The sequence below is a fragment of the Stylophora pistillata genome, chromosome 12, assembly GCF_964205215.1.
Source record: "Stylophora pistillata chromosome 12, jaStyPist1.2, whole genome shotgun sequence".
In the NCBI taxonomy this organism is placed as follows: domain Eukaryota; kingdom Metazoa; phylum Cnidaria; class Anthozoa; order Scleractinia; family Pocilloporidae; genus Stylophora; species Stylophora pistillata.
Window position 1 is genome coordinate 20,822,678 of NC_142530.1, and position 143,577 is coordinate 20,966,254.

The following is a 143,577-nucleotide window of genomic DNA, read 5'->3' on the forward strand; positions in this document are numbered from 1 at the left end:
CTAAGAGTAAAACTATTGTAATTGTCGAGGAATTCGAAAATCATTTCAGCCTAAATTCCAGAAATGGAAATAACGAATTATTATCCCTCTTTCTCTCTCCTTTCGAAACACTTCGGCCCTTTTGATTCAGGCCCAGTACTCTACGAGGACCTTGTTTCTAAGTTGCCTCGTCGCAGATCTGATGGATATTTTCATTTGCCTTGTGCTCTTGTGTTTGCGTCATTCCTTTTGATTGCTGTCCCACATGATTTACTTGCGTTCTCGCGCGCTTTTTATTTCTTTAAACACAACTTTAAAAGTAAGTTATTCTAAAACTAATAAAAACACATTTTGTCCATAGTTTTCTACCATTGAGCCAAGCTTGGCTAAGAAATACAATTCAACATATCCCCTAATGGCATTTTATTTAGAAGAATCAATCTATTGATTTTTTTTTGTCATGTAAAGCTTGGCAAAGGAAAAGGAAAGTTTGCTGGAAAAGTTGTTGGAATCCCTATGTCTCATGTAAAGCAGTCTTTATCTATGATATCTGCCTTGCCTATCTACATTTGTAACATATCTGTTATGTATGGCATTGTTCCAGACGTATCGCTCGCGTGATACATATATTCAAAGCTGGGATAAAGCTAGTTTTGCAAATTATAGACCTGTCTCGATACTTCCCTACTTTTCGAATTCTTTGAGCCAATCATTTATAATCGTATCTCAAATCATCTTATGATTTTCTTAGAGGGGGTAAGTTTCTAAAGAAACTGTAGTGCTGCGTCAGTGGGAGTAACGAGGTAATGTGGTAATATCAACTAAGTTGAAATTGTAAATTGGCCACCGTAACGAAGGGCTAACGCTCGAAACGTCAGCTTTTTGACTCTTTACGGTGGCCAATTTACAATTTCAACATAGTTGATATTACCAAATTACCTTATGATTATGCCTTCACTCTACAACTTATGGAGTTTTATAAGAAAATTTCTTCCTCCTTGGACCTCAAGGCGTGTGCATCTGGAGTTTTAATAGATCTCTCTAAGGTCTTTGATGCCTTGAATCACGATATTCTCTCTGATAGAATTTATAACTGAGATATTTGTGGTCTGTTGTTGAAGTGGGTGAAGGCTATTTTCAGAGAAAACACAGTGTATTTTTGGACAGAGGTCAATCGCAGATTTCGAATAATTTTATTCTGGGCCTCCATAGGGGTCAATTTCTTTGTGAATAAGATATATGACTTGAGTAGCACTTCAAAGCTTGAGTCAATCTTATTTAGAGACGATAAGAATCCAGTTATTTGACAGGCTGATCTAGATTTCTTGGTGAGTACTTTGAATTGTGAATAAGATTAATTTCAACTTGATTAGCAGCAAACAAACGCTCTTTAAACTAAGCTTGAAAAAAACCCGGAAAAATACATTATTAGTGGGAGACCAATTGCAAAATTTAATGAAACAGTATCTCTTCAAGTAGCTTTGGATAAAAATTGAGCTTGGTCTCACGTGATTACTCTAGCGAGTTAAATATCCAAATATATGAATATAATATTTATATTTAGTTTCTACCTCTCAAAAAACACTCTCATCTCAAGTTATGCCATATCACAGTTTTAATAACCATAACTTGCTTTAATTCCACAAAATTAATTTGGAGCAGCATGGTTGGTTTATGTTCTCGATCCAGAAAAATTTGAAAACATCTCCACAATCAAATCCGACGCTGCAAAATACCGTGACAATGTAAGGTAATTAAACTTATTTCCTCTTTCGTTATGAAGAAGAAATATCCGGCAATTTTCCATTTTCTTTCAAGGTCCAAAGTCTAACAACTCTCTTACTACAGAGATTGTCGGCTCATTGCTTCAACATTCACAAGATAACTCCTCATTAATCTATTGTCAACAATTACTAATTATATCATACAGATTACAAATCTTTCGTCTACATTGATCCATCTTGTTTTCCTTGTTAAGAAGCTAACTTTTCTAACTTGTTAAATGGTTTTCATTACGTTTCCTCTCTATTTCTTTATCTTCATTACTATGTATCATCGGAAATAAATTTTTATCTTTCAAGACTGGGAGCTGCATATCAGCAATTCTGAGAGGAAAGAAAACAAATAAATAGATGAAAGAGACCAAAAATTCCAGAGAAAATATGTTAAGGTTCTCTGTGATTTAAACAATTCAAATTGAAACTAAAAAAAAAACCTACGGCCGGAAGTGTGCATGCAGCCGGATAGTCAAATGAAGAAACAGCTTAAGCGTTAAACCTACATTCTAATATAAAGACTGACAAGATAAATAAAGGCAGCTGAATGTCATTATTTTTATGTCAGGTTTTTTAGGGATAACAGTTGTCACTGGGGTCAATAACGTCAAGTTTTTCATGATCTGGCCATATTGGGAAGTTTATCAGTGCAATATACACAGGTAATCTGTACCGGCTCAAATTATAATTGGATAGATTAGATGAAGCTGTCATGAACTGATTCCCTTTTCTTAGCATGAGAGGAATAGGAAATGACCACTGGATATCACAGCCTCTTTAATTTCCCCGCATTCCTAATGTTTTAATGTTTAAAACCACGACACGAGTATTTTATAATGAAAAAGTATTTTATCCTGATAACATTTTATTCTGAAAAGAAGAAATAGTCCTTGTTGAAACGATAAACTGAAAACTTGTTATCGTTTCAATGCGAAGTCAAAGAACATATATTTGGCCTATCATATTTCTCAAGTTTTGTCTTCACTCACATGGTAACAATCAACGCAAGAAAAATAAAAGCGAGTATGAATATTCAAAAAAAGGGACTCCAGCAAAAACTTAAGGCTCTTTATAACCTTTTCAAACAATATATCAAATAATCATTAGCATAACAGAAAGGTATGTCATTCCAGGTCTGGTACACCCAAATGCAGAATTCAATAAGCATCATAGTTCATCCGACAAAATCATCTTTGTATTCGTTTTCGAGAAAAAATAATTAATATTTGAAACGTGGGCCTTCTTACTTTGCAATCTATAGAAGAATACGAAGAAAATAGAATAACAAACTACGATTGAGATTTATAGAGTCAAAAATGCATAAATGAAGACATCACGTTGCCTACTGTGGTTGGATCTAGGAAATTGAGGTATGTCATATTCATCGTTTTGAACAGAAAAATCCGAACGACGAACAGCCGCCTAAAGCATATATTCTGCAAAAAATGAGTTGAGAAGCCTTCGGAACTTCCCTCCCTTGTACCTTGCAAAGTTCTGAGTTAGTTTTCTTTCATCCCATCGTTTTAAGATCCAGGTCATCCCTATATCCAATGTAAAGCAGTCTCTAAATATGAAATGCCAGTCTGCTTAAGCTCATTTGTGATTTTCCATTATGCATGGCATTGTTCCAGACTTATTGCTCGCGTGATACACAATTTCAAAGCTTGAGATAAAGGTAGTCTTAATTATTGACCTCTCTGGCACTTTGCTTTCAGACTTTTACTGTGGATCTTTTACAATCGTATCTTAAGATATCCAATTTTTTTTTCACATTCTTTGCCTTTACTCCACTACTTATTGACATATGTGGCAACATCTCTTCCCCTCTGGATCAAAGAGTATGTACATATTTGGAGGTTCTATAGATCTTTCTGATTAAGGTCTTCAATGTATTCCTTGATAGACTTTACTGTATCACTAGTGAGAAGGCAGTTGATTAAGATAGATTTGCTAAAGGGTTCCGCAAGGGACACTGAATTGTTTTAGTATCAACATTCAGAAAAAAATCTTTTAACAACAGTTACTAATTCTTTTGCACTACATAAACATTATACAATTGTTGTATTATTTATTCTTATTATCAATCCATCTTGTTCTCCTTGTTTGTGAACGAAAATTTTCAAGTCTTAATGTTAGCCCCATGAGTCCTCTCCATTTATCTTTTTTCAGTCACATCAAGATTTGGAATTTAATTTCTACCTGTACGAAAAAGTGAAATCAGTAAATTTTACCGTTGATACGTTTGGTAATTTATAGTTTTGATGACAAATAGCAATTCTGAATAAAATTTCAGGGCAACATAAGTTCATCTTTCCCGTATTCTAAGCAATTCAAAGTAAATTAAGACAGAACAAATTACAGCCGTCTTCAGAATCATAGGGAGACAGGTTAAGCATCAAAAAAATACATTTTTTAAATATAAGAATTGATAACACAACTAAAAGGCCACTGAATGGATTTATTATTTATTTCAGGCTTTTGGGATAACATTTTTCTTTGGGGGTCAATGACTTCAATGTTTCAAGGTCTGTATTGGCATTATTGGAAAGATTAACACTGTAACACACTCACATAATCTGTGCCGGCTCAATATCAAATTTTAATCCGACTGATTTGACGAGCCTGTCTTAAATTAGCTTTGTTCTTAGCTCGAAGGAAGAGGAAAATGACGCTGGATATCACAAGCTCTTTTTATCTTCGTGGATTCTTATCGTTTCAATGTTGAAAACGACAGCATGATATTTTATAAATTTAAAAACTTTTCTGCAACGAAAAAACTGGTCCTTGCTGAAACGATAAAGTAACTTGTTATCGTTACAACGCAAAGCGAACGAGCATGACGCGTATCAAAGATTTTCATGTTTTGCCTTTGCTTAGTAACAATGAACGTAGGAAAAATAAAAGCAATCACGAATATCCAAAAAAACGACTCTAGCAATAAATAAAGCCTTCTCTTGCCTCTTAGAACAATACCAAATAATCACTAAGTACATTGTCATTCCAGGTTAGTCATGTGGAGATTTAAAAACCTTGAAAATCAATACGAACAAAATCATCCTGTCTGTTTGTTTTCGACTAAACATTTAAAGATTTGATATTTGTAACGTGGCCTTCAGACCTCATCCAGAGAAGAAACTAAGAAAACATATAATCAATAACTGCACAAAAGATATGCAAAGTAATAAAACTCAGGAGAGCAAAAATGCGTTGATAAAGACATAATCATAGGGTTCACTTTACAGTTTATCAAGAGGAGGGAAGTATTTAATATCCATTGGCAGAATGGAATTAGTTTGAACAGTACATCCCGAACGACAAACTACCACTTGAAAGCACGAATTCGGAAATTTTGGGGACTTTTTTTTCTTTTACCTTGCAACGTTTTGCGTTGCTTTTTTTCATCCACAAGTCTTATTCATATCACGAAGCCCGTTTAGGTGTGGCACCTTCGAGAATTAAAAAACCCCCACGATCTCTATTGACGTAGCGGACGAAATGTTTCTTTGGCTAGTCAAACAGAAACTCTTTCGATACGTGATGAAGTAAACTCTGCTACTTTTTTTTTTTCCCGATTTCTTTCAACGCAAACCGCAAAGCACAAAATTCGTCGAATCTTGAATTTCGTTGCTTTTATCAACAACAGGAAGTGCGTTGAACTATTACGATGCAACTTTGGTCTCGTACATATTTAGAGTAAGGAAATGAAATTTATAATTTTTCTTGTTGGCAGCTTGGTAGCTTGATTTAGCTCTCTTTACATAGTATTTTAATTGCGGTTTGGTATTGAACTAAAGTTTTCACTGAAGTTGTCGAGAACGATAGCTTCATCAGAGACGATAGGTGTCGGTTTTTCTGTGGAGTTTAATTCTGAGTTCCGCAGGATAAGCCTGTTATCCTAAAATGGCTTGGTATACTAAGAAATGTGTTTTACCTCATTCCGATAATCTCTATATCTCTTAAAATCTATATCTCTTCAGAAGGAAAAGAAAGCCGTTCCTATCGCATGACACTTAGAACATTTCTTTTCAAAACGTGGTGATTCATGCATCTGCTAGGCCTGGCCATTCGGACAACTGGCATTGCGGTTACGTAATAACTTTCTGAGAAATACCCCAGTCCACCTAGAAAACTTCAATGTCCTTCAGCTTTCACAAAAGGGAAACTTTATTGGCTGTCAGTACAATGCTCTAAAAATGTTTCTTTACTATCATCCTTTCCTATATAGTTATGTACCTCTGATATTCCCAATTTGTTTTAGCTAACCTAAATGAATTAATGGCAAACCAAAGAACTTCCCGGTCATTAAGCTCTCAGGATAGATATCCGTACTTCATGTCACTGTTTTCTTTAGTTCAGCAGGGTCTAACAAAACATTTGACATTTGTAAGAATACTTACAGTGAGAACAGCTTGAATTCTTCCGGAGGATTAAGCTTCTTAATCAATTAAGCAAATTAAAGACTCTTTTCCTGTTTTGGATGTACGATTAACACAATTCAAGTTTTCGTCTCATGTAATTAGTTTGTTTATTCAAACACAGCACACGATGAACAACCCGCCCTCTCTGATTACACAGTCTCCAGAAAGGAAATAGACTGATAAGTGACCTTCTACGCGTGAGGACGCCCAATCACAAAGTGAATTTTTATTGATAAAAGTAACAATATATGGAACATGGGAAATGGAAAAATTACCTTAGTAGTGTTTGCATTGGAAAATAATTCATAGCCACAATATTTGTTTAACTACGTGCCAATGCATGCCATTAATTCCGGCGACATGATTTGGGCGGCAGACTCAAGTGACACGTGCTGTAGATCTGTTATTCTGCGTCCCGATGACGGCAATCAACGTTTTTTTGAAGGAAGACGTTTCTTTTCATGATTATCACTTGTAGATTGATTTAATCAACCACAGAGCTTTGGTTTTTAGGTGCGTGCCTGAGTGTTTCAGTGACCAGGAACGCCCCCTTCCTCTTTCAGTGCTTTCTTTTTTATTGGTATTAATTATCAACTCACGTAACTATGAAAACTCCAGGAGCAGCAGCATTTAAGTTCGTACACCGAAATTCTCTATGAGTTCAGCCATGAGAAGTTTACAGTACTGTAAGTTATTCAAATTAATACAGACAAAAATTATCGTGAGTTTCCATGTGCGTCGGCGAGAGACCACCGGACAGCGGATAAGTGATGCATTTCTATTTGGGGTTAGGATCTTAATATGCAAAGTTACAGAGACCTCTGCCCCTTTTTTAACCAAAAAATTCTTGAATTTCCTAATGCCTTACTTGTCGAAAATAAGATTAAGGGCGCAGAAGTATAAATAAAAGCATTTCAAAGATACGAGCTCATTCGTTTGCTGAACTGTCAAGCTGACCTTTATGAAATATTGTGAGAAAGTACACTAGCCTAATGAATCATAAATGCACTCTCCTGGTAAGTAATACTTTTACTTTTCATTGTTGCGGCTGAAAAAGATCTTTTATAAAGAAACTTAGAGACTTGACCAAACAGCTTTCCTGACTGAAATATATTTTATAAATTTAATACGTTCCAGCTCCGAAGAGCTGGAACGTATTCAGAAGCGCGCTTTACGCATTATCTTTTCTTATGCAAGCTACAACAGCGCGCTCAAAGAGGCAGCCATCTCTTCTCTTTACGACAGGAGAGCATCTCTATCGTTTGATCTTTTTAACGACATTGTTCTTGACATTAATCGCAAGCTCGCAGGTCTGCTCCCACCTAAAGCTGAGCACCACAGGCAGCTGCGCAGCAATAGGAAGTTTAACGTGCCAGTTTGCAAGACTGATCGTCTTGCATGGGTACTCACGTCCCGTTCGTTACTCCCTTTTGGCAATTTTTTTTGTACGTGTAACTTCTCGTTTATTACTTTTGTAACTCAGTAGAATGCCAATAAAATTATTAAAAAAAAAAAAAAAAAAAAAAAAAAAATCTTTTGTTGTTAGCCATAGACTAAGGATGTAAATGTATATGTTTAAGTATGTATATTTTCTTAACACAAGATCATCCTAAGTGAAACGTTTTCATCACATTTGTATATTTTTATTATTAAGATTTTCAAACTATTTTAACCATGAATTTTGTTACTTGTACAATATACATGTAATTCAGTCTTCGGACTGCGAGGTGTTTCTTTTAATAAACGATTTATCTATCTCTCTATCTAAATAGAATCAAGAAACAAACAAAGAAACCACACAAACGGAACAGGACAAAATACTCTTTGTTACTCCACGGATATTACATTCAGTAAACCAAGCCTTTTTCCCTTCATTTCACTTGAAATGCATTATTCCAACCTTGATTCTCGTAATCACTGACCTAAGCATACAACTCGTGATTTTCCTCTGTTGACCCAAGTCATAAACATCCAAGTCGCTCACCTGACTCTGATGTTGACTTCTCCCTGGTTGTCGAAAAGTTAATCACTGTAATTGGCCACGGTCATTTTCAGAACCCTCCCACCCCCAAAGTGGTTAAACTTTTTTACGTGATTGCCCTGTTTTTGGTGGGCCAGGTTGACTACGAACTTATTTTGATTTTCCACACAGGTTGTGATATTTTTCTCATTGGCTGAGGTGACAGCTTTATCAAACTCTAGAGGGCTACGCCTTCAGTCAATATATAAATTAGAAAGACACACAGGATGTCTAGGAGGTAATCTCGTGAAAATTCATATAGACAAAGCTTGTCAAGGTGCGGAAAGGCCGTGCAGGGCGAAGTGCGATGGTGCGAAAAGAAAAGATAAAAACACAAGTAAGTAACATGTGTAAGTGACAAGAAGACCTTTATATTCTGATTTTCGTACAAGTTGCTTATCCCTGTTCAGAAGTCGTTCCTCAATAAAAGAGAAAAATTCTAGAAAGTCTGCAAGAAGTTAGGGAGGAGGTGTTTTGAAAAAATAAGCCGCCTGCCAATAAAAAATGTTAAATTATAGAAAGATGCAAGGTAAATGTATTACTTAAGCGGCGCAAGACAAGGATATCGAGTCTCTGGTGTAGATTTATTCTCAGATGCTCTGTCATTAAGTAAATGAAGTTTCATTTACCAAAAAAAAAATTCCCATCCTATCACAAACAGGTTAATGACCAGCGCATAAAGCGCTCAATGAGGAGACTGAGTTATCTGTTTTTTTCCGAGAACCATTGTATCATCAAAAATGCTTTCTCGACCTTCTCACGAGAAATATATATATATATATATATATGTTTGTAAACATTATTTTTAATTTTATCTTTTAGAATTTTCAATTAGGATAATTAATGGAAAGAGATGTATTGAGTACACTGCTGACCAGAGTACAAAGTATGCATTGAAAGTAAATAATGGAACAAATCATATCGTTTTTGAGGTAAGTTCACGGATCTATCACATACTAGACTGTCATAAAGGATACCACCCTTTGGCAAAAGTTCCTCCACGGAAAAAAATTATCTCCTGAACTCGACACTCAGTGCCGAGTACGATAAAAAGGTTCCGGAGGATAACAAACGATAGAGCCTTTGTTTTCAAATTGATGAAAACATAACAATAGGCAAAGTGTGATATGTCCGATTGAGAATCGTAACATTAAAACCCAAGTTTTCTCAACAAACAGTCAGCGCGAAGGAAAACCTGTTTCACTTTTGACATTTCTTTGAAAATTGCTGCAACAAAACATTAAAAGCTTCTAAGATATGATAAAAACACACCCCTTCGTATAACGAGATTCTAGCCCAACGGACACTCACAGATTCTGACACTATATATATGTTATTCTGATTGTAGATATCTTTACCCAAACTCGTTTTAATCAGCCAAACATTAACCTTAATGAGTCAAAAATGTGATAGGCCACACTCGGATGTTACTAAAACTGGTAACGGGGAACGGATATACAGCGGTAACCCACCTGAGAATTCAAAATGGCGGAGTAAACGATGTTTACAAACACTGACTTTATCGCTAGGTCGCCGCTTGCTGCGAAATTAGACGACTCGCTTTTATTTAACTATTGCCCAGGCGAAGCCACGAAGCCTAGTATTTCGAGGCGAGAATTCGAAGTCAACGTTTCTGCAATGGCTGCCACCATTTGTTCTGACGTCTCTCTTTGTTTTCCTTCCTGAAATCTGCATCTTTTGGCAGAGTTTGGGTATGTTGTTTGTTTGCATTACCCAACAGCATTTTTTGCAGATAAGTAGCAAGGAGGTAATATCTTAGATTAACAAAAATGAGCTAGGAAACGTAATAACCAGCCTAGTTATTAAAATTACTACATGCAGATATCTGCTTACCTTACCGCAAAATAACATCAGGAACACATCTTTGTATCGACCTATAAACTTCCATGTAAACAATAGAGAAATCAAACATTGACAGAACTTTTAATAACATTTAATTTAACAGGAAGACATGAGCTATGTCTTCAAGAATGTAGGTGTATGAATTCACATTCATGCTAATGCTTACAATAATATTTACACTTCATTGATCATATTCAAGAGAAAATGATTCCCATAATGGGCGTAAACGTCATTCAGCTGTTTGCTTTACAATATTATTGATATTGCTAGGTTGTAACGGTGAAGATTTTGGAGGTAAACTTCATTACCTTGCAGTACAATTACTCTATGAATGTAAGAATAAATGCCGCGAGCTTGTAGTTCTGAGTTGATTGTTCAAATGTTGTGCATGAATTGTAAGATACTCACCTCTCCGAGGATTTGATTTCTATGCAACCTGCAATGTGTGCCAGACAAAAACTAAATTTATGAGGCACTCGACATTTTAAAGTAAAATCCTTCAATAAAACCTACACTTACCGTCCATGCTTTTTGCTCCGACGATCGCGTTCGAAGAGCACGTGCTCAAAACTAGATGCCAGACCCTTTTGGTTCCCTTTACTCCGCCCGCGGATCTGCCTTTCCCGCATCGGTCTGATCAGCCACGAACGTGCCTGCAGCCGATGTCAACGTGGACAACCTTTTTAATCTTCGCTCGCGAAGTCAAGCCAACGGACTCCGCCATTTTGAGTTCTCAGGCGGGTTACCGCTGTACACCCGTTCCCCGTTCCCTGTTCCCCGTTCCTCGTTCCCCGTTTCTCGTTCCTCGTTCCCCGTTCCCCGTTCCCCGTTCCCCGTTCCTCATTTTCCGTTCCCCGTTCACCGTTCCCCGTTCACCGTTCCCCGTTCACCGTTCCCCGTTCAGCGTTCCCCGTTCACCGTTCCCCGTTCACCGTTCCCCGTTCACCGTTCCCCGTTCCTCGCTCCCCGTTCCCCGCTCCCCGTTCCCCGTTCCCCGTTCCCCGTTTCCCGTTCCTCGTTCTCCGTTCCCCGTTCACCGTTCCTCGTTCCCTGCTCCCCGTTCCGCGTTCTTCGCTCCCCGTTCCCTGTTCCCCGTTCCCCGTTCCCCGTTCCCCGTTCTCCGTTCTCCGTTTACCGTTCCCCGTTCCCTGCTCCCCGTTCCGCGTTCTCCGCTCCCCGTTCCCTGTTCCCCGTTCCCCGTTCCCCGTTCCCCGTTCCTCGTTTCCCGTTCCTCGTTCTCCGCTCCCCGTTCCCCGTTCCTCGTTCCCCGTTCCTCGTTCTCCGTTCGCCATTCCCCGTTCCCTGTTCTTCGTTCCCCGTTCGTGATTTTAGTAACATCCGCCACACTCGTTCTCAGGTTTAAACTTAAGCCTCTGCGCTAAATACGTATAAATGGCAAGCGCCACTTACTTTTTTTGTGTTGTTTTAAATTTTTGATGAGCGTATCCTTATTCCATTTACAGAAAGGGCAGTGTGACAATTCCACAGGCAGCGAGTTCCTTTTTGATGAGATTAAAGTAGCTGGACTGACTCGAGTGTACAAACACCATGACACGATGTACGTGGGAGTATCCACAGACTGTAGCGACACCAGTTTGTATTTATTCAATACAAGTATTAATGATAAGCGTTGCCATTTCAGAGGCTTTCGTTAAAATGTTATGCGAGGTTCTCATTTTGCACGACTTTTTTTTTTTTTTATTCTGATTTCCTCTTTCAGTTATTTAACAGGTATTTTAATATTTAAAATTTTCCCTGATGCTATCTGCAACTGCACCATAATAAGCGAAGGAGAAAGTTTATTTAGAAAAAGAGTTCAGGTGCAAGTTCGACAGGACAGGACTCAGTTACTACCGAATTTATACGTGACTTATTGCGTTAGTCTTTTGTCCGAGTTTTTAACGGGTCTGACCCGAGCGCCATGCCCCGGATGACCTCATTAATTTTCGTTCAGTTTAGTAGCCATTTCCTCAATTGGACTTAACAGTTTAAAAGTATCTTTTTTACGGCTTCCCGGACATCGATATGGCTTTTTAGAGTTTACATAAGGTGACCTCCTGCAAAATCAATGAAACAGGAACTCAAACAAATAGTAAAGAACATTAAAAAAAGAAAGCGTTAAAGCAAAGAAGCATTAGGAACGACTTCTAATCTTTTCCTATTTAAATCGAATTCAACATTTAATTGTAATATTTGAATGTGTCAAAGATCCTCGTCATGTCACCGTGATTCATGATAATATTAATAAGGATAATCTGACTCAACAAGGAACATGTATGTTTTATTTTTACCAAATCTTGTCTTGAAATTAGGCAGGACTTGACTTCCGAGAGCTCAAAATCACTTGCACATGCTTTTGTTAGTTCTCGCTTGGACAACGATAATTCGCTAACAATCAGTTCGCCAACTGCAAACTTACACTGGCGCCCTGTAGAGAAACCTTAATATGGTCCGCCAAAAGGTATTTTTTAAGAGGTTCCGAAGACTCGCTTGAAACCTACGGTGACAAGACTCTCTCATCTTTTGCACCGAACCTATGAAACGATTTAGCGTTAGATTTTAAATCTAGTCTATCTTTTAGGGACTTTTTAATCAAATTATAATAAATAAGTAAATAAATAATGAAATCTATTTCATTATCATTATTATTATTATTGTCACTTTAAATAAGTATATATCGCACAAATGAATAGTAATTTTCGGAAGTGAATAGCAAATACTATTCACCTCGGGGCAGCCGTTGAGGTTAAAATTGCACCTTACGATATATAGAGTATTAAGAGCTTCATATTTTTTTATTGTATACAAAGTTTTATATGCCACTTTTAAAATAAAATCATGTACTATTTATTATTTAATTATGGATATGATTACCTTGTGTGAGAGTTTTTTAACGCGTTCAGAGTAAAGAACAAAGAGAGGTTGGGAGCTACTCGAGATCTAAAGAAAGGGATTCATTTCAGATTTCGCTTCAGTACATGTTAAGAACTGATTCTCTTGATTTCATATTTCTTGTAATACTATTAATAGGCGCCTCAAATCGTCTTCGCCATCGAAGTTTTTCATTAATTTCATCTTCCCTGGGGAGGGGGGGGAATAGATGCATTCGGGTGTCAAGTCAAAATGTGAGAATTTTTTTTTTCGTGGACGAATGATTCTTCAAAATTCGCGGGAAAGTGCGTAGTAAATTTATTTTAGTTCGAAATTAAACATTGTGCACATCTGATGCCTTTTTCGGGAATTAATCCTTTTATTCGAGTCCACTTTGAGTCTTTATTTCCAACAATAGGAAAGACAAAACCTTATAGACATTAATGAAACATAATTTATAAAAACAGAACTTTTCTCTATCAAATCGATTTATTTTAAACTTTTGTTTGCTGCTATAATCAATAAAAAAATATAGATCAGTTTCGCTTGCGCATCTTTTTGAAAGCACATCGCCCGTCGTTGATTCCAGTGTTAAACAAACGTAAATTTGTATCAGCACAATTGGAAGATATTCCGAGGCACATCGTTTGATGCATATACTTGTACACTCCGTTATCTTTCCTCTGTTGAAAAAGGAACTCACTGCCAACTGAGTTGTCACATGCCCTTTTCTGAGAATTATAGGAGACAAAATAAAAAAAAAAAAACTTCACTCACAAACACACGATGAAGAAGCAATCAATCGTGAAACAAAACAAAACATAACCGATTATGAAATAGAAATGCTTAGGTCATAGATCCTCACTGCCACCTAAACTGTTAAACTCTAATAAGCTGAATTGTAGTCCCGTTTTATTAATATATATCAGTTATTTACCTATATATATATATATATATATATATATATATATATAGGTAAATAACTGAAGAAGGTCTCTGACCGAAACGCTTTTTATTAAAATTTTTTATATTTTTTACGTCAGAAGTTGTCCATCCTCGCAATTTTTTAAACTTTCTATATATATATATATATAATGTATATATAATGTTTCTATCCGAGAAAGACAATATAACTTCTTATTCACTCAATCGGTATGAAACGATCCTCTGAACTGTTAATAAAAAGTAAAAGTAGCCCTATCTATCATGGTTATTTTTCCTTTTTCTTTTGATTAATTAATAACTGCCTGCACCAGCACAAAACAGTTACCAAAAGCCATAGACACTAAAGAAAAATCCTTTAAATTTATACCCAGGGGAATCAAAAACTTTTCATTATATTAAACGTATGGCACAAAAAGAAAATCGTCTTAAAGGAGTGGGTGGGTGGGTCGTGCCAGGTGCATCGTGCGATGTAAATAAATGTACCGTGATTTAGGTGCACAAACAGTAACATTTTCATTCCACTTTATATCTATTGGGCTGTTCAGTTCCTCAGTACAAGATGGGTCCTCTATCGCTACACTTTTCGCTTGAAAAGAAGGGTATCAACTTGCGCAGTTCACGCTTTGAATTTTCATCCAACGAAGTTCAGCCACGTTTCACGCTTCGCACTGGACGAAAGACACGCGAAGCTGAACAAATGGCTCAAGACGCAAAAACCAACCATGATTAAACACGCAAACATAAAGTTTCATTTTACCTACCTCAAATTCAGCATCATTTGTGCCGCTCTTGATTTTTAACGCATATTTGACATTTTTAGATTGTGTATCAGTAAACTGGAAGCACCTCAAGCCTCTGACTTTGATAATTGAAAATCCTAAACATTAAAGGGGAATTGGCAAATAAAATATAAGTGATCTCTTCTCTTAGAAAAAAGCACCAATCATCATGTTATCTGGCAAAGGGAGAGTACGATACCTACCGCTGCCCTATGTCATTGTACTAAGGGATGGCAATTTAACTGATTGGAGTGCACTTTGGCGTGAAATCATATGCGTGATTTCAAAATCAAATCATTGCGCAGCACGAGTTTGATTTGAAATCACAAGTATGATTTCAGACTAAAATTGCACGACAATAACCACTTCGTTACATCTATTTTAAATCACAAAATTCAGTCGCTAGGATACGGGATTTTTTAGTCTTTATAAATATTTTTTTGATCCCGAGTAGTGAGCTGGTTTGTTACAAGTTGCAAAAGTTGTTTTTTCCTGCAATTTGACTGATTTCTTTAAACAAGCCTTCAAATCTGATTGGTTGTCGTATCTTAGAAAAAACTTCCTCATTGGCTGGGAAAGATTTAAAGCAAAATATGATGCGATTCCAATGAGAGCCAATCAGATCTCAAGGATCACCAGTGATTTCAAAACGAATCGAATAAATGTATAAGCAAAAAGCATATAACTTACTGGTGTTGACATCTCTTGTACTCGCACCATCACATTTCGCCTGACTTGGACCTTTTGAAGCTACGTGGATTTTCATGAGATTACCTCCCATACATTGGTTTTTTTTTCTGAACTCTGATTGGAGGAAAAACGTCCTGGCTTTCCCTTCTACTAGGAAGCACACTGTTATAACCTATGAATTAATAAGTTTGGTGACTTACTTTCTCAGTCTGCTTATTAAAAGACTTGAGAGGGGGCTCAATGGGGAATGATCTTCTAAATAACCATCTTTTGCTGCGTCGATGGGGTTTTCACAAAATATATAAAGGGTGAACGTTTCTAAAGAAACTGTGATGCTGCGTCGGTGGGGGTAACGAGGTAATTGGTTATATCAAATAAGTATAATTGTAAATTGGCCACCGTAACGAATTAAAAAGCTGACGTTTCGAGCGCTAGCCCTTCGTCCTTCGCTCTGACGAAGGGCTAACGCTCGAAACGTCAGCATTTTAACTCCTCACGGGGGCCAACTTACAATTATACTTATTTGATATAACCAATTACCTTTTCACAAAATAAGTTGAATAGCCCAGGAGAGTGAATAAAAACTACTCACGGTATTATGAATTACTATGAATATGTGAAAATCATATATGTCAACTGCGGTTTAAGAAATGAACGTGACAACGATCTTCGCATGAACACTACTTAAGCAGTAGTGAAAAAAAGGCCTGAAAAAGCCTTTCTAGGATTTGAACCCATGACCTCTGAGGTACTGGTGCACTGGCATTATAACGGCATCATAATTTCCCTTATCCAAAGAGTATACTTGACTATTGCTCCTTGAAGTAGTTTTTCAAGATTAGAACGTAAATACTCACCAGAAAAACTAAAGTGTGTTTTGGATCCATTACGCTTAGACATAAGAGCTGACAAAGTTTTGAGCTCTATATATGCCATGAAGCGGCCATTCTTGTTTTATTCTGGCGTTCTTTGCTTATTAAATCATTGTCTAATACATTTGCAAAATGATATATGTGCAAAAAAAAAAAAACACGTAAGAGATTGTGGTGATGTCGGTTAACCGATTCCGTAGCTGCATTTACTTTAGTTGTAACTCTATTGTTTTCAGAAGAAAACTTAAAACATGTTCCTTCCTGCTTCTGGGCTGCGGAAGTAAAATCTAGATCTGGCACGTGGGAAGGGGGAAAAATCTAGTTGAACCACAGAAAGTGGACATTGAGGGCATCCTAACAGAGGTTTTTCAAATTCTCAAGCATTTGAGACCAGATTCTCAAGCATGCATGGAAACATTGTCGTCAATAAACTACCCACGCAATGATTTAAAGTCTGAATCATGTTTTACAAATTCAAACACGTATATAAAAAGAATTCTTACAACCACCGCTCTATCTGTTTATTTACGATTTCTAAACTGACATAATGAAATAAAGTTTGATTACTCTATCTTCCTCTTGCTCGTTACACTAACATAAATAAAATAAGAGGGCTCAAAAAGTGAATAATCTTTGCGTGCACGAGAATCGTTCCCATTTCCTGTATAATTTAATAATAACAATTTAACTAAATGTACTTTCAGCACTGATAGATTTCCCATATCTGTAGCATTTTAAACTTCCCAAGAATTTAAATCTCGGACGGTCAATATTCGTATTTTTTTCCTTTTCACTGTTTTAAGTCAAGTGCATAGGCATGCCCTCACAGGAAGTGTTCGTGAGTCTCACGTACTACGCACTCAATGACTGAGTTTCTGCTTTAAAGACGGAGATTACGTTGCTAAATAAGATCTTACCGAACTCTTTCACAATTCCTTTTAAGCAAACAATACATTACAAGTCCACTTGACAATGCACGAACACACGTATCAATCTCTATATATAGTCAAAAGTAATAGTTAAATCTTTCTGCAAGAGGGCGATTTATAATCATCACCTCTTATGAATCCTGGATAGTTGACCTTTATTTTTATCATAATTATCGGAGTTGAAGCTTCCTGATTGATCAGCGTTTCGTCAGCGTTTCGTGCTCACTCTTGTGTACAACCAATTTCAGATATCCTACGCAAATATTGATTGCGGTATTGACGCTTTCGTCTTCGAGTGATGCCGCCGACTCGATGAACCTCTGTTTCAAGTAAGGATGGTCATGTCGCCATGAAAGTTCTCAACAAACACAGCGCTTACATTACAAATACACTTAAAATTCAACATTTCTTGAGCACACAGGAAATACTTATAACATCAGTCATACTGATACTTGAAAAGATCATGGCTTCATTTTAACTTCACTTAAAATGCCTTGCGATATACTATTTTATTAAATTCAATGTATATTGCTTTCCATATTCAAATCCATCATTTACTTTCCTTGGATGGTGCAATGCTGAAATAAAGCTTCTCGTATCTTCTTAAAATCTCTCTGCCATATGGTTTATTTATATAGTATTGTCTTTAATGAATCCTTTCGGCAAACATCTAGACACTGTACTTCCGTTCGTGCTTTTCCACTTTTCTATTCTTAGTGATTATGTTGAAATAAACTTGTGCTTGTTTCACCAGCCCACACTTCGACATCTTGAGGTGAACTCAACACTGCAACTTGTTGACGTACAATGAGTGAGGAATGATTTCTTAATTTCTGTGCCATTACAAGCTTCTCAATAATTTTCCAACGCTTTAAATGTGTTAAATCGTCGATAGCCATGTTTTCTCTTTTACAGTCTACTTTATTTGCGTGGGTGTGTCTATCGACAGGTAGTTTAGTGAGAATTAAAGTGGCGATACTCGCGCTGTATCGGAATGACTACGGACTAGTTTACTGGTTAAGCTGATATGGCACTATGGGTAAATAACCTTACTGATCAAACCAACTCGTGTATGTTGTTTGGGGATCTGTTGCTATTGTTTCTGTCAATTTTATTTTCTCTTCCTAAATTTCACAAAATGTTCAACCCACCGTAAAGAAACGCAGATAGTTTCCTTTTCCCGTATTTCCCAATACTTAATCGGATGTGTCTCTTATCGATGTTTCGTGACTGTAGTCCGTTAGTATTCAGTTCCTTGAGCGAATCGGTCTGTGGTCAGGCGCTTACGTGCGTGAAAACGAATGTCGGGTTGCCTACGCAAAGAATTACTCAGGAATATTCCCGTCTGAAAAGTTCCGCTTGAAAGAGGAAGATTATGTTACAATGTAAAGTCTCTTCAAACTCGTTAACCACTCTTTTTAATTACAATTATGTTACATCTGCTGCACACCGACACTGAAAGGTGGTCTCGTTTTTCTTCCCGTTAGTTCTCACATATATTCATCCGCTGGAAATAGAGGACTGATCGTGGGAAGACTGTTTTGTTTGTTAATTTCTCTCTACCAGAGGGCGATTTTATAATCAATATCCACATTGGAAGAAGCGAACTGAAGAAAAAAATTTCAATTTTGCCGGATTTGTTGTTAACGCACTAACGTTTTTTTTTTTTTTTTAAAGAAACATCGTCCTTCTGTTTTCTTTGTACAATTAACATACAAGTTCCTATCAGTGCAATTAGAACTAACTCCGAGATATTGGGCATGGTTTGTGGTAGCTGATATGTGTTTGTAGGTAAATACACCGGTATCAGTGTCCCTTTCCTCTTGAAATAAGAAATCATTGCTGATTGTTCTGTCACACAATGGCTTTTCCGAGAGAGAAATAATCGTTTCATCAATCAATAAGAAATTGTAAAAAACAAAACAAAGTAAGATCAACGACGAGAACAGAACAGGTTTTTCCTTCGGCAAAAGTTTTATTAACTGACGGTACTAAAAGTCTATGCAGAAAACTGTCTTTGTAGCTTAACGTGATGGCAGTTAAGAAGAATGTAGTGCTTTCGTTCGACAGGGTAACTACTTTATTTCAATGGTATACATAGGGTGGCTTTCCCATTTTCTCAACTCACCTCGAAAACCACGTTCGTTTCATGTACGACTTTCAAAGAAAATATGATGCCGGATTCATTGAATTGTATGCACCTCCTAGCTCTATATCTCATGGTCTTAAATTCTGAAAGGAAACAAACAGATAACCTAATTATTAGGATAAACGCGACTGCTCTATTGGAGCTAACCATGCACTTGCAATTCCAATGATTTATTTTACACCAACTGCTGTCTCTCCCTAGAGTGCCATTCCTGTCTCTTTTATGTTTTTACACTACTCTTTTGACAAATTTTCTCATTCAGTAACATTTTCATCGATAATGTCATTTTTAAAACTAATTATCATTTGGACGGTGATGTTAATCAGTAAATTTTACAGGCAGACTCGGAGAAAAAGAACCCCAAGTGCTCCTAGTAGCGGAGTCGTACCCACGACCAGTCCGATTTGTACTTCGGATAGACCACTTTCATAAATGGCTGCCGTATAAATATTCCTTTGTTTAAATTTAAATTAGCCCTCCTGGCCTCGCTTGAGATAATGTATTCTTTTGAATTTTGTACTGGAGAACGAGGCCAGTAGGGCTAATTTAAATTTCAACAAAAGAATATTTATCCGGCAGCCATTTATGAAAGTGGTCTATGCCCTATCCTTGTCTGGTGGCAGGCTGAGCCGTTTAACTAGGTCTATAGTGACAAACTTTCCGCATATTGATTGGATAGGGCCTGTATATATGCTTAAGCGTAAAGATGATATAAATGAAGATGGTAAATTTTAAGCCTGGTAACTTTAAGAGTTTGTAGATGTATTGAGCATTTTCGCGGACTATTTTTTCCCCCCTAACCGAGAGGGACTGCGCGGTCACGAGACAGATTTGGTCGACCATGATGGCGCAGTACACAAATGACATCGAAAGTTTACATGAATAGAGGAGGGTCGAATCACTGACGGCTCGCAGCGTTCTTAAGACGGAAGTAGTCCACTTTTCAAAAATTTTCACAGGTGGGATATGAATGCAAACTTTAGCAGACTAGTATATACTGCATGAATAAAGGCTGATAGTTTCGAAAGAAACTGTTTGGGGCTGCGTCGGTGGGAGTAACGAAATAATTTGGATATATCAACAAAGTTGAAATGGTAAATTGGCCATCGTAACGATTACAAAAGCTGACGTTTCGAGCGTTAGCCCTTCGTCGGAGCGAATGACGAAGGGCTAACGCTCGAAACGTCAGCTTTTGTAATCGTTGCGGTGGCCAATTTACCATTTCAACTTTGTTGATATATCCAAATTATTTAGTATATACTGCACATTTAATTGAATGATTGGCTAGTTCGGAAGTGAATATCAAGTAATATTCACCTCCGAGCAGCCGAGGAGACAAAATTGCGCGTCAAGATTTTATAATCCGACCATTTTTCGGTATATTTAAAGAAATAAACTAAGTATTTAGCACCTTGTGTACTAAAACGAATATTCAATCCATTTTTGTTAATAATTGTTAACTACATATTCCTGAGAAGCTTATAAATCAAAGATAATGAAAATATCACACACTCCAAAAGTCACTTGTAATAGATACCGCTACTTTATCTAGGAAACGGGCAAAGAGAATACACAAGTAGAAGTTGTTACCTTGATCTAACACCAAATTCTCATTTCTAATCATATACAACGAAATATCTAGAAGCTACAGAGAAATTAACCATCAGAATTTGGGAGTAACTGCATAATACCTACTTGTGTATGAATCATATGTGCTTTTGCCATAGGCAAATACTTTACACTGTCTCTCTCCGTTATTAATTTAAAAACTGTTAGTGGCAATCCTGATCAGGTTGCCTCCGCCGCAGTGACTTGCGCTCCCTCGAATGCCAATATAATAGCAAGTGGTATCTGAAAATAAAGACATTGGAAACATGCGGTTAGAGATGACTGATCCATTTACAAATTTGATGAATAAGTTCGGTGAGTACACATACACGATTTTCATTTATTATCCAACTACACCTAGACGAGTACGAATAACGCCATAGACGAGTACAAATATAACGCGGTATTTGTACTCGTCTAATGTAGTACCGGTTAAACTGGTTTTCTCGCATCGCGCAAGCGAAGAATTGGATTGTAGTTACGGAAGAAAAAAAAGTGGCGGACAATTTCAATCATATTTCCGACGACAAAGAGTCAGAATGGCTGGCAAATATAGATCCAAGATCATTTGATGAATCGAACAAAGAAAAACAGCTTGACGACCAGAAAATTTCTTCATTTAAGGAAGAAAATAGAAACAGCAACACAACAACGCGCCAATTCCGTTCCGCTTCGCATACTTCTGTCACGCACTCCCATAAATAAATATCCGCGAAATTCGCCCGCAGAAACAACAGTTTGGCGTGTTGGATAATAAATAACTTATTAGACGTTTTGTTGTGTAGTATCACTGAGTATTTTTACTCTTTAGTTGTATTTTGACTCGCCCTACGGGCTCGTCAAAATACGACACAACTCGTAAAAATACTCAGCGATACTACACAACAAAACGTCTAATAAGATATATATATATATTCAAATTCATTGATTCATCACTTCACGGGCTTAATACGAACCAACAGTTGACTTGTTAACTCAGCTGGTAGAGTACTGCACTGGTATCTCAAAGGCCATGGGTTTCAATCCCCTACGGCCTGAATTTTTTTCAGGCCTTATTTTCAGTACTACATATTAAGTAGTGTTCATTACTTCTAGGAGCGCCTTCATACATTTCTTAAAACCGCAGTACACACATTTGGTTATAACATAACCAAAGTAAAGCGCGCGCTCTGATTGGTCAATTTAGCGTCCCCCATCTGCCCATGGGTGTACGCTGCTGACGTGAGCAAATGCAAAGACTATTTTTCGCGCGCGCTTGTTTTTTCTGGTCACGTAAGATTTCTTAAATAAAAGGGAACTCTTTAGCTACAATGTATCAATGTTATGTTATAAAACAAATGGTAAACACCACAGCGTACACTATTGAGTTATGGATGCACTTGGAAGGTTTGCTAAGCACTCAAGAAGATAGAGTCGCTCTCGGCTATCGCCTCGAGCGACTCTTACGCTTTTTTCGTGCTCAGCAACCTCCCGCGTGCATCCATAACTCATTAGTGTACGCTGTGGTGTTAACCGTTTGTTAATTTTCATATATCCAAATTTAAAGTTCACTGATGTTTGTGTCAAACTTTTGGTAGAGGAAAATTATATTTCAATATATATTTGTATTTGAGACCAAACTCAATCCAAATATGCATGGACTGTGGCTATTTAACAAAACTTTTTTTTTTTTTTACTTTTTGGTCGCATTTCAACTGGATTAATGTATATGCCGCTTCCAGTTTTCTCAGAACTCAGCAACTATGATCGTGCTACAATATTTGCAGAGTTTCGTATCTCAAGGCTGCCTGGCTCTAGTTGGTCATCACTAAGAGTAAAATCTAAAATCCTAAGAGTTTTACAAGTCTTGGTATCACCAGTGTAAGGCTCAGTGAATGTTTCAGGGAATGTTTTTAAACGCTTAATCGTGTCGTTGGATCGTCCGGTTGAGAGTAGTCCTGAGAAGATCTGTTTTCGGTAGCGGTAACTGACGTTTCGCCGAAGCAAATCACTGGTCACAAATCTGACAAAAACGTTTAGTTTTGACTCCGAGGATGACTTCAAAAATAAAGTTGTCGGACAAGGTTATTTCAATTCATCCTAAGAGTCATATGAAAACATTGTTGTCAGACTTGTTGTGACTTGTTAGAAGTCACTCTCAGTCGATAACATCATGCACGACCGAACGCGTCCTTTTTCGATGGTCATTATTTTCTGTTGAAAGGACTCCGTGTAAAAACATTCTTCCCCAAGAAAATTATACGTTGTGTGGAATCTCTCACCTTAGTTTGCATACTTCCATGTCCGATTTAACATTTTCTGTTCCAAACATTTCCTGCTTATACTTAGACATCCTTAATGATACGTGACTTAATTACGTGGAAATTTCTGCAAAGAGAATACGGCTTCAATCTTTGAATTTGCTTTTTTACTTTAGCGGTAATTATTAATTGTATTGCTTCCGCTGACTGTCTTTAAACTATATTGACCATTTGGCTGGGATATAAATGATTTTCAATTGTGGCCTGCTCACTTTATCTAACTATTGTTCGATAGTTATTAATCATCTTTAATAGTAACATCCTCGTGAGGTTTTTCAGAAACTATTTACAAACTTTTTACAATTTATAAAAACATAACTAACGGTAAAACTCATGGTCAGAATTTATGATAGTATTCCACCAAGTTCTAGAGCTTATAAAGGAAATGTCTGCCTCAAAAGTGTGTCTTGCAGAGCGCGCTTGAAAGATGCCAATCAGGCATTTTTCCTAAGTTCTTTATGCAAGTTATTCCATATGTTGGCCCCTCTATAGGAAAAAGTCCGCTGGCCAGTAGCCGTTCTGTATAGCGGAATCTGCAAAGAGTTCCGCGTACGAGTGTTACGAGTATGTACATTTGATCGCTTGGTAGACTTACTCGTTAAGTATTGAGGCGCAAGACCGTTCTGACATTTAAAGGTCAGAACGGAGTCTCTATAAAATAATTGTTCTTTAACAGGAAGCCAAATTAACTCACGAAGCAAAGGTGTTACATGGTCGAACTTCCTAGAGTTTGTTACGATCTTACTGGCAAAATTCTGAATAGATTGTAATCTGATTATATTCTGGAGTGTGGTATTTGACCATACAGATGAGTAATAAAGCATGTTACTAAAAGCTAGCGACGTTATTAACAACTCTAGTGTTTTTTCATCGAAGCTCCTTTCGACTCTATTAATTTGACAAAGCTTTGCGAAACAAGATGACACTACACGTGAAATGTGGTGATCGGAGGTCAGATGGGGGTCAAGGAAGACTCCCAAGTCCTTGGCAGAGTCTACTGGCTTCAGTGTTTTACCCAAGAATACCACACTAGGATCTTCCGCTAACCTGCTTAAAATCTGCCTAGTTATTTAGATTAGTTGACTGAACTTGACCTTCCAACTAAGTTTTCTTTGTTCATTATTTGGTCATATTTATGACCATAGTCAGCCTTTCATTGAACACAAGTAAAATACAAGAAAGTTGTGAGAAATTACATTGCGGTTGTCGAAGACGACTTAAACTGGGGAATTTTTTACTAATTTGCCAGTTTATTTTTATTTTTCCCAGTCTTTTTGCCTGGTTTACTACTTTGAGTTTATTTGCGTATTACTCTTTTGATTGACTCTTTCAAGGATTTATACAGAAGTAGGGTCTGTGACGTGTCTAAACGTGACCACCTACGCAGAGAATGCTGTCACTAGGTGATAGGCGATCTTTATCTTGATTGATCTAACAGAAGAGATTACTTTAAGTAATTCCAGTTATAGCATCGTAAGGTGCAATCCTTTTTTCTCACCACCGCTAAATACAGTGTTACGTGCACGAATGACCAACAAATGTCCGCTAACAAAGCATATATGAAAAAAGACTCCCGAGTACGATATACGGCACGCAACAAAAATGTAACAACAAGCAGTTACCCATTTTCACTATTATTTAATTAGTTTTACACTGTTTAATCTACTTAGGTTAAAGATTAAGTTAAGCAGTTCGTAAAGCAGGCTTACAATCCTTCATGCCGTGTAAGTGTTCATCGTCTTGATCAACTTCGAATTCCAACCTCGATCCGCCGACTGAAGACTACAGCGCTTAGCTTTCTTGATTTATTGCATTCTTTCCTTGTACACAAACTCTTCCGGAGGACTCCACAGTAAACTCTGTATTCTCTATCTTCTTCCTCTCTCGACTATCGTCTTTTTCATCTCTTTCTTCTCTCCGGGTATCGCAAGGTCAAAAGGTCATAGCCTCGTCATATCATAGCTTCCAAAAGTTCAGTCAGCAAGCCACGAGGGTAAGCCCTCGGGAAAATCTTTTTTGTACTTCTCACAAGCCAGCTTTTATACATTTACTTTAGTTATCTAGAATGTTCTATTACTATTTATAGCGTATTACAAGTTGCACTACTTTTGGAAACTGCTGAGTCACATGAAAGAAGTTTCTGGAATATTACAGATTATAGATAATTCTAGAAAAGTCTGGGATTGCGTGACAGATTCAGGAAAAATAATTCGATCCTCATAACAACAGAAAAAATTATGCAAGAACTTATAGGCGTGGCATGACCTGTTTAATTTGTGAACTTAGATATTTCAAATGTGTTTGGTTTGTTTTGACATAATTTTTCACAGTCCTTTAAAAAGAGGGAAAAGAATTTGCATCAGCAGAAATAAATGTTAGAGAAAGAGGAAAACAAGTTGGGAAGTTTCCAAAGAATATACGAGAAGTACCATTCAAAATTGAATGTAGTTATGTCGAATTCTCGCAATCACCCGGCAGTAAATATTGAACGGAGTATTAAAGATTTCATTGAAATTGGAAATTGCATAACAATGAAAAAACCGTATTTGTGCACGATCCTCGCAGTAACTGAGCACTATTTAAGCAATAGTGAAAAAATTCAGGCCTGCACGGGATTTGAACCACTAAGTTTTTTCAGGTCTGATTTTCACTACTGCTTAAATAGTGCTCAGTTGCTGCGAGGATCGTGCACAAATACGTTTCTATAACCGCAGTTCAGATATATGAATTTCATATATTCGTTGTGAATGAAACTACCGTTCCAATATCAAATCACACAGTGCAAGTTTGGTGAACGTTCAAACAAACAAATCCTCTTTTAATCACTCCCAATTCCAGGACACGTCACGTGTCATAACCCAAACAAGAAAACCGAAAAAGGAAAGTTCAGATACATCAAACGTAAGGTAAGCAACGGTTATTCTTACTTCATTGTCAATGCGTCCTTGGCCATTTGATGTTGATTGTAACGCATTTAACACAATTTGAATAGTCACCATTATGATAGCAACCAAAAGCGTTTTTTCAAAACCATGTAGCCAGTTGTGTCAAACAATCTTTTGACAAAAAACTATGGGCAGGATCAGTTTTAAATTCTTTCATCCAACTGCAATTTGAAGTTGAAAAGGCCTTTTTCCTGGATAAACTCAGTTAGCGCACTGCAATATCATTTTCATATTAAGCTTTCATTTCATTATTAGCTACCTTGAAAATGCATATGATTTATTTTTCATATATCCAAGCGTGTTCATAAAAATTATAGGCAAGGATCACCCTACCAGGCATTTAAATGACTCTGCAGAGTAAAGTGATTGATAAACTCGCTTTAAAGTCCTTTCCATAGATTTTTTCTTTTATCAGTCAAGGAGTTAGGATAAAGATAAGGAAAATTTATTTAATGTCAAAAAATACACAGAGGGTGGTCGCCCAATCCCCCGAGCCAGAGGCTCATGATAAAAATGTTTGACAATATAAAAGAAAACTAAAATTGTATTAGCACCGATTAGTATAGGTAATCACATGATTTCGAGTGCAATTTGGAATAAATAAGCAGGAGTAAATATTTTCAAAGACTAACAAAATTGCATGAGCCCGTAGAGTGAGTGCAATTTTCGTCTTTGAAAAAATTCACAAGTGCTTATTTATTCCAAATTGCACGAGAAAATCATGTGATTATCTATTAATAATATACATCAAAAAATACGAGGTAGCTTCTCATAACTACAAAGAAGAAAAGCGCACGCATCACGTGCAAAAATAATTTAGTCAAACCCTGCAAGTGACATTGACCTTGACATTGACCTTGACATTGACATTGACCAATCATTCTGACCAATCAGAATGTCTGGTTTGTTTCTTTCTTTGCACTGAATTAACTCTCTTCTGCACTGAATTAACTCTCCTCTGCACTGAATTAACTGAAAACTGCATTCATCTTAACCAATCAGAACTGATAAATTTTTTCATGTATATTATTAAATTAGAAATGATGTATTTCTACAAAAAAACCAATCAAAGGCAACCACTGCATTGACAGCCGATAAAATTTAACTTAGTTCTTTATCTTATTTCTTACCAGAAAATTATGCTTGAATTTTTCCGCTTTCAGAATCAAGCACTTCGCAAAAACCAAAGTAAACTAATGTTCTATACGTAAACGGTTGTTATGTAGGAGTTTGAAAGCTCACAGAATACTAGACTATTCGAGAAGCGCACTCTTATACTACACTCAATATATTTCCGCTAGTTACGGTGCACTGCATAGTTCGCATCATCTTATTGATCAATCCACTTCCAAGTTAATGATATAATAATCTAGAAACCCTAAAAAAGGGCAAGCCTTTCATTTGATTCGCTGGTATAATTGCTGATTAGCTGTCTTGGTATTATTGATAGCAGTAGTGGCAATATTAGTAGCAGTAATAGTAATAGGAGCAGTACTAGAAATAGCAGTAGTAGCATTAGTAGCAGCAGCAGCAACAGCAGCATAAGCAGTAGCAGAAACAGAAGTAGTATTAGTAGTAGTAGAAGTAGTAGTAGTAGTATTAGTAGCAGTAGTAGTAGAAGTAGTAGTAGTAGTATTAGTAGTAGTAGTAGTAGTAGTAGTAGTAGTAGTAGTAGTAGCAGTAGTAGTATTAGTAGTAGTAGCAGTAGTAGTGGTAGAAGTAGTAGTAGCAGTAGTAGTGGTAGAAGTAGTAGTATTAGTAGTAGTAGTAGTAGTTATAGAAGTAGTAGTAGTAGTAGTAGTAGTAGTAGTAGTAGTAGTAGAAGTAGTAGTAGTATTATTATTATTATTATGTTATTCCTCTCAAAGGGTATCGACAGAGATCATTCATGTATAAGCAAAAGCTTGACCAGAGACGTTTTGATGGTGTGTTTGTAATATATACAGTAACTTTTCAATAGACCGATTCAAGGTTAATGGTCGCCATCTTGCCGGGGGCGCAAAAACATTGGGGCGAGCGCGCGGCCAAACCTTTCAAACACACAGCGAAAGCGAGTAAACAAGACGACTCTCTCTTTTCTCTCCGAATTGTCTGTCATCTTTTTGAATTGTATAGCTTTGAGCTTGCACTTGTATATAAACAGGACCGTATTAAGTATAATTCACGACTATTTATGTCGTATTCGGTGCCGAGACAAGATGAAGAAACACTCGAATACGAAGACTTTGTTCACCGTTCCGACGCTTAAGGACTTCGTGGATTGAAGTAAACTGTTGATATCGCATATATTGATGATGCATCTGACAATGACAGTGAGTTGAACATTAATTATATAGCGAGCAGTTCTTGCAACGTTGTGGACTTGGCACACACGGTCACTACAGCAGTAAACAGTCATAAAATCTACTAGTAACTTACATCTAGATGACAATCTGAACCTGTGTAGCGTACGCTATCTGTTCTGTTTGTAAAAAGGCTGTTCATGCTTGGTGCAGTAAGCATGAAACATTACAAGTTCAACTGATTTACTGTTTAAAAGCTGTTCCCCATGAATTACAAAACAAACACACAGTTAAGTATCTCAGTTTAAGTGTATTCATAACTTTTAATACATATGTATAAATAAAAACACTCAAAATGTAATAATTCCATATAATTTCAACCTATAGCATGGAAATCTGATGAGCATTTTTGTATATACTATACTATAGTATATATTTTTGTGTATACTATACTGTACTATACTATTTCTGTTTTCCCATGCTAAGTTAAATTTGTTTTAATAAAAAAATTTTTTGTGTTGTTTTTAACTTAAGTGTTATTACAGCTATCATTGGACTTGAAAAAATAACATAGAGTCATTTTCCACAAAAAATGAAAGGCTTGTATATTATTTATAATTTTACTCTACTGAAAACCAATCCACTTCATACTGTACAGAGTTACTCACATAGAGAGAGAAGTAGATTACACAAGGCACAGCATACTCGAACAATATCATCTGCTAGAGGTAATAAGGTGATTGGTAGTTTATGTTTCAGTATACGAAACAGTTTGATTCGATGGCCTGTTCAACATGTATTCGTATATTCGTATATTCGCAATATTTGATGTTTTCCTCACATCTGATAGCAACATCTGCATCGAAGCTGCACAACTTAATGGTATGCATAATGTTGCCATGGACATATGAGATCCTCTCTGATTTTGAAGCCTCTATCAGCCATTACCTCATCATAAGGCTTAATGAGATTAAAAAAACCACAGGTTCTCACTATATTAGCATATGATGCCCTCCCCCCATTGCTTGGTGACACATGAAATAGCACATGTAGGTGTGATGGCCACCAATATTTTACATGTGTAGTGATGCTTATAAATACTCGCTCCAAAGTGCGGCAGCAAGGTTTAATCCACTGGGTGTCTCAGTAAAGCACTCAAAACAATCTATGATACACCTAACCTTTGGGTAAAGTTTCTTGAAACATGCTGGCAGAGTGCTCTTGACTTGCTGTTTGCTAGGCCATATAATCAAGACAGACAGCTCTTTACACATGAGTTTAATCCATGTTATAAAAACACTACTGACAGTAGCTGATGACACTATAAATCTAAATGCAAGATCTTCATTTATCAGGCCAAGTTTCAATTTCATTAAAGTTATCAAAAACTCTTGCTGAAAGTCCAATTTCCTTCCCGGACCTGGACGATTTTTCGGTATATCTTGCTTTGGCTGCTCTCTCGTGGTTTGTTTTGGTCCGCGCCAATATTGCAAATGTTGCACTTTTGAAATTAAATGATCGAAGATACATTTAAACGCTTTTGTCGATGGTAGACCCGAAAATGTTTTTACATCTGTTTCTCTAGTTATCTGTTCGAAGCACATTGGCACCCTAAAATCGAAATCATCATCTTCGCTTTCATCAGTATCATCCTCGTGTTGACTTGTCACCTCGGTGTTATCTTCTTCGCGCTCATCTTCGCTCGTCTCCCGCTCTCTAACTTTTCGTTTTTTAGGTGAATTTCTCTTCCAAGGTCTATTACTGTTGGAAACAATGATGGATAGTCAGTTTTCGGGTTGTCTGGCGTCCTCTTGCCATCAGGAAAATGATTTGAAAAGACGAATGTTCCTTCCGCGCCTGGCTGTGGATTGAAGGTATCAGTGCTACGACTTTTGCGGACTTGTTTCAGCCACAACTCGGCTAACTTTGGCTGTTTTGGCCACTTATGAAACTTGAGTGTCTCCACATGTGCTCGCACTGTATAGAGGTCGGGAGAACGCTTATCATTGTCGCAAAATCCAACAGAACAGCGAGCGTGATTTGGCATTTTAATGTGTTCGCCATGTGTTGGCCGCGCGCTCGCCCCAATGATTTTGCGCCCCCGGCAAGATGGCGACCATTGACCTTGAATCGGTCTATTATTGTATTATTTTTTGTATGTAATTGTCTCCTCATGGTGCAAAAATGAAAAGAGGCACTGACTTACTTAGTTTTCTAGAATGGTACATGGCATGTACAAGTAACAATTAACCATTTCCTTAGAACGCCACTGATGCATACATCATTAGTCATACCGACACTTGAATTGGTCATGGCATGAATTTAATTTGGTTTTAATTAACTTAAAATGCAAATTCACAAATTTCTTAATCTGTGTACATTACTCTTCAAATTCGAATCCATCAAACAGTTAAATAGTTTTTTTTCTCGCCACAGTCAGTAGACCGACAGTAGAAAGCTTCTAATAGTTTTTAAAATCCCTAAACCAAAGTTTGCTTCTAAATAACGGTCTCTATCGTTCTTAATTTTATTTTAAAATTTTATTTATGTATAGCTAGTCCAATATTCTATCACATTCAGAGAGGTTCCTAAACTTTGTTGTCAAGATCATGTTTAAAAAGGCCTTCTATGTGATAAATCACGAGCTTTTACTTAGGAAGTTATCTATTTATGGGGCCGATGATTTATCATTAAAGTGGTTCAGTGACTTATATCTTACCGGAAGGAAACAATATGTGCGTATAAATGGCTGTTGTTCCACCAGTAAGAGATTGTTACAAGGATCGATCTTAGGACCTATTCTCTTCCTATTTTTTGTGAACGACATCTCTTTAGGTATACGCGATTCAACACCAGACGTTTGTGCTGATAATACAACTTCATCAAAAACGTCTAGCTGGTTTGCGGATAGTTTGCGGAACTTTGTCGCCTCTACTACAATGGATGTTAACTTGAGTGGAAGAAACATTGAACATGCAAATGATTTCAAACGTTTAGGGGTAACGTTAGATCACGATGTTTCACTTAATCGCCAGATTGAGGAGTTATGCAAAAAGTTGGCGGAACGTACTGGACTCCTTCGTCACATAAGTCCTTATTTAAAACGCAGTCAACGAGACATATACTACTCTACGATCATTAAACCTATAATGCTTTACGGCAGTATAATTTAGACTTCTTGCAGTCAAAACACCTTCTGTCGGCTTATTTAACTCCTTAAAGTGAATCCTCTTTTATGCTGAATAATATTTAAATCGATACACTTTAACCTGCAAAAGGTTGAATGGCAATAACCCAGGCTGAATATATAAATAATATAAATAATTTACTTATCAGAAACTCTAAAACACATAATAGATCAACCCGTTTCTGTAATCTTGACTTAAGTTGCCCTCGATATAAGAGAAGTGAAGAAGGTGGTCGAACGTTTGCTGTTAGAGCAACAAAAGAATGGAACAAACTAAGTGTGGACCTCAAATGAAGTACTAGTGTCAAAATTTTTAAGTGTTCCCTTTTTGAAAGAATTCTAAATAATCAATTCTTACGCAATTATTCATGTAAATTTTAAAATATGTAGATAACTACATTTTATAATCTTATTTTTCGATGTACAAAGGATTATATTCTATTTAAATTACTATTAATATCGTTACAACTACTGCTATTAGTTTGTTTTTTTCTGAGGGCCATTAGATTATCAGTTTTATTACTGCCAAATGTTACCCTCATTAAATAAAGTATTACTTACTTACTTACTTACTTACTTACTAAAATAAAAACGCTCTCTGCACCTGTCTCGTGATAATTTCTTAAGTGTTATTTTCAAATCACTTGAAATTTCCCTATCTTCACTTGCCCAACTCCCCAACCGGCATCTGTAACTGTGCTCAAAACCGTAACCTGTACACGTACAGTACTCATCACACTTCAAATTCGAATCCATCAAACAGTTAAATAGTTTTTTTCCCCGTAAAAGTCAGTACACTGACCGTAGAAAGCTTCTAATAGTTACTAAAAATCCCTAAACCAGAGTTTGCTTATACATAATGGTCTCCATCCTTCTTATTTTTATTTTCAAATTTTATTTATAGCTAGTCCAATATTCTATCACAATCAGAGAGATTAATAAACTTTGCTGTCAAAATCATGTTTTAAAATACAACCGCTCTCTGCAGTTGTTTCGTGATAATTTCTTAGCTGTTATTTTGAAGTCACTTGAAGTTTCCCTATCTTCAATTGCCCAACTCCCCAAAGTCTATAAATGTGCTCAACACCGTAAACTGTGTCGGCACAACTAAGAGTAATTTACATTTATATTTCTGTAGCACGACAAACCCCTCAAGAATTTTTTGTTTTAACTCTTGACGTGTCAATGGACCGTCAATATTGCATGGCTGTGATTAGAGATGATAAAAACCGGAGTCGTCACCCTGTATCAGAATGACTACGACTTGAACTGACAACGTAAGAAATTCAAGTCCTCGGTTTATTGGCTAAGTTGATGTGGTTCAGTTTGTACTAGGGACAGAAATTCGTCCAAATAACTCATGTAATTAGTTTAGGATCTGTTTCCTGTGAAAAAGCCGACAAAATGTGACACGTTTAGCCTATCTTTCCGTTAATCATTTGTTTTTCTCTTTATTCCTGTATTTCTTTCAACTTGATTTGCTCTTTCTCAATTTCAAAAGCTGTTCAGCCCGCTTAAAAGACCCTCAAAGAGTTTCCAAATGGAGCGTTTTCCTCTTCTTCCCAAAATCAATACTTTATGGTGGATCTTTTATTGATATTTCGTGAATGTAAATTCGTTGAGGGGAATGGTCTGTGGTCAGGTGCTCACACGTGCGTGAAAGCAAATGTCGGGTAAACTACATCCGAGTCAAGGTGCCGGCGAAGTTCTGGTTGAAAGACCGGGGTTACGTCGCAATATGTAATCTTAACAAAATCTTTAATAGCTCCTTTTCAATAACACTTGCATGAAATTGACATTTCAGTAACAATTAGACATTTCTTAATGACACTGGCACTAAATGTATAACACCGACACTCGAGGTATTCAAAACTTCAATTTAGATTAAAGTTGATATGCATTTTGACATATTTATCACAATTCATGCATGCGACTCTTCAATTTTTTGTTCACGTTCGTTTCTTCTCATGTTGTCATTTATCGAAAACAGATACTGATTGCAGGAAGCCTGTTGCTTTTTTTTTTTTTTTAATTTTCTAATAGAGGGAGAATTTATGTAAGATTGTTGGATTAATATCCACATTGTCTATGATGAATCCTGGGCCAATAATTTCTTCAAAGCTTGGCAGAAAAGATACGTTGAGCGTCGGGGACGTTCAATTTGCAACCCCCATCGCTGATCGCTGATTAAGATTCTCAACCCAGACTTCGCATGCTGATATGGTTTAATATTAGCAAGAGGAAAACGACGAAACATTTTAACTTGGATTTATTGTAAAACTTTGAAATAAAGATAGAAACTTCAAAGAGCACTAACGGAACTTTTTAAAGAAACAGTGCCCTTCTGATTTCTTTGTACAAGTTATATATAAGTTCCTGTCAGTGCAATTAGAACTAACTCCAAGATACCTAGCCTGATTAGTAGTGGCTGATATGTGTTCGTATGTGAATATACCGTGACTTTTTCTTTCTCGAAATATGAAATCATTGCTGGTTGTTTCGTTACAGTTTGACCGCTCCTAGAAAAACAAAACAAAACAAAACAAAAAAAAAACAAAGTAAGATCAACGACAAGAACAAAAGAGGTTTCTCTTCTGGCAAATGTTTTTTTTAACTGACGAAAGTGAAAGTCCATTGATAAAATTGTATTTGAAGCTTATTTGTTGCACTAAACCTTTTTCCAGACTGTCTTTTTGTTCGCTATAATGTTTTTTGCCTTTTTTTTTTGTTATTCAGCGTCGTTGTTGCAGTCTTTTCCGTTATATCTTTATTTTTCGTTATGTGCATTTTTTTTTTGTATTAGTGACACACTGTAGCTGAACAAGCACGCGAAAACGGAAGGAGAGTCAAGACAAACAGTTTAACAGAATACACGCTATGCATAATGAAAGTTTGCTTAACAAGCCTGGTAACAAGTTTGCACGAAAGCGAGGTCTGTCGGGCTACTGTGTTTTTCTTCCTTCGGAGGCTTTTACCTTGGTTAACACAAAATGAGCTCGGTTGCAAGCAATCTAAAGCTTTCAGATGCAGATGTTCCTGGTTCATCACTAAGTGGGAGAGCTCCAGCCAATTTAAAAGTACAAGAACTAAAATTCTGGCTAAAATGCAGAGGAGATCCCGCCAAAGGTATAAAGACGAAAGTCCAACTTGTTAAAAGGTAAGACAACAACAATTGAACCTACTTTTAAAATGTCAAGAAGCTCATTGATATTATTAATTGGCCATGAAAGAAAAGAAAAACCCTAAAATGTTCTAATCGATCCAAAGAGATATTGAATTCAGATTGTAAAGTTATAGGTCGCTCAGACTCGATCGTCTTCCATTGAAATTGCGTTCCGCACCTCATTCGATACGAAATGAAATGAAATATGAAATGTATAAACATTTACGCTTCGAATAGACTTTATTTTCGTCTGGATCCACTACATTTTTGTCTTTTCCAGCCTTGATATACTCTTCTACCCTTTAAAATAAACGAGAGAAATTTCAAGTGTTTTTATATGTTGATCCAACATGTGAACGTATCGAACGAGGTGCGGAACGCAATCTCAATCGAAGAAGATCGAGTCTGAACTAACTATGGTCTGAGCGACCTATAACTTTACAATCTGAATTCAATATCTCTTTGGATCGATTAGAACATTTTAAGACTTTTCTTTTCTTTCATGGCCAATAATATCAACGAGCTTTTTGACATTTTAAAAGTAGGTTCAATTGTTGTTGTCTTGCCATTTAACAAGTTGGGCTTTCGTCTTTAGAACTTTGGCGGGATCTCCTCAGCATTTTAGCCAGAATTTTAGTTCTTGTACTTTTGAATTAGCTGGAGCTCTCCCACTTAGTGATGAACCAGGAATATCTGCATCTGAAAGCTTTAGATTGTTTGAAACCGAGCTCATTTTGTGTTAATAAAGGCAAAAGCCTCCGAAGGAAGAAAAACATAGGGGCCCGACGGACCTCGCTTTCGTGCAAACTTGTTACCAGGCTTCTTAAGCAAATTTTCAATATGCATAGCTTGTATAAACTGTTTTCTTATTTCATTAGATATAGGAAAGTTCGAACACTACATCTCAATGCATACGTAAGTTGGTTTAATTTTCCTTTCCATTTTGGGTAAACTATTATCTAACTCACCTCAAAAACCACATTCGTTCCATTTACGACTTTTAAAGAATATGTGATTCCAGAGTAATCTAATTGAATGCACTTATACTCTCTGCTTCTTCCGCTCACGGTCATAAAATTAAGTTCTGCAAGGAACAAAACAGATCAAGTTATTAGCATAAACGCGACTGCACTATTAGAAAACAGATCAAGTTATTAGCATAAACGCAACTGCACTATTAGAAAACAGATCAAGTTATCAGCATAAACGCGACTGCACTATTAGAAAACAGATCAAGTTATCAGCATAAAAGCGACTGCACTATTAGAAAACAGATCAAGTTATCAGCATAAACGCGGCTGCACTATTAGAAAACAGATCAAGTTATTAGCATAAACGCGACTGCACTATTAGAAAACAGATCAAGTTATCAGCATAAAAGCGACTGCACTATTAGAAAACAGATCAAGTTGTCAGCATAAACGCGACTGCACTATTAGAAAACAGATCAAGTTATTAGCATAAACGCAACTGCACTATTAGAAAACAGATCAAGTTATCAGCATAAACGCGACTGCACTATTAGAAAACAGATCAAGTTATCAGCATAAACGCGACTGCACTATTAGAAAACAGATCAAGTTATCAGCATAAACGCGACTGCACTATTAGAAAACAGATCAAGTTATTAGCATAAACGCGACTGCACTATTAGAAAACAGATCAAGTTATCAGCATAAACGCGACTGCACTATTAGAAAACAGATCAAGTTATCAGCATAAACGCGACTGCACTATTAGAAAACAGATCAAGTTATTAGCATAAACGCAACTGCACTATTAGAAAACAGATCAAGTTATCAGCATAAACGCGACTGCACTATTAGAAAACAGATCAAGTTATCAGCATAAACGCGACTGCACTATTAGAAAACAGATCAAGTTATCAGCATAAAAGCGACTGCACTATTAGAAAACAGATCAAGTTATCAGCATAAACGCGACTGCACTATTAGAAAACAGATCACGTTATTAGCATAAACGCGACTGCACTATTAGAAAACAGATCAAGTTATCAGCATAAACGCGACTGCACTATTAGAAAACAGATCAAGTTATCAGCATAAAAGCGACTGCACTATTAGAAAACAGATCAAGTTATCAGCATAAACGCGACTGCACTATTAGAAAACAGATCAAGTTATCAGCATAAACGCGACTGCACTATTAGAAAACAGATCAAGTTATCAGCATAAAAGCGACTGCACTATTAGAAAACAGATCAAGTTATCAGCATAAACGCGACTGCACTATTAGAAAACAGATCACGTTATTAGCATAAACGCGACTGCACTATTAGAAAACAGATCAAGTTATCAGCATAAACGCGACTGCACTATTAGAAAACAGATCAAGTTATCAGCATAAAAGCGACTGCACTATTAGAAAACAGATCAAGTTATCAGCATAAACGCGACTGCACTATTAGAAAACAGATCAAGTTATCAGCATAAACGCGACTGCACTATTAGAAAACAGATCAAGTTATCAGCATAAACGCGACTGCACTATTAGAAAACAGATCAAGTTATCAGCATAAACGCGACTACACTATTAGAAAACAGATCAAGTTATCAGCATAAAAGCGACTGCACTATTAGAAAACAGATCAAGTTATCAGCATAAACGCGACTGCACTATTAGAAAACAGATCAAGTTATCAGCATAAACGCGACTGCACTATTAGAAAACAGATCACGTTATTAGCATAAACGCGACTGCACTATTAGAAAACAGATCAAGTTATCAGCATAAACGCGACTGCACTATTAGAAAACAGATCAAGTTATCAGCATAAACGCGACTGCACTATTAGAAAACAGATCAAGTTATCAGCATAAACGCGACTACACTATTAGAAAACAGATCAAGTTATCAGCATAAAAGCGACTGCACTATTAGAAAACAGATCAAGTTATCAGCATAAACGCGACTGCACTATTAGAAAACAGATCAAGTTATCAGCATAAACGCGACTGCACTATTAGAAAACAGATCACGTTATTAGCATAAACGCGACTGCACTATTAGAAAACAGATCAAGTTATCAGCATAAACGCGACTGCACTATTAGAAAACAGATCAAGTTATCAGCATAAAAGCGACTGCACTATTAGAAAACAGATCAAGTTATCAGCATAAACGCGACTGCACTATTAGAAAACAGATCAAGTTATCAGCATAAACGCGACTGCACTATTAGAAAACAGATCAAGTTATCAGCATAAACGCGACTGCACTATTAGAAAACAGATCAAGTTATCAGCATAAACGCGACTGCACTATTAGAAAACAGATCAAGTTATCAGCATAAACGCGACTACACTATTAGAAAACAGATCAAGTTATCAGCATAAAAGCGACTGCACTATTAGAAAACAGATCAAGTTATCAGCATAAACGCGACTGCACTATTAGAAAACAGATCAAGTTATCAGCATAAACGCGACTGCACTATTAGAAAACAGATCACGTTATTAGCATAAACGCGACTGCACTATTAGAAAACAGATCAAGTTATCAGCATAAACGCGACTGCACTATTAGAAAACAGATCAAGTTATCAGCATAAACGCGACTGCACTATTAGAAAACAGATCAAGTTATCAGCATAAACGCGACTACACTATTAGAAAACAGATCAAGTTATCAGCATAAAAGCGACTGCACTATTAGAAAACAGATCAAGTTATCAGCATAAACGCGACTGCACTATTAGAAAACAGATCAAGTTATCAGCATAAACGCGACTGCACTATTAGAAAACAGATCACGTTATTAGCATAAACGCGACTGCACTATTAGAAAACAGATCAAGTTATCAGCATAAACGCGACTGCACTATTAGAAAACAGATCAAGTTATCAGCATAAAAGCGACTGCACTATTAGAAAACAGATCAAGTTATCAGCATAAACGCGACTGCACTATTAGAAAACAGATCAAGTTATCAGCATAAACGCGACTGCACTATTAGAAAACAGATCAAGTTATCAGCATAAACGCGACTGCACTATTAGAAAACAGATCAAGTTATCAGCATAAAAGCGACTGCACTATTAGAAAACAGATCAAGTTATCAGCATAAACGCGACTGCACTATTAGAAAACAGATCAAGTTATCAGCATAAACGCGACTGCACTATTAGAATTAACCATGAACATTTTACCATTCTCCCAGCACAGATATTATCATTATGACTGCTATTATTATTATCATTATTGATTGTTATCAGCATTGATTATTATTATTATTATTGATTGTTATTATATGTAATCTATTTATTTTACACCAAGTACTCTGTCTTTGCTGAAATACCATTTTATCCTTATGCTGGCATGTATAATTCCCTTTAGACAAATACTCTTTATTCATTAAGATTTTCATTGATGTCACCATTGAAACGAACTGTCATTTATTTATTTTCAAGAGTATTGGGATTGATTGGGCAATTTCGCGGACTATTCTTTTCCGCTGATCGAGACGGAGTAGTAACGACACAGTCTTGGCCGTCAATGATGGTGGAGTACACAAATACACCAAAATTGTAGTTTAGATTAGGGTTTTGTAGTTTAGATTAGTTTAGATTAGTAGAGTAGGGTCCAATCCCTAACACCACTGTAATCTCAGTAATACTACTCACTATAATATCTATACATTATCCAGCAACCAGGGAAAGAGAATACTCAAACTTATCAGGTAGAAGTTTTTGTCTTGATCTAAAACCAAATTCTCATGACTAACTTACAAGAAAATGTAGAGCAGCTAGAAAGGAGAATCAACAAACGAATAATAGGTTAAATAACTCGACTGAAAAATCAAGGGAGATCAGTTCCGACTTATTGAGAACCAAGTTGTGGTATTCTTTTTCGTCCTGTCGACAGTTCCCTACCCCTCAGTAACATCTCTACTTGTGTAATACTCACTTGTTAATGCGTCAGCGGTTTTTCTGCCACTGACGAATGCTTTACACTGTCTCTTTCCGTTTGTAACTTCACAAATGTCAGTGTGAACCTTAACCAGATTACCTCCGGGACAGTGATGTCTCCTTAACTCCGAGGAAAGACTATTCTTCGGCGCTCCCTCGCATAACAGCGTGCTATGAATTGCAAGTGGTATCTGAAAATAAAGATATTGGAGACATCAGTGCAATCCCGGTTTTCCTTGTATGGCTTTGTATAAGGATTATGTGCCATCAGTTACAAAATATTGGAATTCGCAAAGGGTTCAGGAGAGTAATTTAGCCGTTATTTCATTTATCAGTCGAAATGAATCCTTCTGACCTTATTAACTTTAAGTCATTCCTATCATTATATATTAGTTCAATATTTATTCAGTTTGATTAGCGGAACCTGACCAGTCGTTTGATTTCTTTGCTCGTTATTTCTTACCGTAGTCAGCATTTCGCTGACCACAGGGAAAAACGAGAAAGTTGCAAGAAAAATTAATTGAAGATGCCTGAGGATGACTTTCACCAGGGAATTTTTTACTATTTTACCAGTATCGATTCGCCTGATTTACTAAGTTGACTAATATAACTCGGTTGACCGACTGTTTCAAGGATTTATGCGGCAGTAATTACTGTTAAGTGTCCAAACGTGACCACCTATGCAGAGAATGCGCTAATGACAAACAGATTATGTAGGACGTGACATGATTTGTTGAATTTGTAAATTTAGATAATTCATTTACGTTTGGTTTGTTTTGACATTTTTATGCTGAATCTAGTTTAAAAAGTAAAAGAAGATAGTGCAATTAAAGTGTTAGAGAGGGGCAAACGAGCTGTAAAGTTTCTTGAGAATATTCGAGAAGCACTAAGAGTACCAATATAAATAACCATGCCGGATTCACGCAATCATCGAAAGGCAGATATCAAATAGAACATGTACACTAAAAATTTTAAGGGCCCTGGGAAATTAGAAATTGTATAACAATAAGAAACCCTTTCCATTATCAAATGATACTGTGTGAATGTAGTAAACGTCCAAACATACAAAAGCTTTTTTAGTCACGCCCAATTCCAGAACAGGTGATAGACAACCCACAGAAGAAACCCATAAAAACCGCTCAAACTAAATTTTTTATGGGGTTAAAGTAATCAAAACTTTAGACAAACCGAGTACAAGCAACTACAATGAAGGAAACAATTTCAATTCAAGTTTGACCATACAAAATTCTGAGTCCCCATGCAGAATTTTTGCCTCGTCCCGCGCCCGCGCTCGTGACAAGACGTAAAACATCTTTCTCTATTTCTTTACCGAGCTCAAAACTTACCATCTTTCTTATTCTAACTTTAAATCATGTTTTGCTTTGTTGTAACTATAATAGATTGGGATGAAGGGATGGCAATAAGAAATAAGGACATCTTTTGCTTACCAGAAATAAAAGTTTGACATCCATGTTAGTGCTCTTAAAGGATATCGACAAAAGAACATCAAATTATAAACCAAAGCCTGACTATGAACGGTTTAACATTATGTCCACTATATATATATATACTTTCCCCTCGAATTTTTCTTCAGTTCTAACTGTATCCTCATGTTGAAAAAATGAAAAAAATTTAATGATAATCCTCCACAAACGACGATTACACACCCTACCTTTTAGAACTAGCTTAAAGTTAACCGGAACAACAAAATGAGTGCTTAGAAAAGTCAATACTTCAAAATGAGTTTCAATTACATTAATTGAATTTTTCTTGACCTACTTAGTTTTTTATTTTCAAACAGCTAAAATATACCCCATGCCGTTTACAGAAAAAATGTTGTTTTTTTTTTTCCGTGTCTTTTCTATTTTTTTCCTTTTGCAAAATTAAACAGTATGGTTTAGTTTAAAGATATCAAATTCTTACACATTCTTGCTGAAATTAACTGAAATCTCCAAATCAGCTAAATTAATTTATTACGTTGGTTGATAGTAACAAAATATAGAACGTTGCAAACACAACATATAAACAAGTAAAGAAAGATTTCGTGAGATCAATGTAGGAGTTGATTAAGTGTTTTTCTCCTTTAAGCTGAGCTGTGCCTTCCGGTTAGCATAAATCGGAAAGTAAAACAAACTTCAGAATGGAACTGACAGGATGGCTATGGTATTCAAACACGTTTTGCGGTCTTTTGAGATAAACGATATTAAAACATAAACTGGTTTATGCGTGCAGAAAATTTTTACCACACACGGGTTAGAAGTCAAAGGATAACATTCAAACTTTGGTGTAGTCTATAGTTGAACTCGTAAATGTCACGAATAAGCCATAAAGAACGTACATGGTGGGCTAACTAGTGAAAAGAGCTTTAATTCATTCAGGCTTGCACGATTAAACCCAAGTATTGTCCATTGACGAGTTGTAATTTTTTCGCTTCTTTTTTCTTATATTTCTAAGTCTTCCTCTCCTCCAAAAATGCTGAAATATTCATATTCATCTTGTAGCCTTAAAAGGGGGCGTAGTGTGAGATGGTAAAGGTGTACGCACCGCGCGGAAATTGGGGGCGTAGAAGGCGCCCCAAACGAGGAGTATCCACCTGGGGGTATGCTCCCGAAGAAAAGTTTGAAATTTAGAGTCTCGGAAATGCCATTTCTGACAATTTCCGCGGAACTTTTTTGTAAATAAATGCGACGGAAAATGTAGTAGTTAGCTGTTTATTTTACCTATCTCTACAGTTTTAAAGCTAAAAGGCTGTTTCTTTCCTAAAATAACCAGAGATTCAACAAGTCTAGGAAGCCAAATAACGTTTCTTGTCGTTTATGAATTGATGAAAAGGTTTGATTTCTTTGCTCGTTATTTCTTAATTCCGACGAACTTTATGGCGTATGCGTAGGAGTGTAATTCAAGCTGGGGAGGTTGTGAGAAAAATGGCCGAGGATGATGGTACTAATGAAATAGTTAAGCAACTTTCAGCTCAAGTAGCAGAATAATCAATTACGCGGAGTTGTTTACACATCGCCGTGCCTCTCCATCTCGGAAGGGCAAAAAACAATGGAGGACATTTTTCAAGACAAAAATCAGTGATAATAATTTTGAACCACGTTTCGACCTCGCTGAGGTCATTTTCAAGCTGATGAAAAGGAAAATTTTTACATATATGTACTAAATTCAAGACGTGGGAATGATAAAGGCGATAAAATATGGAAATATGTAAACGCTAGGCGTAAAATAGAAGTGATAAAATTGCAAAGGAGACAATACGAATAAATTAATATTAGAATTGACGAAAGTAAAACTATAAATTATACGAAAATACCGTAAATTAATATGAAAATAGCTTTGCGCGGATTGAGTCTGACTGTTTGTTCAAGCTTGGCTTAATTTCTTTTAAAAAAGCATCTCGTAAATTAGGCAGTCCAGGCCTAAGCCGAAAATTTGGAACTGACATTTCTCCTGTGTACACTAACAGAAAGATCGGATATGAGTTAAAACCAACGGAAAAGAAGCCCCAACATCATCAATCAGAAGCGTGTTGTGTATTATTTTAAGTGTGGTTTGTGCGATGCAGACTACGTCGGCTACACATGCCAGCACCTCTACCAATGTGCTGAAGAACACAAAGCGTCTCAGTCTTCAATCAGGAACCACATTAAAGAGCGGCTTGGGGCATACCCCAAGTGACTTGCAACACAGTATCAAAATCCTGAAGAAATGCAAAATTACGCTGGACTGCCCACTTTACGAGATGCTTTTTTATAAAAGAAAATAAGCCAAGCTTGAACAAACAGTCAGACTCAATCCGCGCAAAGCTATTTTTATAATAATTTACGGTATCTTCGTATAATTTATAGTTTTACTTTCGTCAACTCTCATATTAATTTATTCGTATTGTCTCCTTTGCAATTTTATCACTTCTATTTTACGCCTAGCGTTTACATATTTCCATATTTTATTGCCTTTATCATTCCCACGTCTTGAATTTAGTGCATATATGTAAAAATTTTCCTTTTCATCAGCTTGAAAATGACCTCAGCGAGGTCGAAACGTCGTTCAAAATTATTAGCACTAATTTTTATCTTGAAAGGCTTTTCTAGAGGACATTTTGTTTTCAGAAGAGCGACCTAAGTTGATCATGGTAGTTAATTTGATTATCCAAGTATTGTACTTGAATACATGGCTATGAAATTTGAGGATTTGGGCAATAATATCTAATATTAGGTGGGCAAAAGTAAGAGTATTCAGACTGGGAATGAAAGCTAATGTTAAGAAAACTTCTAGGAAACTTAAAGACTTAAACCTCTGACAAGCTCTTTAAGAATTCGTCATGCTGTTCTGCACTCGTCAAAAAAGGACAAATGCGTTCGACGCTGATAGTTTTAGGAAACGTGTTTTGCTTTATTCGGGTTTTGTTAGCTTCTTGGACAATTTGAACCGTCTAATCAACCTTAGAAACCTTGTCCGCATCGGTATGCACGCCACGCTGAGTCCACAACAGTTGTGATTTTTATAAGTGATACTATGATATTCATTGTTTTGATTTGGTCTTAAATTTCCATGAAGGGCTGTTCAAATGATCCTTAACTTGTATCGAAAACCGTAGGATAAACAATAAAAATCAAGGGTACATATAGGTTTAGGTATGGTCAGAATGGTTTACTAGTTACTTGAATATCTTATGTTAGAGTTTTAATATGTTGTTCGTGTCTCTATTTAGTTCAAAGGGAAGTTTTGTCCCTTTTTAATTCCTGACTGCTAGTGTCGATGCGTGTTCTTACCGTATGGGTTCATTCTTCAATTTGTTCCTTCCAAAAGCCGCCTGATGGAAGTTCCACTTTTAAGTTCTATTTGCCCACTATTTTATCATAATCATTCATTTTTTTTTTTTATGCAAGAGATTTTGTCTGTATGAAAGAAACACGTGGATCGAATTTTTGTTAGTTCTTGGTTTCTTAGGCAAAGGTTTTTTTTTTTTCCCAATACAAGGTTTCACGCTTTTCTTCAACACAAGATATTAAGTAAAATGAAAAACAAAAAAATTAAAATTATGAAAACAAAAAGTTGATTGAATAAACAAATAGATAGATAAATAAATAAACAGCACGCGATTACAATTAGGGGTGGCGAATGGTAAATGCGAGACTTTGCGAGACGGCGAGACTAGCGTTTTTCTTTGCGAGCCCGAGACATTTTGACTTTTTCGATTGCGAGACCGAGACTTCAAAGGGTTTTGAGTGCAAGCGCGAGACATTAAGACTCTTAAATTGCGAACCCCAGATTTGCTTGAGAGCTATGAGAATGAGCTAGAATGAGCTTGTACAAAAGTCTCACAAAGGATCCTTTCGTTGTAAACCCTTGTACGAAACATCAGATTTGAAGAACTGTCAACAGTCAATAAATTCAATTTTTTTCCTGGCCATGACCTAATTTCCTGTCAAGAGGTTTCGCTTGGTCGTTTCCCTTTGATTTTTTTGACTGACGTGCTGCCACTTACAACTCAAGTTGTCTGGAAGTAGTCAGAAAGAATGCGCGGCCGTGTTAGAACTCAGTTGAGTGTGAGGGCCACAAGTTTATTAGCCTCTGGCTATTAAGTGCTACCCTCTTTAAATAAAGGCTTTCATTCATTCATTTCCTTCGAGGTGGAAGCGTTCAAAACAATGAAGGAAACCGAAATGGGCATAAGGTCTTCTTCTTCTCATCGGAAGCGAAACCACGAATCACGTAAGTACTCTATATATAACTGTTGGTATTTATGAATGTGGCGACAATTCACTGTTCGTCTACCAGTAAAACTTCAATCCCGGCCTCGCGAAAACAACCACGCCACGCTTGGCCGCTAGTCAAGTCCCGCGGTCCTATAACTGTAAGCTACTATAGCTAGCTTTGAAAGATCTAGGCCGCAAGTCGCACTGATGGTGGTTTTACCTGGGATTGTTTGCCCAAGATGGCAAAAGTTGGCAAAGTAGGTCGAACTATTAAAAATACACTCGATCGCTTTCCGGCGATCGCGTCGAAAGCGGGGAAATCAAAACCACCAGCTGTGTGTACAGGAAATGAATGTTAATATCCAAAAGATTAATTTTTCTGGAAAACAAAGTTAATTCAAACTAAGTATTTGATTAAGGGTCTATTAAGCATAGCATTTTCTTATTTGTTTGCTTATTTTAATTTATAGAAGACGTCATTTTAAAAAAACTAACAAACGAATCGGGACTTCGAGACCCTTAGCCTTGCAAAAAATCGAGACTCCGAGACACCTTCGATTCGTATAAAAGACGAGACTGCGAGACGCACATAACCGCTGGAAAAACGAGACTGTGGGATCTACGAAATTCGACTAAAATTTTGCGAGACCCTGAGTTTTTGAAGGACCATTCACCACCCCTACAATTCGAGCTGCATTTAGAAATAAAGAGAATGTTCCATTTTTAAATCCTATTATTTTTACTTCTTAATTCGTGTACGGCACAAGACTGTGATAGCATTCCAAGAGTGATAAATGGTCGCATACATTTTCGCGCTGCAGAAAGCTGTGATAGTCATATGTATATTCTCATGAAATTCACGATAAGACTGCGTATTATGCATTAACGATAACCCTTGACCTACAAATAGACAAATGGACGCCGCACAATGGGCGATTGATGGAACTCATAGACACAGCTAAACTTGGAAAGATATTGGCCTCCCATTCCTTCATCGACATAATATGCGTGAAGTGTTTTGTATGAGAGCAAACAAACGACAATCAGCAATCTGCAAATAAAGAATGTTAACACCAGATCGGTCAGACCGGATCGCTCTTACCGAGTGTTTTAACAAGAATGGATTACATTCTCAACGTGTAAACAGCTGGCCATGAAAGTCACGGAACAAGAATAAAGACGTCAAATTTACATTTTCTAATATGAGCATTTGGAGACATGTTATGGGTCTACCTTTTTGGTCTTAACCTTAGCCTACGTTGTGTGTACCCAATGCACGGATGTTTTCATGTCTTCTAAAGAGATTTCCAAGCGTAAAATTTTTTAGCTGCAACAGAGCCGCTATTATTAGATACCACTTTAATAGCTTACCTCTGCTTGTGCATGGACGACTGATTTCAGTGTGTAAATTCCACTTAAAGTACACTTGACATTATGGTAAATGAATTTTGCCCCCTGTCTGAAAGTTGAGATACGTCGATAAAAGACACCTTTGCCTAGATTTGATCTTGAGCCGTACATGCAGTGAGTCACTTTTAGCGACGTTGGAGAAAAGAAAGAGACTTTCAGCGACGTTGGAGAAAAGAAAGAGACTAAAAATGGAAAGATTCCACAAAGGTTAGAACTGACAAACAAGTTTTATGATTCCTACAATTTCTAGAAAGACAGTGGCTTTTCTATCATTAGTATGACTTCAATTACCAAATCTTACTTGATGGAGTTAGCTTCCTAAAATCATAGGGCCGATTATTTACGCGAGGTCTAACTCAAACCACGGTTTTACGCAATCAGCGAGCTTCAGCCTTTCTCCTGTTAAGAGTATTCATTTGATCAAATAAATGTCCTTCCATTGTTAGCTTTCGGCCTTCTTTGCCCTGCTCATAAAAATAAATGTTCAGATGAAAGGTTCAGCTAAATAGAGGCTTGTTTAGGAGCGGTTTTGCTTGTTTAGTAAACAACGGCTAAACTTTGTTTAGATATTCAGACCGTAATCTCCAATATATTTTAGACTTAAATACGAACCTGCTGTATTCTAATACATGATCAAGTACCACCTAGGGATGCTACTTTCGTGCGACCACCGTGGTAGAAGTGATATCAAACTTTCACAAACGGTCCTCGAACAAGAAACATAACTACTCTTCTACAACTTGAAATGTTTCGTAATTGAAGTCAGGGCACCTTGCAACCAAACGGTTGTATCGGTGCGGAAAATATATTCTCTGCACGACTTAGAAACATAAAGATAAGATTTTAGACCACTTTAATTCTGACTATTAATCACGATAACATTTTTTTAAATATCTAGGTGAATTTGTAAACGTCACACAGAGGCCAAAACGTTCCCATATATAGGACGCACTAGATAAAACCAAATAAGATAGGATTACATATCGCCCGCAGCGCCCGTGCGTAAGATGAAGCGAATCCTGTGTTCTGATTGGCTACCCGAGCGGGCAAGATGGACCCATCTTGCCCGCTCGGGATTTCCCACATTGATCCCGCGCATGAAAAAAACAGAATAAGAGCTAAGTTCGTAACTCTTGGACAATTTCGGCGATGGAAACGCAGAAAGCGACCGAAGATAGTCAAAACAAAGGAAACGGAAAGGACTTTCTTGAGTTTGTTGTGCTACAAACTTAGTTGGCTTTCTTTCCCAGCTCTCGAAGGAAACAAGTCATTCTTAACTCTTAATAAAGCGAAATCTTTTCGCAAGATAATAAATCCTTTATTAACCAAGCTTGTTCGGTCAAGATGGCTGGATATTAACCTCGTTCTTTTTCCGCATTTTTATGGACCTCAACTTCGTCTCGGTCCATAAAAATGCAAAAAAAGAACTCGCCCAATATCCAACCATCTTGACCGAACAAGCTTGGTTAATAACGCATATTTATTTGACATCAAATACACGGGAAGTGGTCTCCCAATCTTCCGAGCCCTAGGCTCATGATATAAGTGTTTCAATAAATCGACTACTATAATTTTGTTTTAAGTTTAGCCTACTACTTCTAAAAAAAAGACAGCACAAAGTCCTTGGAATGAGAAACATGGCTAGCATTCCACAAAATGTCTCGTAAGAGAGTTTAAACTTTTACCTTGCATTACGTATTTGTCACACAGTATTAACGAGAGGTCTTACATTCATATCGCCCAAAATCTTAGATACGTAAGAAAAAGAAGACTGATTTATGCTAGTTTTGAAGGACAATGATTTCGATAATACCCAGATTGATGTCAGGTGTCAATTTCGAACTGCTTTCCAGCAACCCAGATCATCACACTTTGTGCCTCATTGGATCACTACAGCAAATCATTGCTTACAACAGACAAGCTACGTACATGAATATATTGAGACAGCGATAGCATCACAATGTATTTCCTCAAAATGAAGACAAATAGATCGATACATGTACATTCAGTCAGATCTTGATAACTCGCTATAAACATCGACGTTGAACTGAACTTTGAATTGAAGAAGATAGATGAACTTGTTCTTAATGCATCGTCACTACAGTATCTATCTGCTCTAAGAATTCCTTTCCATAAGTCATCTGGCTGATATCTTCCCTTCAGCGTAGAAACTGAGTCATTGTAGAGGGACTAGGTAAGCATTCAGTCAGTAAAAGCAGCCATATCTCATAAAAACTCTTTGAAATAGTGAGATATCCCTTTTCTTTTCGATATAGATCGTTTTCACTCTCACCCAATAAAAAATAAATCGAAAACTATTCCATGGATAAGGTCAGGAAATTGCAATGTTATATAGGAGAAAGGTAAAAAAGACACTCCTTCAAGTCTAAGGCCTTTTCGTTTTTCCAAACTTCAAATATTCGTCAAAATGTTTTGCACAAATTTGCAGAGCCCAGTATGGAGCCGCCATGTTGGTGCACCTCTTTGGTCCACCAATATGGCGGCTAGAAAATAATATAAACATTTGGAACTTACTTTGGCTATTTGGTCGACTGATTATCTGAACTGAACCAACAAACATAAATAAACACACTTTTCCTAACACTTAAACTCCTAAAAAGACTAAAAATCACTAGATAAGAGTATATTTTTCGACAGACACGATCAGAGCTGTATGTCACGCACAGCCACAACTGCGAACTTCAAATTGCGCTGGTTTCCAAACTAAGCACTCTATTGAGCTGAAAAGTTGAAAAGAGATATTACTTTAATCGCCCTTATACCTGAGGATAAAAATTTTCGTGGCTCTTTAGTTTTAAATTTTGGAATTTGATGACGTCACCTGAAAACGATCTATTAGAGAAATCCACAGTACAAAGTATCATAGAGAACTTGTCCCTTACCAAAATACTAATGTAGGGAGAAAACCCTGGACTTTTCAGAACTACTTTGATTATACGAACTAAACTTTGGAAGTTTTTTGCCAATCTCCTACAAAGTAGATAACTTTGATTTAACACCTAGTTTGTATTTCTTGGTCTCTTTCCCTCGTTACTTATATGAAGTGTCTGGTGCTGTTATTTTCATTTTTTTTTTAAACCGCCGGTTTTTTTTTTCTTTTATTTATTTATTTATTTTTTTGTGGCTTTTTCCTTGTGGTCAATATTAGGTCAATATTGACCACAAAAAAACCCTCTATTCGCTCCGACGAAGGGCTAACGCTCGAAACGTCATTTACGTTTGTTTAGTTAGTATTTTGTAACAACAAAGAACGTGAGTGTTGTCAGCAGTGATACTTTAAAGTAGGGCTATACTTCTCCATTGCTAGTAATGTTTATTGTAATTTACGTTTTCGTAGTTTTTTTGATGAAAAAGTTATAATGTCACTGTCGAAGATTGATAAAAACTGTCTGCATTCCTCTTCATATTTCCTTAAAATCAGGGACTAAATCAATTTTCCTCTTGTAGGATCATTTTATCCAGTTGGTAACAATCAATGTTTGTGATATTTAATTCTGAAAAGTTGGTTGAGAGGATCTAGTTTGTGATCAAGTAATTCGGTTATGTCAACTAAGTTGAAATTGTAAATTAGCCACCGTCACGGTAAGGAGTTATAAAGCTGACGTTTCGAGCGTTAGCTCTTCGACATTCGCTCTGACGAAATGCTAACGCTCGAAACGTCAGCTTTTTAACTCGTTACCGTGACGGTGCCTAATTTACAATTTCAACTTAGTTGAGACAACCAAATTACCTTGTTACCCCCAACGACGCAGCACCACAGTTTCTTTAGAAACTTACCTCCTTTATTAGTTTGTGATCAGATTGAATACATTTTTCCCCAGCTCCCTCTTCAAACCTGCCTTACTTTATATTATTTTCAGTAGAGAGTTAAGTTGACGCCATAGCATTCTCGTTAATGTGTGCAAAATAGTGAAGTGAAAGCCTGGAAGTGTCACTCTGTTGATCTCAGTAAGAAACATACCGTCGATCCTCAAATTTTTCAGTTTTAGAATCACTGCACCACGGTCACAGTGTGCCAACACTTTTCAAATCGATCGCTTTCGGTTTAGCAAGAGCACAAGTATGACCAACTATGGATGCTACTAAATAATAATAGATGTATGTACTTTCTCAGGTTTCTTACTTGACACGTAAGTACTTCTTCGTGTTTCCTCCTTAGTACTTCCTCAGGTTTCTTACTTGACACGAAAAACTCAACGTCAGTAAAAATTTAATTTTGGGGACATAGAGAAAGTGTGCAACTAACACAATATCATCATCTTTTAGAACTTGCGATCTTCCTGCCGACTAATGATTCACCTGCACGTCAATTACTAAAATATAATTATCAAAATTTGGTCTTTTGATATTTTTTGATATTTTTGATATTTGATATGATCTGCTTTTTCAATCTTTACGATATCGCCAAGTTGTTAACGCTTCGTTTACATAAATAACTTACGCTTGCCAATGTCAGAGGAAAGAAATGCATATGGTTTGCTGATGACTGAGATGGCACGAAGTGTCCATTAAAGTCTTCAACGAAATGAAATGGATGACATGTTTTTAGGTAACTGAAAGTAAGAATGCACATCAAAATTCGTTTTATATTTGAGAGTTTGGAGAAGACGTGCTTGAAAAAGGACGGTGCTGTTATGTAATGTTCTGTACCGATGACCGAAATAGGCATTTTCGCAACAAACATTTTCATCTAATTTACTGGAAAAACTACCTTCATCGTTTGAGGTTGGGCATTGACCAGCTGATATCATTAATAACTCAGAACCACCGCTTGGAAACATAGATACGCTGCCGGTAAACGAAATAGCGAACGTTCGAGGAGTTCTGGAAGGACCTAAATATAGGTAAATTAATACAACTGATTAAACGCGTTGTCAGGGGGAGAAAAACACGGAAGAACAGCTTGGGCTCTTGTGACTTATTTGAAACTTGTTTATCCTCAATATAGTCTGATCCATTTTGTAGGCATTAAAAGATTGCGCCCTCCTCAATTGAAAAACATTCCTTGATATAAAAGAGTATCAAACATGAAGGATTGACGTCACTATCAGGTTTCGCAAAGCAAGAAAAGGATGTCAGAGAGACTGATGTTTTCTTTAAGAAGCAGATGATTATATATTTGTCGATACCGTTGAAGGAAAAAGATCTCCAATTGTACATAGACTATGGATAATTAATAACACTCTGAAAATGTCGGCAGAAATATGTCAATCATCCAACAAGAGATAGCTTCATCGTATTTAGAAATTTAGAGATTCCAATACACCGATTTACCTCTATTACCATTATAATTATTATTATTATTATTATTATTATTACAATCATTATTATAGAATTTAATAATAGTTTTGTTCTTGGAAGTTTAAAGTTCTTATTTCATAGTTTTTATTCAAATACTGTCTTCGCAAGAACACAAATGTCATGGTACAACAGACGTAAACTTTTTACGTGAGGAGGAAAACATTTGAAATTTGGAGACATTATCAATACTATGTACTTATTGACTAAGTGGGAGGGCCAGACAGAAAAATCTTTGGCTTGTAACCATGACGTACGGACCGAGCGCAGTGAGGTCCGTGCGTCATGAATGAAAGCCAAATATTTTCCCTTCCTTCACGACCAAACTCAGTCAATAAACATTTTATCATATGAGCACTGGTTAAGTTTTGAAAGTTTTGAAAATTTTGTTTTAGCTTGATAGGACGCGATAGAACTGGTGCGCGCGGGAAATCCACAAAAACGTTACAATAAAAACTTTTCTTTCAAATTTTTTTTTTCGAGTCAGAATAAGAAACTCACAATTAATCGAAAAACGTGACCCATTTTCTCATTTCCCATCACTGCCGCCCTGCAACAATAGCGAAGAAAGGTTTAATTTTTTTGCAACAAAGCCGAGCAACTGCACTAGGACCAGAAGATGGAATGTAAGTTGAATCATCATTTCCTAGTTCCTATTTCCTCGCTAGTTCATGATCAATTCAGGTAAACATTTAAGACCCAATCATTTTTAGTTGAATGAGTGATAATAAAAATGTATATCGATGAAATATTTACCGACATAACATGTGAGTGGCAACACACCAATGCCATTAGGTGTAGCTAAAGACTGTGATAGGAATTTACCCTTCCTCACCTTAAACATCAGAGAGAGTTAGTCTTTGCTAGTTTAATTTAGAAAAAAGAGAATATAACTTATGCCAAATTTAGACTAACAAAAAATGTTTAGTTAAACCACGTTTAATCAAATGGAAAAAAAGACAGAACGTGCTCATTGAGTAATAACTGACTTAAATCTTACCTGCGCGACAAATATCAGTTTAAGCAACTTCTTTAAAGACAACCATTTTGAACTGTGTTTAAAAAAACATCTTCAAAACGCGTTTTTGCTTTAGTATTAATAATCGTTACAAGGTTAAGCGTCAACGTATTGTTCGTTAGTCGTTCAAGTAGACGTGGTAAGAGATTCTTGGGTATCATTAAAGAGGACACTTTGAATAATGAAATTTTAATGTTGCTTAATTTGGGCTTATTTTGATTTATTTTGAGTGTTCGCACTTTACTCACCCAAATTCTCAAACTCTGAAGAAGGCATATAGATAAACCCAGTAAACATGGAAGTTAAACCTGGAATTTATTTGTTGCTTCGTACTACTCGGAAACTTTTATGAGCAATATTTCTTTAGAGACGTTTTTTTTTATTCGCACATGTACCGTATAGCGCGATTATCAGGGTCGTAAGCTCTATTGAATTAACAAGCGGTGATGTGGTGGGAATGAAAAGCCCTCCAGCGAAGTTTGAAAACCTCAGTGACTGAATGACTTAACGCAATACATGTATCTTGAATTCTTTTTTACATAATTACACAATACTCCTAATTGAACGTTGATGCATCAAAACACGTTGTATTCTCGTGATGGGTCCCATTCAGTAAGCGCAAATCTGAAATGGGGCCAAAGAACACGCAATTATTTACCGTGACAGTTTGATTGATTATCCATTAACTATCCTTAAAACACTTCTACAATGAAATATGATCTTTGTGGGCAAGATTAAAGAGAATAGTTATGATTAGAAAGCGATGTACTTCCGCTGAGGATTTCAATCAATCGTCTCAAATTTTTCTCATGATTTTTAGCACGTTAACATTTGGCTTGCCTAAAATACCATCAATCAACATTGCCACGGAAAGTAATTATCACCAACCGCAAAGCTATTATCATATTTGTGGGCGGAAAAAGTACTGATTTATTTGTCTTTTTTGTTTCGCGAGTCATACTGAAAACGTCACGTCGAAAGCAAAAATACACATTCAAATAGTTCCCTTCCATACCGACACTATTTTGGTCTTTAACCCACCCTTAGTCCAACAATCCAGAAGCAAACAGTGCAAATATCTCTCATCAAATCTCTATGAAAGCAAAGAGGTGCTTTGTACCTTTATACACTCTTATCAAACAAACAAACTACCGTAACTCCGGTGCATAATTGTGAACGTCTGTTTTCACTGTAAAGGTGTCTATCCCGCCTACGTAAAACATTCTAATAAAAAGTTCAATTGACTTAACTCTGCGCAGCTTTACGCGTTCCAACAAATTAATTTCCAATGAATAGTGTGCAATCCCCACAGAGTTAAGAAAGATTTTATCAATAACAATTTTTACCATTATTGATAAGGAAGACGCCTATTAATGGGTCTGTTTGCCCTCTGATTATCTTTACAAAGTTTCTTAAAAAGTGCAACAGGTGTTGTTGCTAGGTGCGACAACTGTTGTTACATACTGTGAAGGTGTCTCATTGCAAAATGCGACAATTGCTTCTTTTACAAAGCGCAAAGATTTTTGCAATTGTACCAGCACAGACTCGCCCAGATTTCATTTGAAACTCATTTTCTAACGGTAGCGAGAGTGATAAAAACATCATTTCTCAAAATAATATGCACTTATTGACTGAGTGGGAGGGCCTGACTGGGAAATATTTGGCTCGAGGTCACGACATACGGAACAAGCCAGCGAGGTCCGTGTTTCATAAACGTTCCGTCCAGCCCGACCTAAATCAGTCAATAAGCATTTTATCATGACCTCTGACTAAGATTTGGAAAATTCTGAAAAGTATCTTTTAAATTAAGAAGGACGCGACAGACTAGTGCGCACGGGACAACCACAAAAAAGATTTTACAACAAAAACTTTTAATTTTTTCTTTTCGAGTCACAACAAGGAACAGACGATTAATTGAAAATTGTGACTTATTTTCTCCTCTTTTTTTCCACTGCTGTCACTCGTTTTTTTTGCAACAACAGCGAACAATGTCGCCGCATAAGTACACCAGGGCCGGACGACTTTTTCTGGACCGGCTCACGTCAACCTGTCCGGCCCTGCGCACGTCAGCTGTCACTATGGTATCCAATGGGATAGCGCGAGCGGGGCCGGACCCGGACGGATTATATATGATAAAATTGCTTCCGAATAGCGAGATTTTATCCATTAAAATTAAAAACAATAAATCCCTGCACCATGTAAGATCAATTGTTCATCTTCATGTCCACCTACACTTGCTCAAGACTGACAATAAGATGTGCATTATTAAAGAAAAAATAAATTCCTTTTCCTGAGATTAAAAATAAAAAAAAAAATAATAATGTCTTTCTAGTTTCAAGGAACTACGGATGGAAACCTTAATGACACGACAAAAATCCTTGAGGGTTATATTTTTTCCTTAATCTGCTCACCACACGACGATGTTGCCTTTTATAGAGATATCGTCATTATATTTTGGAAGATTTAAAGACCCTATCGGTGCTTAGCTACATTTATCAGTTAGGTAGGTAATTCTGCCAAGGTATTGCAACAGATGGACCTCAGAAGCACTTTGCGTGTTAGTGTACGTGGAGTAATTATTTCCACCTGTTTGTTTGGTTTTCATGATCTATCCGTGAAGTTCTTGTAATAATCTTTTACAAAAATTGAGTGCAATGGTCAATTATCAATCTTTTAATATCCCTTTCTTCCTTCCTTTACAGGTCATTTTGGTCTTCTACCTCACTCTCATGAATGATGTTGAGTCGTTGAAGACCCAACAGAGATCAACCCGCTGGTGGCTTCGCTCTCATTTAAGACTGAATAAGCCGTGTATGGGAGGTAACCTAATGAAAATTGATACTAACCAATGCATAGTTTCTAACGGGAAGCAGATGTGTAAAGCAAAATCTAATGGCTGGTATACCAAACTTCCCACAACGAGTAAGTATTTGTAACTTAGCTAAATTCATTTAAAGATGATTGATATCTTCTAATTGGTTATGATATTTGGCCCATTTGAATTTAAAGGACTGATGGTGTTGATCAAAAAAACTTCAGATATCAGTGTACATATTAGTGCTGACAAATGTATTTTACCCGATTAGATTTAGATCATGTACACAAAATAGTCATAGATATATTAACGGGTGCTTAAATGTTCATTGTTTTATAAGGGTTTCTCAATTTCAACTTAAATTAAAACAAGTTTTGCAATTAAAAGACTATTAAAAACGAGTCTTTAAAGAGAGCATTTTCCTCCAGCATAAAAAATTTTGTAATAGTGATTTGTAATAGTTTTCCAAGAGGTTTCCCCGATAAAAAATTTCATCAAATATTGAAAACGAGGCGAATAGTTAACATACAATTGGTCGCGTGTTGAACTGCATCATTACATTTGAAAAACAACTTCAAGGGATAGAAATTAAAGAAAAAAGAAAACACAGCCACGATCAGTCACGAGAAATATGGCTCACTCACGTCTATCCATTAAATGGATGTGACGCCAATTATTCGTCTGGAATGTATTTCGTCAATCAAAAGAACTAAAGTACAACAAAACAAAGCAATTACAGACTTGCAAGGTTAACCTTGCATGACTTCCTGACAAGTTCCCATGTAACCATTGTACTCTTGCAATTTCAAGGTTTCCAGCTGGTTCAATTAAGAAGGAAAAAATGCATCCAATTTTCCGACCACCTTAACAGGAAATTTTCATTAAAAGTCATCAACGGTACGACTGTCACTTTTGAGGTGAGTTTAAAGAAGATTAATACTTGTGACTCTCATAGACGGCTAGCATTGATGTTTTTATTTGTTCGACATTAGCTATATAAATGGCAAATTAAACTCATCGATAAGTTGTTACTATGAAAAGGACTCATCAGTCTCAATATCAAGTATTTAAGGATGATTGGAAACCACTCTTACAGATACTTATGAAATCACGTAGGAGGCCACTTACGGGCATGCACGCCCAGTTTGAAAGAAAAACGTTGGTCAATTAGAGGAAATAGAACAAAACATGGATATTAAAACCATGACTACATCTCTTTCTTCCAAGTTTGTAGGCTTTGATAGAGGGAGCTCTCCTGGTGATTATTTCGTCATCATAACTTTTGTTTTTTTATGATTATAAGCATTATTGTGGTCAACATTATCATTGCCATTCTTTTTATTACTATTGTTATTATTATTATTATTATTAAAATAAATTTTAAACTCATAAAAAACACTATTTAAAGACATGATTCGGCATGACTCATGCCATCATCAGTTTACTGAGGTGAATCCTTTATTTCGTTTTTTAACATTTCATCAATATTACATTATAAACTTAGTACAAATGGGAGTTTTAAAATCAGTGTACCGTTAAAATAGTGCAATTAGACATGTCCACGCGCAAGAGTAACATTTCGAGGATCTTTTTATGCTAAAAAAGTTATGACAGTTGTTGAAATTACCATAACTATTATCATCATACGATACGGGAAACCAAAATGTTTCTCTTCATTTCTCGAATGCAAATAATTCGTTGCTGTTCAGCATTGAGCTGCCATTTAGCGCGCGAGGTAAGCACCATTTACTCGAGTTAAGTGCTGATAAGTATGATTCTTTCCTTTTACAGGAACAGCAATGTGATCATACCATTAATGGCAATTTCCTGTTTGCCGAGAAACGAGTTGGAAGACTATATCAATATCTACACAAGGTCGGAAATACGACTTTGTGCTTAGGCGTACATAGAAACTGCGACGTAGACTTATCCCTAATAAGAGCAAATGGAGATGATGGGCGCTGTCTGTTTAAGAAACATAGAAAGCGAATATAAACTATTCGTAAAAATGCCTTATTGACAATTTGGAGAAAATTTGAAAAATCTAAATGTCTTCCTAAAAGTTTCGTCGTTGTCTTACAAGAACAATGGTTGTCAAAGATATGTACCGTTTTTAAGATAACTTTTTTAATATATAATAGAGTAAGTTTTCATTTTGTAAGAACTAATTTTGATATATTTAGTTCATTTTATCTTGCAACTTTTTAAATATACAATAGAATAACTTTTTACATTGTAAGAGCTTATTTTGAAATATTTAGTTAATTTTATCTTGCAACTTTTGATGTGAATTTCTATCTAATAAATAAAGACAAATTATTGACATAATTCAACGAAGAGGCCATCCTGTTTCTATGTCATGTAGGAGTTTGTTAGAACAGCCTATCAACCATAATTTCAAACCACTGTTAGCGGTACATAACGTACTAAACGAACTAGATGGTCCTAAGACCACCAAGATTGGGTATGGACCAAAAGTATTGAGAAAGACTTCAACTTTTAATACAAACGGAATAATCAGTGATAGCTTACATTGCATCGTCCCCAAAAATCGTTTTTCTAAATGCTCAAGTCTGTCAAAACTTTTGCGAATTTATTCGGTAAAGCAGCAAGTTGGAATCAGCTACCGACATATTTTTTCCTCTCTACGGCTAGGTTGCATAAAGAGGATCTGGAATTTTTTCCGGGATTTTTTGAAAGCAGAGTAGTGATCTCCTAAGAAATACAGAGGGACTCTGATCTTCCTCTTCAAACTATTATCATATAGTTGATCCATCGATGTGTGTCTCTATTCAAATTTCCTTTGCAGGAACAGCGATGCGACAATACCAATTTTATGAACAGCTCCTCTTTGACGAAAGAAGACTATATCAATTTGTACACATGATCAGGAAAACGACACAAGCCTAGGTGAACCAGGAGAATCTGATAAAAGTTTGTCTCCTTATGAGATTGATGGTCGATGTTTATTCAACAAACAAAGGAAACTATTTACAGCTAAGGAATGTGGTGTATCTGTAACGCCCCACATTGGAGTCGGCGGATACAAAAAAAATCTCACACAGTTGGCATATGGAAGAGAAAAAAAAACAAAGAATCTGTTAATATATCTGAAAATTAAAATTGCTACCTTTCTGAAGATTAAAGACCAAACATTAGTCAACTTCGCATGATAGGACGGATAGGACTTAAAGCCCGAGGTCCCTTCTCCTGCACCTATCAATTAGTTAATTTCGACGGGGGACGTTAAAGAACCCACATCACGAGATTACGGTAATGTGGTCTGGCCTGGTTACTGAGAATGGGGGGAGGGGGCATCTGTAAAATTTATTCTTTATTTATTGTAAACTACCGCCGGCAGTCTGGAAAAGTCCCCCGCACAGTGTTGTAAAGCGCATTCAGGAGCATCTACAAGGAAATTCGCTATAGAAATTGATCTATATTATTATAATATTACTCTTCCCTCTCCCAGATATCAACCAAAATGACTGCGAAATTACACAGTCATCAATTCCTCTCCTTTGCTCAATTTTTACTGGTCTTTATACGTTGATCAAAACTGCTCTACACGAATAAAAACACAGGGAAAAAAAGTTAATTAGGGAAGAAGATATGTGAGAGTAACCTTGATTTTTACAATAACTAAAATGACGCAGCAATACTATCAAATAGAACCATTCGGATTAAAAAAAAGTGTAAAAACCTACGATTAAAGGGTTAATAGATGTAAATGTTTTGTTTAGCTGGTTACTAACCATAAAGAGACAATATCAACGGCATTTAAGCCTAATTAAATTTCTTGACGGCGATACCTTTTCCGGGATCTTAACTACGTTGACCACTTACACAGAATTGACGTTTGTACTTTGAAAGGAATTTTATAGTTTGTAACCTTGCGTCTATTTAAGACTACTACGGTCGTTACAAAAGGGGTAAATCTCACTTCTATAAGGAAAGAGGTCATACAGGATGAACCTGGGAAGAATTTTGCACTCTCACGTATGTGGGTTTGTATCAGGAATTGTTACATTCCAAAATCTCATTGTTGTTTACTTTGGTCTGTCTGTAAATTTTGAAGGGCTTATCTATAGATTGGGATCTGATGAGTTCTTTGTTTTATATTTATCCCATTTTAGGCCATTTTCATGTACTTGGTGGTTCTTATGATGAAAACTGAATCGAGGACAACCCAACTACATCAGACCCTTTGGAGACTTCATTCTCATTTTAGACTCAAGAGGCCTTTTAAAGGAGGTAACCTTGTAAAAATTGCCACGCAACAATGTACAGTCTTTGACGGGCAGAAGCGATGCGAGGCAAAATGCAGTGGTTCCCGGATCAAAGACCCAACAACGAGTAAGTAAATAACCAAAAGAATTTGCGTTTTAATGTGTTCTATTTGGTTGTTTTTCGAAGAAAAAAATTTGCTGAACTAAGAAAATTATTTACGTTTTCCGCTTTGGTTAAACTATACCAAACGATTCCTGATTTTACATTTACGGCCACCAGTCTTCCAAACATGAGCCTGTAAATTTTATGTTATCCGTATAAATTCGCATGGCTACAGTATAGTAACAATGGAATTCATAGACAGAATTCTAAACAAATTCACTCAGAATAATCAAGCTTCCTCACCCCTGATCATTCGAAACCCAGAAACAACTTGATTAGTGAGAGAAAACTTCTTTCACTGAAAATAAATGCATCTTCACAAACCTTTGGGACTAAGCTTGGGATAAACATGCAACATAGCCAGAGCCTGTGATGGATGGATGCCTAGCAATAAGCAAAACTTAAAAAACTTCACAACAAATTAATCAGTTAAACTCTTCCCTACGTGACGATGACAACGTCTTTGGAGAGAAATGGTCCAATACCATTTCTTTCGTTGTTAAAACGTTGTTTTTATCACGTAAGGCTAAATTCCTCCAAATTAAAAATTATTCTCTCGAGTGAGCAAAAGGTGTGATTGTCATGACATATACAAAAGATCGTCGTAATAATACGTCCGAACAGACTTATCATTGGTATCAGGAGAGGCACCTTTCGAGGGGTTAACTTCAAATTGTGGAGCATTTTTAGCATTAAAGCAGTTTTTAAACTGCAGATTAAAAACAATACAGAATGACTCTTTTCCAGAAGTTTTCTTTTTATCAGTTTCAACATATATTAATTTCAGCATCAATATTAATTGCATATTAAGAAACTTGGTGGCTCAATATTACACTTCCTGGGCTTAAAATAAAAGTGAGTTGCAGTAAAAGATTCTGCAATCTGATCGGTTACTTAGAGTGGAAGGAGCCTTCTGACCTATTTCGGTTGCTTCCAGAAGCTTTAAAGAAACAGTTCTGTGAAAAATATTTAATGTGGGCTGTGCCAGTTCTAACTGAGAAACGGTCCTTAAGCTAGCTTTCCACTGTTCTAAAATTGTAAGTCAGCTGTCCATTGCCAACGCAGTAAAGCGGCGTGGCTTCAAGGTTACCACTTGCCATAGCCACAAGTTCTATCTTTCAATTTCCTATATGAAGTAAAGGTTTCCACAAGGCCTTCAAAGCTGCGGTATTTTTTTTTTAAGTATTCAAAGTTTGCAAATGGAGTAATTTGCATCTCAATTTGCAAATCGTGCCACTTAATGACAAAGCAATTTTGGGGCATAATTCAAGTTAAACCACAAACTTGATTATTATGACTGGATGCAAGTGTCCAAATAGAATTTTGTTGCAAATCTGATAATCTTGAACACTTCCATTTTTCGCTGACGAGTGTGTTTTGCGTTTCGCCGTAGGATTTGAGTTTCTACAAAAAAGAGGGAAAAGCTGCATCCAGTATATCCATGACCAAAACATTACATATACATTAAAAGTTGTGAAAAACGCCATGGTTACTTTTGAGGTGAGTATTGTTTTAAGAGGATCGTAATTTCAAACAGGTATCAACGAACGCTTTTCATTCCACTAATTTATTCGTGTTTTTCTCGTTGCCATGTTCCCACCAATCATGTAGCTCCACTTTCTGCCTTTAAAAGCACACACAACCCACAATTCCCCTATTCGCTCCGACGAAGGGCTAACGCTCGAAAAGTCAGCTTTTATAACCGTAACGGTGGCCAATTTGCCATTTCAACTTTGTTGATATATTCAAGTAATTTCAAATAAGTTCACTAAATATCTGATAAACATATATATACTGACAAAAAAAGTCTTTGGTTAAATAATTTTAATTACTTATATCCGTTATCAACTGAACCTAGAAGTCGAAGATTAACTCAAATGCTTAACAATGACGATCACGTGTTTCTAGCTAATTACACGCCACCTCAGAAGATACTAGCAAAAGAATGTCACTGTTTATGCAAATGATATTTTGTGACCATGTTTTCCGTATGAATACTGAAGATAGCGCCAGTCAGTTGAGACAGTGTTTATCTTTCTGGGGTCATTAACTTGATGTCACGGGGGGGGGGAGGGGTTATATAAAGAATAGCGTCAGTCACTTGAGACAGTGTTTATTTGTATGGGCTCATCAGTATTGTCTGCAGCCATTACATTACTAGTTTCAAAAGATCTTTCCAGCGCAATCGCGTTTTCCTATGTTATATCAAATTATCGGTAGTAATTTGCCCAATAATGCATAGCAATATGTTTATATGTCGATATGTTTAATTGTTTATATTGCGTTCGCAGGAAGGGCGCTGCGACAGTAACTCCGATGACAATATCCTGTTTGAAGAGACAAGAGTGGGAAGACTATACCAATATAAGTACTTAGCTGTTAATAGGACAATGTGCATAGGTGTCCATGATAACTGTAGTCATAACTTATCCCTAATAAGAACAAGCAGTAACAGAACAGATGGTCGTTGTTTATTCAAAAAACAGAGAAGTAAACTTTCGGCTACGAAACGACCCTTATTTTTCATATATAGCGATTTATGAGAAAAGATTGAAATAAACATTTCCGATCTTGACGATACCGTGATTGCGCCATTGAAATTTCAAATGTATCCCCATATAAAAAAACAAAACAAAAACACTCGAAAAAAGTTTCGGTTTCGACTTCAACGACGTTAGTCTGTGAGAAAAATGGCTTTAAACGATCTAAAAAGTCGTCAAAGAAAGCCAGAATGTTCAAGCTTGTGTAAAGCTATCATAATCGATACGCATAAACTATTCATGAATTGACCCCTTCTGTGGAAAATGTGTCGCTAAATTAGGAAGATCAGGAATCGACTTATCATGTAGAGCTGGTCTCTAAAGAGTCACGTGCACGAGACGAAGATCCATGTGTTATCTTTACACTTGGGCGCTAAAACTCTTTCAGTGTTGCTTACCTCCTTTCATTGACGGGAAGGTGTGACAGTTTGGTAACGAATTGAGAGGTCATCACAATAAACTGCACAATAGTTCAAACTACTTGAAGTATACTTAGCCGACGCAGTATCATTTTGCCTGAAGAGGTTACATAATCGTACAATTTAATGGTATTTCGGCCTCTTGAGCCTTCTCTCAGCTGATCATGCGACTGTTAAAAGTCAGCTAGCCATTCTTAAAAGAATAACAAATTTACCAGAGCCCGTTTAGCACGAGCTTGTATCTGTGCACTCAGAGCGATGAAGGGCGAGGTGGCGGGAAGTTCGTGACGAGAGATGGTTCCCCACGCGACTTCGGTGCTTGTCACTTTGTAGCAGAGTAACTTGCCAGAGAAGTATGGCTATGATCATGAAGGAGATAACATGATTATGTGTTTCTATGCATTTATTGAAATACCTTTCACTTTAATAGAAGGCATATATCACGAAGCATTTAATGTAAAATACATTTGAGACTATTTTAAGATTGCTCAATATCATGAGAATCTTCACACAACTATATCGATCCAGGAGATTCCTTTTTTACCTTATTTTGCTTCGTTTGATATTATAACTGGCGTTTTTGCCTTGAGTCAAAGTTCTTATCTCAGGCTTTTGACCTTGCACGCCTTTATTTGCTTGAGCTGGTTCCTGAACCAATAACTGCCCTTGCGTTGAGCTTGCATATTTTGCAGGCACGATGTTTCGTTTGTTTAAAATCTGCACCTTCCCGTTCGGAATTTGTGACTTTTTGCAACAATCATTTGTAGGGCAAATACCAACACATAATTTATCACAAATCGCCGGGCAAATGGGTGCAGCATTTGCCGCTGGTATGCCGGGAGGTCCGGGTGGCCCCGGAGGTCCTGGTGGTGCGGCAGCTCCTGCATCCCCGGGTTGTCCCATCGCCCCGGGAGTTCCCATGGCACCTTGAGGACCTTTAGGTCCTTGGATTCCTGGGAAACAAAAGTATTTTGGAAATTATCATTTGCTTTTTGCGCATTTGATATAAGTTTATTCATTCTTAGTCGATATAGTGTGTATAAAACCGACCTCATTAACACCCTAGTCACCAAACGCTTTACAGAGACGTATTTCGCGAAGGTGACCTCTCATGGGTAAAATCCGCTTTCTTGCGGAGCGGGCTGATTATGAGTTGGCTGTTGGTCACCATATTTGTAAAGAAAACTCCTCAGGGTGATCACCTTTGCAGTCAAAACGTTGCAGGAGAGAGTTACCAGACTTCACATTTAATCCTATATTGCGCGCCTGGCGGTGGATTGAAGGTATCAGTGCTACGACTTTTGCGGACTTGTTTCAGCCACAACTCGGCTAACTTTGGCTGTTTTGGCCACTTATGAAACTTGAGTGTCTCCACATGTGCTCGCACTGTATAGAGGTCGGGAGAACGCTTATCATTGTCGCAAAATCCAACAGAACAGCGAGCGTGATTTGGCATTTTAATGTGTTCGCCATGTGTTGGCCGCGCGCTCGCCCCAATCTTTTTGCGCCCCTGGCAAGATGGCGACCATTAACCTTGAATCGTCTATTGTATTTTTTTTTGTAAGTAATTGTCTCCTCATGGTGCAAAAATGAAAAGAGGCACTGACTTACTTAGTTTTCTAGAATGGTACAGGCATGTACAAGTAACAATTCACCATTTCCTTAGAACGCCACTGATACATACATCATTAGTCATACCGACACTTGAATTGGTCATGGCATGAGTTTAATTTGGTTTTAATTAACTTAAAATGCAAATTCACAGATTTCTTAATCTGTGTACATTACTCTTCAAATTCGAATCCATCAAACAGTCAGTAGACCGACTGTAGAAAGCTTCTAATAGTTTTTAAAATCCCTAAACCAAAGTCTGCTTCTAAATAACGGTCTCTATCGTCCTTAATTTTATTTTCAAATTTTATTTATGTATAGCTAGTCCAATATTCTATCACATTCAGAGAGGTTCCTAAACTTTGCTGTCAAGATCATGTTTAAAAAGGCCTTCTATGTGATAAATCACGAGCTTTTACTTAGGAAGCTATCTATTTATGGGGCCGATGATTTATCATTAAAGTGGTTCAGTGAGTTATATCTTACCGGAAGGAATCAATATGTGCGTATAAATGGCTGTTGTTCCACCAGTAAGAGATTGTTACAAGGATCGATCTTAGGAACTATTCTCTTCCTATTTTTTGTGAACGACATCTCTTTAGGTATACGCGATTCAACACCAGACGTTTGTGCTGATAATACAACTTCATCAAAAACGTCTAGCTGGTTTGCGGAACGTTTGCGGAACTTTGTCGCCTCTACTACAATGGATGTTAACTTGAGTGGAAGAAACATTGAACATGCAAATGATTTCAAACGTTTAGGGGTAACGTTAGATCACGATGTTTCACTTAATCGCCAGATTGAGGAGTTATGCAAAAAGTTGGCGGAACGTACTGGACTCCTTCGTCACATAAGTCCTTATTTAAAACGCAGTCAACGAGACATATACTACTCTACGATCATTAAACCTATAATGCTTTACGGCAGTATGATTTAGACTTCTTCCAGTCAAAACACCTTCTGTCGGCTTATTTAACTCCTTAAAGTGAATCCTCTTTTATGCTGAATAATATTTAAATCGATACACTTTAACCTGCAAAAGGCTGAATGGCAATACCCCAGGCTGAATATATAAATAATTTACTTATCAGAGACTCTGAAACACATAATAGATCAACCCGTTTCTGTAATCTTGACTTAAGTTGCCCTCGATATAAGAGAAGGGCAGAAAATGGTCGAACGTTTGCTGTTAGAGCAACAAAAAAATGGAACAAACTAAGTGTGGACCTCAAATGAAGTACTAGCCGTCAAGATTTTTAAGTGTTCCATTTTTGAAAGAATTCTAAATAATCAATTCTTACGCAATTATTCATGTAAATTTTAAAATCTGTAGATAACTACATTTTATAATTTTATTTTTCGATGTACAAAGGCTTATATTCTATTTAAATTACTATTAATATCGTTACAACTACTGCCATTAGTTTGTTTTTTTTTTAGGGCCATTAGATTATCAGTTTTATTACTGCCAAATGTTACCCTCATTAAATAAAGTCTTACTTACTTACTCACTTACTTACTTACTTACTTACTAAAATAAAAACGCTCTCTGCACCTGTCTCGTGACAATTTCTTAAGTGTTATTTTCAAATCACTTGAAATTTCCCTATCTTCACTTGCCCAACTCCCCAACCGGCATCTGTAACTGTGCTCAAAACCGTAACCTGTACACGTACAGTACTCATCACACTTCAAATTCGAATCCATCAAACAGTTAAATAGTTTTTTTCCCCGTAAAAGTCAGTGCACTGACCGTAGAAAGCTTCTAATAGTTACTAAAAATCCCTAAACCAGAGTTTGCTTATACATAGCGGTCTCCATCCTTCTTATTTTTATTTTCAAATTTTATTTATAGCTAGTCCAATATTCTATCACAATCAGAGAGATTAATAAACTTTGCTGTCAAAATCATGTTTTAAAATACAACCGCTCTCTGCAGTTGTTTCGTGATAATTTCTTAGCTGTTATTTTTAAGTCACTTGAAATTTCCCTATCTTCAATTGCCCAACTCCCCAAAGTCTATAAATGTGCTCAACACCGTAAACTGTGTCGGCACAACTAAGAGTAATTTACATTTATATTTCTGTAGCACGACAAACCCCTCAAGAATTTTTTGTTTTAACTCTTGACGTGTCAATGGACCGTCAATAATGCATGGCTGTGATTAGAGATGATAAAAACCGGAGTCGTCACCCTGTATCAGAATGACTACGACTTGAACTGACAACGTAAGACATTCAAGTCCTCGGTTTATTGGCTAAGTTGATGTGGTTCAGTTTGTACTAGGGACAGAAATTCGTCCAAATAACTCATGTAATTAGTTTAGGATCTGTTTCCTGTGAAAAAGCCGACAAAATGTGACACGTTTAGCATATCTTTCCGTTAATCATTTGTTTTTCTCTTTATTCCTGTATCTCTTTCAACTTGATTTGCTCTTTCTCAATTTCAAAAGTTGTTCAGCCCGCTTAAAAGACCCTCAAAGAGTTTCCAAATGAAGCGTTTTCCTCTTCTTCCCAAAATCAATACTTTATGGTGGATCTTTTATTGATATTTCGTGAATGTAAATTCGTTGAGGGGAATGGTCTGTGGTCAGGTGCTCACACGTGCGTGAAAGCAAATGTCGGGTAACCTACATCCGAGTCAAGGTGCCGGCGAAGTTCTGGTTGAAAGACCGGGGTTACGTCGCAATATGTAATCTTAACAAAATCTTTAATAGCTCCTTTCAATAACACTTGCATGAAATTGACCTTTCAGTAACAATTAGACATTTCTTAATGACACTGGCACTAAATGTATAACACCGACACTCGAGGTATTCAAAACTTCAATTTAGATTAAAGTTGATATGCATTTTGACATATTTATCACAATTCATGCATGCGACTCTTCATATTCAATTTTTTGTTCACGTTCGTTTCTTCCCATGTTTTTAATTTATCGAAAACAGATACTGATTGCAGGAAGCCTGTTGCTTTTTTTCTTTTTTTTTTAATTTTCTAATAGAGGGAGAATTTATGTAAGATTGTTGGATTAATATCCACATTGTCTATGATGAATCCTGGGCCAATAATTTCTTCAAAGCTTGGCAGAAAAGATACGTTGAGCTTCGGGGACGTTCAATTTGCAACCCACATCGCTGATCGCTGATTAAGATTCTCAACCCAGACTTCGCATGCTGATATGGTTTGATATAAGCAAGAGAAAAACGACGAAACATTTTAACTTGGATTTATTGTAAACTTTGAAATAAAGATAGAAACTTCAAAGAGCACTAACGGAACTTTCTAAAGAAACAGTGCCTTTCTGATTTCTTTGTACAAGTTATATATAAGTTCCTGTCAGTGCAATTAGAACTAACTCCAAGATACCTAGCCTGATTAGTAGTGGCTGATATGTGTTCGTATGTGAATATACCGTGACTTTTTTTTTCTCGAAATATGAAATCATTGCTGGTTGTTCCGTTACAGTTTGACCGCTCCTAGAAAAAAAACAAAACAAAACAAAACAAAACAACAAAAAAAAAAAACAAAGTAAGATCAACGACAAGAACAAAAGAGGTTTCTCTTCTGGCAAATGTCTTTTTTTAACTGACGAAAGTGAAAGTCCATTGATAAAATTGTATTTGAAGCTTATTTGTTGCACTAAACCTTTTTCCAGACTGTCTTTTTGTTCGCTATAATGTTTTTTGCCTTTTTTTTTTGTTATTCAGCGTCGTTGTTGCAGTCTTTTCCGTTATGTCTTTATTTTTCGTTATGTGCATTCTTTTTTGTATTAGTGACACACTGTAGCTGAACAAGCACGCGAAAACGGAAGGAAAGTGAAGACAAACAGTTTAACAGAATACACGCTATGCATAATGAAAATTTGCTTAACAAGCCTGGTAACAAGTTTGCACGAAAGCGAGGTCTGTCGGGCTACTGTGTTTTTCTTCCTTCGGAGGCTTTTACCTTGGTTAACACAAAATGAGCTCGGTTGCAAACAATCTAAAGCTTTCAGATGCAGATGTTCCTGGTTCATCACTAAGTGGGAGAGCTCCAGCCAATTTAAAAGTACAAGAACTAAAATTCTGGCTAAAATGCAGAGGAGATCCCGCCAAAGGTATAAAGACGAAAGTCCAACTTGTTAAAAGGTAAGACAACAACGATTGAACCTACTTTTAAAATGTCAAGAAGCTCATTGATATTATTAATTGGCCATGAAAGAAAAGAAAAACCCTAAAATGTTCTAATCAATCCAAAGAGATATTGAATTCAGATTGTAAAGTTATAGGTCGCTCAGACTCGATCGTCTTCGATTGAAATTGCGTTCCGCACCTCATTCGATACGAAATGAAATGAAATATGAAATGTATAAACATTTACGCTTCGAATAGACTTTATTTTCGTCTGGATCCACTACATTTTTGTCTTTTCCAGCCTTGATATACTCTTCTACCCTTTATATTAAACGAGAGAAATTTCAAGTGCTTTTATATGTTGATCCAACATATGAACGTATCGAACGAGGTGCGGAACGCAATCTCAATCAAAGACGATCGAGTCTGAACTAACTATGGTCTGAGCGACCTACAACTTTACAATCTGAATTCAATATCTCTTTGGATCGATTAGAACATTTTAAGACTTTTCTTTTCTTTCATGGCCAATAATATCAATGAGCTTTTTGAAATTTTAAAAATAGGCTCAATTGTTGTTGTCTTACTTTTTAACAAGTTGGGCTTTCGTCTTTAGAACTTTGGCGGGATCTCCTCTGCATTTTAGCCAGAATTTTAGTTCTTGTACTTTTGAATTAGCTGGAGCTCTCCCACTTAGTGATGAACCAGGAATATCTGCATCTGAAAGCTTTAGATTGTTTGAAACCGAGCTCATTTTGTGTTAACAAAGGTAAAAGCCTCCGAAGAAAGAAAAACACAGGGGCCCGACGGACCTCGCTTTCGTGTAAACTTGTTACCAGGCTTCTTAAGCAAATTTTCAATATGCATAGCGTGTATAAACTGTTTTCTTATTTCATTAGATATAGGAAAGTTCGAACACTACATCTCAATGCATACGTAAGTTGGTTTAATTTTCCTTTCCATTTTGGGTAAACTATTATCTAACTCACCTCAAAAACCACATTCGTTCCATTTACGACTTTTAAAGAATATGTGATTCCAGAGTAATCTAATTGAATGCACTTATACTCTGTGCTTCTTCCTCTCACGGTCATAAAATTAAGTACTGCAAGGAACAAAACAGATCAAGTTATTAGCATAAACGCGACTGCACTATTAGAAAACAGATCAAGTTATTAGCATAAACGCAACTGCACTATTAGAAAACAGATCAAGTTATCAGCATAAACGCGAATGCACTATTTTAAAACAGATCAAGTTATCAGGATAAACGCGACTGCACTATTAGAAAACAGATCAAGTTATCAGCATAAAAGCGACTGCACTATTAGAAAACAGATCAAGTTATCAGCATAAACGCGACTGCACTATTAGAAAACAGATCAAGTTATCAGCATAAACGCGACTGCACTATTAGAAAACAGATCAAGTTATCAGCATAAACGCGACTGCACTATTAGAAAACAGATCAAGTTATCAGCATAAACGCGACTGCACTATTAGAAAACAGATCAAGTTATTAGCATAAACGCGACTGCACTATTAGAATGAACCATGAACTTTTTACCATTCTCCCAGCACAAATATTATCATTATTACTGCTATTATTATCATTATTGATTGTTATTAGTATTGATTATTATTATTATTGATTGTTATTATATGTAATCTATTTATTTTACACCAACTACTCTGTCTTTGCTGAAATACCATTTTATCCTTATACTGGCATGTATAATTCTCTTTAGACAAATACTCTTTATTCATTAAGATTTTCATTGATGTCGCCATTGAAACGAACTGTCATTTATTTATTTTCAAGAGTATTGGGATTGATTGGGCAATTTCGCGGACTATTCTTTTCCGCTGATCGAGACGGAGTAGTAACGACACAGTCTTGGCCGTCAATGATGGTGGAGTACACAAATACACCAAAATTGTAGTTTAGATTAGGGTTTTGTAGTTTAGATTAGTTTAGATTAGTAGAGTAGGGTCCAATCCCTAACACCACTGTAATCTCAGTAATACTACTCACTATAATATCTATACATTATCCAGCAACCAGGGAAAGAGAATACTCAAACTTATCAGGTAGAAGTTTTTGTCTTGATCTAAAACCAAATTCTCATGACTAACTTACAAGAAAATGTAGAGCAGCTAGAAAGGAGAATCAACAAACGAATAATAGGTTAAATAACTCGACTGAAAAATCAAGGGGGATCAGTTCCGACTTATTGAGAACCAAGTTGTGGCATTCTTTTTCGTCCTGTCGACAGTTCCCTACCCCTCAGTAACATCTCTACTTGTGTAATACTCACTTGTTAATGCGTCAGTGGTTTTTCTGCCACTGACGACTGTTTTACACTGTCTCTTTCCGTTTGTAACTTCACAAATGTCAGTGTGAATCTTAACCAGATTACCTCCGGGACAGTGATTTCTCCTTAACTCCGAGGAAAGACTCTTCTTCGGCGCTCCCTCGCATAACAGCGTGCTATGAATTGCAAGTGGTATCTGAAAATAAAGACATTGGAGACATCAGTGCAATCCAGGTTTTCCTTGTATGGCTTTTTATAAGGATTATGTGCCATCAGTTACAAGATATTGGAATTCGCAAAGGGTTCAGGAGAGTAATTTAGCCGTTATTTCATTTATCAGTCGAAATGAATCCTTCTGACCTTATTAACTTTAAGTCATTCCTATCATTATATATTAGTTCGATATTTATTCAGTTTGGTTAGCGGAACCTGACCAGTCGTTTGATTTCTTTGCTCGTTATTTCTTACCGTAGTCAGCATTTCGCTGACCACAGGGAAAAACGAGAAAGTTGCAAGAAATATTAATTGAAGATGCCTGAGGATGACTTGCACCAGGGAATTTTTTACTATTTTACCAGTATCGATTTGCCTGATTTACTAAATTGACTAATATAACTCGGTTGACCGACTGTTTCAAGGATTTATGCGGCAGCAATTACTGTTAAGTGTCCAAACGTGACCACCTATGCAGAGAATGCGCTAATGACAAACAGATTATGTAGAACGTGACATGATTTGTTGAATTTGTAAATTTAGATAATTCATTTACGTTTGGTTTGGTTTGACATTTTTATTGCTGAATCTAGTTTAAAAAAGTAAAAGAAGATAGTGCAATTAAAGTGTTAGAGAGGGGCAAACAAGCTGTGAAGTTTCTTGAGAATATTCGAGAAGCACTAAGAGTACCTATATAAATAACCATGCCGGATTCACGCAATCATCGAAAGGCAGATATCAAATAGAACATGTACACTAAATATTTTAAGGGCCCTGGGAAATTAGAAATTGTATAACAATGAGAAACCCTTTCCATTATCAAATGATACTGTGTGAATGTAGTAAACGTCCAAACATACAAAACCTCTTTTAGTCACGCCCAATTCCAGAACAGGTGATAGACAACCCAGAGAAGAAACCCATAAAAACCGCTCAAACTAAATTTTTTATAGGGTTCAAGTAATCAAAACTTTAGACAAACCGAGTACAAGCAACTACAATGAAGGAAACAATTTCAATTCATGTTTGACCATACAAATTCTGAGTCCCCATGCAGAATTTTTGCCTCGTTCCGCGCCCGCGCTTGTGACAAGACGAAAAACAACTTTCTCTATTTCTTTACCGAGCTCAAAACTTACCATCTTTCTTATTCTAACTTTAAATCATGTTTTGCTTTCTTTTAACTATAATAGATTGGGATGAAAGGATGGCAATAAGAAATAAGGACATCTTTTGCTTACCAGAAATAAAAGTTTGACATCCATGTTAGTGCTCTTAAAGGATATCGACAAAAGAACATCAAATTATAAACCAAAGCCTGACTATGAACGGTTTAACATTATGTCCACTATATATATATATACTTTCCCCTAGATTTTTTTCTTCAGTTCTAACTGTATCCTCATGTTGAAAAAATGAAAAAAATTTAATGATAATCCTCCACAAACGACGATTACACACCCTAGCTTTTAGAACTAGCTTAAAGTTAACCGGAACAACAAAATGAGTGCTTAGAAAAGTCAATACTTCAAAATGAGTTTCAATTACACTAATTGAATTTTTCTTGACCTACTTAGTTTTTTATTTTCAAACAGCTAAAATATACCCCATGCCGTTTACAGAAAAAATGTTGTTTTTTTTTCCGTGTCTTTTCTATTTTTTCCCTTTTGCAAAATTAAACAGTATGGTTTAGTTTAAAGATATCAAATTCTTAAACATTCTTGCCGAAATTAACTGAAATCTCCAAATCAGCTAAATGAATTTATTACGTTGGTTGATAGTAACAAAATATAGAACGTTGCAAACACAACATATAAACAAGTAAAGAAAGATTTCGTGAGATCAATGTAGGAGTTGATTAAGTGTTTTTCTCCTTTAAGCTGAGCTGTGCCTTCCGGTTAGCATAAATCGGAAAGTAAAACAAACTTCAGAATGGAACTGACAGGATGGCTATGGTATTCAAACACGTTTTGCGGTCTTTTGAGATAAACGATATTAAAACATAAACTGGTTTATGCGTGCAGAAAATTTTTACCACACACGGGTTAGAAGTCAAAGGATAACATTACAACTTTGATGTAGTCTATAGGTGAACTCGTAAATGTCACGAATAAGCCATAAAGAACGTACATGGTGGGCTAACTAGTGAAAAGAGCTTTAATTCATTCAGGCTTGCACGAATAAACCCAAATATTGTCCATTGACGAGTTGTAATTTTTTCGCTTCTTTTTTCTTATATTTCTAAGTCTTCCTCTCCTCCAAAAATGCTGAAATATTCATAATAATCATGTAGCCTTAAAAGGGGGCGTAGTGTGAGATTTTAAAGGTGTACGCACCGCGCGGAAATTGGGGGCGTAGAAGGCGCCCCAAACGAGGGGTATCCACCTGGGGGTATGCTCCCGAAGAAAAGTTTGAAATTTAGAGTCTCGGAAATGCCATTTCCAACTATTTCCGAGGAACTTTTTTGTAAATAAATGCGACGGAAAATGTAGTAGTTAGCTGTTTATTTTACCTATCTCTACAGTTTTAAAGCTAAAAGGTTGTTTCTTTCCTAAAATAACCAGAGATTCAACAAGTCTAGGAAGCCAAATAACGCTTCTTGTCGTTTATGAATTGATGAAAAGGTTTGATTTCTTTGCTCGTTATTTCTTAATTCCGACGAACTTTATGGCGTATGCGTAGGAGTGTAATTCAAGCTGGGGAGGTTGTGAGAAAAATGGCCGAGGATGATGGTACTAATGAAATAGTTAAGCAATTTTCACCTCAAGTAGCAGAATAATCAATTACGCGGAGTTGTTTACACATCGCCGTGCCTCTACATCTCGGAAGGGCAAAAAACAATGGAGGACATTTTTCAAGATAAAAATCAGTGATAATAATTTTGAACAACGTTTCGACCTCGCTGAGGTCATTTTTAAGCTGATGAAAAGGAAAATTTTTACATATATGTACTAAATTCAAGACGTGGGAATGATAAAGGCGATAAAATATGGAAATATGTAAACGCTAGGCGTAAAATAGAAGTGATAAAATTGCAAAGGAGACAATACGAATAAATTAATATGAGAGTTGACGAAAGTAAAACTATGAATTACACGAAGATACCGTAAATTATTAGGAAAATAGCTTTGCGCGGATTGAGTCTGACTGTTTGTTCAAGCTTGGCTTAATTTCTTTTAAAAAAGCATCTCGTAAATTAGGCAGTCCAGGCCTAAGCCGAAAATTTGGAACTGACATTTCTCCTGTGTACACTAACAGAAAGATCGGATATGAGTTAAAACCAACTGAAAAGAAGCCCCAACATCATCAATCCGAAGCGCGTTGTGCATTATTTTAAGTGTGGGCTGTGCGATGTAAACTACGTCGGCTACACATGCCGGCACCTCTACCAACGTGCTGAAGAACACAAAGCGTCTCAGTCTTCAATCAGGAACCACATTAAAGAGCGCCTTGGGGCATACCCCAAGTGACTTGCAACACAGTTTCAAAATCCTGAAGAAATGCAAAATTACGCTGGACTACCTACTTTACGAGATGCTTTTTTATAAAAGAAAATAAGCCAAGCTTGAACAAACAGTCAGACTCAATCCGCGCAAAGCTATTTTTACAATAATTTACGGTATCTTCGTATAATTTATAGTTTTACTTTCGTCAACTCTCATATTAATTTATTCGTATTGTCTCCTTTGCAATTTTATCACTTCTATTTTACGCCTAGCGTTTACATATTTCCATATTTTATTGCCTGTATCATTCCCACGTCTTGAATTTAGTACATATAAGTAAAAATTTTCCTTTTCATCAGCTTGAAAATGACCTCAGCGAGGTCGAAACGTCGTTCAAAATTATTAGCACTAATTTTTATCTTGAAAGGCTTTTCTAGAGGACATTTTTGTTTTCAGAAGAGCGACCTAAGTTGATCATGGTAGTGAATTTGATGATCCAAGTATTGTACTTGAATACATGGCTATGAAATTTGAGAATTTGGGCAATAATGTCTAATCTTAGGTGGGCAAAAGTAAGAGTATTCAGACTGGGAATGAAAGCTAATGTTAAGAAAACTTCTAGGAAACTTAAAGACTTAAACCTCTGACAAGCTCTTTAAGAATTCGTCATGCTGTTTTGCACTCGACAAAAAAGGACAAATGCGTTCGACGCTGATAGTTTTAGGAAACGTGCTTTGCTTTATTCGGGTTTTGTTAGCTTCTTGGACAATTTGAACCGTCTAATCAACCTTAGAAACCTTGTCCGCATCGGTATGCACGCCACGCTGAGTCCACAACAGTTGTGATTTTTATAAGTGATACTATGATATTCATTGTTTTGATTTGGTCTTAAATTTCCATGAAGGGCTGTTCAAATGATCCTTAACTTGTATCGAAGACCGTAGGATAAACAATAAGAATCAAGGGTACATATAGGTTTAGGCATGGTCAGAATGGTTTACTTGTTACTTGAATATCTTATGTTAGAGTTTTAATATGTTGTTCGTGTCTCTATTTAGTTCAAAGGGAAGTTTTGTCCCTTTTTAATTCCTGACTGCTAGTGTCGATGCGTGTTGTTACCTTATGGGTTCATTCTTCAATTTGTTCCTTCCAAAAGCCGCCTGATGGAAGTTCCACTTTTAAGTTCTATTTGCTCACTATTTTATCATAATCATTCATTTTTTTTTTTATGCAAGAGATTTTGTCTGTATGAAAGAAACACGTGGATCGAATTTTTGTTAGTTCTTGGTTTCTTAGGCAAAGGTTTTTTTTTCCCAATACAAGGTTTCACGCTTTTCTTCAACACAAGATATAAAGTAAAATGAAAAACAAAAAAATTAAAATCATGAAAGCAAAAAGTTTATTGAATAAATAAATAGATAGATAAATAAATAAACAGCACGCGATTACAATTAGGGGTGGCGAATGGTAAATGCGAGACTAGCGTTTTTCTTTGCGAGCCCGAGACATTTTGACTTTTTCGATTACGAGACCGAGACTTCAAAGGCTTTTGAGTGCAAGCGCGAGACATTAAGACTCTTAAATTGCGAACCCCAGATTTGCTTGAGAGCTATGAGAATGAGCTAGAATGAGCTTGTACAAAAGTCTCACAAAGGATCCTTTTGTTGTAAACCCTTGTACGAAACATCAGATTTGAAGAACTGTCAACAGTCAATAAATTCAATTTTTTTCCTGGCCATTACCTAATTTCCGGTCAAGAGGTTTCGCTTGGTCGTTTCCCTTTGATTTTTTTGACTGACGTGCTGCCACTTACAACTCAAGTTGTCTGGAAGTAGTCAGAAAGAATGCGCGGCCGTGTTAGAACTCAGTTGAGTGTGAGGGCCACAAGTTTATTAGCCTCTGGCTATTAAGTGCTACCCTCTTTAAATAAAGGCTTTCATTCATTCATTTCCTTCGAGGTGGAAGCGTTCAAAACAATGAAGGAAACCGAAATGGGCATAAGGTCTTCTTCTTCTCATCGGAAGCGAAACCACGAATCACGTAAGTACTCTATATATAAATGTTGGTATTTATGAATGTGGCGACAATTCACTTTTCGTCTACCAGTAAAACTTCAATCCCGGCTTCGCGAAAACAACCACGCCACGCTTGGCCGCTAGTCAAGTCCCGCGGTCCTACAACTGTAAGCTACTATAGCTAGCTATGAAAGATCTAGGCCGCAAGTCGCACTGATGGTGGTTTTATCTGGGATTCTTTGCCCAAGATGGCAAAAGTTGGCAAAGTAGGTCGAACTATTAAAAATACACTCGATCGCTTTCCGGCGATTGCGTCGAAAGCGGGGAAATCAAAACCACCAGCTGTGTATACAGGAAATGAAAGTTAATATCCAAAAGATTAATTTTTCTGGAAAACAAAGTTAATTCAAACTAAGTATTTGATTAAGGGTCTATTAAGCATAGCATTTTCTTATTTGTTTGCTTATTTCAATTTATAGAAGACGTCATTTTAAAAAAACTAACAAACGAATCGGGACTTCGAGACCCTTAGCCTTGCAAAAAATCGAGACTCCGAGACTCCTTCGATTCGTATAAAAAACGAGACTGCGAGACGCACATAACCGCTGAAAAAACGAGACTGTGGGATCTACGAAATTCGACTAAAATTTTGCGAGACCCTGAGTTTTTGAAGGACCATTCACCACCCCTACAATTCGAGCTGCATTCAAAAATAAAGAGAATGTTCCATTTTTAAATCCTATTATTTTTACTTCTTAATTCGTGTATGGCACAAGACTGTGATAGTATTCCAAGAGTGATAAATGGTCGCATACATTTTCGCGCTGCAGAAAGCTGTGATAGTCATATGTATATTCTCATGAAAATCACGATAAGACTGCGTATTATGCATTAACGATAACCCTTGACCTACAAACAGACAAATGGACGCCGCACAATGGGCGATTAATGGAACTTATAGACACAGCTAAACTTGGAAAGATATTGGCCTCCTATTCCTTCATCGACATAATATGCGTGAAGTGTTTTGTATGAGAGCAAACAAACGACAATCAGCAATCTGCAAATAAAGAATGTTAACACCAGATCGGTCAGACCGGATCGCTCTTACCGAGTGTTTTAACAAGAATGGATTACATTCTCAACGTGTAAACAGCTGGCCATGAAAGTCACGGAACAAGAATAAAGACGTCAAATTTACATTTTCTAATATGAGCATTTGGAGACATGTTATGGGTCTACCTTTTTGGTCTTAACCTTAGCCTACGTTGTGTGTACCCAATGCACGGATGTTTTCATGTCTTCTAAAGAGATTTCCAAGCGTAAAATTTTTTAGCTGCAACAGAGCCGCTATTATTAGATACCACTTTAATAGCTTACCTCTGCTTGTGCATGGACGACTGATTTCAGTGTGTAAATTCCACTTAAAGTACACTTGACATTATGGTAAATGAATTTTGCCCCCTGCCTGAAAGTTGAGATACGTCGATAAAAGACACCTTTGCCTAGATTTGATCTTGAGCCGTACATGCAGTGAGTCACTTTTAGCGACGTTGGAGAAAAGAAAGAGACTTTTAGCGACGTTGGAGAAAAGAAAGAGACTAAAAAAGGAAAGATTCCACAAAGGTTAGAACTGACAAACAAGTTTTATGATTCCCACAATTTCTAGAAAGACAGTGGCTTTTTTATCGTTAGTATGACTTCAATTACCAAATCTTACTTGATGGAGTTAGCTTCCTAAAATCATAGGACCGATTACTTACGAGAGGTCTAACTCAAACCACGGTTTTACGCAATCAGCGAGCTTCAGCCTTTCTCCTGTTAAGAGTATTGATTTGATCAAATAAATGTCCTTCCATTGTTAGCTTTCGGCCTTCTTTGCCTGCTCATAAAAAGAAATGTTCAGATGAAAGGTTCAGCTAAATTGAGGCTTGTTTAGGAGCGGTTTTGCTTGTTTAGTAAACAACGGCTAAACTTTGTTTAGATATTCACACCGTAATCTCCAATATATTTTAGACTTAAATACGAACCTGCTGTATTCTAATACATGATCAAGTACCACCTAGGGATACTACTTTCGTGCGACCACCGTGGTAGAAGTGATATTAAACTTTCACAAACGGTCCTCGAACAAGAAACATACCTACTCTTCTACAACTTGAAATGTTTCGTAATTGAAGTCAGGGCACCTTACAACCAAACGGTTGTATCGGTGCGGAAAATATATTCTCTGCACGACTTAGAAACATAAAGATAAGATTTTAGACCACTTTAATTCTGACTATTAATCACGATAACATTTTTTTAAATATCTAGGGGAATTTCTAAACGTCACACAGAGGCAAAAACGTTCCCATATGAAGGACGCACTAGATAAAACCAAATAAGATAGGATTACATATTGCCGCAGCGCCCGTGGGTAAGATGAAGCGAATCCTGTGTTCTGATTGGCTACCCGAGCGGGCAAGATGGACCCATCTTGCCCGCTCGGGATTTCCTGCATTGATCCCGCGCATGAAAAAAATAGAATAAGAGCTACGTTCGTAACTCTTGGACAATTTCGGCGATGGAAACGCAAAAAGCGGCGGAAGATAGTCAAAACAAAGGAAACGGAAAGGACTTTCTTGAGTTTGTTGTGCTACAAACTTAGTTGGCTTTCTTTCCCAGCTCTCGAAGGAAACAAGTCATTCTTAACTCTTAATAAAGCGAAATCTTTTCGCAAGATAATAAATCCTTTATCAACCAAGCTTGTTCGGTCAAGATGGCTGGATATTAGCCTCGTTCTTTTTCCGCATTTTTATGGACCTCAACTTCGTCTCGGTCCATAAAAATGCAAAAAAAGAACTCGCCCAATATCCAACCATCTTGATCGAACAAGCTTGGTTAATAACGCTTATTTATTCGACATCAAATACACGGGAAGTGGTCTCCCAATCTTCCGAGCCCTAGGCTCATGATATAAGTGTTTCAATAAATCGACTACTATAATTTTGTTTTAAGTTTAGCCTACTACTTCTAAAAAAAACAGCACAAAGTCCTTGGAATGAGAAACATGGCTAGCATTCCAAAAAATGTCTCGTAAGAGAGTTTAAACTTTTACCTTGCATTACGTATATGTCACACAGTATTAACGAGAGGTCTTACATTCTTATCGCCCAAAATCTTAGATACGTGAGAAAAAGAAGACTGATTTATGCTAGTTTTGAAGGACAATGATTTCGATAATAGCCAGATTGATGTCAGGTGTCAATTTCGAACTGCTTTCCAGCAACCCAGATCATCACACTTTGTGCCTCATTGGATCACTACAGCAAATCATTGCTTACAACAGACAAGCTACGTACATGAATATATTGAGACAGCGATAGCATCACAATGTATTTCCTCAAAATGAAGACGAATAGATCGATACATGTACATTAAGTCAGGTCTTGATAACTCGCTATAAACATCGACATTGAACTGAACTTTGAATTGAAGAAGATAGATGAACTTGTTCTTAATGCATCGTCACTACAGTATCTATCTGCTCTACGAATTCCTTTCCATAAGTCATTTGGCTGATATCTTCCCTTCAGGGTAGAAACTGAGTCATTGTAGAGGGACTAGGTAAGCATTTAGTCAGTAAAAGCAGCCATATCTCATAAAAACTCTTTGAAACAGTGAGATATCCCTTTTCTTTTCGATATAGATCGTTTTCACTCTCACCCAATAAAAAAATAAATCGAAAACTATTCCATGGATAAGGTCAGGAAATTGCAATGTTATCTAGGAGAAAGGTAAAAAAGACACTCCTTCAAGTCTAAGGCCTTTTCGTTTTTCCAAACTTCAAATATTCGTCAAAATGTTTTGCACAAATTTGCAGAGCCCAGTATGGAGCCGCCATGTTGGTGCACCTCTTTGGTCCACCAATATGGCGGCTAGAAAATAATATAAACATTTGGAACTTACTTTGGCTATTTGGTCGACTGATTATCTGAACTGAACCAACAAACATAAATAAACACACTTTTCCTAACACTTAAACTCCAAAAAAGACTAAAAATCACTAGATAAGTGTATATTTTTCGACAGACACGATCAGAGCTGTATGTCACGCACAGCCACAACTGTGAACTTCAAATTGCGCTGGTTTCCAAACTAAGCACTCTATTGAGCTGAAAAGTTGAAAAGAGATATTACTTTAATCGCCCTTATACCTGAGGATAAAAATTTTCGTGGCTCTTTAGTTTTAAATTTTGGAATTTGATGACGTCACCTGAAAACGATCTATTAGAGAAATCCACAGTACAAAGTATCATAGAGAACTTGTCCCTTACCAAAATACTAATGTAGGGAGAAAACCCTGGACTTTTCAGAACTACTTTGATTATACGAACTAAACTTTGGAAGTTTTTCGCCAATCTCCTACAAAGTAGATAACTTTGATTTAACACCTAGTTTGTATTTCTTGGTCTCTTTCCCTCGTTACTTATATGAAGTGTCTGGTGCTGTTATTTTTATTTTTTTCAACCGCCGGTTTTTTTTTCTTTTTTTCTTTTTTTTTTTTTGTGGCTTTTTCCTTGTGGTCAATATTAGGTCAATATTGACCACAAAAAAACCCTCTATTCGCTCCGACGAAGGGCTAACGCTCGAAACGTTATTTACGTTTGTTTAGTTAGTATTTTGTAACAACAAAGAACGTGAGTGTTGTCAGCAGTGATACTTTAAAGTAGGGCTATACTTCTCCATTGCTAGTAATGTTTATTGTAATTTACTTTTTCGTAGTTTTTTTGATGAAAAAGTTATAATGTCACTATCGAAGATTGATAAAAACTGTCTGCATTCCTCTTCATATTTCCTTAAAATCAGGGACTAAATCAATTTTCCTCTTGTAGGATCATTTTATCCAGTTGGTAACAATAAATGTTTGTGATATTTAATTCTGAAAAGTTGGTTGAGAGGATCTAGTTTGTGATCAGGTAATTCGGTTATGTCAACTAAGTTGAAATTGTAAATTAGCCACCGTCACGGTAAGGAGTTATAAAGCTGACCTTTCGAGCGTTAGCTCTTCGACATTCGCTCTGACGAAATGCTAACGCTCGAAACGTCAGCTTTTTAACTCCTTACCGTGACGGTGCCTAATTTACAATTTCAACTTAGTTGAGACAACCAAATGACCTTGTTACCCCCAACGACGCAGCAGCACAGTTTCTTTAGAAACTTACCTCCTTTATTAGTTTGTGATCAGATTGAATACATTTTTCCCCAGCTCCCTCTTCAAACCTGCCTTACTTTATATTATTTTCAGTAGAGAGTTAAGTTGACGCCATAGCATTCTCGTTAATGTGTGCAAAATAGTGAAGTGAAAGCCCGGAAGTGTCACTCTGTTGATCTCAGTAAGAAACATACCGTCGATCCTCAAATTTTTCAGTTTTAGAATCACTGCACCACGGTCACAGTGTGCCAACACTTTTCAAATCGATCGCTTTCGGTTTAGCAAGAGCACAAGTATGACCAACTATGGATGCTACTAAATAATAATAGATGTATGTACTTTCTCAGGTTTCTTACTTGACACGTAAGTACTTCTTCGTGTTTCCTCCTTAGTACTTCCTCAGGTTTCTTACTTGACACGAAAAACTCAACGTCAGTAAAAATTAAATTTTGGGGACATAGAGAAAGTGTGCAAGTAACACAATATCATCATCTTTTAGAACTTGCGATCTTCCTGCCGACTAATGATTCACCTGCACGTCAATTACTAAAATATAATTATCAAAATTTGGTGTTTTGATATTTGATATGATCTGCTTTTTCAATCTTTACGATATCGCTAAGTTGTTAACGCTTCGTTTACATAAATAACTTACGCTTGCCAATGTCAGAGGAAAGAAATGCATATGGTTTGCTGATGACTGAGATGGCACGAAGTGTCCATTAAAGTCTTCAACGAAATGAAATGGATGACATGTTTTTAGGTAACTGAAAGTAAGAATGCACATCAAAATTCGTTTCATATTTGAGAGTTTGGAGAAGACGTGCTTGAAAAAGGAGGGTGCTGTTATGTAATGTTCTGTACCGATGACCGAAATAGGCATTTTCGCAACAAACATTTTCATCTAATTTACTGGAAAAACTACCTTCATCGTTTGAGGTTGGGCATTGACCAGCTGATATCATTAATAACTCAGAACCACCGCTTGGAAACATAGATACGCTGCCGGTAAACGAAATAGCGAACGTTCGAGGAGTTCTGGAAGGACCTAAATATAGGTAAATTAATACAACTGATTAAACGCGTTGTCAGGGGGAGAAAAACACGGAAGAACAGCTTGGGCTCTTGTGACTTATTTGAAACTTGTTTATCCTCAATATAGTCTGATCCATTTTGTAGGCATTAAAAGATTGCGCCCTCCTCAATTGAAAAACATTCCTTGATATAAAAGAGTATCAAACATGAAGGATTGACGTCACTATCAGGTTTCGCAAAGCAAGAAAAGGATGTCAGAGAGACTGATGTTTTCTTTAAGAAGCAGATGATTATATATTTGTCGATACCGTTGAAGGAAAAAGATCTCCAATTGTACATAGACTATGGATAATTAATAACACTCGGAAAATGTCGGCAGAAATATGTCAATCATCCAACAAGAGATAGCTTCATCGTATTTAGAAATTTAGAGATTCCAATACACCGATTTACCTCTATTACCATTATAATTATTATTATTATTATTATTATTATTATTATTACAATCATTATTATAGAATTTAATAATAGTTTTGTTCTTGGAAGTTTAAAGTTCTTATTTCATAGTTTTTATTCAAATACTGTCTTCGCAAGAACACAAATGTCATGGTACAACAGACGTAAACTTTTTACGTGAGGAGGAAAACATTTGAAATTTGGAGACATTATCAATACTATGTACTTATTGACTAAGTGGGAGGGCCAGACAGAAAAATATTTGGCTTGTAACCATGACGTACGGACCGAGCGCAGTGAGGTCCGTGCGTCATGAATGAAAGCCAAATATTTTCCCTTCCTTCACGACCAAACTCAGTCAATAAACATTTTATCATATGAGCACTGGTTAAGTTTTGAAAGTTTTGAAAATTTTGTTTTAGCTTGATAGGACGCGATAGAACTGGTGCGCGCGGGAAATCCACAAAAACGTTACAATAAAAACTTTTCCTTCAATTTTTTTTTTTCGAGTCAGAATAAGAAACTCACAATTAATCGAAAAACGTGACCCATTTTCTCATTTCCCATCACTGCCGCCCTGCAACAATAGCGAAGAAAGGTTTAATTTTTTTGCAACAAAGCCGAGCAACTGCACTAGGACCAGAAGATGGAATGTAAGTTGAATCATCATTTCCTAGTTCGTATTTCCTCGCTAGTTCATGATCAATTCAGGTAAACATTTAAGACCCAATCATTTTTAGTTGAATGAGTGATAATAAAAATGTATATCGATGAAATATTTACCGACATAACATGTGAGTGGCAACACACCAATGCCATTAGGTTTAGCTAAAGGCTGTGATAGGAATTTACCCTTCCTCACCTTAAACATCAGAGAGAGTTAGTCTTTGCTAGTTTAATTTAGAAAAAAGAGAATGTAACTTATGCCAAATTTAGACTAACAAAAAATGTTAAGTTAAACCACGTTTAATCAAATGGAAAAAAAGACTGAACGTGCTCATTGATTAATAACTGACTTAAATCTTAGCAGCACGACAAATATCAGTTTAAGCAACTTCTTTAAAGACAACCATTTTGAACTGTGTTTAAAAAAACATCTTCAAAACGCGTTTTTGCTTTAGTATTAATAATGGTTACAAGGTTAAGCGTCAACGTATTGTTCGTTAGTCGTTCAAGTAGACGTGGTAAGAGATTCTTGGGTATCACTAAAGAGGACACTTTGAATAATGAAATTTTAATGTTGCTTAATTTGGGCTTATTTTGATTTATTTGGAGTGTTCGCACTTTACTCACCCAAATTCTCAAACTCTGAAGAAGGCATATAGATAAACCCAGTAAACATGGAAGTTAAACCTGGAATTTATTTGTTGCTTCGTACTACTCGGAAACTTTTATGAGCAATATTTCTTTAGAGACGTTTTTTTTTTATTCGCACATGTACCGTATAGCGCGATTATCAGGGTCGTAAGCTCTATTGAATTAACAAGCGGTGATGTGGTGGGAATGAAAAGCCCTCCAGCGAAGTTTGAAAACCTCAGTGACTGAATGACTTAACGCAATACATGTATCTTGAATTCTTTTTTACATAATTACACAATACTCCTAATTGAACGTTGATGCATCAAAACACGTTGTATTCTCGTGATGGGTCCCATTCAGTAAGCGCAAATCTGAAATGGGGCCAAAGAACACGCAATTATTTACCGTGACAGTTTGATTGATTATCCATTAACTATCCTTAAAACACTTCTACAATGAAATATGATCTTTGTGGGCAAGATTAAAGAGAATAGTTATGATTAGAAAGCGATGTACTTCCGCTGAGGATTTCAATCAATCGTCTCAAATTTTTCTCATGATTTTTAGCACGTTAACATTTGGCTTGCCTAAAATACCATCAATCAACATTGCCACGGAAAGTAATTATCACCAACCGCAAAGCTATTATCATATTTGTGGGCGGAAAAAGTACTGATTTATTTGTCTTTTTTGTTTCGCGAGTCATACTGAAAACGTCACGTCGAAAGCAAAAATACACATTCAAATAGTTCCCTTCCATACCGACACTATTTTGGTCTTTAACCCACCCTTAGTCCAACAATCCAGAAGCAAACAGTGCAAATATCTCTCATCAAATCTCCATGAAAGCAAAGAGGTGCTTTGTACCTTTATACACTCTTATCAAACAAACAAACTACCGTAACTCCGGTGCATAATTGTGAACGTCTGTTTTCACTGTAAAGGTGTCTATCCCGCCTACGTAAAACATTCTAATAAAAAGTTCAATTGACTTAACTCTGCGCAGCTTTACGCATTCCAACAAATTAATTTCCAATGAATAGTGTGCAATCCCCACAGAGTTAAGAAAGATTTTATCAATAACAATTTTTACCACTATTGATAAGGAAGACGCCTATTAATGGGTCTGTTTGCCCTCTCATTATCTTTACAAAGTTTCTTAAAAAGTGCAACAGGTGTTGTTGCTAGGTGCGACAACTGTTGTTACATACTGTGAAGGTGTCTCATTGCAAAATGCGACAATTGCTTATTTTACAAAGCGCAAAGATTTTTGCAATTGTACCAGCACAGACTCGCCCAGATTTCATTTGAAACTCGTTTTCTAACGGTAGCGAGACTGATCAAAGGAAATGTAAAACATCATCTCTCAAAATAATATGCACTTATTGACTGAGTGGGAGGGCCGGACTGGGAAATATTTGGCTCTAGGTCACGACATACGGAACGAGCCAGCGAGGTCCGTGTTTCATGAACGTCCCGTCCAGCCCGACCTAAATCAGTCAATAAGCATTTTATCATGACCTCTGACTAAGATTTGGAAAATTCTGAAAAGTTTCTTTTAAATTAAAAAGGACGCGACAGACTAGTGCGCACGGGACAACCACAAAAAAGATTTTACAATAAAAACTTTTATTTTTTCTTTTCGAGTCACAACAAGGAACAGACGATTAATTGAAAATTGTGACTTATTTTCTCTTTTTTCTTTTCCACTGCTGTCACTCGTTTTTTTTGCAACAACAGCGAACAATGTCGCCGCATAAGTACACCAGGGCCGGACGACTTTTTCTGGACCGGCTCACTTCAACCTGTCCGGCCCTATGCACGTCAGCTGTCACTATGGTATTCCATGGGATAGCGCGAGCGGGGTCGGACCCGGACGGATCATATATGATAAAATTGCTTCCGAATAGAGAGATTTTATCCATTAAAATTAAAAACAATAAATCCCTGCACCATGTAAGATCAATTGTTCATCTTCATGTCCACCTACACTTGCTCAAGACTGACAATAAGATGTGCATTATTAAAGAAAAAAAAAATTCCTTTCTTGAGATTAAAAATAAAAAAAAATAAATAATGTCTTTCTGGTTTCAAGGAACTACGGATGGAAACCTTAATGACTCGAAAAAAATCCTTGAGGGTTATATTTTTTCCTTAATCTGCTCACCGCACGACGATGTTGCCTTTTATAGAGATATCGTCATTATATTTTGGAAGATTTAAAGACCCTATCGGTGCTTAGCTACATTTATCAGTTAGGTAGGTAATTCTGCGAAGGTATTGCAACAGATGGACCTCAGAAGCACTTTGCGTGTTAGTGTACGTGGAGTAATTTTTTCCACCTGTTTGTTTGGTTTTCATGATCTATCCGTGAAGTTCTTGTAATAATCTTTTACAAAAATTGAGTGTAATGGTCAATTATCAATCTTTTAATATCCCTTTCTTCCTTCCTTTACAGGTCATTTTGGTCTTCTACCTCACTCTCATGAATCATGTTGAGTCGTGGAAGACCCAAAAGAGATCAACCCGCTGGTGGCTTCGCTCTCATTTAAGACTGAATAAGCCTTGTATGGGAGGTAACCTAATGAAAATTGATACAAACCAATGCATAGTCTCTAACGGGAAACAGATGTGTAAAGCAAAATCTAATGGCTGGTATACCAAACTTCCCACAACGAGTAAGTATTTGTAACTTAGCTAAATTCATTTAAAGATAATTGATATCTTCTAATTATGATATTTGGCCCATTTGAATTTAAAGGACTGATGGTGTTGATCAAAAAAACTTCAGATATCAGTGTACATATTAGTGCTGATAAATGTATTTTATCCGATTAGATTTAGATCATGTACACGAAATAGTCATAGATATATTAACGGGTGCTTAAATGTTCATTGTTTTATAAGGGTTTCTCAATTTCAACTTAAATGAAAACAAGTTTTGCAATTAAAAGACTATTAAAAACGAGTCTTTAAAGAGAGCATTTTCCTCCAGCATAAAAAAATTTTGTAATAGTGATTTGTAATAGTTTTCCAAGAGGTTTCCCCGATAAAACATTTCATCAAATATTGAAAACGAGGCGAATAGTTAACATACAATTGGTCGCGTGTTGAACTGCATCATTACATTTGAAAAACAACTTCAAGGGATAAAAATTAATGAAAGGAAAAAAACACAGCCACGATCAGTCACGAGAAATATGGCTCACTCACGTCTATCCATTAAATGGATGTGACGCCAATTATTCGTCTGGAATGTACTTCGTCAATCAAAAGAACTAAAGTACAACAAAACAAAGCAATTACAGACTTGCAAGGTTAACCTTGCATGACTTCCCGACAAGTTCCCATGTAACCATTGTACTCTTGCAATTTCAAGGTTTCCAGCTGGTTCAATTAAGAAGGAAAAAATGCATCCAATTTTCCGACCACCTTAACAGGAACTTTTCATTAAAAGTCATCAACGGTACGACTGTCACTTTTGAGGTGAGTTTAAAGAAGATTGATATTTATGACTCTCATAGACGGCTAGCATTGATGTTTTTATTTGTTCGACATTAGCCATATAAATGGCAAATTAAACTCATCGATAAGTTGTTACTATGAAAAGGACTCATCGGTCTCAATATCAGGTATTTAAGGATGATTGGAAACCACTCTTACAGATACTTATGAAATCACGTAGGAGGCCACTTACGAGCATGCACGCCCAGTTTGAAAGAAAAACGTTGGTCAATTAGAGGAAATAGAACAAAACATGGATATTAAAACCATGACTACACCTCTTTCTTCCAAGTTTGTAGGCTTTGATAGAGGGAGCTCTCCTGGTGATTATTTCATCATCATAATTTTTGTTTTTTATGATTATAAGCATTATTGTAGTCAACATTATCATTGCCATTCTTTTTATTACTATTGTTATTATTATTAAAATAAATTTTAAACTCATAAAAACACTATTTAAAGACATGATTCGGCATGACTCATGCCATCATCAGTTTACTGAGGTGAATCATTTATTTTGTCTTTTAACATTTCATCAATATTACATTATAAACTTAGTACAAATGGGAGTTTTAAAATCAGTGTACCGTTAAAATAGTGCAACTAGACATGTCCACGCGCAAGAGTAACATTTCGAGGATCTTTTTATGCTAAAAAAGTTGTGACAGTTGTTGAAATTACCATAACTATTATCATCATACGATACGGGAAACCAAAATGTTTCTCTTCATTTCTCGAATGCAAATAATTCGTTGCTGTTCAGCATTGAGCTGCCATTTAGCGCGCGAGGTAAGCACCATTTACTCGAGTTAAATGCTGATAAGTATGATTCTTTCCTTTTACAGGAACAGCAATGTGATCATACCATTAATGGCAATTTCCTGTTTGCCGAGAAACGAGTTGAAAGACTATATCAATATCTACACAAGGTCGAAAATACGACTTTGTGCTTGGGCGTACATAGAAACTGCGACGTAGACTTATCCCTAATAAAAGCAAATGGAGATGATGGGCGCTGTCTGTTTCAGAAACATAGAAAGCGAATATAAACTATTCGTAAAAATGCCTTATTGACAATTTGGAGAAAATTTGAAAAATCTAAATGTCTTCCTAAAAGTTTCGTCGTTGTCTTACAAGAACAATGGTTGTCAAAGATATGTACCGTTTTTAAGATAACTTTTTTTAATATATAATAGAGTAAGTTTTCATATTGTAAGAACTAATTTTGATATATTTAGTTCATTTTATCTTGCAACTTTTTAAATATACATTAGAATAACTTTTTACATTGTAAGAGCTTATTTTGAAATATTTAGTTAATTTTATCTTGCAACTTTTGATGTGAATTTCTATCTAATAAATAAAGACAAATTATTGACATAATTCAACGAAGAGGCCATCCTGTTTCTATGTCATGTAGGAGTTTGTCAGAACAGCCTATCAACCATAATTTCAAACCACTGTTAGCGATACATAACGTACTAAACGAACTAGATGGTCCTAAGACCACCAAGATTGGATATGGACAAAAAAGTATTGAGAAAGACTTCAACTTTTAATACAAACGGAATAATAAGTGATAGCTTACATTGCATCATCCCCAAAAATCGTTTTTCTAAATACTCAAGTCTGTCAAAACTTTTGCGAATTTATTCGGTAAAGCAATAAGTTGGAATCAGCTACCGACATATTTTTTCCTCTCTACGGCTAGGTTGCATAAAGAGGATCTAGAATTTTTTCCGGGATTTTTTGAAAGCAGAGTAGTGATCTCCTAAGAAATACAGAGGGACTCTGATCTTCCTCTTCAAACTATCATCATATAGTTGATCCATCGATGTGTGTCTCTATTTAAATTTCCTTTGCAAGAACAGCGATGCGACAATACCAATTTTATGAACAGCTCCTCTTTGACGAAAGAAGACTATATCAATTTGTACACATGATCAGGAAAACGACACATGCCTAGGTGTACCAGGAGACTCTGATAAAAGTTTGTCTCCTTATGAGATTGATGGTCGATGTTTATTCAACAAACAAAGGAAACTATTTACAACTAAGGAATGTGGTGTATCTGTAACGCCCCACATTGGAAATCGGAGGATACAAAAAAAATCTCACACAGTTGGCATATTGAGGAGAAAAAAAAAACAAAGAATCTGTTAATGTATCTGAAAATTAAAATTGCTACCTTTCTGAAGACTAAAGACCAAACATTAGTCAACTTCGCATGATAAGACGGATAGGACGTAAAGCCGGAGGTCCCTTCTCCTGCACCTATCAATTAGTTAATTTCGACAGGGGACGTTAAAGAACATCACGAGATTACTGTGATGTGGTCTGGCCTGATTACTGGGAATGGGGGGAGGGGGCATCTGTAAAATTTATTCTTTATTTATTGTAAACTACCGCCGGCAGTCTGGAAAAGTCCCCCGCACAGTGTTGTAAAGCGCATTCAGGAGCATCTACAAGGAAATTCGCTATAGAAATTGATCTATATTATTATAATATTACTCTTCCCTCTCCCAGATATCAACCAAAATGACTGCGAAATTACACAGTCATCAATTCCTCTCCTTTGCTCAATTTTTACTGGTCTTTATACGTTGATCAAAACTGCTCTACACGAATAAAAACACAGGGAAAAAAAGTTAATTAGGGAAGAAGATATGTGAGAGTAACCTTGATTTTTACAATAACTAATATGACGCAGCAATACTATCAAATAGAACCATTCGGATTAAAAAAAAGTGTAAAAACCTACGATTAAAGGGTTAATAGATGTAAATGTTTTGTTTAGCTGGTTACTAACCATAAAGAGACAATATCAACGGCATTTAAGCCTAATTAAATTTCTTGACGGCGATACCTTTTCCGGGATCTTAACTACGTTGACCACTTACACAGAATTGACGTTTGTACTTTGAAAGGAATTTTATAGTTTGTAACCTTGCGTCTATTTAAGACTACTACGGTCGTTACAAAAGGGGTAAATCTCACTTCTATAAGGAAAGAGGTCATACAGGATGAACCTGGGAAGAATTTTGCACTCTCACGTATGTGGGCTTGTTACATTCCAAAATCTCATTGTTGTTTACTTTGGTCTGTCTGTAAATTTTGAAGGGCTTATCTATAGATTGGGATCTGATGAGTTCTTTGTTTTATTTTTATCCCATTTTAGGCCATTTTCATGTACTTGGTGGTTCTTATGATGAAAACTGAATCGAGGACAACCCAACTACATCAGACCCTTTGGAGACTTCATTCTCATTTTAGACTCAAGAGGCCTTGTAAAGGAGGTAACCTTGTAAAAATTGCCACGCAACAATGTACAGTCTTTGACGGGCAGAAGCGATGCGAGGCAAAATGCAGTGGTTCCCGGATCAAAGACCCAACAACGAGTAAGTAAATAACCAAAAGAATGCGTTTCAATGTGTTCTATTTGGTTGTTTTTCGAAGAAAAAAATTTGCTGAACTAAGAAAATTATTTACGTTTTCCGCTTTGGTTAAACTATACCAAACGATTCCTGATTTTACATTTATGGCACCAGTCTTCAAACATGAGCCTGTAAATTTTATGTTATCCGTATAAATTCGCATGGCTACAGTATAGTAACAATGGAATTCATAGACAGAATTCTAAACAAATTCACTCAGAATAATCAAGCTTCCTCACCCCTGATCATTCGAAACCCAGAAACAACTTGATTAGTGAGAGAAAACTTCTTTCACTGAAAATAAATGCATCTTCACAAACCTTTGGGACTAAGCTTGGGATAAACATCCAACATAGCCAGAGCCTGTGATGGATGGATGCCTAGCAATAAGCAAAACTTAAAAAACTTCACAACAAATTAATCAGTTAAACTCTTCCCTACGTGACGATGACAACGTCTTTGGAAAGAAATGGTCCAATACCATTTCTTTCGTTGTTAAAACGTTGTTTTTATCACGTAAGGCTAAATTCCTCCAAATTAAAAATTTTTCTCTCGAGTGAGCAAAAGGTGTGATTGTCATGACATATACAAAAGATCGTCGTAATAATACGTCCGAACAGACTTATCATTGGTATGAGGAGAGGCACCTTTCGAGGGGTTAACTTCAAATTGTGGAGCATTTTTAGCATTAAAGCAGTTTTTAAACTGCAGATTAAAAACAATACAGAATGACTCTTTTCCAGAAGTTTTCTTTTTATCAGTTTCAACATATATTAATTTCAGCATCAATATTAATTGCATATTAAGAAACTTGGTGGCTCAATATTACACTTCCTGGGCTTAAAATAAAAGTGAGTTGCAGTAAAAGATTCTGCAATCTGATCGGTTACTTAGAGTGGAAGGAGCCTTCTGACCTATTTCGGTTGCTTCCAGAAGCTTTAAAGAAACAGTTCTGTGAAAAATATTTAATGTGGGCTGTGCCAGTTCTAACTGAGAAACGGTCCTTAAGCTAGCTTTCCACTGTTCTAAAATTGTAAGTCAGCTGTCCATTGCCAACGCAGTAAAGCGGCGTGGCTTCAAGGTTACCACTTGCCATAGCCACAAGTTCTATCTTTCAATTTCCTATATGAAGTAAAGGTTTCCACAAGGCCTTCAAAGCTGCGGTATTTTTTTTTTAAGTATTCAAAGTTTGCAAATGGAGTAATTTGCATCTCAATTTGCAAATCGTGCCACTTAATGACAAAGCAATTTTGGGGCATAATTCAAGTTAAACCACAAACTTGATTATTATGACTGGATGCAAGTGTCCAAATAGAATTTTGTTGCAAATCTGATAATCTTGAACACTTCCATTTTTCGCTGACGAGTGTGTTTTGCGTTTCGCCGTAGGATTTGAGTTTCTACAAAAAAGAGGGAAAAGCTGCATCCAGTATATCCATGACCAAAACATTACATATACATTAAAAGTTGTGAAAAACGCCATGGTTACTTTTGAGGTGAGTATTGTTTTAAGAGGATCGTAATTTCAAACAGGTATCAACGAACGCTTTTCATTCCACTAATTTATTCGTGTTTTTCTCGTTGCCATGTTCCCACCAATCATGTAGCTCCACTTTCTGCCTTTAAAAGCACACACAACCCACAATTCCCCTATTCGCTCCGACGAAGGGCTAACGCTCGAAAAGTCAGCTTTTATAACCGTAACGGTGGCCAATTTGCCATTTCAACTTTGTTGATATATTCAAGTAATTTCAAATAAGTTCACTAAATATCTGATAAACATATATATACTGACAAAAAAAGTCTTTGGTTAAATAATTTTAATTACTGATATCTATCAACTGAACCTAGAAGTCGAAGATTAACTCAAATGCTTAACAATGACGATCACGTGTTTCTAGCCAATTACACGCCACCTCAGAAGATACTAGCAAAAGAATGTCACTGTTTATGCAAATGATATTTTGTGACCATGTTTTCCGTATCAATACTGAAGATAGCGCCTGTCAGTTGAGACAGTGTTTATCTTTCTGGGGTCATTAACTTGATGTCACGGGGGGGGGGGGAGGGGTTATATAAAGAATAGCGTCAGTCACTTGAGACAGTGTTTATTTGTATGGGCTTATCAGTATTGTCTGCAACCATTACATTACTAGTTTCAAAAGATCTTTCCAGCGCAATCGCGTTTTCCTATGTTATATCAAATTATCGGTAGTAATTTGCCCAATAATGCATAGCAATATGTTTATATGTCGATATGTTTAATTGTTTATATTGCGTTCGCAGGAAGGGCGCTGCGACAGTAACTCCGATGACAATATCCTGTTTGAAGAGACAAGAGTGGGAAGACTATACCAATATAAGTACTTAGCTGTTAATAGGACAATGTGCATAGGTGTCCATGATAACTGTAGTCATAACTTATCCCTAATAAGAACAAGCAGTAACAGAACAGATGGTCGTTGTTTATTCAAAAAACAGAGAAGTAAACTTTCGGCTACGAAACGACCCTTATTTTTCATATATAGCGATTTATGAGAAAAGATTGAAATAAACATTTCCGATCTTGACGATACCGTGATTGCGCCATTGAAATTTCAAATGTATCCCCATATAAAAAAACAAAAAAAAAAACACTCGAAAAAAGTTTTGGTTTCGACTTCAACGACGTTAGTCTGTGAGAAAAATGGCTTTAAACGATCTAAAAAGTCGTCAAAGAAAGCCAGAATGTTCAAGCTTGTGTAAAGCTATCATAATCGATACGCATAAACTATTCATGAATTGACCCCTTCTGTGGAAAATGTGTCGCTAAATTAGGAAGATCAGGAATCGACTTATCATGTAGAGCTGGTCTCTAAAGAGTCACGTGCACGAGACGAAGATCCATGTGTTATCTTTGCACCTGGGCGCTAAAACTCTTTCAGTGTTGCTTACCTCCTTTCATTGACGGGAAGGTGTGACAGTTTGGTAACGAATTGAGAGGTCATCACAATAAACTGCACAATAGTTCAAACTACTTGAAGTATACTTAGCCGACGCAGTATCATTTTGCCTGAAGAGGTTACATAATCGTACAATTTAATGGTATTTCGGCCTCTTGAGCCTTCTCTCAGCTGATCATGCGACTGTTAAAAGTCAGCTAGCCATTCTTAAAAGAATAACGAATTTACCAGAGCCCGTTTAGCACGAGCTTGTATCTGTGCACTCAGAGCGATGAAGGGCGAGGTGGCGGGAAGTTCGTGACGAGAGATGGTTCCCCACGCGACTTCGGTGCTTGTCACTTTGTAGCAGAGTAACTTGCCAGAGAAGCATGGCTATGATCATGATTATGTGTTTCTATGCATTTATTGAAATACCTTTCACTTTAATAGAAGGCATATATCACGAAGCATTTAATGTAAAATACATTTGAGACTATTTTAAGATTGCTCAATATCATGAGAATCTTCACACAACAATATCGATCCTAGAGATTCCTTTTTTACCTTATTTTGCTTCGTTTGATATTATAACTGGCGTTTTTGCCTTGAGTCAAAGTTCTTATCTCAGGCTTTTGACCTTGCACGCCTTTATTTGCTTGAGCTGGTTCCTGAAGCAATAACTGCCCTTGCGTTGAGCTTGCATCTTTTGCAGGCACGATGTTTCCTTTGTTTAAAATCTGCACCTTCCCGTTCGGAATTTGTGACTTTTTGCAACAATCATTTGTAGGGCAAATACCAACACATAATTCATCACAAATCGCCGGGCAAATGGGTGCAGCATTTGCCGCTGGTATGCCGGGAGGTCCGGGTGGCCCCGGAGGTCCTGGTGGTCCGGCAGCTCCTGCATCCCCGGGTTGTCCCATCGCCCCGGGAGTTCCCATGGCACCTTGAGGATCTTTAGGTCCTTGGATTCCTGGGAAACAAAAGTATTTTGGAAATTATCATTTGCTTTTTGCGCATTTGATATAAGTTTATTCATTCTTAGTCGATATAGTGTGTATAAAACCGACCTCATTAACACCCTAGTCACCAAACGCTTTACAGAGACGTATTTCGCAAAGGTGACCTCTCATGGGTAAAATCCGCTTTCTTGCGGAGCGGGCTGATTATGAGTTGGCTGTTGGTCACCATATTTGTAAAGAAAACTCCTCAGGGTGATCACCTTTGCAGTCAAAACGTTGCAGGAGAGAGTTACCAGACTTCACATTTAATCCTATATTGCGCGCCTGGCGGTGGATTGAAGGTATCAGTGCTACGACTTTTGCGGACTTGTTTCAGCCACAACTCGGCAAACTTTGGCTGTTTTGGCCACTTATGAAACTTGAGTGTCTCCACATGTGCTCGCACTGTATAGAGGTCGGGAGAACGCTTATCATTGTCGCAAAATCCAACAGAACAGCGAGCGTGATTTGGCATTTTAATGTGTTCGCCATGTGTTGGCCGCGCGCTCGCCCCAATCTTTTTGCGCCCCTGGCAAGATGGCGACCATTAACCTTGAATCGGTCTATTGTATTTTTTTTTGTAAGTAATTGTCTCCTCATGGTGCAAAAATGAAAAGAGGCACTGACTTACTTAGTTTTCTAGAATGGTACATGGCATGTACAAGTAACAATTAACCATTTCCTTAGAACGCCACTGATGCATACATCATTAGTCATACCGACACTTGAATTGGTCATGGCATGAATTTAATTTGGTTTTAATTAACTTAAAATGCAAATTCACAAATTTCTTAATCTGTGTACATTACTCTTCAAATTCGAATCCATCAAACAGTTAAATAGTTTTTTTTCTCGCCACAGTCAGTAGACCGACTGTAGAAAGCTTCTAATAGTTTTTAAAATCCCTAAACCAAAGTTTGCTTCTAAATAACGGTCTCTATCGTCCTTAATTTTATTTTCAAATTTTATTTATGTATAGCTAGTCCAATATTCTATCACATTCAGAGAGGTTCCTAAACTTTGCTGTCAAGATCATGTTTAAAAAGGCCTTCTATGTGATAAATCACGAGCTTTTACTTAGGAAGCTATCTATTTATGGGGCCGATGATTTATCATTAAAGTGGTTCAGTGAGTTATATCTTACCGGAAGGAAACAATATGTGCGTATAAATGGCTGTTGTTCCACCAGTAAGAGATTGTTACAAGGATCGATATTAGGACCTATTCTCTTCCTATTTTTTGTGAACGACATCTCTTTAGGTATACGCGATTCATCACCAGACGTTTGTGCTGATAATACAACTTCATCAAAAACGTCTAGCTGGTTTGCGGATAGTTTGCGGAACTTTGTCGCCTCTACTACAATGGATGTTAACTTGAGTGGAAGAAACATTGAACATGCCAATGATTTCAAACGTTTAGGGGTAACGTTAGATCACGATGTTTCACTTAATCGCCAGATTGAGGAGTTATGCAAAAAGTTGGCGGAACGTACTGGACTCCTTCGTCACATAAGTCCTTATTTAAAACGCAGTCAACGAGACATATACTACTCTACGATCATTAAACCTATAATGCTTTACGGCAGTATGATTTAGACTTCTTCCAGTCAAAACACCTTCTGTCGGCTTATTTAACTCCTTAAAGTGAATCCTCTTTTATGCTGAATAATATTTAAATCGATACACTTTAACCTGCAAAAGGCTGAATGGCAATACCCCAGGCTGAATATATAAATGATTTACTTATCAGAGACTCTGAAACACATAATAAATCAACCCGTTTCTGTAATCTTGACTTAAGTTGCCCTCGATATAAGAGAAGGGCAGAAAATGGTCGAACGTTTGCTGTTAGAGCAACAAAAGAATGGAACAAACTAAGTGTGGACCTCAAATGAAGTACTAGCCGTCAAAATTTTTAAGTGTTCCATTTTTGAAAGAATTCTAAATAATCAATTCTTACGCAATTATTCATGTAAATTTTAAAATCTGTAGATAACTACATTTTATAATCTTATTTTTCGATGTACAAAGGCTTATATTCTATTTAAATTACTATTAATATCGTTACAACTACTGCCATTAGTTTGTTTTTTTTTTTTAGGGCCATTAGATTATCAGTTTTATTACTGGCAAATGTTACCCTCATTAAATAAAGTCTTACTTACTTACTCACTTACTTACTTACTTACTTACTAAAATAAAAACGCTCTCTGCACCTGTCTCGTGACAATTTCTTAAGTGTTATTTTCAAATCACTTGAAATTTCCCTATCTTCACTTGCCCAACTCCCCAACCGGCATCTGTAACTGTGCTCAAAACCGTAACCTGTACACGTACAGTACTCATCACACTTCAAATTTGAATCCATCAAACAGTTAAATAGTTTTTTTCCCCGTAAAAGTCAGTGCACTGACCGTAGAAAGCTTCTAATAGTTACTAAAAATCCCTAAACCAGAGTTTGCTTATACATAACGGTCTCCATCCTTCTTATTTTTATTTTCAAATTTTATTTATAGCTAGTCCAATATTCTATCACAATCAGAGAGATTAATAAACTTTGCTCTCAAAATCATGTTTTAAAATACAACCGCTCTCTGCAGTTGTTTCGTGATAATTTCTTAGCTGTTATTTTTAAGTCACTTGAAATTTCCCTATCTTCAATTGCCCAACTCCCCAAAGTCTATAAATGTGCTCAACACCGTAAACTGTGTCGGCACAACTAAGAGTAATTTACATTTATATTTCTGTAGCACGACAAAACCCTCAAGAATTTTTTGTTTTAACTCTTGACGTGTCAATGGACCGTCAATAATGCATGGCTGTGATTAGAGATGATAAAAACCGGAGTCGTCACCCTGTATCAGAATGACTACGACTTGAACTGACAACGTATGAAATTCAAGTCCTCGGTTTATTGGCTAAGTTGATGTGGTTCAGTTTGTACTAGGGACAGAAATTCGTCCAAATAACTCATGTAATTAGTTTAGGATCTGTTTCCTGTGAAAAAGCCGACAAAATGTGACACGTTTAGCCTATCTTTCCGTTAATCATTTGTTTTTCTCTTTATTCCTGTATTTCTTTCAACTTGATTTGCTCTTTCTCAATTTCAAAAGTTGTTCAGCCCGCTTAAAAGACCCTCAAAGAGTTTCCAAATGGAGCGTTTTCCTCTTCTTCCCAAAATCAATACTTTATGGTGGATCTTTTATTGATATTTCGTGAATGTAAACTCGTTGAGGGGAATGGTCTGTGGTCAGGTGCTCACACGTGCGTGAAAGCAAATGTCGGGTAACCTACATCCGAGTCAACGTGCCGGCGAAGTTCTGGTTGAAAGACCGGGGTTACGTCGCAATATGTAATCTTAACAAAATCTTTAATAGCTCCTTTTCAATAACACTTGCAGGAAATTGACATTTCAGTAACAATTAGACATTTCTTAATGACACTGGCACTAAATGTATAACACCGACACTCGAGGTATTCAAAACTTCAATTTAGATTAAAGTTGATATGCATTTTGACATATTTATCACAATTCATGCATGCGACTCTTCATATTCAATTTTTTGTTCACTTTCGTTTCTTCCCATGTTTTCATTTATCGAAAATAGATACTGATTGCAGGAAGCCCGTTACTTTTTTTTTTTTTTTTTAAATTTTCTAATAGAGGGAGAATTTATGTAAGATTGTTGGATTAATATCCACATTGTCTATGATGAATCCTGGGCCAATAATTTCTTCAAAGCTTGGCAGAAAAGATACGTTGAGCTTCGGGGACGTTCAATTTGCAACCCACATCGCTGATCGCTGATTAAGATTCTCAACCCAGACTTCGCATGCTGATATGGTTTGATATAAGCAAGAGAAAAACGACGAAACATTTTAACTTGGATTTATTGTAAACTTTGAAATAAAGATAGAAACTTCAAAGAGCACTAACCGGGAACTTTCTAAAGAAACAGTGCCCTTCTGATTTCTTTGTACAAGTTATATATAAGTTCCTGTCAGTGCAATTAGAACTAACTCCAAGATACCTAGCCTGATTAGTAGTGGCTGATATGTGTTCGTATGTGAATATACCGTGACTTTTTTTTTCTCGAAATATAAAATCATTGCTGGTTGTTTCGTTACAGTTTGACCGCTCCTAGAAAAAATAACAAAACAAAACAAAACAAAAAAAAAAACAAAGTAAGATCAACGACAAGAACAAAAGAGGTTTCTCTTCTGGCAAATGTTTTTTTTAACTGACGAAAGTGAAAGTCCATGGATAAAATTGTATTTGAAGCTTATTTGTTGCACTAAACCTTTTTCCAGACTGTCTTTTTGTTCGCTATAATGTTTTTTGCCTTTTTTTTTTGTTATTCAGCGTCGTTGTTGCAGTCTTTTCCGTTATATCTTTATTTTTCGTTATGTGCATTCTTTTTTGTATTAGTGACACACTGTAGCTGAACAAGCACGCGAAAACAGAAGGAAAGTCAAGACAAACAGTTTAACAGAATACACGCTATGCATAATGAAAATTTGCTTAACAAGCCTGGTAACAAGTTTGCACGAAAGCGAGGTCCGTCGGGCTACTGTGTTTTTCTTCCTTCGGAGGCTTTTACCTTGGTTAACACAAAATGAGCTCGGTTGCAAACAATCTAAAGCTTTCAGATGCAGATGTTCCTGGTTCATCACTAAGTGGGAGAGCTCCAGCCAATTTAAAAGTACAAGAACTAAAATTCTGGCTAAAATGCAGAGGAGATCCCGCCAAAGGTATAAAGACGAAAGTCCAACTTGTTAAAAGGTAAGACAACAACGATTGAACCTACTTTCAAAATGTCAAGAAGCTCATTGATATTATTAATTGGCCATGAAAGAAAAGAAAAACCCTAAAATGTTCTAATCAATCCAAAGAGATATTGAATTCAGATTGTAAAGTTATAGGTCGCTCAGACTCGATCGTCTTCGATTGCACCTCATTCGATACGAAATGAAATGAAATATGAAATGTATAAACATTTACGCTTCGAATAGACTTTATTTTCGTCTGGATCCACTACATTTTTGTCTTTTCCAGCCTTGATATACTCTTCTACCCTTTATATTAAACGAGAGAAATTTCAAGTGCTTTTATATGTTGATCCAACATATGAACGTATCGAACGAGGTGCGGAACGCAATCTCAATCGAAGACGATCGAGTCTGAACTAACTATGGTCTGAGCGACCTACAACTTTACAATCTGAATTCAATATCTCTTTGGATCGATTAGAACATTTTAAGACTTTTCTTTTCTTTCATGGCCAATAATATCAATGAGCTTTTTGAAATTTTAAAAATAGGCTCAATTGTTGTTGTCTTACCTTTTAACAAGTTGGGCTTTCGTCTTTAGAACTTTGGCGGGATCTCCTCTGCATTTTAGCCAGAATTTTAGTTCTTGTACTTTTGAATTAGCTGGAGCTCTCCCACTTAGTGATGAACCAGGAATATCTGCATCTGAAAGCTTTAGATTGTTTGAAACCGAGCTCATTTTGTGTTAACAAAGGTAAAAGCCTCCGAAGAAAGAAAAACACAGGGGCCCGACGGACCTCGCTTTCGTGTAAACTTGTTACCAGGCTTCTTAAGCAAATTTTCAATATGTATAGCGTGTATAAACTGTTTTCTTATTTCATTAGATATAGGAAAGTTCGAACACTACATCTCAATGCATACGTAAGTTGGTTTAATTTTCCTTTCCACTTTGGGTAAACTATTATCTAACTCACCTCAAAAACCACATTCGTTCCATTTACGACTTTTAAAGAATATGTGATTCCAGAGTAATCTAATTGAATGCACTTATACTCTGTGCTTCTTCCTCTCACGGTCATAAAATTAAGTACTGCAAGGAACAAAACAGATCAAGTTATTAGCATAAACGCGACTGCACTATTAGAAAACAGATCGAGTTATTAACATAAACGCAACTGCACTATTAGAAAACAGATCAAGTTATCAGCATAAACGCGACTGCACTATTTTAAAACAGATCAAGTTATCAGCATAAACGCGACTGCACTATTAGAAAACAGATCAAGTTATCAGCATAAAAGCGACTGCACTATTAGAAAACAGATCAAGTTATCAGCTAAACGCGACTGCACTATTAGAAAACAGATCAAGTTATCAGCATAAACGCGACTGCACTATTAGAAAACAGATCAAGTTATTAGCATAAACGCGACTGCACTATTAGAATGAACCATGAACTTTTTACCATTCTCCCAGCACAGATATTATCATTATTACTGCTATTATTATTATCATTATTGATTGTTATTAGTATTGATTATTATAATTATTGATTGTTATTATATGTAATCTATTTATTTTACACCAACTACTCTGTCTTTGCTGAAATACCATTTTATCCTTATACTGGCATGTATAATTCTCTTTAGACAAATACTCTTTATTCTTTAAGATTTTCATTGATGTCACCATTGAAACGAACTGTCATTTATTTATTTTCAAGAGTATTGGGATTGATTGGGCAATTTCGAGGACTATTCTTTTCCGCTGATCGAGACGGAGTAGTAACGACACAGTCTTGGCCGTCAATGATGGTGGAGTACACAAATACACCAAAATTGTAGTTTAGATTAGGGTTTTGTAGTTTAGATTAGTTTAGATTAGTAGAGTAGGGTCCAATCCCTAACACCACTGTAATCTCAGTAATACTACTCACTATAATATCTATACATTATCCAGCAACCAGGGAAAGAGAATACTCAAACTTATCAGGTAGAAGTTTTTGTCTTGATCTAAAACCAAATTCTCATGACTAACTTACAAGAAAATGTAGAGCAGCTAGAAAGGAGAATCAACAAACGAATAATAGGTTAAATAACTCGACTGAAAAATCAATGAGGATCAGTTCCGACTTATTGAGAACCAAGTTGTGGCATTCTTTTTCGTCCTGTCGACAGTTCCCTTCCCCTCAGTAACATCTCTACTTGTGTAATACTCACTTGTTAATGCGTCAGTGGTTTTTCTGCCACTGACGAATGTTTTACACTGTCTCTTTCCGTTTGTAACTTCACAAATGTCAGTGTGAATCTTAACCAGATTACCTCCGGGACAGTGATGTCTCCTTAACTCCGAGGAAAGACTCTTCTTCGGCGCTCCCTCGCATAACAGCGTGCTATGAATTGCAAGTGGTATCTGAAAATAAAGACATTGGAGACATCAGTGTAATCCAGGTTTTCCTTGTATGGCTTTGTATAAGGATTATGTGCCATCAGTTACAAAATATTGGAATTCGCAAAGGGTTCAGGAGAGTAATTTAGCTGTTATTTCATTTATCAGTCGAAATGAATCCTTCTGACCTTATTAACTTTAAGTCATTCCTATCATTATATATTAGTTCGATATTTATTCAGTTTGGTTAGCGGAACCTGACCAGTCGTTTGATTTCTTTGCTCGTTATTTCTTACCGTAGTCAGCATTTCGCTGACCACAGGGAAAAACGAGAAAGTTGCAAGAAATATTAATTGAAGATGCCTGAGGATGACTTGCACCAGGGAATTTTTTACTATTTTACCAGTATCGATTCGCCTGATTTACTAAATTGACTAATATAACTCGGTTGACCGACTGTTTCAAGGATTTATGCGGCAGCAATTACTGTTAAGTGTCCAAACGTGACCACCTACGCAGAGAATGCGCTAATGACAAACAAATTATGTAAGACGTGACATGATTTGTTGAATTTGTAAATTTAGATAATTCATTTACGTTTGGTTTGGTTTGACATTTTTATTGCTGAATCTAGTTTAAAAAAGTAAAAGAAGGTAGTGCAATTAAAGTGTTAGAGAAGGGCAAACAAGCTGGGAAGTTTCTTGAGAATATTCGAGAAGCAGTAAGAGTACCTATATAAATAACCATGCCGGATTCACGCAATCATCGAAAGGCAGATATCAAATAGAACATGTACATTAAAAATTTTAAGGACCCTGGGAATTAGAAACTGCATAACAATGAGAAACCCTTTCCATTATCAAATGATACTGTGTGAATGTAGTAAACGTCCAAACATACAAAACCTCTTTTAGTCACGCCCAATTCCAGAACAGGTGATAGACAACCCAGAGAAGAAACCCATAAAAACCACTCAAACTAAATTTTTTAAAGGGTTCAAGTAATCAAAACTTTAGACAAACCGAGTACAAGCAACTACAATGAAGGAAACAATTTCAATTCAAGTTTGACCATACAAAATTCTGAGTCCCCATGCAGAATTTTTGCCTCGTCCCGCGCCCGCGCTCGTGACAAGACGAAAAACAACTTTCTCTATTTCTTTACCGAGCTCAAAACTTACCATCTTTCTTATTCTAACTTTAAATCATGTTTTGCTTTGTTGTAACTATAATAGATTGGGATGAAGGGATGGCAATAAGAAATAAGGACATCTTTTGCTTACCAGAAATAAAAGTTTGACATCCATGTTAGTGCTCTTAAAGGATATCGACGAAAGAACATCAAATTATAAACCAAAGCCTGGCTATGAACGGTTTAACATTATGTCCACTATATATATATATACTTTCCCCTCGATTTTTTTCTTCAGTTCTAACTGTATCCTCATGTTGAAAAAATGAAAAAAATTTAATGATAATCCTCCACAAACGACGATTACACACCCTACCTTTTAGAACTAGGTTAAAGTTAACCGTAACAACAATATGAGTGCTTAGAAAAGTCAATACTTCAAAATGAGTTTCAATTACATTAATTGAATTTTTCTTGACCTACTTAGTTTTTTATTTTCAAACAGCTAAAATATACCTCATGCCGTTTACAGAAACATTTTTTTTTTTTTCCGTGTCTTTTCTATTTTTTCCCCTTTGCAAAATTAAACAGTATGGTTTAGTTTAAAGATATCAAATTCTTAAACATTCTTGCCGAAATTAACTGAAATCTCCAAATCAGCTAAATTAATTTATTACGTTGGTTGATAGTAACAAAATATAGAACGTTGCAAACACAACATATAAACAAGTAAAGAAAGATTTCGTGAGATCAATGTAGGAGTTGATTAAGTGTTTTTCTCCTTTAAGCTGAGCTGTGCTTTCCGGTTAGCATAAATCGGAAGTAAAGCAAACTTCAGAATGGAACTGACAGGATGGCTATGGTATTTAAACACGTTTTGCGGTCTTTTGAGATAAACGATATTAAAACATAAACTGGTTTATGCGTGCAGAAAATTTTTACCACACACGTGTTAGAAGTCAAAGGATAACATTACAACTTTGATGTAGTCTATAGGTGAACTCGTAAATGTCACGAATAAGCCATAAAGAACGTACATGGTGGGCTAACTAGTGAAAAGAGCTTTAATTCATTCAGGCTTGCACGAATAAACCCAAATATTGTCCATTGACGAGTTGTAATTTTTTCGCTTCTTTTTTCTTATATTTCTAAGTCTTCCTCTCCTCCAAAAATGCTGAAATATTCATAATAATCATGTAGCCTTAAAAGGGGGCGTAGTGTGAGATTTTAAAGGTGTACGCAACGTGCGGAAATTGGGGGCGTAGAAGGCGCCCCAAACGAGGGGTATCCACCTGGGGGTATGCTCCCGAAGAAAAGTTTGAAATTTAGAGTCTCGGAAATGCCATTTCCAACTATTTCCGAGGAACTTTTTTGTAAATAAATGCGACGGAAAATGTAGTAGTTAGCTGTTTATTTTACCTATCTCTACAGTTTTAAAGGTTGTTTCTTTCCTAAAATAACCAGAGATTCAACAAGTCTAGGAAGCCAAATAACGTTTCTTGTCGTTTATGAATTGATGAAAAGGTTTGATTTCTTTGCTCGTTATTTCTTAATTCCGACGAACTTTATGGCGTATGCGTAGGAGTGTAATTCAAGCTGGGGAGGTTGTGAGAAAAATGGCCGGGGATGATGGTACTAATGAAATAGTTAAGCAATTTTCACCTCAAGTAGCAGAATAATCAATTATGCGGAGTTGTTTACACATCGCCGTGCCTCTACATCTCGGAAGGGCAAAAAACAATGGAGGACATTTTTCAAGATAAAAATCAGTGATAATAATTTTGAACAACGTTAATTTCGACCTCGCTGAGGTCATTTTCAAGCTGATGAAGAGGAAAATTTTTACATATATGTACTAAATTCAAGACGTAGGAATGATAAAGGCGATAAAATATGGAAATATGTAAACGCTAGGCGTAAAATAGAAGTGATAAAATTGCAAAGGAGACAATACGAATAAATTAATATTAGAATTGACGAAAGTAAAACTATAAATTATACGAAAATACCGTAAATTAATATGAAAATAGCTTTGCGCGGATTGAGTCTGACTGTTTGGTCAAGCTTGGCTTAATTTCTTTTAAAAAAGCATCTCGTAAATTAGGCAGTCCAGGTCTAAGCCGAAAATTTGGAACTGACATTTCTCCTGTGTACACTGACAGAAAGATCGGATATGAGTTAAAACCAACGGAAAAGAAGCCCCAACATCATCAATCAGAAGCGTGTTGTGTATTATTTTAAGTGGGGTCTGTGCGATGCAGACTACGTCGGCTACACATGCCAGCACCTCTACCAATGTGCTGAAGAACACAAAGCGTCTCAGTCTTAAATCAGGAACCACATTAAAGAGCGGCTTGGGGCATACCCCAAGTGACTTGCGACAGAGTATCAAAATCCTGAAGAAATGCCTGAAGAAATGGACTGCCTACTTTACGAGATGCTTTTTTATAAAAGAAAATAAGCCAAGCTTGCACAAACAGTCAGACTCAATCCGCGCAAAGCTATTTTTATAATAATTTACGGTATCTTCGTATAATTTATAGTTTTACTTTCGTCAACTCTCATATTAATTTATTCGTATTGTCTCCTTTGCAATTTTATCACTTCTATTTTACGCCTAGCGTTTACATATTTCCATATTTTATTGCCTTTATCATTCCCACGTCTTGAATTTAGTGCATATATGTAAAAATTTTCCTTTTCATCAGCTTGAAAATGACCTCAGCGAGGTCGAAACGTCGTTCAAAATTATTAGCACTAATTTTTATCTTGAAAGGCTTTTCTAGAGGACATTTTTGTTTTCAGAAGAGCGACCTAAGTTGATCATGGTAGTGAATTTGATGATCCAAGTATTGTACTTGAATACATGGCTATGAAATTTGAGAATTTGGGCAATAATGTCTAATCTTAGGTGGGCAAAAGTAAGAGTATTCAGACTGGGAATGAAAGCTAATGTTAAGAAAACTTCTAGGAAACTTAAAGACTTAAACCTCTGACAAGCTCTTTAAGAATTCGTCATGCTGTTCTGCACTCGACAAAAAAGGACAAATGCGTTCGACGCTGATAGTTTTAGGAAACGTGTTTTGCTTTATTCGGGTTTTGTTAGCTTTTTGGACAATTTGAACCGTCTAATCAACCTTAGAAACCTTGTCCGTATCGGTATGCACGCCACGCTGAGTCCACAACAGTTGTGATTTTTATAAGTGATACTATGATATTCATTGTTTTGATTTGGTCTTAAATTTCCATGAAGGGCTGTTCAAATGATCCTTAACTTGTATCGAAGACCGTAGGATAAACAATAAGAATCAAGGGTACATATAGGTTTAGGTATGGTCAGAATGGTTTACTAGTTACTTGAATATCTTATGTTAGAGTTTTAATATGTTGTTCGTGTCTCTATTTAGTTCAAAGGGAAGTTTTGTCCCTTTTTAATTCCTGACTGCTAGTGTCGATGCGTGTTCTTACCGTATGGGTTCATTCTTCAATTTGTTCCTTCCAAAAGCCGCCTGATGGAAGTTCCACTTTTAAGTTCTATTTGCCCACTATTTTATCATTATCATTCATTTTTTTTTTTTATGCAAGAGATTTTGTCTGTATGAAAGAAACACGTGGATCGAATTTTTGTTAGTTCTTGGTTTCTTAGGCAAAGGTTTTTTTTTTTCCCAATACAAGGTTTCACGCTTTTCTTCAACACAAGATATTAAGTAAAATGAAAAACAAAAAAGTTAAAATCATGAAAACAAAAAGTTGATTGAATAAACAAATAGATAGATAAATAAATAAACAGCACGCGATTACAATTAGGGGTGGCAAATGGTAAATGCGAGACTTTGCGAGACGGCGAGACTAGCGTTTTTCTTTGCGAGCCCGAGACATTTTGACTTTTTCGATTGCGAGACCGAGACTTCAAAGGGTTTTGAGTGCAAGCGCGAGACATTAAGACTCTTAAATTGCGAACCCCAGATTTGCTTGAGAGCTATGAGAATGAGCTAGAATGAGCTTGTACAAAAGTCTCACAAAGGATCCTTTTGTTGTAAACCCTTGTACGAAACATCAGATTTGAAGAACTGTCAACAGTCAATAAATTCAATTTTTTTCCTGGACATGACCTAATTTCCTGTCAAGAGGTTTCGCTTGGTCGTTTCCCTTTGATTTTTTTGACTGACGTGCTGCCACTTACAACTCAAGTTGTCTGGAAGTAGTCAGAAAGAATGCGCGGCCGTGTTAGAACTCAGTTGAGTGTGAGGGCCACAAGTTTATTAGCCTCTGGCTATTAAGTGCTACCCTCTTTAAATAAAGGCTTTCATTCATTCATTTCCTTCGAGGTGGAAGCGTTCAAAACAATGAAGGAAACCGAAATGGGCATAAGGTCTTCTTCTTCTCATCGGAAGCGAAACCACGAATCACGTAAGTACTCTATATATAACTGTTGGTATTTATGAATGTGGCGACAATTCACTGTTCGTCTACCAGTAAAACTTCAATCCCGGCCTCGCGAAAACAACCACGCCACGCTTGGCCGCTAGTCAAGTCCCGCGGTCCTATAACTGTAAGCTACTATAGCTAGCTTTGAAAGATCTAGGCCGCAAGTCGCACTGATGGTGGTTTTACCTGGGATTGTTTGCCCAAGATGGCAAAAGTTGGCAAAGTAGGTCGAACTATTAAAAATACACTCGATCGCTTTCCGGCGATCGCGTCGAAAGCGGGGAAATCAAAACCACCAGCTGTGTGTACAGGAAATGAATGTTAATATCCAAAAGATTAATTTTTCTGGAAAACAAAGTTAATTCAAACTAAGTATTTGATTAAGGGTCTATTAAGCATAACATTTTCTTATTTGTTTGCTTATTTTAATTTATAGAAGACGTCATTTTAAAAAAACTAACAAACGAATCGGGACTTCGAGACCCTTAGCCTTGCAAAAAATCGAGACTCCGAGACGCCTTCGATTCGTATAAAAAACGAGACTGCGAGACGCACATAACCGCTGAAAACGAGACTGTGGGATCTACGAAATTCGACTAAAATTTTGCGAGACCCTGAGTTTTTGAAGGACCATTCACCACCCCTACAATTCGAGCTGCATTTAGAAATAAAGAGAATGTTCCATTTTTAAATCCTATTATTTTTACTTCTTAATTCGTGTACGGCACAAGACTGTGATAGCATTCCAAGAGTGATAAATGGTCGCATACATTTTCGCGCTGCAGAAAGCTGTGATAGTCATATGTATATTCTCATGAAAATCACTATGAGACTGCGTATTATGCATTAGCGATAACCCTTGACCTACAAATAGACAAATGGACGCCGCACAATGGGCGATTGATGGAACTCATAGACACAGCTAAAGTTGGAAAGATATTGGCCTCCTATTCCTTCATCGACATAATATGCGTGAAGTGTTTTGTATGAGAGCAAACAAAAGACAATCAGCAATCTGCAAATAAAGAATGTTAACACCAGATCGGTCAGACCGGATCGCTCTTACCGAGTGTTTTAACAAGAACGGATTACATTCTCAACGTGTAAACAGCTGGCCATGAAAGTCACGGAACAAGAATAAAGACGTCAAATTTACATTTTCTAATATGAGCATTTGGAGACATGTTATGGGTCTACCTTTTTGGTCTTAACCTTAGCCTACGTTGTGTGTACCCAATGCACGGATGTTTTCATGTCTTCTAAAGAGATTTCCAAGCGTAAAATTTTTTAGCTGCAACAGAGACGCTATTATTAGATACCACTTTAATAGCTTACCTCTGCTTGTGCATGGACGACTGATTTCAGTGTGTAAATTCTACTTAAAGTACACTTGACATTATGGTAAATGAATTTTGCCCCCTGTCTGAAAGTTGAGATACGTCGATAAAAGACACCTTTGCCTAGATTTGATCTTGAGCCGTACATGCCGTGAGTCACTTTTAGCGACGTTGGAGAAAAGAAAGAGACTTTCAGCGACGTTGGAGAAAAGAAAGAGACTAAAAATGGAAAGATTCCACAAAGGTTAGAACTGACAAACAAGTTTTATGATTCCTACAATTTCTAGAAAGACAGTGGCTTTTCTATCGTTAGTATGACTTCAATTACCAAATCTTACTTGATAAAGTTAGCTTCCTAAAACCATAGGGCCGATTATTTATACGCGAGGTCTAACTCAAACCACGGTTTTACGCAATCAGCGAGCTTCAGCCTTTCTCCTGTTAAGAGTATTGATTTGATCAAATAAATGTCCTTCCATTGTTAGCTTTCGGCCTTCTTTGCCCTGCTCATAAAAATAAATGTTCAGATGAAAGGTTCAGCTAAATAGAGGCTTGTTTAGGAGCGGTTTTGCTTGTTTAGTAAACAACGGCTAAACTTTGTTTAGATATTCACACCGTAATCTCCAATATATTTTAGACTTAAATACGAACCTGTTGTATTCTAATACATGATCAAGTACCACCTAGGGATGCTACTTTCGTGCGACCACCGTGGTAGAAGTGATATCAAACTTTCACAAACGGTCCTCGAGCAAGAAACATAACTACTCTTCTACAACTTGAAATGTTTCGTAATTGAAGTCAGGGCACCTTGCAACCAAACGGTTGTATCGGTGCGGAAAATATATTCTCTGCACGACTTAGAAACATAAAGATAAGATTTTAGACCACTTTAATTCTGACTATTAATCACGATAACATTTTTTTAAATATCTAGATGAATTTGTAAACGTCACACAGAGGCCAAAACGTTCCCATATATAGGACGCACTAGATAAAACCAAATAAGATAGGATTACATATTGCCCGCAGCGCCCGTGCGTAAGATGAAGCGAATCCTGTGTTCTGATTGGCTACCCGAGCGGGCAAGATGGACACATCTCGCCCGCTCGGGATTTCCCGCATTGATCCCGCGCATGAAAAAAACAGAATAAGAGCTAAGTTCGTAACTCTTGGACAATTTCGGCGATGGAAACGCAGAAAGCGACGGAAGATAGTCAAAACAAAGGAAACGGAAAGGACTTTCTTGAGTTTGTTGTGCTACAAACTTAGTTGGATTTCTTTCCCAGCTCTCGAAGGAAACAAGTCATTCTTAACTCTTAATAAAGCGAAATCTTTTCGCAAGATAATAAATCCTTTATTAACCAAGCTTGTTCGGTCAAGATGGCTGGATATTAGCCTCGTTCTTTTTCCGCATTTTTATGGACCTCAACTTCGTCTCGGTCCATAAAAATGCAAAAAAAGAACTCGCCCAATATCCAACCATCTTGACCGAACAAGCTTGGTTAATAACGCATATTTATTTGACATCAAATACACGGGAAGTGGTCTCCCAATCTTCCGAGCCCTAGGCTCATGATATAAGTGTTTCAATAAATCGACTACTATAATTTTGTTTTAAGTTTAGCCTACTACTTCTAAAAAAAAGACAGCACAAAGTCCTTGGAATGAGAAACATGGCTAGCATTCCACAAAATGTCTCGTAAGAGAGTTTAAACTTTTACCTTGCATTACGTATTTGTCACACAGTATTAACGAGAGGTCTTACATTATTTTCGCCCAAAATCTTAGATACGTCAGAAAAAGAAGACTGATTTATGCTAGTTTTGAAGGACAATGATTTCGATAATAGCCAGATTGATGTCAGGTGTCAATTTCGAACTGCTTTCCAGCAACCCAGATCATCACACTTTGTGCCTCATTGGATCACTACAGCAAATCATTGCTTACAACAGACAAGCTACGTACATGAATATATTGAGACAGCGATAGCATCACAATGTATTTCCTCAAAATGAAGACAAATAGATCGATACATGTACATTCAGTCAGATCTTGATAACTCGCTATAAACATCGACGTTGAACTGAACTTTGAATTGAAGAAGATAGATGAACTTGTTCTTAATGCATCGTCACTACAGTATCTATCTGCTCTACGAATTCCTTTCCATAAGTCATTTGGCTGATATCTTCCCTTCAGCGTAGAAACTGAGTCATTGTAGAGGGACTAGGTAAGCATTCAGTCAGTAAAAGCAGCCATATCTCATAAAAACTCTTTGAAACAGTGAGATATCCCTTTTCTTTTCGATATAGATCGTTTTCACTCTCAGCCAATAAAAAATAAATCGAAAACTATTCCATGGATAAGGTCAGGAAATTGCAATGTTACATAGGAGAAAGGTAAAAAAGACACTCCTTCAAGTCTAAGGCCTTTTCGTTTTTCCAAACTTCAAATATTCGTCAAAATGTTTTGCACAAATTTGCAGAGCCCAGTATGGAGCCGCCATGTTGGTGCACCTCTTTGGTCCACCAATATGGCGGCTAGAAAATAATATAAACATTTGGAACTTACTTTGGCTATTCGGTCGACTGATTATCTGAACTGAACCAACAAACATAAATAAACACACTTTTTCTAACACTTAAACTCCTAAAAAGACTAAAAATCACTAGATAAGTGTATATTTTTCGACAGACACGATCAGAGCTGTATGTCACGCACAGCCACAACTGCGAACTTCAAATTGCGCTGGTTTCCAAACTAAGCACTCTATTGAGCTGAAAAGTTGAAAAGAGATATTACTTTAATCGCCCTAATACCTGAGGATAAAAATATTCGTGGCTCTTTAGTTTTAAATTTTGGAATTTGATGACGTCACCTGAAAACGATCTATTAGAGAAATCCACAGTACAAAGTATCATAGAGAACTTGTCCCTTACCAAAATACTAATGTAGGGAGAAAACCCTGGACTTTTCAGAACTACTTTAATTATACGAACTAAACTTTGGAAGGTTTTTGCCAATCTCCTACAAAGTAGATAACTTTGATTTAACACCTAGTTTGTATTTCTTGGTCTCTTTCCCTCGTTACTTATATGAAGTGTCTGGTGCTGTTATTTTTATTTTTTTTTTAAACCGCCGGTTTTTTTTTTTCTTTTATTTATTTATTTATTTTTTTTTTTGTGGCTTTTTCCTTGTGGTCAATATTAGGTCAATATTGACCACAAAAAAACCCTCTATTCGCTCCGACGAAGGGCTAACGCTCGAAACGTCATTTACGTTTGTTTAGTTAGTATTTTGTAACAACAAAGAACGTGAGTGTTGTCAGCAGTGATACTTTAAAGTAGGGCTATACTTCTCCATTGCTAGTAATGTTTATTGTAATTTACATTTTCGTAGTTTTTTTGATGAAAAAGTTATAATGTCACTATCGAAGATTGATAAAAACTGTCTGCATTCCTCTTCATATTTCCTTAAAATCAGGGACTAAATCAATTTTCCTCTTGTAGGATCATTTTATCCAGTTGGTAACAATCAATGTTTGTGATATTTAATTCTGAAAAGTTGGTTGAGAGGATCTAGTTTGTGATCAGGTAATTCGGTTATGTCAACTAAGTTGAAATTGTAAATTAGCCACCGTCACGGTAAGGAGTTATAAAGCTGACGTTTCGAGCGTTAGCTCTTCGACATTCGCTCTGACGAAATGCTAACGCTCGAAACGTCAGCTTTTTAACTCCTTACCGTGACGGTGCCTAATTTACAATTTCAACTTAGTTGAGACAACCAAATTACCTTGTTACCCCCAACGACGCAGCACCACAGTTTCTTTAGAAACTTTCCTCCTTTATTAGTTTGTGATCAGATTGAATACATTTTTCCCCAGCTCCCTCTTCAAACCTGCCTTACTTTATATTATTTTCAGTAGAGAGTTAAGTTGACGCCATAGCATTCTCGTTAATGTGTGCAAAATAGTGAAGTGAAAGCCTGGAAGTGTCACTCTGTTGATCTCAGTAAGAAACATACCGTCGATCCTCAAATTTTTCAGTATTAGAATCACTGCACCACGGTCACAGTGTGCCAACACTTTTCAAATCGATCGCTTTCGGTTTAGCCAGAGCAAAAGTATGACCAACTATGGATGCTACTAAATAATAATAGATGTATGTACTTTCTCAGGTTTCTTACTTGACACGTAAGTACTTCTTCGTGTTTCCTCCTTAGTACTTCCTCAGGTTTCTTACTTGACACGAAAAACTCAACGTCAGTAAAAATTTAATTTTGGGGACATAGAGAAAGTGTGCAACTAACACAATATCATCATCTTTTAGAACTTGCGATCTTCCTGCCGACTAATGATTCACCTGCACGTCAATTACTAAAATATAATTATCAAAATTTGGTGTTTTGATATTTGATATGATCTCCTTTTTAAATCTTTACGATATCGCCAAGTTGTTAACGCTTCGTTTACATAAATAACTTACGCTTGCCAATGTCAGAGGAAAGAAATGCATATGGTTTGCTGATGACTGAGATGGCACGAAGTGTCCATTAAAGTCTTCAACGAAATGAAATGGATGACATGTTTTTAGGTAACTGAAAGTAAGAATGCACATCAAAATTCGTTTTATATTTGAGAGTTTGGAGAAGACGTGCTTGAAAAAGGAGGGTGCTGTTATGTAATGTTCTGTACCGATGACCGAAATAGGCATTTTCGCAACAAACATTTTCATCTAATTTACTGGAAAAACTACCTTCATCGTTTGAGGTTGGGCATTGACCAGCTGATATCATTAATAACTCAGAACCACCGCTTGGAAACATAGATACGCTGCCGGTAAACGAAATAGCGAACGTTCGAGGAGTTCTGGAAGGACCTAAATATAGGTAAATTAATACAACTGATTAAACGCGTTGTCAGGGGGAGAAAAACACGGAAGAACAGCTTGGGCTCTTGTGACTTATTTGAAACTTGTTTATCCTTAATATAGTCTGATCCATTTTGTAGGCATTAAAAGATTGCGCCCTCCTCAATTGAAAAACATTCCTTGATATAAAAGAGTATCAAACATGAAGGATTGACGTCACTATCAGGTTTCGCAAAGCAAGAAAAGGATGTCAGAGAGACTGATGTTTTCTTTAAGAAGCAGATGATTACATATTAGTCGATACCGTTGAAGGAAAAAGATCTCCAATTGTACATAGACTATGGATAATTAATAACACTCTGAAAATGTCGGCAGAAATATGTCAATCATCCAACAAGAGATAGCTTCATCGTATTTAGAAATTTAGAGATTCCAATACACCGATTTACCTCTATTACCATTATAATTATTATTATTATTATTATTACAATCATTATTATAGAATTTAATAATAGTTTTGTTCTTGGAAGTTTAAAGTTCTTATTTCATAGTTTTTATTCAAATACTGTCTTCGCAAGAACACAAATGTCATGGTACAACAGACGTAAACTTTTTACGTGAGGAGGAAAACATTTGAAATTTGGAGACATTATCAATACTATGTACTTATTGACTAAGTGGGAGGGCCAGACAGAAAAATCTTTGGCTTGTAACCATGACGTACGGACCGGGCGCAGTGAGGTCCGTGCGTCATGAATGAAAGCCAAATATTTTCCCTTCCTTCACGACCAAACTCAGTCAATAAACATTTTATCATATGAGCACTGGTTAAGTTTTGAAAGTTTTGAAAATTTTGTTTTAGCTTGATAGGACGCGATAGAACTGGTGCGCGCGGGAAATCCACAAAAACGTTACAATAAAAACTTTTCCTTCAATTTTTTTTTTCGAGTCAGAATAAGAAACTCACAATTAATCGAAAAACGTGACCCATTTTCTCATTTCCCATCACTGCCGCCCTGCAACAATAGCGAAGAAAGGTTTAATTTTTTTGCAACAAAGCCGAGCAACTGCACTAGGACCAGAAGATGGAATGTAAGTTGAATCATCATTTCCTAGTTCGTATTTCCTCGCTAGTTCATGATCAATTCAGGTAAACATTTAAGACCCAATCATTTTTAGTTGAATGAGTGATAATAAAAATGTATATCGATGAAATATTTACCGACATAACATGTGAGTGGCAACACTCCAATGCCATTAGGTTTAACTAAAGGCTGTGATAGGAATTTACCCTTCCTCACCTTAAACATCAGAGAGAGTTAGTCTTTGCTAGTTTAATTTAGAAAAAAGAGAATATAACTTATGCCAAATTTAGACTAACAGAAAATGTTGAGTTAAACCACGTTTAATCAAATGGAAAAAAAGACAGAACGTGCTCATTGAGTAATAACTGACTTAAATCTTAGCTGCGCGACAAATATCAGTTTAAGCAACTTCTTTAAAGACAACCATTTTGAACTGTGTTTAAAAAAACATCTTCAAAACGCGTTTTTGCTTTAGTATTAATAATCGTTACAAGGTTAAGCGTCAACGTATTGTTCGTTAGTCGTTCAAGTAGACGTGGTAAGAGATTCTTGGGTATCATTAAAGAGGACACCTTGAATAATGAAATTTTAATGTTGCTTAATTTGGGCTTATTTTCATTTATTTTGAGTGTTCGCACTTTACTCACCCAAATTCTCAAACTCTGAAGAAGGCATATAGATAAACCCAGTAAACATGGAAGTTAAACCTGGAATTTATTTGTTGCTTCGTACTACTCGGAAACTTTTATGAGCAATATTTCTTTAGAGACGTTTTTTTTTTTTATTTGCACATGTACCGTATAGCGCGATTATCAGGGTCGTAAGCTCTATTGAATTAACAAGCGGTGATGTGGTGGGAATGAAAAGCCCTCCAGCGAAGTCTGAAAACCTCAGTGACTGAATGACTTAACGCAATACATGTATCTTGAATTCTTTTTTACATAATTACACAATACTCCTAATTGAACGTTGATGCATCAAAACACGTTGTATTCTCGTGATGGGTCCCATTCAATAAGCGCAAATCTGAAATGGGGCCAAAGAACACGCAATTATTTACCGTGACAGTTTGATTGATTATCCATTAACTATCCTTAAAACACTTCTACAATGAAATATGATCTTTGTGGGCAAGATTAAAGAGAATAGTTATGATTAGAAAGCGATGTACTTCCGCTGAGGATTTCAATCAATCGTCTCAAATTTTTCTCATGATTTTTAGCACGTTAACATTTGGCTTGCCTAAAATACCATCAATCAACATTGCCACGGAAAGTAATTATCACCAACCGCAAAGCTATTATCATATTTGTGGGCGGAAAAAGTACTGATTTATTTGTCTTTTTTGTTTCGCGAGTCATACTGAAAACGTCACGTCGAAAGCAAAAATACACATTCAAATAGTTCCCTTCCATACCGACACTATTTTGGTCTTTAACCCACCCTTAGTCCAACAATCCAGAAGCAAACAGTGCAAATATCTCTCATCAAATCTCTATGAAAGCAAAGAGGTGCTTTGTACCTTTATACACTCTTATCAAACAAACAAACTACCGTAACTCCGGTGCATAATTGTGAACGTCTGTGTTCACTGTAAAGGTGTCTATCCCGCCTACGTAAAACATTCTAATAAAAAGTTCAATTGACTTAACTCTGCGCAGCTTTACGCATTCCAACAAATTAATTTCTAATGAATAGTGTGCAATCCCCACAGAGTTAAGAAAGATTTTATCAATAACAATTTTTACCATTATTGATAAGGAAGACGCCTATTAATGGGTCTGTTTGCCTTCTGATTATCTTTACAAAGTTTCTTAAAAAGTGCAACAGGTGTTGTTGCTAGGTGCGACAACTGTTGTTACATACTGTGAAGGTGTCTCATTGCAAAATGCGACAATTGCTTCTTTTACAAAGCGCAAAGATTTTTGCAATTGTACCAGCACAGACTCGCCCAGATTTCATTTGAAACTCGTTTTCTAACGGTAGCGAGAGTGATCAAAGGAAATGTGAAACATCATCTCTCAAAATAATATGCACTTATTGACTGAGTGGGAGGGCCGGACTGGGAAATATTTGGCTCTAGGTCACGACATACGGAAAAAGCCAGCGAGGTCCGTGTTTCATGAACGTCCCGTCCAGCCCGACCTAAATCAGTCAATAAGCATTTTATCATGACCTCTGACTAAGATTTGGAAAATTCTGAAAAGTTTCTTTTAAATTAAAAAGGACGCGACAGACTAGTGCGCACGGGACAACCACAAAAAAGATTTTACAATAAAAACTTTTATTTTTTCTTTTCGAGTCACAACAAAGAACAGACGATTAATTGAAAATTGTGACTTATTTTCTCTTTTTTTTTTTTCCACTGCTGTCACTCGTTTTTTTTGCAACAACAGCAAACAATGTCGCCGCATAAGTACACCAGGGCCGGACGACTTTTTCTGGACCGGCTCACGTCAACCTGTCCGGCCCTACGCACGTCAGCTGTCACTATGGTATTCAATGGGATAGCGCGAGCGGGGCCGGACCCGGACGGATCATATATGATAAAATTGCTTCCGAATAGAGAGATTTTATCCATTAAAATTAAAAACAATAAATCCCTGCACCATGTAAGATCAATTGTTCATCTTCATGTCCACCTACACTTGCTCAAGACTGACAATAAGATGTGCATTATTAAAGAAAAAAAAAATTCCTTTCTTGAGATTAAAAATAAAAAAAAATAAATAATGTCTTTCTGGTTTCAAGGAACTACGGATGGAAACCTTAATGACTCGACAAAAATCCTTGAGGGTTATATTTTTTTCCTTAATCTGCTCACCGCACGACGATGTTGCCTTTTATAGAGATATCGTCATTATATTTTGGAAGATTTAAAGACCCTATCGGTGCTTAGCTACATTTATCAGTTAGGTAGGTAATTCTGCGAAGGTATTGCAACAGATGGACCTCAGAAGCACTTTGCGTGTTAGTGTACGTGGAGTAATTTTTTCCACCTGTTTGTTTGGTTTTCATGATCTATCCGTGAAGTTCTTGTAATAATCTTTTACAAAAATTGAGTGCAATGGTCAATTATCAATCTTTTAATATCCCTTTCTTCCTTCCTTTACAGGTCATTTTGGTCTTCTACCTCACTCTCATGAATCATGTTGAGTCGTGGAAGACCCAAAAGAGATCAACCCGCTGGTGGCTTCGCTCTCATTTAAGACTGAATAAGCCTTGTATGGGAGGTAACCTAATGAAAATTGATACAAACCAATGCATAGTCTCTAACGGGAAGCAGATGTGTAAAGCAAAATCTAATGGCTGGTATACCAAACTTCCCACAACGAGTAAGTATTTGTAACTTAGCTAAATTCATTTAAAGATAATTGATATCTTCTAATTATGATATTTGGCCATTTGAATTTAAAGGACTGATGGTGTTGATCAAAAAAACTTCAGATATCAGTGTACATATTAGTGCTGATAAATGTATTTTATCCGATTAGATTTAGATCATGTACACGAAATAGTCATAGATATATTAACGGGTGCTTAAATGTTCATTGTTTTATAAGGGTTTCTCAATTTCAACTTAAATTAAAACAAGTTTTGCAATTAAAAGACTATTAAAAACGAGTCTTTAAAGGGAGCATTTTCCTCCAGCATAAAAAAATTTTGTAATAGTGATTTGTAATAGTTTTCCAAGAGGTTTCCCCGATAAAACATTTCATCAAATATTGAAAACGAGGCGAATAGTTAACATACAATTGGTCGCGTGTTGAACTGCATCATTACATTTGAAAAACAACTTCAAGGGATAGAAATTAATGAAAGGAAAAAAACACAGCCACGATCAGTCACGAGAAATATGGCTCACTCACGTCTATCCATTAAATGGATGTGACGCCAATTATTCGTCTGGAATGTATTTCGTCAATCAAAAGAACTAAAGTACAACAAAACAAAGCAATTACAGACTTGCAAGGTTAACCTTGCATGACTTCCCGACAAGTTCCCATGTAACCATTGTACTCTTGCAATTTCAAGGTTTCCAGCTGGTTCAATTAAGAAGGAAAAAATGCATCCAATTTTCCGACCACCTTAACAGGAACTTTTTATTAAAAGTCATCAACGGTACGACTGTCACTTTTGAGGTGAGTTTAAAGAAGATTAATATTTATGACTCTCATAGACGGCTAGCATTGATGTTTTTATTTGTTCGACATTAGCCATATAAATGGCAAATTAAACTCATCGATAAGTTGTTACTAGGAAAAGGACTCATCGGTCTCAATATCAAGTATTTAAGGATGATTGGAAACCACTCTTACAGATACTTATGAAATCACGTAGGAGGCCACTTACGAGCATGCACGCCCAGTTTGAAAGAAAAACGTTGGTCAATTAGAGGAAATAGGACAAAACATGGATATTAAAACCATGAATACACCTCTTTCTTCCAAGTTTGTAGGCTTTGATAGAGGGAGCTCTCCTGATGATTATTTCATCATCATAATTTTTGTTTTTTATGATTATAAGCATTATTGTAGTCAACATTATCATTGCCATTCTTTTTATTACTATTGTTATTATTATTAAAATAAATTTTAAACTCATAAAAACACTATTTAAAGACATGATTCGGCATGACTCATGCCATCATCAGTTTACTGAGGTGAATCATTTATTTTGTCTTTTAACATTTCATCAATATTACATTATAAACTTAGTACAAATGGGAGTTTTAAAATCAGTGTACCGTTAAAATAGTGCAACTAGACATGTCCACGCGCAAGAGTAACATTTCGAGGATCTTTTTATGCTAAAAAAGTTGTGACAGTTGTTGAAATTACCATAACTATTATCATCATACGATACGGGAAACCAAAATGTTTCTCTTCATTTCTCGAATGCAAATAATTCGTTGCTGTTCAGCATTGAGCTGCCATTTAGCGCGCGAGGTAAGCACCATTTACTCGAGTTAAATGCTGATAAGTATGATTCTTTCCTTTTACAGGAACAGCAATGTGATCATACCATTAATGGCAATTTCCTGTTTGCCGAGAAACGAGTTGAAAGACTATATCAATATCTACACAAGGTCGGAAATACGACTTTGTGCTTAGGCGTACATAGAAACTGCGACGTAGACTTATCCCTAATAAAAGCAAATGGAGATGATGGGCGCTGTCTGTTTCAGAAACATAGAAAGCGAATATAAACTATTCGTAAAAATGCTTTATTGACAATTTGGAGAAAATTTGAAAAATCTAAATGTCTTCCTAAAAGTTTCGTCGTTGTCTTACAAGAACAATGGTTGTCAAAGATATGTACCGTTTTTAAGATAACTTTTTTTAATATATAATAGAGTAAGTTTTCATATTGTAAGAACTAATTTTGATATATTTAGTTCATTTTATCTTGCAACTTTTTAAATATACATTAGAATAACTTTTTACATTGTAAGAGCTTATTTTGAAATATTTAGTTAATTTTATCTTGCAACTTTTGATGTGAATTTCTATCTAATAAATAAAGTCAAATTATTGACATAATTCAACGAAGAGGCCATCCTGTTTCTATGTCATGTAGGAGTTTGTCAGAACAGCCTATCAACCATAATTTCAAACCACTGTTAGCGATACATAACGTACTAAACGAACTAGATGGTCCTAAGACCACCAAGATTGGATATGGACAAAAAGTATTGTGAAAGACTTCAACTTTTAATACAAACGGAATAATCAGTGATAGCTTACATTGCATCATCCCCAAAAATCGTTTTTCTAAATACTCAAGTCTGTCAAAACTTTTGCGAATTTATTCGGTAAAGCAATAAGTTGGAATCAGCTACCGACATATTTTTTCCTCTCTACGGCTAGGTTGCATAAAGAGGATCTAGAATTTTTTCCGGGATTTTTTGAAAGCAGAGTAGTGATCTCCTAAGAAATACAGAGGGACTCTGATCTTCCTCTTCAAACTATCATCATATAGTTGATCCATCGATGTGTGTCTCTATTCAAATTTCCTTTGCAAGAATAGCGATGCGACAATACCAATTTTATGAACAGCTCCTCTTTGACGAAAGAAGACTATATCAATTTGTACACATGATCAGGAAAACGACACATGCCTAGGTGTACCAGGAGACTCTGATAAAAGTTTGTCTCCTTATGAGATTGATGGTCGATGTTTATTCAACAAACAAAGGAAACTATTTACAACTAAGGAATGTGGTGTATCTGTAACGCCCCACATTGGAAATCGGAGGATACAAAAAAAAATCTCACACAGTTGGCATATTGAAGAGAGAAAAAAAACAAAGAATCTGTTAATATATCTGAAAATTAAAATTGCTACCTTTCTGAAGATTAAAGACCAAACATTAGTCAACTTCGCATGATAAGACGGATAGGACGTAAAGCCGGAGGTCCCTTCTCCTGCACCTATCAATTAGTTAATTTCGACAGGGGACGTTAAAGAACCCACATCACGAGATTACTGTGATGTGGTCTGGCCTGATTACTGGGAATGGGGGGAGGGGGCATCTGTAAAATTTATTCTTTATTTATTGTAAACTACCGCCGGCAGTCTGGAAAAGTCCCCCGCACAGGGTTGTAAAGCGCATTCAGGAGCATCTACAAGGAAATTCGCTATAGAAATTGATCTATATTATTATAATATTACTCTTCCCTCTCCCAGATATCAACCAAAATGACTGCGAAATTACACAGTCATCAATTCCTCTCCTTTGCTCAATTTTTACTGGTCTTTATATGTTGATCAAAACTGCTCTACACGAATAAAAACACAGGGAAAAAAAGTTAATTAGGGAAGAAGATATGTGAGAGTAACCTTGATTTTTACAATAACTAATATGACGCAGCAATACTATCAAATAGAACCATTCGGATTAAAAAAAAGTGTAAAAACCTACGATTAAAGGGTTAATAGATGTAAATGTTTTGTTTAGCTGGTTACTAACCATAAAGAGACAATATCAACGGCATTTAAGCCTAATTAAATTTCTTGACGGCGACACCTTTTCCGGGATCTTAACTACGTTGACCACTTACACAGAATTGACGTTTGTACTTTGAAAGGAATTTTATAGTTTGTAACCTTGCGTCTATTTAAGACTACTACGGTCGTTACAAAAGGGGTAAATCTCACTTCTATAAGGAAAGAGGTCATACAGGATGAACCTGGGAAGAATTTTGCACTCTCACGTATGTGGGTTTGTATGAGGAATTGTTACATTCCAAAATCTCATTGTTGTTTAGTTTGGTCTGTCTGTAAATTTTGAAGGGCTTATCTATAGATTGGAATCTGATGAGTTCTTTGTTTTATTTTTATCCCATTTTAGGCCATTTTCATGTACTTGGTGGTTCTTATGATGAAAACTGAATCGAGGACAACCCAACTACATCAGACCCTTTGGAGACTTCATTCTCATTTTAGACTCAAGAGGCCTTGTAAAGGAGGTAACCTTGTAAAAATTGCCACGCAACAATGTACAGTCTTTGACGGGCAGAAGCGATGCGAGGCAAAATGCAGTGGTTCCCGGATCAAAGACCCAACAACGAGTAAGTAAATAACCAAAAGAATTTGCGTTTTAATGTGTTCTATTTGGTTGTTTTTCGAAGAAAAAAATTTGCTGAACTAAGAAAATTATTTACGTTTTCCGCTTTGGTTAAACTATACCAAACGATTCCTGATTTTACATTTACGGCCTCCAGTCTTCAAACATGAGCCTGTAAATTTTATGTTATCCGTATAAATTCGCATGGCTACAGTATAGTAACAATGGAATTCATAGACAGAATTCTAAACAAATTCACTCAGAATAATCAAGCTTCCTCACCCCTGATCATTCGAAACCCAGAAACAACTTGATTAGTGAGAGAAAACTTCTTTCACTGAAAATAAATGCATCTTCACAAACCTTTGGGACTAAGCTTGGGATAAACATCCAACATAGCCAGAGCCTGTGATGGATGGATGCCTAGCAATAAGCAAAACTTAAAAAACTTCACAACAAATTAATCACTTAAACTCTTCCCTACGTGACGATGACAACGTCTTTGGAAAGAAATGGTCCAATACCATTTCTTTCGTTGTTAAAACGTTGTTTTTATCACGTAAGGCTAAATTCCTCCAAATTAAAAATTTTTCTCTCGAGTGAGCAAAAGGTGTGGTTGTCATGACATATACAAAAGATCGTCGTAATAATACGTCCGAACAGACTTATCATTGGTATCAGGAGAGGCACCTTTCGAGGGGTTAACTTCAAATTGTGGAGCATTTTTAGCATTAAAGCAGTTTTTAAACTGCAGATTAAAAACAATACAGAATGACTCTTTTCCAGAAGTTTTCTTCTTATCAGTTTCAACATATATTAATTTCAGCATCAATATTAATTGCATATTAAGAAACTTGGTGGCTCAATATTACACTTCCTGGGCTTAAAATAAAAGTGAGTTGCAGTAAAAGATTCTGCAATCTGATCGGTTACTTAGAGTGGAAGGAGCCTTCTGACCTATTTCGGTTGCTTCCAGAAGCTTTAAAGAAACAGTTCTGTGAAAAATATTTAATGTGGGCTGTGCCAGTTCTAACTGAGAAACGGTCCTTAAGCTAGCTTTCCATTGTTCTAAAATTGTAAGTCAGCTGTCCATTGCCAACGCAGTAAAGCGGCGTGGCTTCAAGGTTACCACTTGCCATAGCCACAAGTTCTATCTTTCAATTTCCTATATGAAGTAAAGGTTTCCACAAGACCTTCAAAGCTGCGGTATTTTTTTTTTAAGTATTCAAAGTTTGCAAATGGAGTAATTTGCATCTCAATTTGCAAATCGTGCCACTTAATGACAAAGCAATTTTGGGGCATAATTCAAGTTAAACCACAAACTTGATTATTATGACTGGATGCAAGTGTCCAAATAGAATTTTGTTGCAAATCTGATAATCTTGAACACTTCCATTTTTCGCTGACGAGTGTGTTTTGCGTTTCGCCGTAGGATTTGAGTTTCTACAAAAAAGAGGGAAAAGCTGCATCCAGTATATCCATGACCAAAACATTACATATACATTAAAAGTTGTAAAAAACGCCATGGTTACTTTTGAGGTGAGTATTGTTTTAAGAGGATCGCAATTTCAAACAGGTATCAACGAACGCTTTTCATTCCACTAATTTATTCGTGTTTTTCTCGTTGCCATGTTCCCACCAATCATGTAGCTCCACTTTCTGCCTTTAAAAGCACACACAACCCACAATAGTCCTTTTTACAGTTCCCGGCGCCATATTGAATGTGTAACCGCGCAAACATGATAGCGAGGTTAGTGTTGAGTCGCGTCGCGAGTTCTAGTGAGAGTTTAGTGAAATGTGGTTTTGCACTGTCCTTTTCATCGAGATATTTCGACAATGAACGATACTTTCCCTACGCAGGATATTCCTCCTTCTTCTTCGAAAGGAAGAGGAAGACACTGTGCCGCTTTTTGGTTGTGCTAATAGCTATTATGACACAGCAGGCAATTCAACAGGTCTGCATTTCTTCTAGTTTCCGAATGACTTCCAGCAGGAGTCAGATGGTGCAATCTCCTGAATCGCCAGCATGGAAAGGACGGATTCTTCATCACAAAATCAATTTTTTTTGTGCTCAGAACATTTCAAAAAAGAAGACATGCGAAAAAACGTGGGCAGGTCGCTGGAAATTGGTGAAAGGTTTATAGTGTTTGTACGGTTGTTTTGTTGCTTGGATACCGAAAGAAAATGCCTGCTTTGATTTTCGGTATTGAAGTGTTTATGCTGGGATTTTTGTTTTGGGGGGGGATTTTTTTCTCCTCATTAAAAAGGTGATATTTATATTTCTTTGTGTACTGTGGTCTTATACGATATCTGTGAACTGAATGTAAAATTATAAAATTGTAATGTAGAATTAAAATGTAAAATTTTAAACTTATAAAATGATGAGTTTAATTATTATATATATGGGCAGAACCATCTCGATTTAACTGGTCAGTACCGAAAAATCTATGGAAAATGCCTGCTAAAAGGGTCCCGGTAGCAACTGTGAAAACTGAAGGAGAGTCATTTGAAGTTGAACAGGAATTATTTCAACAAGAAGTTGAAGCACCTGTGTCAACTGTCAATGCTGCTTCACCTTCACCAGCTCAAATTTAATGCTCAAATTGATTTAGGTGTAATCTTTCCTTACATTAAGAAATATTAATATTAATGTTGTTAGTACTCAGGGAAAAAAGATGATGTTGGGCTTGTAAAATCAAGATAAGGTACCATTGTACATTGTGTAAATAAGAGAAGTGATTGGCATGACAATAAAACGCGAGTTAAACTATGTTTTATGGGAAGGAGCTTCAAAATTCTATTCTTCAAACATAACATTTCGAAGAGCCTATTGACAATAATTAACATTATTATTCACAGAAGAAAAAATAAACAGTTCTGTACTGTCTAAAATAATCCTAGTTGTTGCATATTGAGCAAACTCTTGCAGCATATTCTTGTAAACAAGTTCTTGTGCTGGAGATGGGAAAGGTTCTTTCGGTTCCACATAGTTAAGATTAATCCATGTAATGCAGATTCTGGACACCAGGCTCTTGCTGATTCCAAATCTATCAGCAAGATCTTGTACAAATAACCCAGCCTTTAGTCTCATAAGTATGAGTAAAAATTCATCCAATAATGACAGTTTCTTGAAGGCCCCGGCTTACCTCTGTTATCATCTGTTTGGTATGCTGACTCTCTTTCGACAATTTCTCTCCTTTCCAGTACTGCATCTTTGCCAGCATTGGTTCAATAAAATTATAGAAGCTTATGAGTGCTCCATAGTTTGGGAATCCAGTTTAAAATAGAACCGCAGACTCATCATCTTTAATTTTGTCAATTGAAAATTGGCACGCCAATAAATATCCCCCTCGTTTTCAACTTCACTTAGTTTTTCTTTCAAGTCAGCTAATTGTACTTGCAGTAGCTCTATTTCCCGTTGCAGCTTAAGAACATCTGATTGTTGCAGGGCTGGTGAAGATGAAGCAGCATTGACAGTTGACACAGCTGCTTCAACTTCTTGGTGAAATGATTCCTGTTCAAATTCAAATGACTCTTCTTGAGTTGTCACAGTTGCTACTGGGACCCTTTAAGCAAGCATTTTCCGTGGTTTTTTCGGTACTGACTAGTTTAATCGAGATGGTTCTGCCCATATATATAATAATAAACTCATGATTTTATTAAATTTTTAATTTTACATTTTAATTTTACATTATAATTTTATAATTTTACATTCAGTTCACAGATATCGTATAAGACCACAGTGCACAAAGAGATATAAATGTCACTTTTTAATAAGAAGAAAAAAATCCCAGCATAAACACTACAATACCGAAAATCAAAGCTCCATTTTCTTTTGGTATCCAAGCAACAAAACAACCGTACAAACATTATAAACCTTTCACCAATTTCCAGCGACCTGCCCACGTTTTTTCGCATGTCTTCTGTTTTGAAATGTTCTGAGCACAAAGAAGTTGATTTTGTGATGAAGAATCCGTCCTTTCCATGCTGGCGCTTCAGGAGATTGCACCATCTGATTCGCTGCTGGACGTCATTCGGAAACGAGAAGAAATGCAGACCTGTTGGATTGCCTGTTGTGTCATAATAGCTATTAGCACAAACAAAAAGCGGCACAGTGTCTTCCTCTTCTTTTCGAAGAAGAAGGAGGAATATCCTGCGTAGGGAAAGTATCGTTCATTGTCGAAATATCTCGATGAAAAGGACAGAGCACCACCACATTTCACTAAACTCTCACTAGAACTCGCAACGCGACTCAACACTAACCTCGCTATCATGTTTGCGCGGTTACACATCCAATATGGCGCCGGGAACTGTAAAAAGGGCTATTCCCCTATTCGCTCCGACGAAGGGCTAACGTTCGAAAAGTCAGCTTTTATAACCGTAACGGTGGCCAATTTGCCATTTCAACTTTGTTGATATATTCAAGTAATTTCAAATAAGTTCACTAAATATCTGATAAACATATATATACTGACAAAAAAAGTCTTTGGTTAAATAATTTTAATTACTGATATCTATCAACTGAACCTAGAAGTCGAAGATTAACTCAAATGCTTAACAATGACGATCACGTGTTTCTAGCTAATTACACGCCACCTCAGAAGATACTAGCAAAAGAATGTCACTGTTTATGCAAATGATATTTTGTGACCATGTTTTCCGTATCAATACTGAAGATAGCGCCAGTCAGTTGAGACAGTGTTTATCTTTCTGGGGTCATTAACTTGATGTCACGGGGGGGGGGGGGGGGGGGAGGGGTTATATAAAGAATAGCGTCAGTCACTTGAGACAGTGTTTATTTGTATGGGCTTATCAGTATTGTCTGCAGCCATTACATTACTAGTTTCAAAAGATCTTTCCAGCGCAATCGCGTTTTCCTATGTTATATCAAATTATCGGTAGTAATTTGCCCAATAATGCATAGCAATATGTTTATATGTCGATATGTTTAATTGTTTATATTGCGTTCGCAGGAAGGGCGCTGCGACAGTAACTCCGATGACAATATCCTGTTTGAAGAGACAAGAGTGGGAAGACTATACCAATATAAGTACTTAGCTGTTAATAGGACAATGTGCATAGGTGTCCATGATAACTGTAGTCATAACTTATCCCTAATAAGAACAAGCAGTAACAGAACAGATGGTCGTTGTTTATTCAAAAAACAGAGAAGTAAACTTTCGGCTACGAAACGACCCTTATTTTTCATATATAGCGATTTATGAGAAAAGATTGAAATAAACATTTCCGATCTTGACGATACCGTGATTGCGCCATTGAAATTTCAAATGTATCCCCATATAAAAAAACAAAAAAAAAACACTCGAAAAAAGTTTCGGTTTCGACTTCAACGACGTTAGTCTGTGAGAAAAATGGCTTTAAACGATCTAAAAAGTCGTCAAAGAAAGCCAGAATGTTCAAGCTTGTGTAAAGCTATCATAATCGATACGCATAAACTATTCATGAATTGACCCCTTCTGTGGAAAATGTGTCGCTAAATTAGGAAGATCAGGAATCGACTTATCATGTAGAGCTGGTCTCTAAAGAGTCACGTGCACGAGACGAAGATCCATGTGTTATCTTTGCACTTGGGCGCTAAAACTCTTTCAGTGTTGCTTACCTCCTTTCATTGACGGGAAGGTGTGACAGTTTGGTAACGAATTGAGAGGTCATCACAATAAACTGCACAATAGTTCAAACTACTTGAAGTATACTTAGCCGACGCAGTATCATTTTGCCTGAAGAGGTTACATAATCGTACAATTTAATGGTATTTCGGCCTCTTGAGCCTTCTCTCAGCTGATCATGCGACTGTTAAAAGTCAGCTAGCCATTCTTAAAAGAATAACGAATTTACCAGAGCCCGTTTAGCACGAGCTTGTATCTGTGCACTCAGAGCGATGAAGGGCGAGGTGGCGGGAAGTTCGTGACGAGAGATGGTTCCCCACGCGACTTCGGTGCTTGTCACTTTGTAGCAGAGTAACTTGCCAGAGAAGCATGGCTATGATCATGAAGGAGATAACATGATTATGTGTTTCTATACATTTATTGAAATACCTTTCACTTTAATAGAAGGCATATATCACGAAGCATTTAATGTAAAATACATTTGAGACTATTTTAAGATTGCTCAATATCATGAGAATCTTCACACAACTATATCGATCCAGGAGATTCCTTTTTTACCTTATTTTGCTTCGTTTGATATTATAACTGGCGTTTTTGCCTTGAGTCAAAGTTCTTATCTCAGGCTTTTGACCTTGCACGCCTTTATTTGCTTGAGCTGGTTCCTGAACCAATAACTGCCCTTGCGTTGAGCTTGCATCTTTTGCAGGCACGATGTTTCCTTTGTTTAAAATCTGCACCTTCCCGTTCGGAATTTGTGACTTTTTGCAACAATCATTTGTAGGACAAACACCAACAAATAATTTATCACAAATCGCCGGGCAAATGGGTGCAGCATTTGCCGCTGGTATGCCGGGAGGTCCGGGTGGCCCCGGAGGTCCTGGTGGTCCGGCAGCTCCTGCATCCCCGGGTTGTCCCATCGCCCCGGGAGTTCCCATGGCACCTTGAGGACCTTTAGGTCCTTGGATTCCTGGGAAACAAAAGTATTTTGGAAATTATCATTTGCTTTTTGCGGATTTGATATAAGTTTATTCATTCTTAGTCGATATAGTGTGTATAAAACCGACCTCATTAACACCCTAGTCACCAAACGCTTTACAGAGACGTATTTCGCGAAGGTGACCTCTCATGGGTAAAATCCGCTTTCTTGCGCAGCGGGCTGATTATGAGTTGGCTGTTGGTCACCATATTTGTAAAGAAAACTCCTCAGGGTGATCACCTTTGCAGTAAAAACGTTGCAGGAGAGAGTTACCAGACTTCACATTTAATCCTATATTGCGCGCCTTGCGGTGGATTGAAGGTATCAGTGCTACGACTTTTGCGGACTTGTTTCAGCCACAACTCGGCTAACTTTGGCTGTTTTGGCCACTTATGAAACTTGAGTGTCTCCACATGTGCTCGCACTGTATAGAGGTCGGGAGAACGCTTATCATTGTCGCAAAATCCAACAGAACAGCGAGCGTGATTTGGCATTTTAATGTGTTCGCCATGTGTTGGCCGCGCGCTCGCCCCAATCTTTTTGCGCCCCTGGCAAGATGGCGACCATTAACCTTGAATCGGTCTATTGTATTTTTTTTTGTAAGTAATTGTCTCCTCATGGTGCAAAAATGAAAAGAGGCACTGACTTACTTAGTTTTCTAGAATGGTACATGGCATGTACAAGTAACAATTCACCATTTCCTTAGAACGCCACTGATGCATACATCATTAGTCATACCGACACTTGAATTGGTCATGGCATGAATTTAATTTGGTTTTAATTAACTTAAAATGCAAATTCACAAATTTCTTAATCTGTGTACATTACTCTTCAAATTCGAATCCATCAAACAGTTAAATAGTTTTTTTTTCTCGCCACAGTCAGTAGACCGACTGTAGAAAGCTTCTAATAGTTTTTAAAATCCCTAAACCAAAGTTTGCTTCTAAATAACGGTCTCTATCGTCCTTAATTTTATTTTCAAATTTTATTTATGTATAGCTAGTCCAATATTCTATCACATTCAGAGAGGTTCCTAAACTTTGCTGTCAAGATCATGTTTAAAAAGGCCTTCTATGTGATAAATCACGAGCTTTTACTTAGGAAGCTATCTATTTATGGGGCCGATGATTTATCATTAAAGTGGTTCAGTGAGTTATATCTTACCGGAAGGAAACAATATGTGCGTATAAATGGCTGTTGTTCCACCAGTAAGAGATTGTTACAAGGATCGATCTTAGGACCTATTCTCTTCCTATTTTTTGTGAACGACATCTCTTTAGGTATACGCGATTCAACACCAGACGTTTGTGCTGATAATACAACTTCATCAAAAACGTCTAGCTGGTTTGCGGATAGTTTGCGGAACTTTGTCGCCTCTACTACAATGGATGTTAACTTGAGTGGAAGAAACATTGAACATGCCAATGATTTCAAACGTTTAGGGGTAACGTTAGATCATGATGTTTCACTTAATCGCCAGATTGAGGAGTTATGCAAAAAGTTGGCGGAACGTACTGGACTCCTTCGTCACATAAGTCCTTATTTAAAACGCAGTCAACGAGACATATACTACTCTACGATCATTAAACCTATAATGCTTTACGGCAGTATGATTTAGACTTCTTCCAGTCAAAACACCTTCTGTCGGCTTATTTAACTCCTTAAAGTGAATCCTCTTTTATGCTGAATAATATTTAAATCGATACACTTTAACCTGCAAAAGGCTGAATGGCAATACCCCAGGCTGAATATATAAATAATTTACTTATCAGAGACTCTGAAACACATAATAGATCAACCCGTTTCTGTAATCTTGACTTAAGTTGCCCTCGATATAAGAGAAGGGCAGAAAATGGTCGAGCGTTTGCTGTTAGAGCAACAAAAGAATGGAACAAACTAAGTGTGGACCTCAAATGAAGTACTAGCCGTCAAAATTTTTAAGTGTTCCATTTTTGAAAGAATTCTAAATAATCAATTCTTACGCAATTATTCATGTAAATTTTAAAATATGTAGATAACTACATTTTATAATTTTATTTTTCGATGTACAAAGGCTTATATTCTATTTAAATTACTATTAATATCGTTACAACTACTGCCATTAGTTTGTTTTTTTTTTTAGGGCCATTAGATTATCAGTTTTATTACTGCCAAATGTTACCCTCATTAAATAAAGTCTTACTTACTTACTCACTTACTTACTTACTTACTTACTTACTAAAATAAAAACGCTCTCTGCACCTGTCTCGTGACAATTTCTTAAGTGTTATTTTCAAATCACTTGAAATTTCCCTATCTTCACTTGCCCAACTCCCCAACCGGCATCTGTAACTGTGCTCGAAACCGTAACCTGTACACGTACAGTACTCATCACACTTCAAATTTGAATCCATCAAACAGTTAAATAGTTTTTTTCCCCGTAAAAGTCAGTGCACTGACCGTAGAAAGCTTCTAATAGTTACTAAAAATCCCTAAACCAGAGTTTGCTTATACATAACGGTCTCCATCCTTCTTATTTTTATTTTCAAATTTTATTTATAGCTAGTCCAATATTCTATCACAATCAGAGAGATTAATAAACTTTGCTCTCAAAATCATGTTTTAAAATACAACCGCTCTCTGCAGTTGTTTCGTGATAATTTCTTAGCTGTTATTTTTAAGTCACTTGAAATTTCCCTATCTTCAATTGCCCAACTCCCCAAAGTCTATAAATGTGCTCAACACCGTAAACTGTGTCGGCACAACTAAGAGTAATTTACATTTATATTTCTGTAGCACGACAAAACACTCAAGAATTTTTTGTTTTAACTCTTGACGTGTCAATGGACCGTCAATAATGCATGGCTGTGATTAGAGATGATAAAAACCGGAGTCGTCACCCTGTATCAGAATGACTACGACTTGAACTGACAACGTATGAAATTCAAGTCCTCGGTTTATTGGCTAAGTTGATGTGGTTCAGTTTGTACTAGGGACAGAAATTCGTCCAAATAACTCATGTAATTAGTTTAGGATCTGTTTCCTGTGAAAAAGCCGACAAAATGTGACACGTTTAGCCTATCTTTCCGTTAATCATTTGTTTTTCTCTTTATTCCTGTATTTCTTTCAACTTGATTTGCTCTTTCTCAATTTCAAAAGTTGTTCAGCCCGCTTAAAAGACCCTCAAAGAGTTTCCAAATGGAGCGTTTTCCTCTTCTTCCCAAAATCAATACTTTATGGTGGATCTTTTATTGATATTTCGTGAATGTAAACTCGTTGAGGGGAATGGTCTGTGGTCAGGTGCTCACACGTGCGTGAAAGCAAATGTCGGGTAACCTACATCCGAGTCAAGGTGCCGGCGAAGTTCTGGTTGAAAGACCGGGGTTACGTCGCAATATGTAATCTTAACAAAATCTTTAATAGCTCCTTTTCAATAACACTTGCATGAAATTGACATTTCAGTAACAATTAGACATTTCTTAATGACACTGGCACTAAATGTATAACACCGACACTCGAGGTATTCAAAACTTCAATTTAGATTAAAGTTGATATGCATTTTGACATATTTATCACAATTCATGCATGCGACTCTTCATATTCAATTTTTTGTTCATGTTCGTTTCTTCCCATGTTTTCATTTATCGAAAACAGATACTGATTGCAGGAAGCCTGTTGCTTTTTTTTTTTTTTTAATTTTCTAATAAAGGGAGAATTTATGTAAGATTGTTGGATTAATATCCACATTGTCTATGATGAATCCTGGGCCAATAATTTCTTCAAAGCTTGGCAGAAAAGATACGTTGAGCGTCGGGAACGTTCAATTTGCAACCCACATCGCTGATCGCTGATTAAGATTCTCAACCCAGACTTCGCATGCTGATATGGTTTGATATAAGCAAGAGAAAAACGACGAAACATTTTAACTTGGATTTATTGTAAACTTTGAAATAAAGATAGAAACTTCAAAGAGCACTAACGGAACTTTTTAAAGAAACAGTGCTCTTCTGATTTCTTTGTACAAGTTATATATAAGTTCCTGTCAGTGCAATTAGAACTCCAAGATACCTTGCCTGATTAGTAGTGGCTGATATGTGTTCGTATGTGAATATACCGTGACTTTTTCTTTCTCGAAATATGAAATCATTGCTGGTTGTTTCGTTACAGTTTGACCGCTCCTAGAAAAAAAAAACAAAACAAAACAAAACAAAACAAAAAAAAAGTAAGATCAACGACAAGAACAAAAGAGGTTTCTCTTCTGGCAAATGTTTTTTTTAACTGACGAAAGTGAAAGTCCTTTGATAAAATTGTATTTGAAGCTTATTTGTTGCACTAAACCTTTTTCCAGACTGTCTTTTTGTTCGCTATAATGTTTTTTGCCTTTTTTTTTGTTATTCAGCGTCGTTGTTGCAGTCTTTTCCGTTATATCTTTATTTTTCGTTATGTGCATTCTTTTTTGTATTAGTGACACACTGTAGCTGAACAAGCACGCGAAAACAGAAGGAAAGTCAAGACAAACAGTTTAACAGAATACACGCTATGCATAATGAAAATTTGCTTAACAAGCCTGGTAACAAGTTTGCACGAAAGCGAGGTCCGTCGGGCTACTGTGTTTTTCTTCCTTCGGAGGCTTTTACCTTGGTTAACACAAAATGAGCTCGGTTGCAAACAATCTAAAGCTTTCAGATGCAGATGTTCCTGGTTCATCACTAAGTGGGAGAGCTCCAGCCAATTTAAAAGTACAAGAACTAAAATTCTGGCTAAAATGCAGAGGAGATCCCGCCAAAGGTATAAAGACGAAAGTCCAACTTGTTAAAAGGTAAGACAACAACGATTGAACCTACTTTTAAAATGTCAAGAAGCTCATTGATATTATTAATTGGCCATGAAAGAAAAGAAAAACCCTAAAATGTTCTAATCAATCCAAAGAGATATTGAATTCAGATTGTAAAGTTATAGGTCGCTCAGACTCGATCGTCTTCGATTGAAATTGCGTTCCGCACCTCATTCGATACGAAATGAAATGAAATATGAAATGTATAAACATTTACGCTTCGAATAGACTTTATTTTCGTCTGGATCCACTACATTTTTGTCTTTTCCAGCCTTGATATACTCTTCTACCCTTTATATTAAACGAGAGAAATTTCAAGTGCTTTTATATGTTGATCCAACATATGAACGTATCGAACGAGGTGCGGAACGCAATCTCAATCGAAGACGATCGAGTCTGAACTAACTATGGTCTGAGCGACATACAACTTTACAATCTGAATTCAATATCTCTTTGGATCGATTAGAACATTTTAAGACTTTTCTTTTCTTTCATGGCCAATAATATCAATGAGCTTTTTGAAATTTTAAAAATAGGCTCAATTGTTGTTGTCTTACCTTTTAACAAGTTGGGCTTTCGTCTTTAGAACTTTGGCGGGATCTCCTCTGCATTTTAGCCAGAATTTTAGTTCTTGTACTTTTGAATTAGCTGGAGCTCTCCCACTTAGTGATGAACCAGGAATATCTGCATCTGAAAGCTTTAGATTGTTTGAAACCGAGCTCATTTTGTGTTAACAAAGGTAATAGCCTCCGAAGAAAGAAAAACACAGGGGCCCGACGGACCTCGCTTTCGTGTAAACTTGTTACCAGGCTTCTTAAGCAAATTTTCAATATGCATAGCGTGTATAAACTGTTTTCTTATTTCATTAGATATAGGAAAGTTCGAACACTACATCTCGATGCATACGTAAGTTGGTTTAATTTTCCTTTCCATTTTGGGTAAACTATTATCTAACTCACCTCAAAAACCACATTCGTTCCATTTACGACTTTTAAAGAATATGTGATTCCAGAGTAATCTAATTGAATGCACTTATACTCTGTGCTTCTTCCTCTCACGGTCATAAAATTAAGTACTGCAAGGAACAAAACAGATCAAGTTATTAGCATAAACGCGACTGCACTATTAGAAAACAGATCAAGTTATTAACATAAACGCAACTGCACTATTAGAAAACAGATCAAGTTATCAGCATAAACGCGACTGCACTATTTTAAAACAGATCAAGTTATCAGCATAAACGCGACTGCACTATTAGAAAACAGATCAAGTTATCAGCATAAACGCGACTGCACTATTAGAAAACAGATCAAGTTATCAGCATAAACGCGACTGCACTATTAGAAAACAGATCAAGTTATTAGCATAAACGCGACTGCACTATTAGAATGAACCATGAACTTTTTACCATTCTCCCAGCACAGATATTATCATTATTACTGCTATTATTATTATCATTATTGATTGTTATTAGTATTGATTATTATAATTATTGATTGTTATTATATGTAATCTATTTATTTTACACCAACTACTCTGTCTTTGCTGAAATACCATTTTATCCTTATACTGGCATGTATAATTCTCTTTAGACAAATACTCTTTATTCTTTAAGATTTTCATTGATGTCACCATTGAAACGAACTGTCATTTATTTATTTTCAAGAGTATTGGGATTGATTGGGCAATTTCGAGGACTATTCTTTTCCGCTGATCGAGACGGAGTAGTAACGACACAGTCTTGGCCGTCAATGATGGTGGAGTACACAAATACACCAAAATTGTAGTTTAGATTAGGGTTTTGTAGTTTAGATTAGTTTAGATTAGTAGAGTAGGGTCCAATCCCTAACACCACTGTAATCTCAGTAATACTACTCACTATAATATCTATACATTATCCAGCAACCAGGGAAAGAGAATACTCAAACTTATCAGGTAGAAGTTTTTGTCTTGATCTAACACCAAATTCTCATGACTAACTTACAAGAAAATGTAGAGCAGCTAGAAAGGAGAATCAACAAACGAATAATAGGTTAAATAACTCGACTGAAAAATCAAGGGAGATCAGTTCCGACTTATTGAGAACCAAGTTGTGGCATTCTTTTTCGTCCTGTCGACAGTTCCCTACCCCTCAGTAACATCTCTACTTGTGTAATACTCACTTGTTAATGCGTCAGTGGTTTTTCTGCCACTGACGAATGTTTTACACTGTCTCTTTCCGTTTGTAACTTCACAAATGTCAGTGTGAATCTTAACCAGATTACCTCCGGGACAGTGATTTCTCCTTAACTCCGAGGAAAGACTCTTCTTCGGCGCTCCCTCGCATAACAGCGTGCTATGAATTGCAAGTGGTATCTGAAAATAAAGACATTGGAGACATCAGTGCAATCCAGGTTTTCCTTGTATGGCTTTGTATAAGGATTATGTGCCATCAGTTACAAAATATTGGAATTCGCAAAGGGTTCAGGAGAGTAATTTAGCCGTTATTTCATTTATCAGTCGAAATGAATCCTTCTGACCTTATTAACTTTAAGTCATTCCTATCATTATATATTAGTTCGATATTTATTCAGTTTGGTTAGCGGAACCTGACCAGTCGTTTCATTTCTTTGCTCGTTATTTCTTACCGTAGTCAGCATTTCGCTGACCACAGGGAAAAACGAGAAAGTTGCAAGAAATATTAATTGAAGATGCCTGAGGATGACTTGCATCGGGGAATTTTTTACTATTTTACCAGTATCGATTCGCCTGATTTACTAAATTGACTAATATAACTCGGTTGACCGACTGTTTCAAGGATTTATGCGGCAGCAATTACTGTTAAGTGTCCAAACGTGACCACCTACGCAGAGAATGCGCTAATGACAAACAGATTATGTAAGACGTGACATGATTTGTTGAATTTGTAAATTTAGATAATTCATTTACGTTTGGTTTGGTTTGACATTTTTATTGCTGAATCTAGTTTAAAAAAGTAAAAGAAGATAGTGCAATTAAAGTGTTAGAGAGGGGCAAACAAGCTGTGAAGTTTCTTGAGAATATTCGAGAAGCACTAAGACTACCTATATAAATAACCATGCCGGATTCACGCAATCATCGAAAGGCAGATATCAAATAGAACATGTACACTAAAAATTTTAAGGGCCCTGGGAAATCAGAAATTGTATAACAATGAGAAACCCTTTCCATTATCAAATGATACCGTGTGAATGTAGTAAACGTCCAAACATACAAGACCTCTTTTAGTCACGCCCAATTCCAGAACAGGTGATAGACAACCCAGAGAAGAAACCCATAAAAACCACTCAAACTAAATTTTTTATAGGGTTCAAGTAATCAAAACTTTAGACAAACCGAGTACAAGCAACTACAATGAAGGAAACAATTTCAATTCAAGTTTGACCATACAAAATTCTGAGTCCCCATGCAGAATTTTTGCTTCGTCCCGCGCCCGCGCTCGTGACAAGACGAAAAACAACTTTCTCTATTTCTTTACCGAGCTCAAAACTTACCATCTTTCTTATTCTAACTTTAAATCATGTTTTGCTTTGTTTTAACTATAATACATTGGGATGAAAGGATGGCAATAAGAAATAAGGACATCTTTTGCTTACCAGAAATAAAAGTTTGACATCCATGTTAGTGCTCTTAAAGGATATCGACAAAAGAACATCAAATTATAAACCAAAGCCTGACTATGAACGGTTTAACATTATGTCCACTATATATATATATACTTTCCCCTAGATTTTTTTCTTCAGTTCTAACTGTATCCTCATGTTGAAAAAATGAAAAAAATTTAATGATAATCCTCCACAAACGACGATTACACACCCTACCTTTTAGAACTAGGTTAAAGTTAACCGGAACAACAAAATGAGTGCTTAGAAAAGTCAATACTTCAAAATGATTTTCAATTACATTAATTGAATTTTTCTTGACCTACTTAGTATTTTATTTTCAAACAGCTAAAATATACCCCATGCCGTTTACAGAAAAAATGTTTTTTTTTTTCGTGTCTTTTCTATTTTTTCCCTTTTGCAAAATTAAACAGTATGGTTTAGTTTAAAGATATCAATTTCTTACACATTCGTGCTGAAAGTAACTGAAATCTCCAAATCAGCTAAATTAATTTATTACGTTGGTTGATAGTAACAAAATATAGAACGTTGCAAACACAACATATAAACAAGTAAAGAAAGATTTCGTGAGATCAATGTAGGAGTTGATTAAGTGTTTTTCTCCTTTAAGCTGAGCTGTGCCTTCCGTTTAGTATAAATCGGAAAGTAAAACAAACTTCAAAATGGAACTGACAGGATGGCTATGGTATTCAAACACGTTTTGCGGTCTTTTGAGATAAACGATATTAAAACATAAACTGGTTTATGCGTGCAGAAAATTTTTACCACACACGGGTTAGAAGTCAAAGGATAACATTACAACTTTGATGTAGTCTATAGGTGAACTCGTAAATGTCACGAATAAGCCATAAAGAACGTACATGGTGGGCTAACTAGTGAAAGGAGCTTTAATTCATTCAGGCTTGCACGATTAAACCCAAATATTGTCCATTGACGAGTTGTAATTTTTTCGCTTCTTTTTTCTTATATTTCTAAGTCTTCCTCTCCTCCAAAAATGCTGAAATATTCATATTAATCATGTAGCCTTAAAAGGGGGCGTAGTGTGAGATTTTAAAGGTGTACGCACCGCGCGGAAATTGGGGGCGTAGAAGGCGCCCCAAACGAGGGGTATCCAGCTGGGGGTATGCTCCCGAAGAAAAGTTTGAAATTTAGAGTCTCGGAAATGCCATTTCCAACTATTTCCGACGAACTTTTTTGCAAATAAATGCTACGGGAAATGTAGTAGTTAGCTGTTTATTTTACCTATCTCTACAGTTTTAAAGCTAAAAGGTTGTTTCTTTCCTAAGATAACCAGAGATTCAACAAGTCTAGGAAGCCAAATAACGTTTCTTGTCGTTTATGAATTGATGAAAAGGTTTGATTTCTTTGCTCGTTATTTCTTAATTCCGACGAACTTTATGGCGTATGCGTAGGAGTGTAATTCAAGCTGGAGAGGTTGTGAGAAAAATGGCCGAGGATGATGGTACTAATGAAATAGTTAAGCAATTTTCACCTCAAGTAGCAGAATAATCAATTATGCGGAGTTGTTTACACATCGCCGTGCCTCTACATCTCGGAAGGGCAAAAAACAATGGAGGACATTTTTCAAGATAAAAATCAGTGATAATAATTTTGAACAACGTTTCGACCTCGCTGAGGTCATTTTCAAGCTGATGAAGAGGAAAATTTTTACATATATGTACTAAATTCAAGACGTGGGAATGATAAAGGCGATAAAATATGGAAATATGTAAACGCTAGGCGTAAAATAGAAGTGATAAAATTGCAAAGGAGACAATACGAATAAATTAATATTAGAATTGACGAAAGTAAAACTATAAATTATACGAAGATACCGTAAATTAATATGAAAATAGCTTTGCGCGGATTGAGTCTGACTGTTTGTTCAAGCTTGGCTTAATTTCTTTTAAAAAAGCATCTCGTAAATTAGGCAGTCCAGGCCTAAGCCGAAAATTTGGAGCTGACATTTCTCCTGTGTACACTGACAGAAAGATCGGATATGAGTTAAAATCAACGGAAAAGAAGCCCCAACATCATCAATCAGAAGCGTGTTGTGTATTATTTTAAGTGGGGGCTGTGCGATGCAGACTACGTCGGCTACACATGCCAGCACCTCTACCAATGTGCTGAAGAACACAAAGCGTCTCAGTCTTCAATCAGGAACCACATTAAAGAGCGGCTTGGGGCATACCCCAGGTGACTTGCAACACAGTATCAAAATCCTGAAGAAATGCCTGAAGAAATGGACTGCCTACTTTACGAGATGCTTTTTTATAAAAGAAAATAAGCCAAGCTTGAACAAACAGTCAGACTCAATCCGCGCAAAGCTATTTTTATAATAATTTACGGTATCTTCGTATAATTTATAGTTTTACTTTCGTCAACTCTCATATTAATTTATTCGTATTGTCTCCTTTGCAATTTTATCACTTCTATTTTACGCCTAGCGTTTACATATTTCCATATTTTATTGCCTTTATCATTCCCACGTCTTGAATTTAGTGCATATATGTAAAAATTTTCCTTTTCATCAGCTTGAAAATGACCTCAGCGAGGTCGAAACGTCGTTCAAAATTATTAGCACTAATTTTTATCTTGAAAGGCTTTTCTAGAGGACATTTTTGTTTTCAGAAGAGCGACCTAAGTTGATCATGGTAGTTAATTTGACTATCCAAGTATTGTACTTGAATACATGGCTATGAAATTTGAGGATTTGGGCAATAATGTCTAATCTTAGGTGGGCAAAAGTAAGAGTATTCAGACTGGGAATGAAAGCTAATGTTAAGAAAACTTCTAGGAAACTTTAAGACTTAAACCTCTGACAAGCTCTTTAAGAATTCGTCATGCTGTTCTGCACTCGACAAAAAAGGACAAATGCGTTCGACGTTGATAGTTTTAGGAAACGTGTTTTGCTTTATTCGGGTTTTGTTAGCTTCTTGGACAATTTGAACCGTCTAATCAACCTTAGAAACCTTGTCCGCATCGGTATGCACGCCACGCTGAGTCCACAACAGTTGTGATTTTTATAAGTGATACTATGATATTCATTGTTTTGATTTGGTCTTAAATTTCCATGAAGGGCTGTTCAAATGATCCTTAACTTGTATCGAAGACCGTAGGATAAACAATAAAAATCAAGGGTACATATAGGTTTAGGTATGGTCAGAATGGTTTACTAGTTACTTGAATATCTTATGTTAGAGTTTTAATATGTTGTTTGTGTCTCTATTTAGTTCAAAGGGAAGTTTTGTCCCTTTTTAATTCCTGACTGCTAGTGTCGATGCGTGTTCTTACCTTATGGGTTCATTCTTCAATTTGTTCCTTCCAAAAGCCGCCTGATGGAAGTTCCACTTTTAAGTTCTATTTGCCCACTATTTTATCATAATCATTCATTTTTTTTTTTTTTTTTATGCAAGAGATTTTGTCTGTATGAAAGAAACACGTGGATCGAATTTTTGTTAGTTCTTGGTTTCTTAGGCAAAGGTTTTTTTTTTCCCAATACAAGGTTTCACGCTTTTCTTCAACACAAGATGTTAAGTAAAATGAAAAACAAAAAAATTAAAATCATGAAAACAAAAAGTTGATTGAATAAACAAATAGATAGATAAATAAATAAACAGCACGCGATTACAATTAGGGGTGGCGAATGGTAAATGCGAGACTTTGCGAGACGGCGAGACTAGCGTTTTTCTTTGCGAGCCCGAGACATTTTGACTTTTTCGATTGCGAGACCGAGACTTCAAAGGGTTTTGAGTGCAAGCGCGAGACATTAAGACTCTTAAATTGCGAACCCCAGATTTGCTTGAGAGCTATGAGAATGAGCTAGAATGAGCTAGAATGAGCTTGTACAAAAGTCTCACAAAGGATCCTTTTGTTGTAAACCCTTGTACGAAACATCAGATTTGAAGAACTGTCAACAGTCAATAAATTCAATTTTTTTCCTGGCCATGACCTAATTTCCTGTCAAGAGGTTTCGCTTGGTCGTTTCCCTTTGATTTTTTTGACTGACGTGCTGCCACTTACAACTCAAGTTGTCTGGAAGTAGTCAGAAAGAATGCGCGGCCGTGTTAGAACTCAGTTGAGTGTGAGGGCCACAAGTTTATTAGCCTCTGGCTATTAAGTGCTACCCTCTTTAAATAAAGGCTTTCATTCATTTATTTCCTTCGAGGTGGAAGCGTTCAAAACAATGAAGGAAACCGAGATGGGCATAAGGTCTTCTTCTTCTCATCGGAAGCGAAACCACGAATCACGTAAGTACTCTATATATAACTGTTGGTATTTATGAATGTGGCGACAATTCACTGTTCGTCTACCAGTAAAACTTCAATCCCGGCCTCGCGAAAACAACCACGCCACGCTTGGCCGCTAGTCAAGTCCCGCGGTCCTATAACTGTAAGCTACTATAGCTAGCTTTGAAAGATCTAGGCCGCAAGTCGCACTGATGGTGGTTTTACCTGGGATTGTTTGCCCAAGATGGCAAAAGTTGGCAAAGTAGGTCGAACTATTAAAAATACACTCGATCGCTTTCCGGCGATCGCGTCGAAAGCGGGGAAATCAAAACCACCAGCTGTGTGTACAGGAAATGAAAGTTAATATCCAAAAGATTAATTTTTCTGGAAAACAAAGTTAATTCAAACTAAGTATTCGATTAAGGGTCTATTAAGCATAGCATTTTCTTATTTGTTTGCTTATTTTAATTTATAGAAGACGTCATTTTAAAAAAACTAACAAACGAATCGGGACTTCGAGACCCTTAGCCTTGCAAAAAATCGAGACTCCGAGACACCTTCGATTCGTATAAAAAACGAGACTGCGAGACGCACATAACCGCTGAAAAAACGAGACTGTGGGATCTACGAAATTCGACTAAAATTTTGCGAGACCCTGAGTTTTTGAAGGACCATTCACCACCCCTACAATTCGAGCTGCATTTAGAAATAAAGAGAATGTTCCATTTTTAAATCCTATTATTTTTACTTCTTAATTCGTGTACGGCACAAGACTGTGATAGCATTCCAAGAGTGATAAATGGTCGCATACATTTTCGCGCTGCAGAAAG

At 36.5% G+C, this 143,577-nt stretch overlaps 11 protein-coding genes and 1 long non-coding RNA gene across 25 annotated transcripts in view; 7 read left to right on the top strand and 5 right to left on the bottom strand.

Moving 5' to 3' along the window:
• Positions 1-7,112: 7,112 nt before the first annotated feature.
• Positions 7,113-12,913, top strand: LOC148719201 (uncharacterized). The gene is made up of 4 exons (XM_088740527.1): positions 7,113-7,188; positions 8,325-8,529; positions 9,015-9,124; positions 11,519-12,913. The coding sequence occupies exons 1-4, from the start codon at positions 7,165-7,167 to the stop codon at positions 11,708-11,710; spliced, it is 531 nt and encodes a 176-aa protein (XP_088596653.1). The 5' UTR covers positions 7,113-7,164; the 3' UTR covers positions 11,711-12,913.
• A 1,524-nt stretch (positions 12,914-14,437) lies between these two features.
• On the bottom strand, positions 14,438-16,304 carry LOC148719202 (uncharacterized). Its single transcript, XM_088740534.1, has 3 exons — positions 16,198-16,304; positions 15,341-15,512; positions 14,438-14,748 (listed from the first exon to the last, which is right to left on the bottom strand). The coding sequence occupies exons 1-3, from the start codon at positions 16,225-16,227 to the stop codon at positions 14,528-14,530; spliced, it is 423 nt and encodes a 140-aa protein (XP_088596660.1). The 5' UTR covers positions 16,228-16,304; the 3' UTR covers positions 14,438-14,527.
• A 17,562-nt stretch (positions 16,305-33,866) lies between these two features.
• On the bottom strand, positions 33,867-41,305 carry LOC148719203 (uncharacterized). Its single transcript, XM_088740521.1, has 4 exons — positions 41,152-41,305; positions 39,702-39,894; positions 35,744-35,859; positions 33,867-34,131 (listed from the first exon to the last, which is right to left on the bottom strand). Exons 1-4 carry the CDS (start codon positions 41,173-41,175, stop codon positions 33,925-33,927), a joined length of 540 nt encoding a protein of 179 aa, XP_088596647.1. The 5' UTR covers positions 41,176-41,305; the 3' UTR covers positions 33,867-33,924.
• Positions 41,306-45,269: 3,964 nt separating this feature from the next.
• On the top strand, positions 45,270-58,297 carry LOC148719204 (uncharacterized). 5 transcript variants are annotated; one of them, XM_088740509.1, is made up of 5 exons: positions 45,270-45,418; positions 46,313-47,019; positions 55,852-56,071; positions 56,775-56,881; positions 57,756-58,297. In XM_088740509.1, exons 3-5 carry the CDS (start codon positions 55,879-55,881, stop codon positions 57,957-57,959), a joined length of 504 nt encoding a protein of 167 aa, XP_088596635.1. In that variant the 5' UTR covers positions 45,270-45,418; positions 46,313-47,019; positions 55,852-55,878; the 3' UTR covers positions 57,960-58,297. The 5 variants fall into 5 exon arrangements, with proteins under 5 accessions (XP_088596635.1, XP_088596636.1, XP_088596634.1 ...); XM_088740510.1 differs by lacking the exon at positions 46,313-47,019 and having other exon boundaries at positions 45,288-45,418; XM_088740508.1 differs by lacking the exons at positions 45,270-45,418; positions 46,313-47,019 and adding an exon at positions 52,514-52,757.
• Positions 58,298-58,424: 127 nt separating this feature from the next.
• LOC148719205 (uncharacterized) lies at positions 58,425-62,936 on the top strand. Of its 2 annotated transcripts, none has more exons than XM_088740496.1 (4): positions 58,425-59,971; positions 60,101-60,320; positions 61,750-61,856; positions 62,648-62,936. In XM_088740496.1, the coding sequence occupies exons 1-4, from the start codon at positions 59,966-59,968 to the stop codon at positions 62,897-62,899; spliced, it is 585 nt and encodes a 194-aa protein (XP_088596622.1). In that variant the 5' UTR covers positions 58,425-59,965; the 3' UTR covers positions 62,900-62,936. The 2 variants fall into 2 exon arrangements, with proteins under 2 accessions (XP_088596622.1, XP_088596621.1); XM_088740495.1 differs by having other exon boundaries at positions 58,425-59,963.
• Positions 62,937-68,143: 5,207 nt separating this feature from the next.
• LOC148719206 (uncharacterized) lies at positions 68,144-73,794 on the bottom strand. Its single transcript, XM_088740522.1, has 4 exons — positions 72,813-73,794; positions 71,362-71,554; positions 70,033-70,148; positions 68,144-68,407 (listed from the first exon to the last, which is right to left on the bottom strand). The coding sequence occupies exons 1-4, from the start codon at positions 72,834-72,836 to the stop codon at positions 68,201-68,203; spliced, it is 540 nt and encodes a 179-aa protein (XP_088596648.1). The 5' UTR covers positions 72,837-73,794; the 3' UTR covers positions 68,144-68,200.
• A 3,034-nt stretch (positions 73,795-76,828) lies between these two features.
• Positions 76,829-94,594, top strand: LOC148719207 (uncharacterized). Of its 4 annotated transcripts, XM_088740492.1 has the most exons (5): positions 76,881-77,057; positions 77,952-78,658; positions 87,478-87,697; positions 88,399-88,505; positions 89,369-89,906. In XM_088740492.1, exons 3-5 carry the CDS (start codon positions 87,505-87,507, stop codon positions 89,570-89,572), a joined length of 504 nt encoding a protein of 167 aa, XP_088596618.1. In that variant the 5' UTR covers positions 76,881-77,057; positions 77,952-78,658; positions 87,478-87,504; the 3' UTR covers positions 89,573-89,906. The 4 variants fall into 4 exon arrangements, with proteins under 4 accessions (XP_088596617.1, XP_088596620.1, XP_088596618.1 ...); XM_088740491.1 differs by lacking the exons at positions 77,952-78,658; positions 87,478-87,697; positions 88,399-88,505; positions 89,369-89,906 and adding exons at positions 91,702-91,921; positions 93,347-93,453; positions 94,244-94,594 and having other exon boundaries at positions 76,829-77,057; XM_088740494.1 differs by lacking the exon at positions 77,952-78,658 and having other exon boundaries at positions 76,880-77,057.
• Positions 94,595-99,756: 5,162 nt separating this feature from the next.
• Positions 99,757-104,616, bottom strand: LOC148719208 (uncharacterized). Its single transcript, XM_088740520.1, has 4 exons — positions 104,322-104,616; positions 102,871-103,063; positions 101,626-101,741; positions 99,757-100,022 (listed from the first exon to the last, which is right to left on the bottom strand). Exons 1-4 carry the CDS (start codon positions 104,343-104,345, stop codon positions 99,804-99,806), a joined length of 552 nt encoding a protein of 183 aa, XP_088596646.1. The 5' UTR covers positions 104,346-104,616; the 3' UTR covers positions 99,757-99,803.
• Positions 104,617-108,422: 3,806 nt separating this feature from the next.
• Positions 108,423-128,719, top strand: LOC148719209 (uncharacterized). 5 transcript variants are annotated; one of them, XM_088740499.1, is made up of 5 exons: positions 108,423-108,580; positions 109,473-110,179; positions 119,007-119,226; positions 119,927-120,033; positions 120,897-121,443. In XM_088740499.1, exons 3-5 carry the CDS (start codon positions 119,034-119,036, stop codon positions 121,098-121,100), a joined length of 504 nt encoding a protein of 167 aa, XP_088596625.1. In that variant the 5' UTR covers positions 108,423-108,580; positions 109,473-110,179; positions 119,007-119,033; the 3' UTR covers positions 121,101-121,443. The 5 variants fall into 5 exon arrangements, with proteins under 5 accessions (XP_088596625.1, XP_088596624.1, XP_088596627.1 ...); XM_088740498.1 differs by lacking the exons at positions 109,473-110,179; positions 119,007-119,226; positions 119,927-120,033; positions 120,897-121,443 and adding exons at positions 123,246-123,465; positions 124,894-125,000; positions 128,435-128,719; XM_088740501.1 differs by lacking the exon at positions 119,007-119,226.
• Positions 113,534-119,000, top strand: LOC148719210 (uncharacterized). The gene is made up of 3 exons (XR_015993796.1): positions 113,534-114,130; positions 114,744-114,825; positions 114,947-119,000. It is a non-coding gene; the product is annotated as an uncharacterized LOC148719210 (long non-coding RNA).
• A 5,242-nt stretch (positions 128,720-133,961) lies between the features above and the next one.
• LOC148719211 (uncharacterized) lies at positions 133,962-138,820 on the bottom strand. Its single transcript, XM_088740531.1, has 4 exons — positions 138,492-138,820; positions 137,040-137,232; positions 135,837-135,952; positions 133,962-134,221 (listed from the first exon to the last, which is right to left on the bottom strand). Exons 1-4 carry the CDS (start codon positions 138,513-138,515, stop codon positions 134,069-134,071), a joined length of 486 nt encoding a protein of 161 aa, XP_088596657.1. The 5' UTR covers positions 138,516-138,820; the 3' UTR covers positions 133,962-134,068.
• A 3,817-nt stretch (positions 138,821-142,637) lies between these two features.
• LOC148719212 (uncharacterized) overlaps positions 142,638-143,577 on the top strand; it is a 12,978-nt gene continuing 12,038 nt past the window's right edge. Inside the window, exon 1 of one of the 2 annotated variants that reach the window (XM_088740514.1) lies at positions 142,638-142,768. The gene's annotated coding sequence lies outside the window, so the exon portion shown is untranslated. The remainder of the gene's footprint in view (positions 142,769-143,577) is intronic. The other variant, XM_088740515.1, reaches the window with a different exon arrangement.

Bases quoted from the DNA above. Each gene is read 5' to 3' on its own strand.
- LOC148719201 (XM_088740527.1), top strand. From the start codon at position 7,165: ATGAATCATAAATGCACTCTCCTG. The intron at 8,530-9,014 runs GTAAGTAACATG...TTTATCTTTTAG, and splicing joins AAGAAAAGATAAAAACACAA to AATTTTCAATTAGGATAATT. The intron at 9,125-11,518 runs GTAAGTTCACGG...TTCCATTTACAG, and splicing joins CAAATCATATCGTTTTTGAG to AAAGGGCAGTGTGACAATTC.
- LOC148719203 (XM_088740521.1), bottom strand. From the start codon at position 41,175: ATGGATGTCAAACTTTTATTTCTG. The intron at 39,895-41,151 runs GTAAGCAAAAGA...CTTTATTTTCAG, and splicing joins ATGTCAAACTTTTATTTCTG to ATACCACTTGCAATTCATAG. The intron at 35,860-39,701 runs GTGAGTATTACA...TGTTCCTTGCAG, and splicing joins AACCGCTGACGCATTAACAA to AACTTAATTTTATGACCGTG.
- LOC148719207 (XM_088740490.1), top strand. From the start codon at position 91,547: ATGAACCTGGGAAGAATTTTGCACTCTCAC. The intron at 91,577-91,701 runs GTATGTGGGCTT...ATCCCATTTTAG, and splicing joins GAAGAATTTTGCACTCTCAC to GCCATTTTCATGTACTTGGT. The intron at 93,454-94,243 runs GTGAGTATTGTT...TTGCGTTCGCAG, and splicing joins ACGCCATGGTTACTTTTGAG to GAAGGGCGCTGCGACAGTAA.
- LOC148719204 (XM_088740507.1), top strand. From the start codon at position 55,683: ATGGACCTCAGAAGCACTTTGCGTGTTAGT. The intron at 56,072-56,774 runs GTAAGTATTTGT...TGCAATTTCAAG, and splicing joins TACCAAACTTCCCACAACGA to GTTTCCAGCTGGTTCAATTA. The intron at 56,882-57,755 runs GTGAGTTTAAAG...TTCCTTTTACAG, and splicing joins GTACGACTGTCACTTTTGAG to GAACAGCAATGTGATCATAC.
- LOC148719211 (XM_088740531.1), bottom strand. From the start codon at position 138,515: ATGGATGTCAAACTTTTATTTCTG. The intron at 137,233-138,491 runs GTAAGCAAAAGA...CTTTATTTTCAG, and splicing joins ATGTCAAACTTTTATTTCTG to ATACCACTTGCAATTCATAG. The intron at 135,953-137,039 runs GTGAGTATTACA...TGTTCCTTGCAG, and splicing joins AACCACTGACGCATTAACAA to TACTTAATTTTATGACCGTG.
- LOC148719205 (XM_088740495.1), top strand. From the start codon at position 59,934: ATGAACCTGGGAAGAATTTTGCACTCTCAC. The intron at 59,964-60,100 runs GTATGTGGGTTT...ATCCCATTTTAG, and splicing joins GAAGAATTTTGCACTCTCAC to GCCATTTTCATGTACTTGGT. The intron at 60,321-61,749 runs GTAAGTAAATAA...GTTTCGCCGTAG, and splicing joins GATCAAAGACCCAACAACGA to GATTTGAGTTTCTACAAAAA.
- LOC148719206 (XM_088740522.1), bottom strand. From the start codon at position 72,836: ATGGATGTCAAACTTTTATTTCTG. The intron at 71,555-72,812 runs GTAAGCAAAAGA...CTTTATTTTCAG, and splicing joins ATGTCAAACTTTTATTTCTG to ATACCACTTGCAATTCATAG. The intron at 68,408-70,032 runs GTGAGTTAGATA...TTTTTTTTCTAG, and splicing joins GAACGAATGTGGTTTTTGAG to GAGCGGTCAAACTGTAACGG.
- LOC148719202 (XM_088740534.1), bottom strand. From the start codon at position 16,227: ATGGATCCAAAACACACTTTAGTTTTTCTG. The intron at 15,513-16,197 runs GTGAGTATTTAC...ATTAATTCATAG, and splicing joins AACACACTTTAGTTTTTCTG to GTTATAACAGTGTGCTTCCT. The intron at 14,749-15,340 runs GTAAGTTATATG...TTTAATGTTTAG, and splicing joins TACAAGAGATGTCAACACCA to GATTTTCAATTATCAAAGTC.
- LOC148719208 (XM_088740520.1), bottom strand. From the start codon at position 104,345: ATGGATGTCAAACTTTTATTTCTG. The intron at 103,064-104,321 runs GTAAGCAAAAGA...CTTTATTTTCAG, and splicing joins ATGTCAAACTTTTATTTCTG to ATACCACTTGCAATTCATAG. The intron at 100,023-101,625 runs GTGAGTTAGATA...TATTTTTTCTAG, and splicing joins GAACGAATGTGGTTTTTGAG to GAGCGGTCAAACTGTAACGA.
- LOC148719209 (XM_088740497.1), top strand. From the start codon at position 123,079: ATGAACCTGGGAAGAATTTTGCACTCTCAC. The intron at 123,466-124,893 runs GTAAGTAAATAA...GTTTCGCCGTAG, and splicing joins GATCAAAGACCCAACAACGA to GATTTGAGTTTCTACAAAAA. The intron at 125,001-128,434 runs GTGAGTATTGTT...TTGCGTTCGCAG, and splicing joins ACGCCATGGTTACTTTTGAG to GAAGGGCGCTGCGACAGTAA.